At 44.3% G+C, this 143,473-nt stretch overlaps 1 protein-coding gene across 4 annotated transcripts; it reads left to right on the top strand.

Moving 5' to 3' along the window:
* The first annotated feature begins 66,079 nt into the window (after positions 1–66,079).
* On the top strand, positions 66,080–141,670 carry CTDSPL (CTD small phosphatase like). Of its 4 annotated transcripts, XM_066201603.1 has the most exons (9): positions 66,080–66,594; positions 112,063–112,217; positions 118,707–118,739; positions 122,301–122,354; positions 125,499–125,600; positions 130,540–130,596; positions 137,648–137,740; positions 139,366–139,551; positions 141,432–141,670. In XM_066201603.1, the coding sequence occupies exons 1-9, from the start codon at positions 66,519–66,521 to the stop codon at positions 141,555–141,557; spliced, it is 882 nt and encodes a 293-aa protein (XP_066057700.1). In that variant the 5' UTR covers positions 66,080–66,518; the 3' UTR covers positions 141,558–141,670. The 4 variants fall into 4 exon arrangements, with proteins under 4 accessions (XP_066057700.1, XP_066057707.1, XP_066057712.1 ...); XM_066201610.1 differs by lacking the exon at positions 118,707–118,739; XM_066201615.1 differs by lacking the exon at positions 122,301–122,354 and having other exon boundaries at positions 66,081–66,594.
* The last annotated feature ends 1,803 nt before the right edge of the window (positions 141,671–143,473 follow it).

Below are 143,473 nucleotides of genomic sequence, written 5' to 3'. Positions count from 1 at the left end.
CTCCGAAACAGTATAAATAATAAATGCAAACAGCAGCAATTTCTCAGTGCTGTGGGGTTTGGCTGGATCGGTATTGATCCCTCTTTACAACTACATATTGTCACAGACAAAAAAATAAAACATTCCTTACTCACTGAGTGGTTAATTACTGCCTGAAATAAATCAATATTAACTGGCCAAGAAATTATAACCCACTAGGTGGGTTTAAAGTGAATCAGTTGATGTGATTTTTTTCAGGAATTATCTTTGGGGGGGGGGATTATTTACATTTCTAGGTGCGAGGAATTTGGGTCAAAGAATCCTGTGGTACTGATAACAGGCACTTCGTTAACTAATTAAGCTGATAAAGCAGCTCAGTGACTGGTATAGTTCACTGAAAGTTCAGATTTAAGCTGACCAGAAATGCAATTCTCAGAAAAATTTGAAGAGAACCAATCAATTAATAAGGAGAAAAACTTGCTGAAGAAAGCACTTCTTTTAGTTGGGAACTAAGGGAGTACTTTTGACTTTGAAAGATTTGAAACACTTGTAAAAGGTAGAATTAGCAAACACTAAAACCAAGGAAGTAATTGTAAGTGAAATTTTTTTTTTCTTGATTTTATAATCCTGACAGGCAAACATCAGATTTTATTGAACATAATTCCTACAGACTCTTAAAAAAAAATTGTTATTTTAGAAAATTCAACAAAAGCTGACGCAAATCTGCATGGCATTTCTGGATATGAAATGATGAATTTCCTTCTTTTTTTTTTCCCTAATAAAAGGTTTGTTAAAAAAAACTGGCACTGCAGTTTAGAAGTGCTTGAATAAGAGGGAGCAGAACCTTGTGTTCCTTTCCTCCTGAAGTGTCCCTGTGCTTTGTGCTGAGGTTATTATTAGGACATTGCTGTCCTACAGGAAAAATCCCAAACTGAGCTCCGGGCCTCACCGAGTGCCTTTGCAAAAGGAAGACTTCCTTCAAAGCCCTTCGGAAGGGGGGATTGAAAACCTCAGAGAAGGGATGGAATTGAGGGGGAGGAGAGGACAGAACCCATCCTGTGGCAGATCCACGTGCTCCTGACACAGGCAGGATGCTCCTTCCTTAACTTCAGGTACCCTCAAGCTGCCCTGTGCCTCACATCCATCGGCCCCAGACTCACTTTATGATTAATGAAGGAAAACAGACGCTTCTAGGATGAGTTTTTTTCTGCCCTAAATTATGTGATAGATTTAGGAGAAGAAACCCAGGCTGGGCTTGTTGACTGTGGAGACAACCCAGAGTGGTCTGCTCTTGTCCATGTTTGGGAGCAGGAGCAGCAGATGGAGCTGCTCTTTGCATCCCCTCACCTCTCCCTGCTCAGGGCCTTTTATCTGGGAATGCTTCAAAAGGCTCATCACCTCTGGCTGAGTTACAGCCCATCAGCCAGAAAAACATCCAGACGTGATTTAAGGGCTTTGTGTGCAGTTGTAAGGAAGCACTTTCACTGGTTAATCACTCATGCTGTTAAAAATTTTATTTCATTCCTGCTTTTTTCTGGCTCTGCCTCTCACCCTCTGGTCACTGCCCAGCAAGGGTTACCTGTCCTCCAAAATCTGTTCCTTGCACAGATACTGTCAGATACATCAATATTAAGATATTCAATGCCTTGTAATTGTCTGTTGGATAAGCCAAGTGGACCAAACCACTTAATTCTTTACTCCTACTATGGAGCAAATGGCTGCTCCTAAAAAGCCTCAGAGGCCTGGGTTTGGTCTTTTTCCAGGGGCTAGAGGCACTTTTACCATTCTGCCAAATGTCTGGAGCCCTTGGGTTTTCTATGTCCAGGATAATCTTGAACCTCGAGTGAGGTGAAGGACATAACCCTTTTTCACAGCCAAGCTGAAAATTCAGGTTTTCATTTATAAGATCAGCAAAAGCAGCAGGAGATCCCAGCTCAGGAGCCATTTCCCAGCTTGTCCATTTTAACTGGCAGATGCCAATCACAGAAACCTCTGAGACCTGCTGTGAATTCTGTTCTTCAGGTTTCCCCATGCAGCCTCAGGTCCAGCCCACCCAGAAACAACTTCTGAGGCACCAAGACCATGTGGTGATCCAGCACTGCCTTGGTGGTGTGTCCCAGGAAGCCCCAAAACGTGATCCAGCCCTTTCCATGGGAGTCTGGGGGGGAAATGCAGGGTGGGTGATTTGCCAGCATGGACAACGCTCAGGATGTGATGTGAAAGCAAAAACTGACTTGTGAAAGCCAGCATGGAGCAAAACAGGCTGGAAATCCCGGTTTATCCCAACCCTCCACAGGGGCAGCTGCAGTTCAGTGCTGCACCACACTCAGTTCCACAGCAGATGGTGGGGAAGGCTCTGTCTCCCTGCCCTGGCTTTGAGCAGCCTCCCAGAGTGCTTCCCTCTGTCATTCCCTGAGCGGCTGCAGAATCAGCACTGCCCTGGCAGGTGGTGGGCTGGTAAACAGAGCACTTGGACATTGCCTAGTGATGTCCTGGCACATGCTCCAGAGACCTGCCTTTTGGACAAATACCTTGTTTTTCTCAGGTTTCTAAAGAGTAAAGAAATAGTTTCGCTTCTGTTTAGTGGCAGTGGCCAAAGGGGCACTCAGACACTTTGGTCCGTTGTTGCTCCTCTGGGTTTTGAGCCCCTGCACAGTCACTGGAGGTGTCTAGGCAAGAAACTGCAGTGCTCTGGTAAAATAATTCTTGGAGCATGGGAGATAACAAGAGTCTTTGTGAACACGAATCCCAGACGTTCCTTAAGCATTTGTTCTCAGACACGAAGGTCAGTGTGGAGTCCAGGTGGGAGGGAATCTCCCCTCTGCACCAGAGAAGGGAAACCAAGGGCCAGGGAGAGAAATGGCAGCAAAGCAGGGGTGAGGGTGCACCTGAACATCCCCTCCTGCAGAGCCTGGTGGCACTGGAGGAGCTGCGTCTCTGACCTGGGCAAAAGAGAGCAAATGGATGAGTAAGAGACTTGCCCAATCTGCCCAGTCCTGGGACAGGCTCACATCCAAGCTCATCCCTCCCCAGACTGGGGTGCAGGCTGAGGTGCAGGGTTCTGGTTTGAGCTGCTCTCGAGCAAAGACGTCAGGCACGCTGGCTCAAGGCTTCCATTCTTTACTGCAATGCCGCCGCCTGCCAAATCAGCTGAGCTGGGAAAACAATCTCTAATTGACTACAGAGGCATGAGGTTATAATGATTTACTCCTTTTCTGAAGCATGCACATAACCTCTGCCAATTAGCCGAAAGTTAGAAAGATTTTTAATGACAAAACATCCAGAGGAGGAGGCACTTGGGTGGGGTGGGGGGAATTGTGACTGTGAATTACCAGAGTCTGAGCTGCAAGTCGTGGGAGCAGGAGGTCTAATGATCAAAGAAGAGAAGGTACAGAGAAGAGATTTTCCAGTTGGAAATGGGAGGCAGCCTTGAGCTGGTTAGAGGGTTTTCCTTGCTGGGTTGGAGGCTTGGTGCTGTGCCCTTCTTTCCTCACCATCACCCAGCACCTACACGTGACACTGTGGTTCAAGGCAGGCAGAAGCAGAGTTAGAAATGGACATCTGTCCTCTCCCATGGGAAATGTGATGGCTGGGACCTGGGGCAACGCCAGGGCCAGTGCTGTGTTGGGACAAGACCAGCTGGGCCCAAGGAGAAGTGCCAGCATGGCAGCAGCCAAATGGAGATTTTTATTAATAGGGCAAGAGAGTAACTCCTCTCCACACAACCTGAAGAGATAAAGTAGCTTGGAGTGAGTAATCCATGCTGAACACAGATAGAAATCACTTGCAAGTGCCATTACCTGGGACCCAGGGAGACAAAGGTCCTGTTTCCCCTCCCATCCCTCCCTCTCTCCTCTCCTTCACTCCCAGCTCTGCTGTCCTCCCTCTTCCCTTGAGGCTGCTGGACTCCACTGTGAGTGGCTTCAGGGAGAAAACTAACTTTGCCAGGAAAAAAGACAAGAATAGGTTTTTTTCCAGTGTCATGAGTTGAACTGGCTGAGCCAAACCTTGAAGGAAAGATCTGGGCTGGGCTGCCTGGGGTGAGCAGTGGAAGAGGATGAGGTGCCCACAAAACCTCATGGAGATTTGCTGCTGTCATCGTTGCAGGGCAGGCAGGGAAGGAGCTGGGTGAAGGCCAGAGAGCCTGTGGGTTCATCTTATTGGAGTCTGGCTTATATTTCTTCACAGAATCAAAGAATGGTTTGGGTTGGAAGGGACCTTAAAAATCACCTATTCCACCCCTCTGCCATGGGCAGGGACACTGTGCTTCCTGGGATGCAATTCCTAAAGAATTGAAGGAAAGCAGCTTTGCCATAAGGATTCAGATCCCTGAGTCACTTGGTGCAGTGAGTGCAGGAGAGAACCTGCCCACTCCAACGCCTCTGAGATCCCACTCTGCTGAACAGCCACGAAATCGATGGTCTTAGCTGGCTATTGATTGGACCCAGTGGGTGTAAATCTGACCTTGACCCTCTTTAATCTTGATGGATTGGCCACAACTTCATCAGCACAGATCTCCGAGGTTGGAGTTTGCGAGCCTGGGTTTGACAGCATGTGCTGTACTCTCTGTTTTTTGGATCCAGCTGTGCTGGAAACATAAATCACAGCTTTGCACTTCAGATGTTCACATCTCTATATATGTAATAACTAAAATATATCACAATTATTGCCATATACTCAGACCAGGGTACATAAAAAAAGGAGTGATTCCAGCTTCTGGCCCTTCCACATCAAAAAAGCTGCAGAATTAGGATTGATTGGATACAGGTGCAGGATCCTGGCAGCGTGCAGAGCGGTGAGAGGAGTTTTGTGTGTTTGCTGCAAGCACCACACTCCTCCCTTGGCCATGGCAGCCACTGCTGCCTCTGGCAGAGCCCACGGAGACTTAAAGATCTGACGCACTGAGACAAGGAAAGGGAAGTATCTGATGCCTTGCTCTCCTCATGAAATCAGCCCAAGCTTAAAAGAAGGGAAACCAAGCCAGCTACTCTGCTCAAGATAGGGAGCCCCTTCCTTCAGCTCTCCTGGCTCTGCATGCTTTTCACTCCACCTCTCGTGTTTACTATCACATTGGGCACAAACATATTTGTTGCTAGGAGGAGTCCTGGGCAAGATTAGCTATCTCAAGAGCCAGAGCGCAGCAGGCTCCACGCAGAGATTGCTTCAACTGGAAATTTAGGGCTGATGGGAGTGAGGGCTCAGCACCAGATCCATGTGGAGGAGTCAGGCTCTGACCAGCGACACCAGAGGAGCAGTGTCAGTGAAGCCTGCTGGACAGAAATTCCCTTGGCAGTAGGTTCAGGGAGAAAACACATGGAAGGGAAAGTAGGCAGCGTGTTGCCTCTGTATTATCTTGTGAAAGGAAATTTACATGGTACCCCAGAGGGGCCTAAAGCCCTGTGGAACACATTTGCACAAGTTTTCATGGGCTTCTGGCTACGTCCAGACCAGTCTGGGCTCATGGGGCGAGTAACTGTGCCCTGGCACAGCACCTTGGCCTTGGCTTTCCCAGGTGCCTGGCCCAATGATGTGAGATGGTCCTCGCCTGGTGTTGTGTTCCCCAGCTGCAAAAACTCCCCTGAATTTCAAAGGCTGCAGAAATTCCAGCCTCTGTTCCAAGCGTGTTTGTTTTCTTTGGGTCCCTCTCCCTAACTAATTTGCTGTTGTGTTTATTGGAAATAGGAGACACATTCTTGACGAAGTGGGAAGCGCTGTGTTTAATGGAGCCCTCCGAGAAGGTTAGAACAGGAGCATTTCTTGAACAAACAAGCCTCACACTGCACCATAATCTTCAGGCTGAAATGAATCACGGGCTCCAGATAGCGGTGGGGACTGTGACACGTGCAATTTGCATCAGACCTTCACTAAACAATCGTTGGAGGGCCGATGAATATAAAGGAGGCTTGGCTCTTATCAGCTCTGATCGCAGAAGCGCTCACAGGAAAAAAATTATTAAGCATCTACATGAGCAAAACTCTTTGTCTTCTTCAGCTGAATTGCTACTTTCATTTGTCTTTAATAACATGGTATTTGCTCACTCTCAGACAGCCGTTCGCAAGGTTGTTCAGATCCAAGGCTAATTTGCTCAGGCGCTTGGCTCTCCCAGAGTGATCACTGAAACTCCTGGTACACACAGTACTTTTCTTGAATGTTAAAGCATTTAAAGCTTTTTTTTTATTATTATTATTTTTTTCCCTTGTCCGTGCCTTGAGTAAGTATTTACACCTAGTCAGAGACAGCATATAAACAAGTTAATGTTTCGACTGGGGAATGTTTTACACCTTGTTACACAGGTGGAAATGGGGCCTGCTCAGAGCAGGGCCAGGCTGTTTCCAGTAGGTCATTTTCTTGTCCTGGTCAGCCCTTATTTTAGGCCAGCCCTGCCCCACAGAGGTATGTGCAACCACGCCACTGGGTCCTGCCTATTTCTGGGGGCTGCTGCTGAGTTTGCATCACACAAAGCCTGGAGTTATTTTCAACCCAGCTTTGGCCACAGAGCAAAAGCAAATGGTTCTCCATGCACGGCCTCTTGTGGGGGCACCACCTTGGAAGTCCCACCAGAGAAAGTTGTCACTGGTGGGTCAATGACCTGTCTGACCTCTCTTGCCCACTGTAGGACCAAGACTCATCTGATTTTCACAACGTCTCATTGCACAAAGGAGAAAAACACCTGATGTCACACCCCACCACATTTGGGCACCAGCCCTTTGAACATCAGGGTCTGCAGCTGGTGATCAGGCTTTGGGCTGGTATTTTGGTCAGAGGATACGAGCCTGCTTTGAGTGGTAAATCTGTGGTGTGGGTTGTGGCCACTGAACAGCTGGTCTCTTTCTTCCTGCCTTGCTGGGAGTGATGAGAAAGCCTTGAGCCAGGAGGGATCATTGTATTCCCTCCTCCAAGCTCCAGGATCCAGCAGACCCCATCTGTCGGAGGTCCAGCACCCAGGAACTGGTGGCATGATGAGAAAATGCTCTGCCTGGATCCCAGGAGATGGAGCATGGTCCCCCTCCTCAGAGTGGTTTTAACCTTCACACTTAGGGAAATACACAAATCCTTTTCCCCAGCTGGTGCTTGTGCACTCCGACACCACTTCTTGCTATGGCTTCTCTGACAGATTAAAGACATACTTAATACTTGGTTTTGTTTAGGTTTTGTTCAAGAGAAGGTAATTATGAGCTACAATGTCCTCTCCATCTTCCTCTTGATATGCTAAACAGCACGAGCTGTGCGAGTCTCGCATAAGCCATTCCTTTCAGCTCGTGTATCATTTTTTGTGGCTGTTTTTGGCACCTTCCTCAATTTTTCAACTTCCTCCTGAAAACGTGGGCATCAGAACAGTACTCCATGTTCCAGCTTGGGGCCCGGCAGCTCTGACACCGTCTAATCAGCAGGACCATTTCCAGTGTCAGAGCCTCAGAGGAGGGAGAGGGGGAGGGAGGAGGAATCCTTGGCAGCGAGCTGCGCTTCACCAAGGGCCCTCTGCTTTGGGATTCACACTCTTTTCCCAGCTACAGAAACCAGCCTCTGCCAGAGCAGATCTGTTTCCACAAGCTGTCTCCTCCAAGTGCAAGAAGGCCTTGTCTTGTACCCTCCAGGACTCCTGATTGGACTGCCCTGGACTTCAGCTGGTTTGGTGTTTGCCTCTGCATCGTGCAAATATGTACATGGAAGGCCTGACAGCCACCTTTCACAAGCCTTAAAAATCAACATTCTGGCCTCATCCTGCTCTCCTCTGCCTCCTGGCTCTCTAACAGGTAAGCCTGAACAACCCTGACTCTCAGGATGCCGGCCTGAGGCGAATTTCTGCCCATCTGCGTGGAGGCTGCAGGGCTCACAGGCGAGCACCAGGTTATTTATAGCAGTTCCCATGTCCTCAGCAGCTCTCTCTTTCGAGGATGGTGTCACCGTTGCTTTGCTGCCCCTGTCACCACGCCAGGGCCCAGCTCTCACACCAGTTTCAAGCCACCCTGGCAGCAAAGGAGCAGATGACTGTGTGGTTGTTGGCATCCCCGTGCCCACCAGGGAGGCAGGGAGTGCAAAGGTGCCTGTGCAAGCCATCTGCAGCGACAGCCTCTCCATTCCTCGCTGCTCAAGCAGGGTTTCTCATCGCAGATGGACATAATCCCAAGGTCCTGTGCTTTGCTTTTGGCCCTGCTGCACTTCTGCAGCTTCTCCCGAGCTCTCAGGATCACACTCAGGAGCTGATCCCTCCACCGAGACTCAGGGTAAAAGAGGTGTCATTGATAAATGATCTCTTTATTCCCTGGGCCTAAGACTTCCAGGCTGCCATGCGGAAAATCAGGCTTTCCACAGTGCTACATATTTAATCAGTGCATGAAAAGGCAACTCATCCAGAAGGACAAGCAGAGAAGTTCCTCCCAACTCTGTCCTTGTGGCTGCATCCACAGGCAAGGCTGTACGTCTCTGCAAAGCAATAGATCACCCCAGCAAAGCAAGTGAAGTAATGTCTTATTGCAAGAGCCAGGCTTTTCCAGTGCTTTCCTAGAATGGAAAACACTTTCAAATTTCGTTTCCTGAACACCACCCTATTCATTAGTAAAGTCATGGATCACCTTCTACTGCCCACCAACAGGCAGCCACTTTTCCGTGAAAGCTTTTTCTTTTTTCACAGTGGTCTTATTCTTTGAGTGCGGAACTAAGGCCTAAAATAGCATGTTTTGGAATAAACTCCCTTCCCAGCTACGTGAATGGGAAGTTCAGGTTTCTCTCCCTCGACACCTTTGCTGTTCAGCTCGTGTTTCCAACGGAGCAACTGCACCAAGCAGGGACTCTCAGCCCCACGCCTGCATGGAATGAGAGCTGTGGCTGAGGCATGTCAGGAGAGCTACAACACTTCAGAGATCGCTCTTCACGGAACAAGTGAGGGAAAACATCAGAGCCAGCCAACTGCCAGCATGGCCACCAAAGGAAACATTGAAGAAATAGACCAAACATGGAAAAAATCTTTGGGAGTTAATCCAGATTTTAGTGCATATTTGATATATGTAGTTGTGAGTGAAGGCTTTACCCACTGGAGCAATGTGAGATTTTCCTTTTGCCTCCCATTTTCCCCATCTTCATGCAGCTGAGGAATGTGTTCCTCATGCTTGGTACCCACAGGTGCTCTGGGAACAATAGCAGCCTGGGCTGGATTCAAGATATGCCCAGAAAAATCATCACTCATCACTGCTAGGCATTTTTATGGAGCTCCTCAACTTATCCCTCGAGTGTCTTACAAATATTAACATACAAATCCTCACACTTCCTTCCTCTAAGAGGCTGATACTGCCTAGACTTTAAAAGTAAGGAAGCTAAGGCCGAGAGGTGAATAGACTGGCCGAGATCGCAGAGGAAATGTGTGATCTCTGTGGTCTGGACACTCCTGACCAAAAAATCCTTAACCTGGCTGCTTGCCCATGGCGGATAACAAAGGGTAAAGGTTTGAGTCATTTTAAGGGGGTGATTCCACCAGCTTTACTGTCCCCTGCACAGACCAGCACAGGGCTGGTGTGTCACCATCCCTGTAGGGGTTGGTGGGACAAGGACCTCACAGATGCCTGGCAGGATTAGAGCTCTCCCCCTGCAGGCACCCCAGAGTTTTCTTAGGAACCCAGTAGAGAATTCTGCACTTTTATTTTTATTAGGACCATTACAAAGGCAGGTGACTGTGGCCTGCCCTGTCCAGCTGGATAAAATTCAAGGGCAACCCAATAAACCTCTCTGCACCCTCTGCAATGGCTTTGCTTTGTTTAAAGCTGGCACCGATTGAAAGTTCAATATTTCAGGCTCTGCTCCTGCAGCTTCCCTGAGATGACAGTGAAGATGGCAGCACTTAGAGGAATTCCTGGCTGGAGCACAGCATGGGCTGTATGATTTTCATTAGCACTAACAAGCATTAAGCAGCTGATGTCCTGCTCAGGAAAATGACTGTATCTCCAAGTATTCATCCCAAATCGATGTGCTAGGGGAACAACGGGCTCTGCAGCCTTGGATTTCTCAGCTCTGCAAAGGCATTTAACTTTCCCCGGGTTTTCCTTCTCTTGGTCTGTTTTAGGGGTGGTGACATTTGGTAACAAGCCTGTGTACGATTTGGAGTCTGCTTTTCCAACGTCCCCAGTCATGTTTCCCAGCTCCCCCAATATGTTTGTTTTTTTTTTAATTTAAATGAGCCCGTGGGTCCTGAAGCTGAAAATTGTGTGTGACACATCATTTTGGTTTTTAAGATGATTTTATGAGTCTCTCATCCCTGCAAGGAACGCTGAAGAAGCGAAAAGCACCACTGCACCACACAGCCCAGCCCTGCATAGTGCAGCCAGCCAGGCAAAGTACCCCATGTATCTAGTCTTTTAGAAATAAAATTTGATGGAGATATTGTTTCCTCAGTTAATCTCAAGATGCTGTAAAGTCTGAGTTACAATTTTGGGGTGCTTCAAGGCTTCTGGCAGTAGCAAGGCATCAAGAGGCCTGTGAATTGACTTCTGGTGAGGTTGGGGATGTGACAGGATGCTTAAATTGGACAGGGGTTGTTGCTCTGCCTGCCCCTGCAATGAAAGGTCCCTGCCCCAAGGAGCAGAGTCCTTGGGAAGTCACAGCCTGCAGCTTGGCTGATATTTCCCCAGCTGTAGGTGGAAATACCAAGAAGACAACTGGACCAAGTGGGAGACAAAGGGAGGTGGGTTCATCTTCTGATCATGATGCTTGGTCCACATGTCTTGCACACTCTGTTGTGTGCATTCAGGGGTCCCAGAAATGTATTAATTGAGCTGGATAGAGTGAATTTATTGCTGACATCAGTGAAATTCAAAGCACTGCTGAACAGGAGTGAGCGCCCACCCTCTTTGTGGTCAGCAGCCGTGGCAGAAATTCCCTCTGGTGCTGCTGCCCATCCCATCACCACCAGCAACCCTTGCCTCGCCCTCGGGGTGAGAGGTGATTCATGGTCTCCTGGTGAGTCTAGGAAAGCCTGGTGAGTTTGGGAAAAGCTGATGAGTCCGGGAGAAGCAGGTGAGTGTGGCATGGTTTGTGCTCACAGCTCATCTCTGCCATCGTTGTTCGCCGGCAGGCGCAGCTCACGCCGGAGTACAGAGGAACGAGGCCACTGCACCTCTCAGAGCAGCCTGGGAACTGCTGGGATGGTTTTATCATCACTGTAGCCAGGCAAGAGGCAATAAATAACACCTCCACCCAGGGAAAAAGGCAAGCGTTATGTGTAACAGGGGAATCCAGCCACGCTGGTGAGTGGGACTGGCTTCTGGGGAGAGATGAATAACAACACATAGATCTCAGCTAAATGGCAGCCCTGAGAGGCAGCACTTGAATCTATATGCTTTTCAAGAGCATACCCTAAGATGAAGAATATTTAGTGGCAGGCCAAGGGGACAGCAGTCAAGAAACTGAAGTTTTTTCAATCTGTCTTAGTGTGAAGAATAAAGTCTGTGTGGATACCCTGGGAGTGATGAACACCGTGTGAGGAGATGCCTGGAGAGTCTGAGCACAGGCAAAGCAGCCAGGATGGAAACAGCAAGGTTGCCTCTGTGGTGAGCAGCAGGGAAGAGCTTTTCAAGGGCTTTAATCAGCCATAGTAAAGCAATCTCAAAGAAACGGTCAGAGTACCAGGCTCTCCACATCCTACAAGGCCTTCCCTGCAAGAAAAATCAGTAGTTTAAGGTGCTGAATGAAGGGGAGGGATGGAGACAGGAAGACACCAGAGTCTTATGAGGGAGGAGCAAGCAGTGGGCTTTGCTGTCAAAGCATGCCAATTTCCAGCTGTGCTGCAAACTTTTACATGCCCTTGGACTATTCTCCACCCCATTTTGCATGTGTATAGTGAGGGTGAGGACACCACCTCCCTAAAACTCTGCAGAAACAGGATCTGTGCTGCGTAGAACACAGATTGTGGGGCAGAGCAAGCAGAAACGCTGCTCCGTCCTCCATACACACTGAAGGTTTACTTGGATAAGGTGAAATCGTGAAGCAGCAAGCACGGAAGAAAGAGAAATCTAATGTAACACATTTTTAAGACAGATATATGAGTTCTAGAAGCCATCAGAGGATGTTTAATGACAGACTGAACATCTCCTCTGTCCCATGCTGATCAAAAGACCTGAAAAAGCTCTAATCAACTGCTTGTGAGCACTTTTTTTCCTACTGTAAAAATGGAATTTAATTAAAAATGGAGAGACAGAGTCTCAGCTGACTCAGTGGGACTTTGGCCCCTGCCTCGCAGAGCACTTGAGGACATGTTTTAAGTCCCAGCTGATGGCTCTGGAGAATCAGTTACTGGCTGGTTCCAGGATGGATTCCCCACTATGTTTGAGGATTGTGCTCTTGGGGGATGGATTTAAGCACATGCTTCATCTTAAGCATGTGCCAAGCACGCTGTTAATTGAGGGTTTTTCTGAGAAGGTCCTGGTGTTATTGTTTCTCCTTGGAGCCTGTCCCTGTACACATGTGAGCAGGCACATCTCAACAGCCTGGAAAAGCTAAGCATTTTGAAATGCTTTTCCAGACAGCAAGCTCAGGACAAATTTAGTTGGTTTGAACATTTTGGCACTGGAGAATGTAAACCTCTCCTGGTTTTTATTTTCCTCATCTTTCCACTTCGAGCAGTATCAATGTCAAGCTGCTCACGGACTGAGCTCTCCAGTCCTTGGGCAAAGGAAGGCTGTATATGGCTAAAGATGTTTGCAACAGCTCAGGGGAGAGCACATCCTCACACACCTGCACTTCTTCTGGAGCCAGGACAGGTCCAAATTGTTCTCAAGTATCCCAAAGCAGCAGCCCTGGGATAGCAGTGACTGATGGTAGAGGGTCCTGTGCTCATTTTGCTGCTGGAATACCCCTTCACAGACCTTTAGCGATTCCTGCCTGTCAGAGAGGATATAAATGGAGTTAATAACTTGGACTCAACCTCGTGAGTAAAGGACCAGCTGCATGGTTGGATCACTGGAGCCCTACAGCAGGACAGACAACCTGAGGGAGAGGTGGCAAAGGCTGCAAACAGCCTGCAGGAATTTCTCCCCTGGGTGGTGGAACTGATGCCCTAAAGGATGCTTTAGTCCACTCTCTTGTCCTGGGATGACTTCTGTGTGCCAAAGATATGTTTAAATCCCACTTATCCTGCAGGTAGCCAGTGGCTCTAGGACCCAGGGTGGAATACTCTATTTATGGGGTCTGACTGGCAAATCAGACCACCCCTCCCATGCTTTCCGCCTGCCCAGCTTGGCATTGCTCCCCTCCTGACCTGTGCTGCTGCCGAGCCCAGCACTCAGACCCAAACCCATCACCACTGCCTGTTCAATGAAGGACACTGAAACGCCCTGCTTGATGGGGAATGTTATAATTAACGTTGTCTGTGCATGGCTGAAACGTTAACGCTTCTATTAGCACACTTTTTGACTTGCTTTTAACACCACAGGTGGCTTTTCAAGAGTTCAGGCTTGATTTAAATCATATCCACTGCTTATTGCTTTAATTATGGAAATGGACAGAGCAATGGAGCACATTTCTGGGTATGGACTCCAACGAAAAGCAAAGTGGCATGGTTTTAATTTCTGAGTGGATGTATGGAGATCAGGGAGAGGACTGGGCAGGGATGACTCTCCACAGCCTGGCCTCGACCTTCCTCAAGGATTTGCCACGGGCATAAAGAGAATCTACCACTGAGTGTTTTCCAGTGGTGTGAAATTCTGTCTGTGGTGGAGCTGGTGGGAGAAATACCGAAAAAAACCTTATCCTTCAGCTCAGAGCAGAGAGCTGGGACTAAGATCTGACCCCAGCATTGCTGACAAACCTGGATCCCAGCAGGCTGGAAAGCTGAGGAGGTGCAGGACCTCAGCTCCAGGAGCCAGAGCCTCCTCTGGGTCTGTCTGCAGGGAGATAACCAGGCCCAAGGCTTTGCTGCTCTGCTCCTGACTGGAAATCCCAGGAGGAAACAAGTCCCCTGTCATGTCAACAATCCCTCATGTTACCTCTCATCTAAATATGGGAATTGCTGGAATTGCAGGGGAGGAAGTTCAGCAGGGAGGAGCAGAGCAGGGAAGGCAGAGTTCCCCCACCAAAGGACGAGGGAAAGGGGCTCATCTTCACTCTGACCCTCCAAACTGCTGCCTTGAAGGATAGCTTAGGGATGCCTCCTTACCTTCCCCTGCTCAGGATTCAGCTTTCCTGCAGGGTCTCTTCACTTTGCAGGGGCTGAGGCTGGAGCAGGTGAGGCCAGAGCAAACCCAGAACAAAGCCCTGTGGCTGCACAGAGAGGCTGGAAAATGGCAAACCCCTGTGTGGCCACCACTGCCTCTGCCCCCACCATCCCAGTGCCAAAGTGATTTTCCTGCCCCTCTGTGTCCGTGGGGCTGCACCCAGCCCTTGGTTTCCATCACCAGCTCTGCATATCTCCCACTGCCTGCTCCAGAGGCATCTCACAGCTTCTCCAGAGCCTCCCCCAGCACATTCCCCTCGGTGCCCCCCTCCCTTTCACTCTTCCAGCGGCGCTGGACTTTGAGGGAAAGCCTTTCCCCCCTGCTTTTATCTGCATACCATTCATGGCACTCAGCCCTTGTGCTGTCATGCAAAACTGTGAGGAATGAACCGGGTGATAAAGCAGAGGGAGCCAAAGCATGAAGGCCGTGAACCCCCCGGTTATATTTCGGAGCCATAAATTACACCCTTCAGCCACGGGTTAAGCAGGTCATTAAAAAGGAAAAAAAAAAAAAAAAAAAACCAAAAAAAAACCAACCAAAAACACTGGGAAAACGTTCAAAAAGCAGCACCCCTTCAGCTCTCCCCTCCCTGACTGCAAGGGAGGTAAATCACAGCCCCCTTACCTGTGCTCTGGGATGCAGCCTGCTATGCCAGGTATTTTTGGCATTGCCTCAGCCGTGGCTGTAAATCTTTATTGCTCCGGCTGAGCTGACACACTGCCAGAAAAGTTTGTTATGGGATAAACTGAGTGACCCCGGGGTGGGAATGTGGAGGGGGGGATGGCAGGGGCTGCGTGTGGCACATTGGCTGGAGCTGGAAAATATCTCTGCAGTGCCAGGTCCATTCCCACTGTTGTTTCCAAGGTAAGGAGCTGCCAGACTCAGGGGAGCACCGTCTCCTGAGCAGGGATGTGGGAGGAAGAGGTGCTGAGCAGAGTTAACACAGGTAAGGACCAGAAAAGGCCGGTCCACGGGTACAGCCTGGTACTTTCCAGTGAGTTAGAGCTTATAAATCATTTTGACAAAATAATTAAAGCATGTATATGCTGTGATTTATAACACTGCCTCTCGCTGTAATACCCTAGACCGGAGTGACGCTGGGTATGGGGATGTATCAAACCAAGGGAAAATCTGTCAGAGTACAACTCAAAAGCTGCTTTTGAGTACAACGTGAAGCTCCAAATCCAGAGTGACTCCAAATCAAAGAGACTGCCCAGAATCAATGTGACTGTGGGTTGGGTGACTCCACTTCAGCTGAGACCTGCTGAGATCAATCTCCATCACAAGTGAAAAAGTGGGGCTTAGGCTGTCTGGCTGCACTCTCGGTGCTGCTTGAGTGGGAATAATGAGGAAGACAGAGTGAAAACTGAAGGCACAAACAGCCACCTTCTTAAACCCGTGTGGTATTAAAGCAGAGAGAAAGCCTTTTGCAGAGGCAATTACACAAATGCACGTCTGGGTTGAGAGCTGAGCCTGACCTACAGCTCTCAGGGATGGGCAGACATTGTTATTAAAGCTCATCAGGACAGACCCCGTGCTGTGGAGGCCAGCTGAAAACATCAGAAAGATATTTACTATTTGACTTTGCTCCATATGTCATGAAAAGGAGAAATAAAATAACTCAGCATCAGGACAGTCCTTTGGGTGGAAGTAGAGCATTGGCACTGGGGGTTTAATAGAGAGGTGACCCAGAAGGGAATGTCTCCTCCTTCACATGCAGTGATGAACCACATCATGAGGTTTTATTTTTATTGTGGCTAGCTCAAAAATTAATAATCTAAAATTATTGTGGGAGTTTATTTTACCAGGGAAGAAAGAGGTATGTGGGATTTAGACAAACTGTCAGATCTTCTCTAAGAGAAAAAATGTAATTTCTCAGCAGCTTGGTCTAGGCCACCCTTTGAGGATCTTGCTTTTCAAAGTTTCCCTTTTTTTTTTTTTTTGTCTAGACTTGATCACTTCTGTAACACACACATTCATTTCCCTCTCCCCGTCCAAATCATCTGCTAGTGACTGACATTTCAGTGGAGTGCCATCGTACTGGCATAATAAATGAAAATTGTCAGCATTCATAGAAGGGGTGGTTGTCTTCTGAGATTCTTGGAATTCAAGTTGAAGATGAAAAAAAAAAATTTTTTTTTAAACCTGCAGAACTTAGGGGTTTTTTTCCCTAGCAGATGCTCTATGCAAATGTTGAAATAAGTGTATTAATATCAAGCTCAGCCATCTGCCTAAATAATTTCTCAGGGAAAAAAAAAATTGCAGCATAAGAAACATGAAAAATTAAAGCTGGGCAGCAGATTTAAACAGGGTATGTCCTGTCAGGCTGCATGGAATAATGGATGAGGCAGTCAGGGCACAGAGCAGCCCCAAATCCAGCGGAACTGGTGGTTTTCCAGCACACGCTGCACCTTGCAAGATCTATCCTCTATCCCAGTAGTTTCAATTCCTGCAAGGCCAGGGTGCTGCTCAGTTTTCCAGAGTATGAAGGGCCTGATCCAGCACCCAAAGATGGTCAGGTCAGCTTCCATCCCAGGCTCACGTTGGAGCTGATGAGGAGATACAGGTGCTGGGAGGATGTGAATCATCTCCCCTGCTTTGGGATGGGCTGAATCATATCCTGGGCCTTGGGAAGGAGTGGGGGGAAGGAGCCTTCCAAATATCCCAGCCTCGCTGCTCAGTGGGGGGAAGGAGGTCAGAGCCCAGTGGGTGCCATGCAGTGCCCTGGAGGATGTGGAGGACAAACTTTCTCCAGGAGTGAGGCTGGAGGCTGTGCTGCCTTTTCCTGTGCCTTCCTGTCGGGATCTTCCCTCCTCAAGTGGGGCATGGCAGTGATCCATCCACAATCTCCATATTTTATCCCCAAACCTGTTGCTGCTGAGGGAGCTGGGGAGCACAGGGCAGGCAGCCCTGCCTGCGGGGAGGATGTAGGGCTCTGCTCACACCAGGCAAACCTCCAGCAAGGCAGAGTCTCCTTAAAAACAATCCCCTGCCCTTTCCAGCTCTGGGAAGAGGAGCTGCTGATGGAGCCCCTTGGAATGAGCCCAGGTGAGGGGATCAGAGCCTGGCAGTCTGTGAGCACCCTGGGGCAACAGATCCCCACAACTGGTGCCTGCACTTCCTAGGGCACCTGATTCCCATCCCTGCCTCTGGTGCTGGTGTCTCCCAGTGGGAAGAGCTGGAGGAGTGGCAGTGCACCCTCCCAGCACCACTTTCCTACTCCTAGTGCCTCCCTCCACATCTCAGGGTTTAGCATCAGGCACTTGTCTGAACTCCTCCTCAAAGTGAGGATGGGGAGAAATGTGTCAGGCAAGGCAATAAGGGAGTTGGACCGACTTCCAAAAATCCTCTCTCTCTCCAGAGACGGGAGGAACAAACAAACAAACAAACAAACAAACAAGAGGACTTTTCCCCAAATCCTCTTCAAAAATTCACCCTTACAGAAGATTTAGGGGATGAGCAGTGACCATAAGCAGCTTGTGAGCTGCAGGGTCTCATCCAGCCTCACACCAGCCATGGTGAGGCCTTGGGAAGGCTGACCTGAAAAAGAGACTGGACAGAGCTAGAGAATAAAGTAGGGATTTATCGAAAAGCCTTTAGGGTACACCTTGGGCAGGACAAGAGCTTGACCAGGGCTATAGCCAAGGTGGACTTAGAATGGTCACAAAATGGCTGACTGGTCACGAGATCTTACATTTTTATAAGTTTTGGTCCATTTGCATATTGGGGTTTAATTGTCCAATTCCAGCTTCAGGTTGTGAGGTCCCGTCCCTCCTGTTCCTCTCTTCAGCCACCGTTGTTTGTGGTTTTGGGCCTGAAAATTTGTACCAGTTGTCCTTGGTGTGCAGCAGGAAAAGGATTTGTTTTGTGTCCCTGCTCTGAGAAGAGATGTGAGTGACACTGAATGTGAGCTCAGAACTGCACCCCTGGGCAGCACAGAACCTGAAATACATAAAAGCTAAAACTTAAGGCATCAATGGAAGGGGATGGTGGGATGAATCCCTTGCCCACAGTGCTCCAGCAGGGATGCCTATGCTCTGCCCATCCCATTGCAACAACCCAACCTGGACCTAAATCTGTTTATTCCACCTCTTGTTAGGGTTTTTAAAGTAAAGAATAAAGCTGATTCAAGGGGTGTGAGATGGAGCTCAGCACCAGTGATTTAAGACATGGGTGGTGGAGACAAAGCCAGCCTTGGTGGCCAGGTCCCTGCCAGGAGTTGGTGCTTAATCCAGAGGAGAAATTTTCTGTTTATTTCTGGGCAGATTGGACACAGCATTCAGGAGGTTAATGAGGCACTAAGGAACTGCACTGGGCTTGGCTCCCAGGTTGTTTTTTCCAGCTTATTTTCACTTTGGATCATAGTTCCCAAAACATCTATCTACTCTCAAAGCCCAGGCAATTCTGCAGAGGGATGATGTCCTTGGCTCACTTTGGGGATGATGCTGTTTCCCCATGTAGAGGTGAGTCTGTACCCAACATTTTTACCTGACTGACTTTCCTGCTGTCCCAAACAGGGCTGCAGTGTCCTGCCTGCACGTTGGGAGTGACAGTGGGCACCTCCTGTGGGGGGAATTAACTGTTCTGGGACAGCACACATGCTGTGGATCAGGCTGTGGATGATCACAAGCTCCAGCCCTGGTCATGGTTAGGTGACACAGACACAGCAGATGTGTTTTTAAGAGAGAGACAAAAGCCCTTAAAAGCCAAGATTAAAAGGCTCTTCCAGGACTCTCCAACACAGTGAGCTACAGCATCATCCTCAGCAGAATGAAGCTGTAACTGTTGACCATTCCCTGCTCCTCAATTCCCAGTGCCAAGGGCAGAGCAGAGACCCACAGATTTTTTTGAGGTGAGAACTGACTGGATTTGCAATCACTCAGTCCATTAATTACCAAAATACCAAGGCACAGTCCTGCCCACATCTGGGTGACCCAGGTGAGATGTCACCCTCCAGAGGCAGGTGAAATCTCCTCTCTCCCAACAGAGAAGAAGCAAAGAGGGTTTGAGAGATGAGAGCCCTCACAGGGGCCCCAGTGCTGTGCCTCCAGCTGGAAAGCGAGTCCCACCCCAGCCACATGTGCTGTCTTCCCCTGTGGCATCTGTCCTGCAGAAAGCCCCGTCCCACCTTCTTTGCTTTCAGCTGCAGAACTCTGGGGTGAGGCCAGGGCTGAGCAACACCAGAGGTCAGGGAGGAGAGAGGAGCAGCAGGGACCAGCTTTTATTTACTGCAAGCACAGGGAATGGGGAAAAAATTAAGCTTTCCTGCCCAAGGAAATTTTTTTTATTAATTTTTGGGGGATGTGAGGTGGATGATTAAAGAATCTCCCACCCTGTGTGCAAAGGAGATGAGCACTTGCGTCTCACCCTCTGGGCAAATCTCAATGCAGGCAATCAGTTGTCATTCAAAACCATCCCTGGGGTTTCCCTTGCACCTGGAGCCCCTTCCCTCATCCCAAACTTTTTCTCATTTACCCCAGCATGGACAAGAGTGATTGCTCATGAGATAACAGCATGGCCCAGGAGACTCAGCCTCTGTCTGCAAAGTCATGTAAAAAATCTCCTCTGCGCACTGTGGTTAAACCAAATCACCCTGGGCTCAGACAGAACTGGATTTTATCAAATATTAAGCAAGTGAATGTCATTTTTTCCCCTCATTTGGGGCTTTCTTGATTTCTGGCCATACAGATCTGTTTCTCTTCCATTAGGGTAGGGAAGAAGATGCCTAAAGTCAATGCAAAAAGCCCTGGGAAGGAGAATTGCTTCAGTGCCAAAGCTGTCACAGGGTTTGTCCCACTCACCCCAGATCCTTGCCATGAAGTCCCTGGTGTTGCTCAATGGGTCAGCATTACTCCTATGAGTCATTTTGAATCTTTTTTCCTGGAGGACCGGCAAGGGCTGCCAGGCTGGAAGCAGGAGAGCACACACAGAGCAGCAACAGGACCGAACATCTCCTCTAACATCAGCAGCAGGTGACAGATTTTTGGTTGTTCCTTGTTTTCTCTCTCCCCATCACCCCTTTTCCAGCATGACTCCAGTCCTTTTGCTCTGTGTTTCATTTCAGGCAGGGTTTCATTTAAAGCAAAATAAAAAAGCACATTTTACACCACTCCACACATGTAAAAATAGAAAAGGGAGCCTTGAACAGAAGCTGCATTATGTTTGGAGCAGGTTCCTCCTGCCAGGCGTGACGTGATGCTCCTTTCCAAGCCTTGGCATGTTTCAGGAAGGGTTCATCCTTCCTGCAGGCACTCAGGGTAGCTGGGGCCAGAAAGCCGACAGCTCCACTCACAAATTCCTGTGCAAACCTCGTGGGCAGCCAGCCAGGGCATGAATCACAACCCAGGTTCAGGCTTCCGGTGGGATTGAGGCTATTTTTGTCCCCTTTTGGCTAATCCAAAAGAGGAGGTGTCCTACTGCCTCTGGTTTAGCCTCTTGAGGATAGATCCCTTTGTCTGTGGCTTCCAAAGCCTTTAGAGATTCGAATGGGTGGGTTTATTATCCCAGCAAAGGATAGATTCAATGTTTAAATCCAGTCCATCACAAGGTGACCATGAAGACCAGAAGCAGCATAAAATATTTTTTACCTTGGGCTCACAGTCCCAAAAGTCCCCAAGTCCTGAGGGGCATGACAACCTGTCTGGGTCTGCTTGTGGACACCTGTGGGTGCCACTGGGTGCTCAGTGGGCAAGGTCAGGGGCTTCTGGAGGTGTGATTCACCTGGCATCTTTTGGACACCCTCTTCTTGGCGTTCATGAGATCTCCATGGCTGGAAAAGGGAGTTGGGATGATGAAATCAGGGCATCCCTCCCCTGTGCCTGGGAGAAGCAGATGGAGGTGACAAGGAGACACCCTAAAACCAGCTGGTTGCTCCCATTCCCCCGACTGACCCAGTGACAGCACCTGTGCAGAGCCCAGTGCAAAGGAGAAAAGGAGGGAAAGGAAACACAGGCAGCAAAACACCTCAGCAGAGCTCTGGACTTTTGAGCATACGAATGCTCAAAAGCGTGTTCGGGTATTCCCGAGCACTTGGGTGTATAAATATTAAATAAGCTGCGGAGAGAAGGAGAGAAATGTCTGTGCTGTTGGCAACCTGGGGTGGGGAGCAGGGGCTTGGCCATTCCACACATCCCAACACAGCCTTGGACCAGGCACAGAAGGACCCAGGGCAGCTCTGAGCCACCCTCGGGGGGCTCTGCTGTCATACGGCAGCTCCTTGACAGAAGCTGGCCCTGAGCTTCCCTGCTTGTTGTCCGGGCTGCTGAGACACTTAGCAAATCCCACGTAGCTAATTACACTCTGGTTCGATGCCTCATAGCCTCTGGTTCTGTTTCTTATGTTAATTAGCAGTACCCAGCAGGGAGAGCACGTCCCCACCACATCTTGCTTCCCCCTGGCCGCGAGTGAGGGGGGAGGAAGGCTGCCTGTGGGAGCTCGGCTCCACGTCCCTCAAAAATGAGAGGGTGGGACACGCTCCACCACACAGCCAGCCCTGCTGCAGACGTTCTCTTGTGGCACCAGGGGCAACTGGTAGAAAATGTCCCTTGTCAGGAACCTTGCACCCAGCAGGAAAACTCATGGGAAGGAGTATGGTGTGGGCAGCTGGCAGAAGGGGGAACAGCCATCCCTTCTCCTTCGGCCAAGATTTCTGGCCTGGTTCCCTATGGCATTACACGTGGCAGTGTTTCCTGTGGGCTGAGTGCCTCACAGCAGCTTTAGGGACCTGTCTGTGCATTAATTTAGTCCAGACCGAACCCCTCCTGGCCCTGTGGGGGCCAGCTCGGCTGGCAGCATTTGAAGCCCCTTGACAGCCCACGAAATCTAAGCAGCGCTTCTGCAGGCACAGGTGGGGGACAAGCAGCCACTGAGTTTGCTGCGAAACCATTAGCCATTGGGAGGAGGAGATTGGAGGCAGACAATCTCCAGCTGGCACGATCCCAGCTGTGCCTTGGCACAGAGCACAGAGCCGGTGGCATGGGGAGGGCTTGCACACAACTGCAGCCGTGGAACAGAGGTGCCTGAAGGCCAGGTAGGATGAGGAGCCAGCAGAGCAAGAGCGGGTTTCAGCCGCTGCAAGCTCACCTGCAGAGATATCTCCTGCGTGGTCAGGAGGAGTTGGATGCACCTCATAGGACACCTGCAGCCAGCACTGCTCTTCTTTGGGCCAGGAGGTGGTCAGGAGCCAGGGCTCAGACCCCTGCCTCACCTCAGGCTGTGCCCTTATTTCCAGAGGAGAGGATGTGAGGGAAGTGTGTGACAATGGTGCCTGACCCCAGAAAGGCCTGGGGAGGCAGAGGGGACCTGCAGAATGCCGGACTGTGGAGCAGTGTTGCAATGAAAGCTGGAGAGCAGCAGAGCAGGGAGCACTGGCCTGGACCCTCCTCTCCTCACCAACAGAAGAGCATCCCCAGGGTGTGACCAGAAACCTGTGTGTGTCCCCTCGGCCGGCAAGGGCAAGGCAGGCTCCTTCCCTCCAGACCGCTCCTCCCTCCCATGGGGGTCTGCGGTGACCTGACTGTTTTATACCTGCTAAAACCCAGCCAGACAGCTCTTGGGGTCCTGCATGGTGAAAAATCCCCAAACTGCAGCTGGCTGAGACCCACGGACACCCCCAGGCACCCGGAACACGGGGAGCTGCTGGGACATCCCCTCTCTGGCAGAGGTGCCAGCTCCTGCCCCGGCTCCCTCTCTGTCTGGCTCAGAAAGCTGCCGTTGTTGCCTCTGTTCACCCCACCCCACCAATTCCTTTTCTTTTCTCCTTGGATTAAACAAACCCCGCGGTGTTTCCAGCATGACTAATTCCATAATGACAGCAATATCCCCTGCCTCCCGTGCAGCCCAGGAAGGTGCCAAGCACCATTAACGTGCTGGTACACATTGCTATTGCACAATCAGCTGGATCTTCCTGGGGGAAAACGAGCTGAATTAGATGCTCTCCTTTGCTGGAATAGCAGGGACCGATGGGGATTTCCACGGGAGAGATGGTTATAAAAGGAAAATCCATATGATGCTGCCTTGAAAAACTGCTGTTGTCTGACAAATGCCAAAAAGGAGCCTGTATCTCTCTCTGACACACATTCCGTGTGTGAAAGTGAAGGGGCTCTTTTCTTCAGTCCTCCCATGCTCCATGTGCTGCTGCTCTCACCCTCTGTGCGGTTCTGTTCATTTCTTCACTCGGGGGCTGAACCTACGGCAAAGGCTGCAGCAGGGTTTCCTCAGCTCTGCTTGGGCTGGGCTGAGCTGAGCTGACTTGTGCCCCGTGGATGTGTTCCTCAGCCTGGCGTGCCAAAGGAAAGCCTGGGACCACACCTGGAGAGGCTGAGCACAAGCCACAGGCTCCTGGTGAGGTCTCAGCACGGTGCCCTGCCCCTCAGACACCCCAGCTCTGCGAGGAGGGGTGGGGATGTGATCTGGTGTGTGGCATTTGGCTGTCACGTACCAGAGGAAAGGACTGGCATAGCCTCTGTCTCATTATCCCGGAGTGATTTTGGACAAGCAACCAGGTAAAGAACTGGATTCATTACTCTGCTTTGGCAAGGAAGACGCTGCCCATGAAGTCTCATTGCTGATGCATTGCCTCGGAAATGTGTGGCAGGAGGGAGGAAATCTCACCCGCAGTACTTCCAATGTGATTCCCTCCTTTGTGCCCGAAATTAAAAGCCAATGACTGGAAATGCAGCCGAGAAAGGCTTTAACTTGCAGCCGTTAAGTGTTGAAAACTGACACACCTGATGATGGATAGTGAAACATCTCTTTAATTTCATTGCTCTTGCCAGCAATAACAGCCTTTGTTGGCTGTGATCTCTGGGCTGGCTCTCCTGAATCGGGGGCAGGCAATTCCCCATCCCCTCCTCCAGAGATTCAAGCCTCTGGGTACAGCCCTATGCCAATAATTCCCGTTTATCCTCGCAGTCCCTCTTTCCTCATCTGCTAGATTTCCCTGACTTGAAAGCAGTAACCCCTACCCGGCATGCAGGAATGTTCCAGATGACTCTGTTTATTATTAATAAGTTTCTATACGTGTGTGAAAGTCCCTGCAGCTCCCTGCAAAGTGAACCTCCAGAGGCAGATTTTGTACTGCTTCCCTTGGCTGCCTTTCCCCCCCTCTCTGCAGAGCACAACACCAACGGGCTTCCAGCAGCACGTAGGGGTTGAGGAGCAGAGAAGAATCGAATCAGCTTTTGGGAGCTTTGTTTGGTTGTGACCAAAGGTGTTTTTTAAGTGATGGCTGAGCTGTGAATTGGAAGTGTTACCTGCATTGCTTCCTGCCCACCACAGCTATTGTTTATAGCCTGAAGAATAGTTGGCTCACCTCAGCTTTGTTTGGGAGATGAATGCTGGTTAGGACATCATCCAAGTCAAGCCAACACTCACATTTAATAAGATCATTCTGTGGTTGTCAAATGCTTCTTAAAGAACCCCACAATGTTTTGTAAGTATGATTCACAGAATCGTAGAATCATGGAAAGGTTTGGGTTGGAAAGAACCTCAAAGATCATCCAGTTCCAACCCCCTGCCACGGGCAGGGACACCTTCCACTAGACCATGTTGTTCCAAGCCCCATCCAGCCTGGACATTTCCACGGATGGGGCTTCGACAACATCCCTCAGCAATGTGTTCCTCACCACCCTCACAGGGAAGAATTTCTTTCTCACATCCAATTTAAATCTACCCCCTTTCAGCATAAAGCCATTAATGAATCTCCCCATCTTACAAAGAGGAGACAGTGAAAGGCAGAACAAGTGGCCCAACCTCAGAGCTGGGATGAGAGCTGCAATCGCAGCACGGTGCCTTTTCTGGTGATTCGTGTCAAAAACAGGGGGGGGGCAAAAAGGTTTCCAGCAAAATCTTTTGTTTTCCTGGGGAAACAGCAGCCTTCCCAGGTTATCGTCAAGGCTTTTATTTTTTGTTACTCTTCACCTCAGCCAGGCTGGGTCAATTGTCCTCCAGTGTAAGCACCAGTGGTGCCCGTGCTGCTGTGCTGTCGGGCAGCTCTGATCTACAGCACAGAAGGAACCAAGTGAAGAGCTCTTGGTTTCCTCTGCCATAAACAGGTTTTCCCCAGGTTTTGGCTCACACACATCCAGAGGGCCACCACTGTGTTGTCCTGATGTTCACTTCCACAGCTCCTGAGCTGGACTTGTGTTGTGGATGTAAAATCCCAGCTGGGTTTGGAAAGGCACGTTTACACCCTTACCTGTTGAAGGAGGGGATGGTTAACAGGATGGCTGCCTGGACAGTGTCAGGTGGTTCTCACACAGGCAAACCCCTTCCCCCTCACAAATGGCCCATCACAGGAAATTGGATTGACCTCCACTTTATTTATCGTCACCATCTCTTGCTCTGCTTTGTCAGAGACTGATGACTGCTCCCAGTGTTTGCCATCCACCCAGACCTCAAGGAATACTATAAGGCTCTTTGGAGAGATGCAATCACAGAGCTGTGGGCAGTTGGCCAGATTAATTCCTGATTACAGCGTAGAATATATGGCCAGTGATTTCTCAAATCCCACAATCAGCTGGTTTAGGCAGCCATAAAATATAATACTGCTCATATAATGACAAAAATCCATCTACAACACCAGGAGGATTTAGTTCCTTCTCCTAGGGTTGGCTCTCCATTCCTCTGACCTTCTTCACACTCCTTTGGGTTGAAATCCCCCTCCTTCTACCCAGGGGACCCACATGCAGCATTCTAGATGAAAACTTCCAAGCTCCCCATAAACATGATGGAAACCCTCTCCTGATTTTGAAAGCCAGGGTAGATCCGTAGTTTTCTGGCACATTTTTCCGCCACCTCTTGCTGACTTTGTCACACTTTGTGGGCTTGCTTAGATGAGTAATTAATTGGTCGAGGCAGGATTGCCTGGGAAAAGTCAAGTGAGAAATGCCTTTCATAGAACATCAAGCTGGATTCAGTATTCAAAATCACAGGAAAAGTGCTGTCACAGGACGTATTTGCACGGTAAGCCAAAGGAAAAAAAAAAAGTGATGAAGATGAACACTGAAGTGAACTGGTTTGTATTGGCCAGATCTGGTGGAGGGAGACCCTCGCCAGGACCTAAAATATCACTGCTATGGCCACTTCTGCAACCTGCTCTGTGCTGTTGGACTCCTCAAAGTCCTGAAGGAGTTAAAGTCCTGAAATCTCCCTTGGTGACCTGTCCTAGGGACTGCCCGTGGCCGGTAGACCTGTTCCCGAAGGATTACACCCTGTATCTACCCCGACCCAGCAGCCCCCCTGTGTAGGAGCTGTTATTGCTCTGACCAGCCCATGGCTCTCTCACAGGAGGTCTCCCCCAAACCGTGGCCACTGGAAGCCCCTCTTAGCCTGCTGGCACTGCTCCATGTCCCCACTGCAGCCGTGGTGGCACCCTGCCCACTCACAGGCATCGTGCCCACGTCCCCAGCCCCTGCTGCCAGCCTGCTCACCAGGGCAGGGGGCCCTTTGTGGCCCCTCCAGCGAGTTTGTATTCCATGCCAGTGGCAAGAGAGGCTTTCTGAGGCCTCTCCTTCCCTCTCTGCCCCTCTCTCAGCATGCAGGATGCTCACACAAAGGAGGAAGCATATGTGTGGTTTGGATGAAGCAGCTTTTGGACTCCTCCATCGCCCGACACCTTTCCCACCTCTCCTATCCTTTCATTCCTGTGTGTGGTGGAGGAGCAAAACCTCTCTGCAAGCCTGGCTTATTTTTAGAAGGCTGCACAGCCAGAGACACCCTTTCACTAGCCAAAGTAAGAGGACACCAAATGGTCCTGACCTTTCTCTCCAAGGCCCCATGTCGGGCCCATGCACTGAGCAGAGTCAGGGTGGAAGCAGGGAAGGAAGGAATTTGTGTGTGTTTGCTTGGCCGGCTGCCCTCGCCTGGGGCTTGAGTTTATATAAAGATGATGAGGACACTGCACAGGGATGAAGGTTTGCTGGCCATCACAGGGTTCGGAAGCTCCACTGACAAGGTCATGGGCTTGAAAACGCCTTCAAAAACCTCCCCAGCAGATCACTTGGAAATGCTTCTCCTCTTCTCTCCCAGGTGCCAACCTGAACATGCACAGGGACTCTACCTAGAGCCTGTGATTTTTTTTTCCCTGTGTTCTTATGACAACCCAGTGCTGCGGCAGGAGCTTGATGCAGTTCCTCATGCATCTGAGCCACTATCTGGAAAACAAAAAATAGCAAAATAGCAAAATAGCAAGGGGTTGATCCCTGCTTGCAGATGGGAGTCCTGAGAGGCAGAGAAAAGGAGTCCCAGATTTGCTCTGCCTTGTGTAGACCCTAAGATGTCTTTCCCTTTATTTAAATCCAGTCTCATCAGGCTTGGTGCTGTGACCATTTCCCTGAGGAGCCTGTTCAGTGCCCCACCACCCTCTGGGGGAAGAATCTTTTCCTAATATCCAACCTAATGCTCACTCCATCCAGCTCCAGCCATTCCCTCAGATCCTGTCACTGGTCAGAGAAGAGATCAGTGCCTGCCCCTCCTCTTCTCCTCATGAGGAAGCTGCAGACTGTGATGAGGTCAGATCTGGTCTCTGCTTTTGCAATGGATTTTGGAAATACACCACCTGCCATGCTCTGTCCCTTGGACTCACAGCTGTGAGTGGCACTCTTTCAGTTAAAATGATGCTTCCTGCACACGGAGCAGGGTCTTGCAGAGCTCACTGCTATACAAACATCAAAAAAAAAAAAAACCAAAAAAAAAAACCTCTGCCTCCAACAAACTTGCAAGATGACTTTAAGACAGGCGTGAGCACACAAGTGCAGATGAGCAGGGTAACGAGATGCCTGCTGTGCCTTTTTCCTTGGCTTTGTAACCTCTTCACCCATCCAAGCCCAGCAGGGAACACACAGACCACGGGCACAGCAAAGGGCTCAGACGTGTTCTGCAGTTTGGATAATTGATAAAAACAGCCCTCTCTCAGCCCCAGCCCTGGCTCGGATGTGACAGCCACACCAAGGAGGCCTTTAACGTGCCTGGAGCTGCTGCAGACAATGGGGAGGCCAGATTCCCGGGAGGGCAGCAGGAGAAGAGGAGGAGTTGCTGCTTCATGACCCATCAGCTCCCCAGAGCATAAGGACGCCTTTGTTTGCTTCTCCTTCAGCCTCCTGTTACCCAGAGCGGGAGAGGCAGGAGACGGCAGAAACCTGGGATTTTCAAACATTTTCTGACTCAGATGCAGTGGGAGAGGGGGAGGAAAGCGTTCCCACACCCAGCCAGGCTGAAACAAACAGGCAGAGCCTGGCTTGGCCCAGAGCAGACACCTCGCCTGAAAAACACCAGTGCCTGTGCAAACCCTAAGGGTTTTGGGGGTCTGCTTGATCATCTCTCCCAAAATCCATCAAAATCCTTGCCTGGGGGCAGCATCACCCACAGCCTCGTGTTAGTGGGGTGTCATGATGGGGGCTGGAAGTTTTTCTCCTGGCAGCCAGGGATGTGTAAAATGCTTGGCTTCCACTTGCCAGGGTGTCTCCTCATTGTGCTGTTCCTTCCCCAGATGGAAAAGTTTTCCAGCCCCAGGATCTGCTCTGAGAGAGAGACTCCCCAGTAGGTTTACTCAGAGGCTTGTCAACTTGGGGATATTTCCCCCCCTGCCAAATTAGTTCAGAGAAGTTTTAAATTACAGCATCTGCCCCTCCCTCCTTTTCCTCCTGTGTAAATGTTGTATGGGACTGGAATTACCTGAAGGCTGGGTTTCCATCCAAACGTTGGGAGGAAGAAGGTTGTAATGCCATTCATTATCTCCAATTGATTTTATTTATCAGGTGTAAGGGAGCAACTGGAAGCCAAACAGACATGTGGGTAAATATGTTCAAAGGGGCTGCTATCATTTAATGGGTGAAATGATAAAGAGCTTTAGCATGAGGTGAAGCTGGCACAGAACTCCAGGACTCTTTTCCCAGGTCAGGAGGAAAAAGCTGAGGACAACTGCACTGACTTTGGCTCAACCTAGTCAAATATTGCAACGATTGTTTTTAACTTGCAGTCAGCTTGAAGGCAGCAAAAGCAGCTCCAAACCTGAAGGAAAGGATCACATGCCTGAAATCCTGCCTGATTTTTTCCCAACTATATCATCTAGTCTAATAAAAGACAATAACTCCTCCTCCCAACCTTGCCTTGCTCAGAGCCTGAAAACACCAGAGCTCCAACAATTCTACTGTAACAAAGGGAATGAGTCATTCATCAAAGCATGCGTTTGGAGAAAAAAAAAAATCTGCAAATTCATTTATTCTGGTATTTAGCTTAAAAGATTTGGTTTACCTGTAGAAAATAATATTTAGAAATAATTAAAAATCAACAAGCCCCCCAAAGCCTAATCAATGGCTCCTGAAATTCAAAGTCTGGGTGCAAATGGCTAAAAGGTATTTTTGGGCACGAATAACGTAATTTTTCAGGCATAAGCAGAATAGTGGGAACAAAGGACTTGCTGAAGGATTGCAGCTAGAGCAAGATCTGGGGAAATCATTTCAACAGACAGATGGATGGAAGGACACCCAAATGTCAGGAAATGGCACCCAAAACCTGACAATATCCAGATTTCCTGAGCCCACTGGGCAATGAGGAAGCTGCTGCCGATTCATAGTACACATAGGGACTGTCTGCATACAAAGAAAGGAATCCACGTGGCTTTGAGACATTTTCTGGAGTGACAGAGATGTGGTGACCACAAGGTGCGCACATTGTCACCTGCAGAGTTTTAACAACACTCCAAAACCCCTTTTAAAAATGGCCTCTAGTCTGCCAGGCGAGCAGAATCTCTGGCTTCAAAGACATTTCCCTGGATCTTCATAAGGCTTTTTTTTTTTTTTCTTTTTTCTTTTTTTTAAAGTGGGATCTGTGCTGGTTTGTACCTCTAAGCACTGGGAGGTGCTGCCAGGGCCAGCAGAGCCTGGAGTTGCAGCAGAGCAGAACATCCCTCCTCCAAGCTGAGGCTGCTGCTGTCTGAACAAGGTGTCTTTGCCCCAGCACCTGAAGAATAGTGGGGTTTTGGTAGCTTCAGTGAATCTTAACTGCACCCATCCAAAAGTAGTGACCTCAGCCCTGCCAGCCATAAAACACTGCTCACTGCTTGGGCTTAATGGTGTGTGGCCTGCCAAGGAATCTTTTTTCTCTCCCTTTCAGAGACAATCTGTGGGAATTTATTGGCTTTTTAAAGCTGTCTGATCTTTCACTGAAGGAAACTAATGGAATATCAATGACACCAGGTATTTGTCACAAGTATCATTTATGGAGGAAATATGGGCCTGGCTCAGAAGGGCTCTCCTGCACATGGTTAACCAATTCCACACACAGGAATGCAGCAGCTGGGATCAAACCCAGGCTTCTCTGTGGCTGCAGGCTTATCAGCCACTACCAAACACAGAAAAGCAAATTAGCATTCCTAATTCAGTTGACTAATTCAATTTAAAACCCCGGAGAGGACAAGGCAGCTTGAATTTTCATGGGAGCTTTAATTTAGGACGACACCTTTGCAGCTGGAAGGATGAGCCTTTGGTTAATTTTAAGCACCTTTTTCAAAATAACAGGTAAAAAAATACTCTTAAAAAACATTCCTTTTCCTATTTTTTTATTGGCATCTCCATTTTTTTTTGGCTCTGACTTTTCACTGAGCTATACCCTATTTGAGGAAAGGTCTGCTCTTTTTCCATCTCTTTTTCTGACAGGTTAAGAGTTACCTATAAGAAAATGATGCCTCAGAAGTGTTGTGACAGATGTGAGGCTTCAGTTTTTAACAGATAAAAAGAGCTTTATACAAAGGCTGCATCCTTATGGGGGTCATCTAACCCTGTGGAGGATCGAGCCTCCCGTGCTGAGGTTTCACCCCACAGAGCAGCATCAGAGCCATGATCAGGCCCCCAAAACTGAGGTTTGCAAACATCCCACGCCTAAACTCTCGTTTTTGGGACACAAATCTCCTTTCAGGCTTTCTCACCAGCCTTAAATCCAGCTTGGGATCTCAGGAGCCTGCTAAGGACTGCTAAGGTGGTGAGTCTTTTTCTGCAGCATGGTGGGAAAACTGCTCTTCAAATATGAAATGTGCCAGAAAGGAACAAGCAACATGGCTCATTCCTCAAAATTTTTTCGGAACGGGGTTTGAATAACAGAGGGGATGGTGGCAAAGGGCGGGGGGGGAAAGGCCACTTTTGTGCTCAAAGACTGGAGAAATGTTTAAGTACCCGAAGCTTCGTGCTAAATTAGTGCAAAACATGGTGATTTGCTGCCGGGTTTGAATTTTAGCTACTGCAAACCTCTCTCAGGGAAGAAGTGAAAGGGAAAGCGCAGGTCCCGGGTCTGAGAACAATGAATAAATTAAGCCCGGGATCCTTTAACCCCAGGAGTGTGTCAGGAGAAGCCTCCGCAGGACGGCGGAGGGAATTTCCCGCAGAGCTTTGACAGTGCAATTAGCAGCGGGCTTGATCCGGCAGGGAATGAGAGCAGGGGCGAGCGTAGCCGGGGGGATTGATTGTCTGCCCATGTGCCGCCGAGCTGCAGAGGCTTCTGCTGCCTATATTCCCTTAGACCTGGCTTAAACCATGGTGCTCTGTCCCGCAAATCCAACCCCTGGGCTCTCATCCCTCCAGCATCCCGCAAGGAATTTGCTCTTGCCTTGCTCTGTGAGCTCCCGGGGCTTGTCCGCCTTCAGGGGAAACGGGTCAGGGATGGCTCAACACCTGCCAGCCCTTTAGTGCCTCTGTTCCATCAAAGCTTCTCAGAAATGAGCCGGAAATTAGGGTGAAAAGAGGGTTCAAAATGCAATTTTTTTAAAAATGCTGTGAGCACGTTGCGTGGGTTTCGTGGAGTGATCCCTAAATCCGAGGCCAGCAGGACTGCAGGTTCGCATCTGAGCTCTCTGGATCTGTCTGCAGAACGTGCTGGCAGCTCCTGGAACACAGAGCAAGGGAGAGGGAGGAAGAGAAGAGAGCAAGAGGGAGACGTGCTGCAGATACTTGTACACCAGAACATCACATGAACATGTTTAGTATTTTTCCAGGGGAAAATATCATCCAAGAGACATAATTATATCTTAGGTTCCTTTTTTTTTTTTTTTTTTTTTTTTTTTTTTTTTTTTTTTTTTGTACAGGGCTTTTTAAGCAGTTGTTTTGTTTCATTCTTCTCCTTTTTCTATTTTCGAATTACAGTGTTTGCAGAAACAGGAGGAGGATGACAGTTAACACAGGAGAGAAGCCATGGGTGCCTGAGAGGGAGAGAGATGCTGCTGCTCCTTGCTGTCCCTGGAAATGTCCAAGGCCAGGCTGGATGGGGCTCTGAGCAACCTGGTCTGCTGGAAGGTGTCCCTGCCCATGGCAGGGGGTTGGAATGACATGATCTTTAGGGCTCCTTCAAACCTAAATTGCTCTAGGATTCTGTGACTCAAAAGCAGCTAAATTTAGGCCTTGCTCTGTAAGCTGACTCCCCCATGGTAACTCACAAAGGGATTCTTGCTTGATGATCTCTCAAAGGACAAGACCTTGGGAAGAAAGAACCTCTTTGAGTTCCCACCATCCCAACATGTCCAGAGCTCCAGTTTCCCTGGGAACATCCTGAAGAAGGTGATGGAAGCATCTCTGACACGCTGCATATTTTGTACACCTCTATCCTGTGAGGTGAGACGCTCACCCACAGTCACCATTGGTGATGCTCACCCTCTTCCCAGTCATCACTTGGAATCATTTTGTGCTGCTCCTCTGGCTCAGGACCACAGCTGGATGCCAGGGGAGCTGGGAACACAGCACGTTTTCACACACAGAAGTGCCCAAAGGCATTTAAGATAGCAAACTCACTCCTTCTAGGCTGTCACCACAGTAACAGGGGGCTTCCCAAAAATAATCAACAATACGATTCTGAGCCACCCACTTATCATCTTGGAATTAGCAGCTACTCAACATTTTGGCTGAGAAATGAAATACCAGGCAGGAATTGGTAGTGCGTGTTTCAGAGGGGCGTTTTACATGAGGCACCTTGTCCTTGGTCACCTGTGGGGGACCTGTGGCACTGGAGGAGAGATCCCTTCCTGACACCAGGATTCTTTCTGTCCTAAGGCATGAGAACTGACAACAGCAGAGCACCATGAAAGCTCTTATGGGTCCTTAAGTCATTGAGGTATAAAAACCTCTATTTACTGTCTGAGATCCCAGCTCTAGCTATTGCGTCCTGTGGCACAGACACCATCCAAGGAGGAATTTCTCACTCTTTACTCTCTATGCATGGAGGGGGTGAGGTTTCCAGTGACGCTTTTATTGCTCAGCTAACAGTGTTAACCTCTTCAGTGAGGATGTGCACCCATCTAGCAATTGTCATTTACTGAAATTAGCTTTGCACTTCGGGATTTGTCAAGTTGCAATTGGACTAAATGCTTTACTGGCTGCAAAGTGACAGTCCTGACAAAGCTAATGCCATGACTCTTTGGCCTCAAAGCAGTGTGAGCAGACCCCTTGGTCCCTTTCCTCTCTTCAGGATTTGCATCTCCCGAGATGTATGTCACTGCCATTTTTTATTTTTTGTTTTAGCAGGATGCTTCTTTTTCACATGTTCTGAGAATTTCAAGCTGTGCATGGATCATGTTTTCAAAATCTCTTCCATATTTACAAGGCTTAAACCCCTTTTTTATGTCTGCACTTACTTGCTTCACCAAGCATCAGAGTTGGGAGTGGGGAACACAGGACCAGGTATTTCAGGTCTCACAATAAAATCAGGTGAAACAGGGTGCAGGATGGACAAGGGACAAAGGTTTTTCACTCTGTTCTGTAGAGGAGAAAGAGCCCAGTGAGGGCAGGGGTTTGGGGCCAGTCCTAGCTGGACTGAGGGCTGAAAGAGCAAGATGCCAGCTGGTCCAGAAAATATTTAATAGAATCAGATCTCCTGGTCCTGCCTGTACAGGCACCTTGTGCTGTCACACAGGATCATTTTTAGTGTTTGGAGAAGCCACCAGAAAAAAAAAATCCCATTGATCTTAGCTCAGAAGGTGTTTAGTCCTATCCCTACATCCACGGCACTGTAAATTGCTGGAAGATCCCAGCCCAGATTCCCAGCAGAGATTCTGTTTCCTTGGGCGACGGCAGCTGCTCTCTAGGTGTCACCTCTGGGATGTGACACTGCTGAAGCTCACCTGGCTGATGAGCATTTGTGATTAATTAAACCCCCACTGCCCTCCTGTTTTCCCCACAGATGTCCCATTAGGATCCAAGCAACAGCCACAGTCAAGAACGCAAAGGCAATTATGCCCTGGAATTTAAACAAACCATTAATTACCATGATGCTCTGGCAGATGATGGCTCCAACAATGCTTATTACAAGAACCTTCATCAAGTTATCTGCTCTTTCATGTGAGCAGAGGTAACGATCTCCACTGAGATGGGAAAAATAATTAAAAACCATACAACAAGATGTTTTATTAATGACACGCACATCTCCATTGCTCTAAGAAAATTGGGCAATCTGTTCCTACACCACAGCTCTCCATCAAGGGTTTGTATTTACCATCACTTTAATAGTGGCTTGCTAAAGTGCTATCTAGTTCCCTTGGGTTGGCTTAAAGGAGGAGAGGACAAAGGGAGGATGTATTTATGGGTGGCACCCATTGAAGAGCAGATCTACAGCACAGAGTGGAAAAGAAAAAAAGCCTTGCAAAGAGGATCCCTCCTTAATTTGTTGGTTTTTAAAAAGAGGTTCAACGATGCAATAACAAAATGCAAAGTGATTGAAAAAACTATCATTAGGACAAATACTTCCTCAAACAAAAAAACCCACCGTGGTTTCTCTCTACAGATCTAGATCTGAACTCAGCTGATCTGGTGTCGAATGTTTCCAGTGGGAGCAGGAGCAGATCCATCAGGGGATTGGCAAGGTTTGGTGACCCTGAGTTCCGTGATGGGCCAGCAGAGCACAGCCCTAGGACACGAAACCCTTTTCATTGCCCTTCATGGAACACACGAGGTTGACGTGCCTGAAAAATTGAAGGCCTCTCTCAATGTCTGACGAAACCCCCAACAGGACAAGCTTTTCCAGCCTGCTCTGTCAGCTCAGCCCGGTGCTGCCTGAGGACTGTGGGCAGGACAGGAGCATCCGCTGCTCCTCCCGCCCTGGGGCTGGCACCAACGGCGGGGCCACCAAGGACATGACTCACCACGGTGCCGAGCACCTTCCCTCTTCCCACTGAGCTCTCATTTACTTAATCGCCCCAGATTAAAGCGTGTCTAATTAAGGACAGGCGTTAGATCTGATGAGGACCGGGCTCTTTCCCTGTTCACACACCATGGGGCTGGGCAAGCCCAGTGTCCCTCACCCGGTTCCAGGCTTTCAAACGGACATGTTTTGTTCCTTCCCAATGGAAGTTCAAAGTGTACGTTTCACCTTAAAGAAGAGGGTGTAGAAGAACCTATAAAAATACTTTAGATCCTGAAAATATTTTAGAGGAAACTTTCCTCTCTGTCACAGGTATTTACATGCATGGGTTGGGTTCCAGCACGGATGCAGAAGCTTAGACTGGGTTGAAAAAAAAAAAATGTTATGAGGGCTACAGAAGGAAGCTCACTGGGCACAGGCTCACTGCCCAGCATGACCACAGGTCTGCATGGAGACAAGACAGGACCAGGACCTTCTCTGTAAGGGTTGCTTTGCTCTGCTAACCTGATCATCAGTGCAGGCACAGCCTCAAGGGCTGTAGCACTGAAATCAGTCCTGTCTCATCCACGTATTGCTGGGTAGCCTTGAGTGAGTCACTCAGCCTCACTCAGATGCACACTGCACAGCTAGGGAGGCATGGATACTCCTCTTTACTCCATGGACACTCCATCATTCAGCTGATGGAATTGTCGGGGCTCTGTGGTGGCATCCATTGGCTATGAGGTGTGGACACATTTCTGACATTGGAATAAATAATAATAGCAGTATTTGGCTTTTCTAAGATACTTAGCACAAGCAGATCTTGAAGTGCCTTCTAAAAGCTGTACAATTTCATTATTCTTGGTTGGTAAATGGGGACTTAGCCCAGGCAGAAGTTCCTAGAGACTGCCACAGAGCCTTTCATTCATGTTGTCTTTGAAATCCAGACAGCAACTGAGTTGCCTCACAGGATCACCCACCAGTGGCTCCTGACTCTCATTCATCAGGGCACACTCACAGATGTCTCCCTGACCTCCAGCAGAACCATGTGCCTGCTTCGGTTACAAACAGGCTTCCGAAGGCATCTGCTGGGCTGGTTCACTGCAGAAGCTCAAGTTTCACTTCCCAAAATGATGAAACACTTGTTTAACACCCTTTTAGTTGGATGGAGCCATGGAGTTATTCAACTCTGCCGAGGTTTCACCATGACAAAAGACCAAACAGTTGAGGACTGGGGCTTTTCTTTGACATTTAAATAATTCCAACAGAAGAAGCACTTGCCTAATGCTAAGGTGAACCAGGGCATGCCCAGGAGTGTGCAGCACAGTGAGCACCACAGCTGCCCACCCAAACATTGTCAGAGTCACACTGAAGACCTACAAAGGGTCTCCCGTTGTAATAGGCCACAACATGAGGTGCCAAAGGCTTCCCGCGGGTCTCACAGCTCCCTCCCAGCACAGGTGGGGTTTGTAGGAGGCAGAACAACCAGCAGTGTCATCTTCCTAGTTAGAGAAGGGATGGCTGCAAGGCCAGGCTGGGAAAGAGGGTGCTGTGAGCACCGTCTGTACTGCCAATGCCGAGGGAGGGAGGAACAGTCTGTCAGCCAGGGAGAACAAGAGCCCCAGGACAAAGGAAGGGGTGTCTGCCCAAGAAAAGCAGGAATTCTCCCCCACCAGACCCTGCAGGCTCACAGCCCCCAACAGCCAGTGACGTGGACGATGCAGACACCTGGTGCCAGCAGTGCCCTGAGCCGTGCGTGCACAGAGGTCACCATAGGTGCAGTGGGGACATTTGGGCTCACCACAGGTACATTGTGGACATTCAGGCTCATCACAGGTGCAGTGGGGACATTCAGACCTCCCCAAAGCCCATAATCCCACCCTTGCCATGGAGAGGCCTGGATCTGTGGGTGCCTCACTGGAATGCTGCCAAACCCACATCCTGCCAGCGTAGAGAAGGGAACAGCAGGGAGTACACGTCTGCATGTGACCCGAGTGACACGAGGCTGCAGGCACAAATTACACACTTTACAAGTGACATTTGCTGTCACGGGGGGAGGTTAGAATGAGGCTGCTTAAAATTCAACTAAACTCTGCCCAGAAACAGGACAGTATGTGGTCTTCTTTTCTTTCCCACCCTCCAGGGTAATGCTGTGATGTTTCCAGCAAGGAAGTCCCTCTCCTGCTCACAGATTTGGCAGTGGGTTTTGCCCCAGGGGTGGGATTCACATTGCATGGGAATGTCTGGCTGCTTTGCAAGCTGCAGGCCAGAATCCCAATCAGTAGGTACCACAGGAACTGATTTACACCATCAGAGGTCTGAGTTAGACCAGGTAGACCCCCCACAGCTGAAGAGATGCTCAGTAGCATCCTACAGCCCCACTGTGCAGATGGAGAAACTGAGGCACAGCAACTCCATGTTCCACCAGGAGAACTTGCAGTAGGATCAAGACCTCTGCAGAGCAATCCTGTCCTTTTTCTTCCTCTAGAAATGATGAAAAAGAACTGAAGGTTGTTTCTGAATTCACGGCTCCAATCCGTTTTCCAGATAACTCAAGATGGGAAAGCAAAATGAATTATTCCGCCCCTTCTCTCCATGTTCTCAGCAAATCCTACCACCATTCCTGTGACCACATCCATTGGATATTCTAACCCCATTTTTCTGGTCATTCTGACTGTCTTTGGGCACACACACTTCCATATACTGTTAAACCCTCCCATCCATGAGTTGCTTGCACGTAGCTTTGCTCTGTCATAGATGGTTGTATCATGATCATGCTATTAAGGCAGTTATCTCATAACATGGAATTACTTAATAATTTGCTCCATTTGTCCTCATTGATGGAAACAATGTGCTCAACCGTATCTTATCTCAGTTCTCAAGGATTTTAAGCAATCTGTCAAAGCCTTGAACAGCTCCAGCTCTTCATTTCATCAATGGGAAGATCAGAATATGTGACTCATTGCAGTGCTGAAGGATCCTTCAATCTGCAGAAGAGAAGCAGGACATAAACTGAGCCAGGCAAATTCAGATGAGACAATTGCCAGTCACAGAGAATATCTATCAAAGGAATTGGTGGACTGTCTATGTCCTGAAGATGCAATTCTTCTGATTAATGCCTGTATCCACAGGGAAAGCCAACACTAACTGTCTTGATGTGGACATTTAGACCCTGGAGAGTTCTAGTCAATGCGCTCAGGAGAACCAAGGGGTTATTCTTATCTCTTTAGAGGACACATCTAAACGTGGGCAAATGAACCGTGCCCTTGGAGTGCACATTTCCTACCACCTGTGGTAAAAGGAGCTGGGAAAGGCCACGTGAGATATAACTATATTATAAATGTGTAGTTGGGAGAGATGAACTCCAATTTTGATGCTCAGCTCTGTTTCCAAACTGAGTGCTCAGTGCTCTTTGGATGTATTGGGTATGTGCACACATATCTGCCAGCTGCCATGATAAAGCACCCATGGAGACCTTCATCTCTCTGGAATTTAATGTCATCCAGACTTGGGCCTCTTTTGAGTTCATTGTCAAGTCTGCCACTGCAGATGCCAGAGGAATCCGTGGCATGTGCTGGCTGGGACAGGCTGGAGCATATCACAAATTAAAAGATGCCAGTGCTCAGAAACCTGAGTCCCTCCTAATGCAGCCAACAGCGCTGCTCTTCTGGCCAAAGGAATCTCTCCCTGAGGTCCATGGACAGGATGGACAGGCACCCACTGCTCACTGGACACCATCCCGCAGACACTGTAATTCAGCTGTGTCTCCATCTCCGAACTCTCCCCTTCATACCAGGCAGAGAGCTCAGCTCTGCTGACAACACACCACTGTCTCACACCTCTGGAGAGTCTTGGGGCTATCTTGCCCAGCTTTCAGCAGCTTCTCCAAGAGTGAGGGAACCTGTACACATTTCCTGCCAGATTTGTGTGGATTCACCTCAGATTCTCAGAGCATCCCAAAAAAAACCCCATACACCGCCATTTAGACAAGTGAACAGTGCCCTGCATGTTTTCCAGAACACACGCATTACTCAAGAATGCATTGCTGGATACATTGCATAAATACAGGTGTGAGTCTTTGTAGTGTGTGCACACAAATACTCAGACTCAAAGACTTTGTTTCTGGCCATAAAATCTCCAAATGATCCTTACCTATTGTCCAGGATGTTTGCTTTGCTCAGTTCATTAGTGCAGGCAAGACACTTTTCCTGTGCTTTATCACAGGATCTCAAAGGGTAAATGATTTATATGAATACCAATGTTTATTCTATCAAGGGGAACACTCAGTGAAGTTAAAATACAGTCAAACAAGATACACTAGCACAGAAAACCACAAGCTGCGTTTCATGCATGGCCATAAACAAGCTCAGCTTATCAGAAAAACAGGTCCAAATGTGTCAGGAGCCAGAGAAAGCTCTTGATTACACAGCGTCAAGCCCGTGGCCAATGTGGCTGTTGGCCTCTTTTCAGAGGAGCAAGTTATAATCCATGTTGGCATGTGTGAAATAAGGAATTGGCGGCACTCATTAAGAAAGAAAAGAAACGGAAAACCGTGAAAAGGAAAGTAGCTTTACCAGTATTTCCAGTGGTGAATCATTGGCATTCAGGGCTGTGGCCTGGTTAGGGCAAGAAGGCTTCTAATTTGGGTGCCCAACACTGACAAATCCTGCTAGGGAAAAATGCTAACCCTCTTCCCCCAAAAGCAGAGAGGGAGGAGGGTTAGAACTGCTGTTGCTGCAAGGGATTCTTTTTCTCCACTCCTCTCAGGAAAGCCATCCCCCTTTCGAGCCCCTCATTCCACCCTGGCCAGATCCTGGCTGTCTTCAGCCCTGTCCACAAAGGCTGCTCTAAAGATGTTCAACGCCTCCTTTCCCAACAGAGAGAGAAAATCCTGGTTCCTTGAAAACCAATGTCAATATTCTCAGAGACTGCTGGGAAAAATCAAGAGGGCTTTAATGTTTTCCCCATCTTCCTGAGTCTGAGCTCTTACTGGTGCAGACTGGGAGCAAACTCTGGTCCCTCTCACCAACACTGCTTTCCCTATAAAAATAGGAGTTTCCAACAGAACAAGTTTTCCCTAATTGCTCCTGGCAGGCGTTTCACCGTCAGCCTCTCCGTGGGCAAGCCTGCTACTGGTCCCTCCACTAAAACCACAGCAAATGAGGTCTGGAGAACAAAACTTGAGATGACAGAGAGATCCTTAAATAAAAAGGAAGGAAGAACAAAACCTACAGCAGGCTTCACACAATCAAGTGAACCAAAGGGCTTGTCCAAGCTACCAACAGCTGGGTGACAAATCTGCCTGTCTGGGATGTAAGAGCAGAGAAAGTGGCTCAGCAAACCATGCAAGGGCTGAAAGTCAGTACTCTACGATGAGTCACTGGGGCCAGGACTTGAATTTTGGGTGTCTGGGAGTGAAGAGGACAACCCAGTGCTGCCTGGAGCACTGAGCTCTCCTGGGAGATGCCTGTCTCCCAGCTGGTCCAGCACTAGAGGGTAACAGTGAGTCAGGCTGCTGGGCCAGCTGTTGGGATAGGTTTTGGTGACGGTGATGGAGGGGTTGGAGGTGGTGATTCCAGGGAGGTCAGAGAAGGCAAGAGCAAATGAAGGGGCTCGTTGCTCCCCTCATTATCCTGTGGGGCTGGGCTGCCCTTAGGGCAGAGCCGTGGGGGTGCTGGGAGGGATCTCTGTGCACTGGTGGGAGAAGGAATGAGGTGACGTCAGAAGTGGGTCGCTGAGCATTGAGGGAACACAGGGCCATGGGGTGGAAGCCCAGGGAAGGGGATGAGGAGCCTGGTGGCAGGTGCTTTCTGCCCTCACAGGATGATTTTAAGCCAGGAGACAACTCACCTCTCTGCTTCTGCACTCAGAGCAGGAGATGCACCCACTGAACTCCATGTTTTACTCTCAAAGCTCTGGTTGCTCATCTTTAGCAGCTAAATCGCTTTTGAACACAATAAAACAACCAAAGCCCAGCGTGAGATGTAGACCCACAGCTTGCTGCTGCTTCAGTTCAAGACCTCATTTTCTGGATGTGGACAAGCAAAGCCCTGGCAGCCACCTGAGCTGCCTGTGGTGGCAGGAGCCAGACCTGTGCCTGTGTCTGTTGGCATCGAGCCTGGGACCTCATGTGTATGCAGAGCATCGAGCTGAGCAGCTCTTCTTAAACAGTGTTGTGTTCCCAGAGGGGCTGTGCCCAGTCACACATCACTTGGTAAAGTTGCAGTGAATTATTTTTCCTTTAAAACTTCAATATTTTTTGAATCTTTAATCAAAATTGTCAAGCCTAAGAGCAGGTTCTCTAGCAATTGAAGTTAGGTATCTAGTGGTTAGAAAAGATCAGCAGTCAGGACTCCTGGGTCCCATTTTCAAATCTCCCACTGATTCTTTGAGTGACCTTGAAGAAGTCAATTAATTTCTGTGTCATTTTCCAGACAGGTAAAAATGAGGAAATAATTCTTCCCTAGTTCACTGGGGGATTTTGAGTGTCAATTGTTTGCAGGGCGCTTTTCTCTCCCCAGATGAGAAGTGAAGTAAGGGCTGCAGGAAGGCTGAAGGTTGGCATGGCAGGCCATGGGCACTTCAGGACCACAGTGCAGTGCTCAGAGGGCACATCTGTCTTTGCTGCAAGGAGGGGCAATCACTTGCCCCTACATCCCATTCCCTGTGGATATGGACAGAAACCTTGCAGCACTGCACCTGGGGTCCAGCTCTCCCCACCAGCTTCCCCACAGCTGCCCTACCCCAGCCTCTCAGCAGCTCTGGAGGATGGTATCTCCTTGCAGTCGTGTTATGGAGGCAGAGGCAATGAGAAGGAAGCAGCTGTCTCCATCCAGAGCCTCTCACACATGTCCATCTCTCATTCCCCCTGGGCTCCCAGCCTTGGCATGTTTGCTGATCCTCACCAATAACATGCTGATACCTCACCAACGGGGATGCATCACCAGCTGGCAGGCTCTCAGCAACCAACCACAGCTATGAATTCCCATCTGGGCTATCAGCTGCTTTGTAGAGCCTACCAAAAAAAAAAAAATCCTTTGAGGACTTGGCTGTGTTCTAAAATGGAATATTTTCACATGTAGAATGAGGCGATCCTTTATCTGGCGTGCTCTGTTGAGGCCAGCAGAGCTGTGTCAGGCAACACCAGCCTGCCCTGGGGTGTGAATGACTCCTGTAGGGAAGGATCTCTGAGTTTATAAATGTGGAAGTTTATTTTTGCCTTGAAGGGAGGCTTGTCACTGCCCGGTCTGCAGAGCTGATCACTGCACAGGTTTCCCCGGGCAGGAGAGAGGACGAGGAGCTGCCGCCCGGGAACCCCAACCAAATTAACCTACTTACCAGGCTGCTCTGCTGGCTGCTCCAGGAGAGGGCTGTTTGTTTGCTTTAGGCCATTTCTGTGCAAGCAGTAACCAGAGATGAGCAAAATTCGGAAAATTTCTGCTCCCATGGGAAATTTCAGCCTTTCAGAGGTGGTTTGCATCCCAAATCAGGCCAGTTCAGCAAAATGAAATTCTGGTTCAACTCACATGGAGTAGTCAGATTCTCCCTAGTGAAAAATCTGGAGAAAGAAGGGAGGGGAGAAATGGGGGAGATTTTCTTTTACTTACAGGAAGCTTCCCTTTATGAAAAATTGTATTTTTTCACTTGTTCCAGTCCCAAACTGCTCCAGAACTAATGCCAGGAATTCCCTCATCTGTTTATACTGTTTTGCTGTCTGGGTCTTATTGTACCTGGCATTTGCTGTGACATATGACTGTGTTGCAAATAATACCAGGAACATTTACCTTGTGGAAGTCTCATGGAGGGAAGGCATCCAAGGGCCCTCTGTCAGCCTGCTGTCAAAAACCTGCAGGGATCACCCAAGTGTCCCCAGCCCTGCCAGCAAGGGTCCAAAGCCCTGTGAATTTTAGAGCACTGCAGCTGCAACAGTGTGGGTGTGTTTTGGGTGGGATAAATGCTTTTTCTGGTGAAAGAAAGCAGCAACACTGTGAATTTCTGTCAATTTTGCCAAGTGAATTCATTTAGAGTTAAAAAACATAAGTTGCTTGAGATGGATTTCACTATGAAATGTGTCTTTGTTCAGAGATTTCCTTTCGCTCTGTTTTTCTTCTTAACGTGAAAAATCCTTAAAGAGTAAGCCGAAATGTTTTCTCTGGGATGAGGTGAAACTTTTTTATTAGATCAGGAACAATACAGACGTGTGCAATTATCTTTCAGCATCGCTAGCAAACCAAAACATCTCTTACTCACCTCGTTGTAATTGAAAGCATCGTGGGACACCCTGTTAAAACTGAAGCCGCTCGCAATTGGCTTGAATCCAAACAAATAACTCTTAACTGAAACTCTTGTTTTTACAAAAGGAGCTATGAAAACATTACCATAATGAAGAACTGTCAGAGCTTACTTTGGGGGACAACTGCCAAGTGGCGGTTCTGTATCTAATCTCATCAACACTGCTGTAATTACAAGCAAAATCAGGTCCGTGGATTGCTGTTTTCTTGGTATTAAGTTAATGTCAGCGTGAGACAGACCAGATCTGGGATGGAGTTTGGCTGATTGCATGTAAATGTCTAAATTTGAGTTCCCTTTCACAGTCACAGGAGCTTAGTTATGACAGTCCGTGGTGTTTAGGGAGCAACTCACTAAACTAGGGGTCTAAAACAGTTTGGCTAAACCCCACCTTGAAAGAACTTCTGTCACTGCTGCAAAAACAGCCCAGCTCTGGTAGAGACAGAGAGTGTAGATGTGCAGGAAGGAAAACAGCTGCCTAAAGACAGGCATTTCAAGCCCTTTGGGATGTCCTGATGTATCTCACCTGGGTTCTGGTTGCTTCTAGAAGGACACAGGTGTCACACAGGTCCCATCTCGAACCTGCCAGCCTCGTGTCCCTGCTAACATGAGGCATCCAAACCAGAACCTGTTCACTGATTTGCTCCCCTGAAGTTGGATGAGGTGAAAAATCATTCCCAAAGTCTCCAGATCAGCAGGACCTGGAAATACACCATTTGGAAGTGCTCCTGATGGGCCTCTATTTCCAAAGATGGATCAGGTAGCAGCAGCCTGCAGCGTGACAGCCCTGCCCAGAATTTCGGGAGGTTGCCCAGCTGAGCAAGTCAACCTCTTGTTACCTTACATAAGACACACAGTGAGAGGAGGAATTGCTGTGGAGACTGCACGGGGCTTTCCTGGAAAGTCCTGCATTAACTTCCAACCTTTTGTCACCTCCCGCAGAATCGCTTCCATGATTTTCCTGCTGACAAGTCACACCTCTTGCTTTGTGGGGGGCAGGGCCATGCCAAGCTGCCCTCAGTCTTTGCAGAGGCAGAGCTTGCTTGCATCATGCTAGGAAGCAAGAGATTTACACCAGTGGAATTGCACAATCACCCCAGATAAGGGGAATGCAGCATGTCAGCAGTGTCCATGTCTTTATCTCTGTAGGAAAGACATACAGGAACACTCAGATCTCTGTGGCATTGATAGAAAGAATATCCCTCCCCTGCATTTCATCTGAACATGAGCAGAGAAGAGTGAGCAGCACTGTTTGACCAACAGCCCCAGCGCTGCTTATCTGCTGCAAAACCAGAGCTGGCACTGCTTTAAATCACTCATTTCCCTTTCCTTGTCATTTATAATCAATGGAGATAGTTTATGTTTATGCAGCTTCTTTCATTCCCAAGGATCCCACAGTGTGTTATGAGGCATGATCCAGACGCTGCCCTCCTGTTCTGAAAGTGCATTCATTCATGAGGACATCACAGAAATATGAAATGGTTTGGGTTAGAGGGGACCTTAAAGATGATCTCATTCCAATCCCCTGCCATGGGCAGGGCCACCTTCCACTATCCCAGATTGCTCCAAGCCCTGACCAGCCTGACCTTGGACACTTTCAGTGATCCAGGGGCACCCACAGCTTCTCTGGGCAACCTGTGCCAGGGCCTCCCCACCCTCACAGAGAAGAATTTCTTCCTAATATCTCATCTAAATTTGACCTCTGCCCATTTAGGCTTATTCCCTCTTGTCCTAACACTACATGCCCTGGTCAAAAGTCCCTCTTACAGGGTACTTTTAGGGACTGTGGAAGTCCATCTGGGCTTTTTGCCCTGGTGGCTTCTTTCTTCATGGATGTACCGGTCAGTTGTGGTGCCCCAAGAAATGATGGAAAGAAGAACAACCATCCCATTTATATTCCTCTGTTAAAAATACATCCTAGAGGATGGTTAGAAAGACAGGTATGCCCCAAGGCAGGAAACCTGTGAAAGCAAGACTTCTGCAAAGGGCCAAATTTGCAGACTTTTAGGGACTGAGTTCACATCATATCTTCAAAAGATGGCAAATCCATCTCCAAAGGTGACTTACTGAAGGGAAAATAGACTTAACAGAGGTTTGTTTTAAAATCTGAGATCCAGTAAAAACTACACTCTGAACCTGAGGCTCTCTGACCAAATATGAATATCTCAGCTGTAGATGTCTGACTCTGAACTTATTTGATAGACCTCACCGGAGTCCAGAAAGACAACCAGGGGTTTTTAGGGCATAACCCAATAGGGCAAGAGTTGCAAATGTCTACTTCAGGATGAAGTACATTGCTGGACTGTAAAGGGAGTATTCCAGGATGACTATTCAAAAGTAAATGTCCACGTTGCAGATGTCTGAAGTCAGGAGAGATGAATCTTACCATGTAGCAGCACCTGTGAGCCCAAAACTAAACAAGGGATCTAACCAGACAACAGGAGTCCTTCTTTCATCTTGGCCAACACCTTTGTGTTCTCTGTCCTACACCTTTCTGAGAAATGGAGAAGAGGTGGCAAACAGCACTGGGCTCTTTGTTGCTTTGGATCCAGGTGAAAAGGCAGTGAAACAGGCCTTGCCAGAAAATCCTCTAAAAGTAGCCAAAAGCTTGCTTAGTTTAATTACCAAGGCCAGAAGGGGGTATAGAAATCAGCAAGGGCAGAACCAGGGATTCACACCCAGAAATAACAACCTTGATATTTAGTCCACTGAAATAAACAGAGTGAGCTGGAGATGGGATGAGAAACAATAACCTTTGAAACGCAACCCATTTTAATGTTTCCTTGGAGATCATAATGAGAACCGTGGAATTACAGGATGAGATGAAAGTTTCCTATTTAACAAATTAAAGAGAGGTTTTGAGGCTTTCCAAGAGCTTCTTCCAGCTTCAAAACAGAGTGGACCAAAACTAAGCATCACCCAGACTAACCACAGGTCTGGTCAGAAGAACAGACCCAAGAATATTCTCTCTGAGCACCTGAGTCACAGTTGATGGGAGTATTTCCACTGACTTCCCTGGGTTTTGGACACGTGTGGAGCTTTTCTCCCTGAGACAGACGATCTTAGACCCCTGCCTAAAGCCGCTAATAGAGGCAGTGTTTGCCTGTCTGCATTCCAGAGCTAATGCACATTCCAGCCCGAGGAGGACTTTGCCTCACCTCTGATGCACAAGGTCACCTCACCTTTGATCCTCCGCGCTGGTGTCAGGCTATCCGAGGAGGGCTGGGGAGTGACTCAGCAGCTCGCCGCCCGCTCTGCTTCTCCCTTTAACCGGATTTTTTGCTCCAGTGGAGCTGTTCCCAGCCTGGCTGAAGCTCACATGCCCGATCTTGAAGCGAGCGAGAGCGCAATTATCCAGCAGGTGTAAAGCCGGCGAACGCCAGCACAGCACGGCTCGGGCGTGCGTCAGGCACGGTGAGGTGGCAAATCGTCCCCGGCGTTGCCACGGGGATAACAACACGGGAGAAGAGCATCAGGTAACAACAAACTGTCACATGTCACCTTCACCTGCTCCACCTCAGCAGGAGGAAGAGACAGTGAGCTGGGAACACTGGGGATCTTTGGGACAGGTTTGATGAGTCCTGTTTGTGCTGTGAAACCCCTGCAGTGACTGGTTCTCCTGAGCTCACGAGACGTGTAGCAGGAACTTAAGATGGTCAAAAGCCACAAGATAAGTGGCCAGTGGAATGACAGATTGAGGGTAGGGCTTGAGAAGTAGCACAGAGACCAGGTTTGTCAACTGCTTGTGCTCCTTGTGGAAAGGGGTTTGGCCATTTGTTTTAGGATCACAGGACTGTTTGGGCTAGAAGGGACCTTAAAGACCATCTAATTCCAATATCCCTGCCATGGGCAGGGACAACTTCCATTAGGCCAGATTGCTCAAAGTCCTTTCCAACCTGGCCTAAAACACTTCATGGGATGGGGGAATTCACAAATTCTCTGTGCCAGTACCTCACCATCCTCACCGTGAAGAATTTCTTCCTATTATCTTACTTAAATCTCTCCCGTTCTAATTTAAAACAGGGTCAACACACAACGTGACAGCCCTAGGTGGTCCATGATAGTGACTTTAGTAGGAATCTTGCCAGGAGTCCTACCTAGTTTTGCTTCATTCCATATCACTGGCCTTCCACAATCACGACTCATAAAGTCCCACTGATCACTGCCCCACATCCCAGCACATCACACGACTCAATTCAAAACCATTTAGGACCTGGCTCTGAAGACACCACAAGTACCCCCAACACACCTGCTGCTGAAATTCTCCCTGAATTTCAACCATCATTTATGTACACTAATTAGTAGTGTTTGGAACCCTTGAGAAAAGCATGGATCAACTCTAAGAAACTACTTAATGCCCCAAAGCCTAAAACATCTTGGCTTTAGCTGGTTTATGCTGTATCATAGTATCCAACTTGCAGCACAGGGCACAAAAATAGCTTCCAATGATATTATCACTTTGTTCTAATGGGCTAAATTCAGCCCTGAGGGGCTGTAGAAATTAACGGGGTTTGGCCCAACATGTAGTTAATGAGGATGGTCTATTTCAAACCCATAAGGTACCACATTCTGCCACTACAGATTGGCTGGGAATAACTCACCTCTTCAGAGACACTGCATTCACTTGCAGCCCTGGCTATGTTTGCTCTAAATAGAGGCAGCAAAAATAGACATCAAAAACAAAAACATTTCTTTCAGACTCCAAATGCCTCTGGCTCTGATTTTGATCTTGCATGCAGTAGAAGCTCAAGTGAGTGGAGAGGTTTATTTCTCATTTGTGTCAGTAAAAATGAAATGGGCCCACTATGTTTAGCACTGCTTTAGGATGCAGAACATCTAAGACAGTATCTAACAATATAGAAATCGTTAATCTTGGTTGAAGGCTAACCTGTACTTCTTCCAATCTCTTCCGATGGATAATCTCTTTGCATCTTTTGATTTCTGTACCCACTTAGTTTCTAACTTTCCCTGCCCATACAGCCAGATTCACCTTGGCAGAGGTCCCTTCTCAGGAACTTCAGAATCAAACTCATCTAGCATCAGATTTCTAGTTCTGCACAACCCTGTCCTCATCTCTACAGAGTTTGTTCCTCTAGCCAGACCAATATGTGTTTACCTGTTAGAAGAAGTGCATGTTTTCTTGGAGTCTGCACTGCTGCTCCCTCCTTTTGCATCTCAGTCTTTTCTTGGAAGCATGTTTTCTTGGAGTCTGCACTGCTGCTCCCTCCTTTTGCATCTCAGTCTTAGCCCCCAGCTTGAACTTGACCTTTAAGCCTTTGCTGCTGTTTGTTTTGAAACAGGGCACAACCACAGAGCCTCAAAATACACCCTCAATTCCTGTATCCCAACTCTCCATCACGCTTTGTATTTTTCACAAACACTCTAAAAAAAGCAGAATGCTCCAGAAAGTACTAAACTTCAACTCAAGTTGTGTCAGGTCTTCCAAACAATCTTGTAATTTTTAACATGGATGATTTGCGTGAGAAATCTCCCACCTTCCCTCTCCCTCTCACATCTTGTCCCAGCTGTTTTCAGCTGAAGAGGAAACAGAGGATCTCCCCTGAATGTCTGTTTTGGCTTCTCTAGGAGTGGACTGAATTCGACCAGGGGACATTTTATGGTCCAGAAGCCAACTGCCACAGTCCAGCTGTGTCAGAATCCTCCAGCCTGCAGAAAAGGGTGACTCCATCCAGACTGCCTGTGGAGAAAGATCGCTCAGCCATGTGAACTTCCAAACACCAGCTGGAGACTGCTCGGGACAGGTCTAGGTGGCCAGGGCCAAAAGTTATGCCAGGGATAATTCTAACAGTAGAAAGCAAATTCTAAGGGCTCAAAACTATTTCACTGTTGTAGATGTATACTTTAAAACCTTCCCATCAGTATGTAATGGAAAACCCTACCGGATCTGTTTTTTTCCTGGATTACTTACTTTTATCTTATGAAATGTTCTCCTTTCCCCAGAAAAAAAGGGAAGTGTTTACTGCTGATGAAGGCTGTGCTGTAGAGGAGCACATCCACCTCTTTCCTTTGGGATAAGCTTCTTATTTAATTCTTACAGCTCATCAACTTCACTTCCCAAACCTGCTGACTTTCAGCAAGACATACAAGGGTGGGACTTAGGACTGTGAGTATGGGCTCACATAGACCACAGCTTTGGAGATGAGGACTTTCCAAGCAGGAGAAAGAACTCAGTGCCTCCCTTCCAACCCAAACGCTCTGCCTGGTTCTTCCCTGATACAGACAGCACCTCCCAACACCACTCCACGTTCCAGCAAAGATGAATGGGGTGATAACCAATTTATTGTGTTTGGTCTTTTACCACATCCAAACACAGTCCATTAACTACTTGGATCATGGAAAATAAAGAGCTGATTTGAGATTCTCGTCTACTTAGTAATTTGTTAACTTGTGATAAAACTGAGCTTTGTCTTCTTATCTCTCTTTGCCAAACAAAAAGGCCAAGGCCAGCAAGTGAACCTCATCTTTCACACTACCCTTTTGATTCAATCAGTCACATATTGCAGTTGATCATTAAATTTTGTAGATAACTACTTGCCCTCTATTCTAGGATGTAAAAAATGTTTGGCACACTAACCAGCTAATGGGAAGGAGGAGGAAATGCAAAGCTCCACTGATATCACATCTTTGTTATCAATTTATTTGGTGTAAAACTGGCAGTAATTTCACAATTTATTTGGTCCCTAACCAGGTGGAGTAGCTGGTCTCTCTGGAATGAAAAAAAATCTTTGTCCTCAATATACATCCATTGTACCTCATTCCCCAGAGACCATTCTAATACAAAAGTTTCTCAACAAACAAATGTCACCGTCTTATCTTTTATCATTATGATTTCTGAATCTTCAAAGCTAATCTTTCTTCAGGGAGTGGTGACACCACTTACTACATCTCACAACTCAGGTTTAGGGCCTAGCCCTTACTCATAGATGCTCTGTGTTTTTTGGGAACATTCTCTCAAATACAAACACCATCAGGTCCATTTTTCTGGCTAATGCATCTGCTCATATTTGTCAGGCCTCTCACTTGGAGGATATTGCAACTTTCTTGGGAACAAGAGGACATCTCTAGCCTACACTCTTTGAAGTCTCAATTCCTAATTTGTCACCACATCTAAGGGAAAATGGAAATCATGAAAATTTTGAAAATCAACTTTAGAAACTTCACCATCAGTTCTGAAAATCTCAGCTTTAGGCCGATGCCCTAATGGTGGAAAGACTTGACTTCATTCGGTGGCAGTTGATAAAATTTTGCTCTCAATTTGAACAGCATAATTTTGCAGCAGATTTAATTATTCCCTGCAAACATTTCCTTTGGCTAAGGGTAGATTTACACATGTGTAACAGATCACGACCTTTCTCCCACCTACCCAAAATCTTTGGCACCACGTGTGTTTGTGGCATTGTGCACACAGCAAGAAATCACCCTGCAAGACAGGAAGGCAACGCCACAGAGCGAGTCATTGCCAACAGCAAAGGACTGGTTGGTTAAAAGTGTGGTTAATATTCTGACTTACTCAGTGGTTAACAACACATCAAGTGGCTGTTGAGAAAATGCTCGTATTTACTCAGAGGTCAATTATTCACTCATAAATTTATTGGTTTAATTTCCTTGTAGTCTATTTCCTCTATTACATATTCATAATCATCTTCTCATAAGTTCTCCTCCTACAGCTACTAATTATTCTCTATGTTTGCCACACACCCATTTGTGCCATATAGATGGGGAATATTAATTTCCGTAGAGCAGAGATTTTTTTTAATTAAAGCAACGTTCTTTAGAAATAAATGCAACAACCATCAATTAAACTCAACAAATAAGGAAAAGTCATTACACAAAAATGCCAATCAAAATGCTGAGCTGAAATTCAAATTATATCAATCACACTTCTCTCGTTCCAAAACTCTGATTTAATCAATGCAAAGTCCACAGGGCTTCAGTAAGGGAACCATTCTCACACATTACTTTATATTTCTCTGGAAGACACAGTTACCAGCTCTGTACCTGGAACAATCAAACATCATCTCAGTTACTCTGGGAAAAGGTGTGCAAAAGGTCTGCTCCATGCCCTGGGTGTCTGAGAAATCAACACAGGACTCTGTCGCTCTGATTCTTTAGCCTTCTGATGACTGTTTACATATTTCTAGTGGAGTCTCTCATGAATGTAACATAAATAAGTAGATTGTTTTCATTCCAGTCTCTGATGGACTGGTGAACTGACCACTAGGGTCAGAAAGGTGTTCTTCTTATCTACCAGTCCTTGACCAAACTCCAAATCCTATTTAAATCACAAATGATAATAAACTTCCTCTCTCTCTGCTCACCTCTGAACCTGAATGAGTGTGGTTCTTTCGTGTCCCTAACGGCGACAGGACTCTGCATGGTATCTTCACTCCTCCATGTGAACAAGAGCAGGTACAAATAACTGAAGTATTTGAAATATTTCACTGAAAATAAGGGCTCACATTCTCTGGGGACTCAGAACTATTTACTTCTATGGGAGACAATCAGGTGTCCCTCCTTTTTCAATGAGGATCTTCCAAGATGCTCAAGCCTTTTAAGGTCTGCAAGGGAGTGTTTCTGCATCAACACTTCTCTGTTGTGTTTAACCAAAGCAGTAAAGAGAGAACAACATGGTCACCAGGAAACTAGAACTAGATTAAGAAAAGTAGTCCGGTGGGTCTTAAAAAATTTAAGGGAACAGGGTAAGGAACTTACAACTCAGTAACTGGTTATCATCAAGTATTTATTTAATATGGCTACATGTTACATAGGTCTGAGCAGTTACACACTTTCATACTGTAGTTACACAGGACAACAAAAAAAACCACCATAACATGCATCTTGCCAATTGTGTTTGGCCCCGAGCTAGAAAAACTTCTGCAGTAGAGGAGCCTCTTGGTCCAGAGGCTGGATTGTGTCCTGGAGCTATCTCATAGATCTGTTTTCCAGAATCGCGGCCAGACGCACACAACTCCCATTAAAGTAATTGATTGCTCTGTGAGCTTAATACTTCAATATCCCAGGATCTATAGATTACAGCACAATGCGCTGCCTCGTAATATATGGCAAATTGCACTGAAGTCTGTTGGCACTGGCTAAGTAAAGACCAAAGAGAAGATGGATATCAGAGTCCAGGAAGAGGCACGAGGGATATTTAGAAGCCAGTAGCCAGCTGTGCAGAGTTTAACCTGTCTACAATATTTCTGTGAGGGCTGCAAGCAGAAAATCCCATCCCATTATCTCCAGAGAGGAAAGAGGGATCATGAAGAGAGAAGGGTAAATTATTAAAGGATAGGCCAAGTATGACTGAGAGCTTATTAAAAAGGGAGGAGGATGGGTAAGCAGAGAAACAGCTTGCTAGGCTGGTTCTATTAAAATCTAAGGCCAGATCCTCTGTGTAAATTAGCATAGCTCCATTGACTCGGGTCGACCGGTTGACTTCTCTGGCTTTATGGCAGTTTACCAGCTGACATTTTAGCCCATTAACTTGAAGCATTGCATGTTTTCCTGGGAGCTTGGTCTTTGTTCTGTCCCCCACTCTTTTTTTTTTTTTTTCCTGCCTGAACTGACAAAATTCTTCAGCTGAAACATCTGAGGAATGACATCTCATCAAAGATGGACGTTTCCATGGAAATATCTGTTTCGGATGAAATTTTTTGAATCTTTCACAGATAAAATATAAATAACTGGTTGGACAAGTTTTCAATAAATCAAAATAGAAACTTTGCCGGAGAAACTGAAATGTTGTTTGGGTTGCATTTTTCCTCTGTTTTCTCAAATAAAGAACATACAATGCCTGAAGAAAAGAAATGGCCAAAATGAAAATTCACTGAAAAACTTCCAATAGAAGACGAAGCCCTGTATTGGGTTATTCCCCCACAGATGCCAACATTTATACCCCTGAGGGAAGAAAGAGATGATGAAGAGCTGACGCCAGTGAATGCAAGGCAGAGGAGGGAGAGATAAGCACTCCTGGTTTTTCTCTGGATGAGAGCCTTTTCTTTTTTCTCTCTCTTTTGCCTGCTCCTTCCCTTCCCACTCCTTGCAGCTAGTGCATCAAAATGTAATCTGGTGGAAAAAAAACCCAGAGCAAGCCCTGCCTCCCCTGCACCAGACGTTGCTGACGGAGAGATCCTCTGACATGGATCCAGAGGGTATTTTCTTCCTCATTTTGAATCCTGATTCACCCACACAAAGGGACCAACATTTAATCACATGGGGAGATACATTCCAGGGGTGAAACTGCTAGGGCTGCATCCCAAAATATGATCCTAAGGAAGAAAAACTGGTTATGGAAGATTATGCCCTGAAAACCATTTTAAAAATGAATATGTAAAATGTGAAGAGCTCTGTTCAAACACATAGAGGAGTCTGACCACAATGGAAGTTGGTAACTACATCCCTGAGAGTCTCATGAGGAGTTTCATCCCAAGAATATTAGAGGAGTAGGAACGCATTGAGGATCCTGAACATACCATTACACCTCCACATCTGCTGGTAGTCCCATACCCCAAAACAGCACTGAAGAACCACTCCTGGGGGTCTCAGCTTGATACGTGCAGTGACAGTCAAAGCTGTGATTTACAGTGCCAAGAGTTTATCAAAGACACAAGACTCAGTTGAATATTTCCATGGCTTTACCTTACTTGAACTGCCCAGAAAGCTCTCCATTAATGAAATCATAGAGTTATAGAATCAGAGAATGGTTTGGGTGAGAAAGGATCGTAAAGACTATCTCATTCCAACCCCCTGCCATGGGTAGGGACACCTTACACGAGACCAGTCCAACCTGGCCTCAAATACTTCCTGTGATGGGGAATCCACAACTTCTCTGGGCAACCTGTGCCAGGGCCTCACCATCCTCACAGGAAAGAATTTCTTCCTAATACTTAATCTAAATGTGTTCTCTTCGAGTTTAAAACCACTTCTCCTTGGCCCATCACTATCTGCCCATGTAAAAAGTGTTCCAACTTAATCAATCCCTGGTTCTGGAAATGAAGTACCAGCTTCCTCGGCACAGCTCAGAATACCAAAAAAATTAAGATGCCTCCTACGACTGGGGAAGAGAGTTTGAGCTGCCAGCTGCTTTGAACATTTGTAGAAGAATACTTGGGGACTGGGTTGCAAACACAGTGCTATATTCCACTTTCCAGCAGCCTGAAGTGTGTTTGGCAATATACAACTGGGAACTGCTGTTGGTGTGAAAGACCAACCAGAACAGGGCCTAATCCTACACATGGATGAATATGGCCATGCCATTTTACTGCTGTGCATGAGGTCCCATAAGGAATATGTCACTCGACTTACTTTCCCCACACAAAGAATAAAAGAAATGTTTAGGTCAGTGCTTAGCTTTAGGCGGCGCTTAGCTGCTGACCAGCATGGAAATCCCATCTGGAAAAGACATGCAGATTTGTCATCACTGCCAAAGTGGTTTTCTACAGCAAGTGCTAAGGCAAAATGAGACAAGAACTACTTCTTTTGGTGCAGGAAAACTTCAGCTTTTTCCATGAGCCTGTTGGGTGAGGTCAGCAAGATTAAAAAAAAAAAAACAAAAACAAAAACAAAAACAAAACAAAAAAACCCCCACACAAACAAACAAACAAAAAAACCAACTTGCTAAACTATAAATACAATTAAAACCAAAGAGGGTGCACTGGGGGTAGGTGTTATTCTGTGTGTTTGAGGGGGTGCCAGAATCTGGCTCTGAATAGTTTTGATTAACAAACCTGGATCTGAATTGCTGGAGAACTGTTCATTTCTTTAAGCCATTATTCATGGCCTGTGACTGGTCATAAGTAATGTTCTGCATCCTGATGAGAGGATTGAAGCTTACACTGGCATGATGAATGCCTGACAGCAGATAATGAATAGTGTACTTCCCTCACAATTCACAAGTGCTCCGGGGTTTCTGAATTGTAAACTACCAGGCCAACTCACTGAACAAGTACATTGAAATAACATTCCCAAAAGCAGCAGGATTTCAGCTCTTTCTCTGTGGGGTAGAGTTTAATTTCCTTAAATCAAAGCAGTACAGGTCAAGCAGGTGTCCTAAGAGCTAGTTGTTGGTTTTGTCTTAGGCTCAGGCAAATACAGCCCCAACCCCTGAACCATAAATCCCTCCTCAGGGAGAGAGCTTGGGGTTCCCCACCAGGCTAAAACCCAACTCTCCCAAAAAGTACCATCCCTCCATGACTCCACCAGTCCCACTTGTAGCTGGAGCTGTTTAAATACTTGCAAACAACAACACACATGGTCACATAAATAGCAGCCAATGGAAGTCCAAGTAATTCATTTATCAGTATATTGGCCAGTGGACTGTCTTAATTATTTAACTATTCTGGTAAAAGCTAATGCATAAAGAACCTAGACAGCGTGTGGATCTTGCACAGGGCCTTCAGCCAAGGGGAAAATTCAGGCTGTTCAAAGCCTCCCCTGCATACAAATGGGATGGAGAATGTTCCTGCTGCGTGGAGCTGCAGGAGGACTGGCCAGGGGCAAAACATTGCAAGGGATGCTTGGACCAACACACTGCCATACTGCTTTCCAGCTTTATCACAGTCTCTAAATACCAGTTTGACTTGTACCCAGTCATAAATATATCCCCAACTAAACATAGCACAAGTATGCAAGGAAAATATTTCGTTTACTGACCCAAGGGGAAGTGAAATCTAGGATAGATGTCCTGTGAAGCCTGGAGAAAATCACCTGGGAACATCAAAATGCAGGTGCTGCAGCTGAACACTTGACAGACAGCCATGTGTAGAACACTTTACCCATAGCAAACAAGGAAAAAATTGTTTGGCTTGAGATATTTGTATTTCACAGGCTGATCTCTCAACCAAGCTGAAGAAGCAATTAATTGAATTAACAGGGCATATCAGTCTCTGGAGCACTCAACACTCTGTTGCTGTGACAGGCCTGCTGCCCACACATCTTCATCTGAGAGCACTGAACCTCTTAGCTTCCACTTGAGCCATGTCTTTGCTGTGCATGACAGCCCTGGCGCTCATTAAGTTGGTGGCTTGGGACAGGCTTTAGGTTGGGAATGGCTTCTGTGAGAATCTCAGTTCAGCGGGATCCTGCTGATCCTGCTGGGATGGCGAATCCAAAAATAAACAAGCGGAGGCTTCCCACTGACCCAGTGACCCGGCATCAGTTACGTTTTCACACTTGGCACCTTCCTAACAAACAATTGCTCAGTGGATGCATGAGGCGATCGTGCACGCTCCCTGAGCCCTTTGTGTCTGCTCACAGTGCCAAGCTCCCACATCCCTCTGATCCACACCGGGCTTCCCTTCCTGATGGCAGGGGGATAGGACCAGGAATCATGGACATTGCCTGTCTTCCAGGAGGCCTACACGATTTATCACACCACAGCCCTTCCTGTCCCTTTACCAGGTTGGTTTTCAAGCTCTTAAAGGGTAGCTTCAGCCTCAGACAGGAGAAGGAGCAGACTGGGTAGTCCCAACCCTGCCAGAAATTGCCTTTGTAATTGCAGTTGAATTACTCTTTCTATGCTTCAGTTTTCCACAGGAAATTATATTTCCTTTGACACTTAAAACTGTAGATCTTTACGCTGTGGGTCACTTCCTACTACTTTTTGTACAGAACACAGCACAATGAGACTAGTTTTGATAGGATTACTGAATTATCTTGATCTCACAATCAAATATTTTTATTAAGCTCAATTTCATCCTGGTTGTCCTACATAAGTGCTTCTTCCTGATGCTTAGGCACTTCTGTTATTTATAGATATTTATCAGGGAACAATTTTCATGGCCTTTTTACTGGAATACAAATTCTACAGTGAAAAGTGGAGGATATTGCTCCAAACTATTGGTGGGTGGCCAGTGCCTCTGGCTTTGGGAATCACCAGAAACCAGTCAAGCCGCAGTGCCTCTGTTGCTTTACATATTCAGGAAAGCAAAGTTATGTGGAGACCCTGGTGCATTCAGAACTGGATTCCTTTTTATTACACAGGCAGCAAAAAAGACAATTGGAGAAGACAAAAATACTATTTCCAAGGACAGCCACAGAATTCATTTATATCATCTCTGCTTTTCCAATATCTAAAGCTCCTTTTCCCAGCCAAGGTCACCAGGTTTCTTTGCAGCTCTCCAGCAACCAGGTGCTGAAGACTACCCTACATTTGAAATTCTGAGGGGAAAGACACTAGGACTGAAATGTCAAGAGTTGTTACAAGTTTTTCTTCAAGGATTTCCTATTTCCTCCTCTTTCTGTAGTTCATTTTCCTTTTCTCTGCCTTACCACTTCTTCCATCTACACTTTCCCCTCATAGCTTGTGTACAGAATTCACAGATGCCTTTCATAAATCTGTCCTCGTTCCTTCACTCAAACCTCCCCGTTTTGACTCTGATTTCTCCACTTCCAGCCACACAGACCACACCACAGCATGAAAAATGCTCTTTCACATTCTTGACACTCTCAGGTTGCACTAGCAGCCACGTGAATGAAATTTCAATTAGACAAATGGTGCGAGTGGAAGCGTCATAGCTCCAAAGGCTTCAAAGAGTGACTGTGGTTTTCTTGCTAGCATTTTTTGTGGTAATCACCCACTGCTGGTAGGGTCTAGTATCAGCCTTAACCAACCAAGCCACTTCACTTTCCACAGCCAGCCCATAATTAAAAAAGGCCAGTAGACTCTCAATGATGATGCAATGATGTATTCTCAGGTGCTTCTCTAGGCACGAGGCCAAAAGCTAAGTTACCATTTATGCAGTTTGAAACGAAAGGCACAGAATTAGGTAGCGACTAGAATTTCTCATCACAATTCTTAATAGTTTTGACTTTATTTTTCCAACAGTCAGCAGGTTTTCCCTGTGAAGAGTCCTTTAAAAAATAAATTAGATGGCTACTTACCATGACTATCAGTTGACTCAGATGACAGGACATTGCACTTACAAGACCTTTTGTGTTTCTCACTCCTCCTTTTCTGTTTCTCAATTAGGCCAGATTCTACTGCCTTTATTCATACTATTGCTTTATTTCCATAGCTCACACTAATGATTTCAGCAGTGACTCCTGGAATAAATTACTGCTCCCTTGTGCCAGGATGACCTGAAGACCTTGCCGAGGGCTGTTTCAGGCCTTTGTCATGACTTTCTTATCCTGCTTCATCCTCCACAAAGCCAGAACTTTCTCACAGCTCATCAGCTGGTTCCCTCAGAATCAGTAGACAAATATCTTCCCATGTTTGCTGTGCCTCATGGGAAACCACAACTGTGTCACTAATGTGGCATGTATCGACCATTGCTCTTATTAACTCAGCAACCCCATCATGGACCTATCAGTAAGAAGGTGTTTGTTGTCCTGTTTCATATGTGACAATGGTCAATGCATCACTGAATCAGGTACTACATGAACATTTCCCACATTGGGGGGATAAAACACAGACTTTTAAAAATGATTACCAGCAGTTGGAATGAGAATGCTGAACATTCAGAAGCATTTAAAAATATGCTAAGACTTATCAAAGCATCACGGGTCCATCCTATTCCCCTCCAGGGAAAGTCCAGCCAATCCCTTTTAAGTGCTGTGGAATCCACACTGGAGCTGGTGCACAGGGTAGAGTTTAATTATGGAGCCTCTTGCAAATCAGTTGGAATCTTTGTAAGCATAAATCATAGAGCAAAATCAATTGCTTCCGAATCATGTCTCAGAAAGAATTATCAGGAGCATGCACGGAGTCAAATCCCCAAAAGATAGGCAATGCCAGAGTTAAGATGATCATGACCTAGTCTGGAAAGGACAAGCTGCTACACTTGATGCTATGTAGCCTCAGGGGAATGTACAGTAACTGGTTACCCCAGTGCTCTATAAAATCTACTCTCAGGCTTTCCATGGTTGCTATTAATAGGAGTTACAAACAGCCACAGAACCATAACACGAGATTAGCTGTTGTTATATCTATTTCACAGATAAACTCTCTGACAACCAGTGAAACTGAAATGGAAACCAAGCCTCTACGGCCGTCTTGGCAGAAATGCTGCAGCAGGATACTGGAGAACAGAGTGCTCACAGTGGGTAACCAGATAAGGGCAAAGCCACCTTTTATCCTGTTCCGCTCTTGTGCTCAAGTGAAACAGCAGAACAATCAAAAGTGAAGCCTTGCTACTGTTGACATGTCCCACCTCTCATCGCTCAACAACATCAAAAGGTTGTAGAATCATGGAATGGTTCAGGCTGGAAGAGACCTTTAAAAGTCACCTAGGCCAACCTCCCAGCCATGGGCAGGAGCATCTTCAACCAGATCAGGTTTCTCAGAGCCCCATCCAACCTGACCTTGAATGTTTCCCGGGATGGGGCATCCACCACATCGCTGTAGCATGAATATGGTCTAAGGCTGCAGATAAACAAGTAGTTGCACTGCTTGAAGCTGCTGTTGCCTCCTAAATGGTTGGGGTTTTGGCTCTGTGCTACTGCTTTGAGTAGCAAAAATGAGGTTGAAAAGATTCAGAGTAAGCCCTGATCTGGTCTAGGACAAATTATTTGGGCTAAAGAACTTAACCTGTTGCCTTCAGTCACCTGGGTTTGACTGAGAGAGAACTTTACAAATGTCTGCAGCAGCTGATTCCCTGCAGCAGCTCCCCTCCAGCTCTAAGAGGCTGAAGAGCAGTTAGGGCAGCAGGAAACTGGTTAAGATTAACCAGATGAAGGAGAAGATGCAATGAGCACATGAATGGGATACTTCACCAGCCTTTGATAAGACTGGATGGAACCCAATTTGGTTGCTTGCCGAAAAAAAAAAAAAAAAAAAGCAGGCTGCCTTGCAAAGGTGTAGGGTTTGCAGTTAGGTAGAACTGGATAGAACTGGATATGTCACTTGTAGGTCACTGGTGATGAGCCTTCAGAGCCTTCCAGCCGTGGGTCACCAGCTGAATTCAACCCAGAACTGAAATTACAGCCAGGCATTTTAATCATATGTTTGCTTCCCTCCGGGTCAAACGCTTTTCAGGCATCGTTTCTCCTGGGGGTGTCTGACAGCTGGTACAACCAGGATTCATCTTAGTTGGGTTCCTTAATCAAAGCTTCTGGATTAGGAGTCTACAGAATTTTGGGATTAAACAAAAATTGTTAATGTTAGTAAAAAGACCCATTCACCTTGTCTTCAGCACTAATTTAGCCCTAGGTAAAGAACAACATTTTCTATCATGAGCACAGTAAAAATCCCAGGAGAATAAAAAAAATCACAAGAACTCATAATTTCCAATGTTACTTTTTTCCCTAAAAACCTTTATAAGGGAGAAAGAAGAGAGACAATTTCTGTTACAGTACTTGAAAGCCAGTTTCATGACTTTCCTAGATTGACAGTAATACTGATTCCACCCAAACAACTCAGCCTGAAACAGACAACTCATAATGTTAAAGTTCAGGATAGTTACAGTTGACTGAAAAAGGGACTCAGAATGGAAATTGCTGTACAACTGCTACGTTATGACTTGCTGCCAGATCTGGAGATAAAACTAAAAGCAGCCATTTCTTTTGATTTATTTGGTTCTCTCTTACCCTTCTGTGGAATGACAATAGTAACATCTAAATGATAGCACTGCTTGGAATTTTCTCCTTTTTTTCCCCCAGAATAAATACATTTCATTCAAAGGAATGAAATCCTCGGAATTCACAGCACTCAGTGAAACCAAAAGTGATCAAACAAGCACTAGTTTAATAAATTCTGATATGCAGATATATTCCAATAGGGAATATGCTGTGTTTTACTTGGGTAAAAGCAGTGTCCCAGCACACTTAATGCTCAACTGTTTTCTCATCAGAATCCCTTCTGTCATAGCAAATAGGTCACTGTGTGGAAATCACAGCCACTCTTTGAGTAGATTGAGTTAACTTTATGAATGCATCATAAAATGGGAACTTCATAACTTCCTATTGACACTGTTTTACTGTTGCAATTTACCATTCTAATGGCACTATTTAGGAAACAATGACTGAGCTGCAATGAGATAATTAAGGAATAATGTCCATTACTTCAAAGTATACAAAGCGGTAAACAGCTGCCAAAAGTGATTAATAGCCGAGGTGAAGTTAAGACATTTAATCAATCTAATAAACCATTTATTGCAAGAATATAGCCGCTTACACTAAGTATGAGACATTTATCTTATTGATACAAACTGCAGTATTTTCTTTTCTTTAGGATGTAGTATCACGAGACCTTGATTGTTCTCCCATTAAAGTCAAGGATAAAACTCCCATTGTGGGCCCAGGGTCAAGACTTCACAGAGCTGATACCAATGAAAATAAATGCTTCCTTTTAATGTAGAACAGTAAAAACATCTCCCCTCCCCCCCCCCCCCCCCCCCATTATAAAACATCCTGTGGCATTGAGAGAGGGACACATTTTAGTAGCAAGGACAAATGTCAGAAGTCATGATGAAAACCTGGATCTCCTATTAGCTGGTGCTGCAATTCCCTGCTAAGTATTGTTTTGTCTGAACCTCCACCTCTGATCTGTGACAGGGAGATGAAACCATTCCCTTGTTCCATGGGATTATTTAGGATTTGGCTCATGTAGCACACAAAGAAACATAGATGGAAGATATTGTGCACACTTCAGAGTGTTCCTAAAGTAAAAACAGAAAGGACACGACATGGATTGCTCTTGATTCTGTAACATCTCATAACTGGCACAGGACTGGGAGTGGTGGGGGTGGGGGAGGCTGATCCCATGCCCAGGGGAAGGGACCTGTTTCCGAGGTTACAGCAGTGCTGCCAGGACAAGAACAGCTGCACTTCCTCAGCTTCTACTCTGCTTCCCGCTGACCTGCAAGAGTACGGGCTTTCTACTGCTCCTCGTGTGCTGTCAATATCTTGCTTTTTTGCTCTCTGCCTTAGGCTAGAGGGGTGAGAGAGCTGCATGGCAGCAGCAAAGGGACAAGCACGAGGAGAGACAGCCCCTCCTGGCACGTCTTTGCACCCTACTTCCCCCTTATATATCACCACATACAGCAGTTCCCCCCGTAAACTGACGCAAATACCAAATTCCTGAAGAAGATGAACACACAGTGAGCTGTCGGACTGGAGTTGTACGACATGAGTTGCAGAAACAATCTCACCAGCATTAAAATCACACAGACCACATTGGCTCCAGGTGAACATTGTATTTGTCAAGCCTTGCAAAACGTGCTTTTCATCAGACAAGATGTTTCTGTCTCCTCATCCCTGCATAGGAAAGAGGCATTGGAACGCATGTTCTCCCAACACACATTACAATTTCCCTTTCCCAGCGGAGAAGTGGAAGGTGTTCTTAGTGCTGGCTGACTCCTGAACTTGCTCTGAAGCAATTCTTTTGTCTTAATGGTAGCAGGAAGCTTCTTTGGTTTTACCCAAATATAAATATTGATACAGAAACTCATACCAGATAATGACAGAGGTATGAATTTATTGTTTCAGCAAAAGCTCCTATGCAAATGAACCCTCAGATAATTAAAAATGCCTGCAGTGCCTGGGCGGGTAAAAGATCAAGCACTTGCAGGGTTACAACATAACCAGCGCTGTGATAAAGCTGCATAATAGCTCAGGAACAGCAGCTCCCAGCCTTGACAGGCAGCAGGGCCAATTCCACCAGCCAACATGTACCAACTCCTGCTCCTCTGTGCCCGATCCAGCCTGCGAGGGACTGTTTGTAACTGCAAGACTCCTGTCTGGAGAAGCCAAAGCCAAGGAGCAGGTTGAAACTTGCACAGTTGGATGCAACGCAAGCAGTGGCATCGCACTCACTCCCCGTGCGAGCGTTTGTCATAAAGAGTAGGACAGGAAAACCTAAAATACGAGTCCCAGAAACCTGCAATACAGGTATCTCTGCCTGCACTGCTCTGTAGGGAGTGTTAGTTTGGGAGACAGAAAGCACAGGTAGATTTGGAATGACTTTTTCTACATTGAAAAGAATGCCACGATTTGAAGGCTCACAGCAAAATGTTTAAATCTGTTGACTGCAGGAATGAAACAAGGCCCCCGAGCTGTTAAGTCATTTTCTCCAGAAACTGGATGTGGCACTGTTGCAGAGCAGAAATTCCTCGAGGCTGGGCCCATTGCTTTCTTTCACAGTGAGGAAGAGCTGTAACAAAAACAGCTGCTTCAATTGCTGGAATTAAACACAATGGTCATTTCTGCAACCCAGCTTGGCAGATGAAAGGAATCCCAGAATGGCTGAGACTGGAAGGGACCTTAAACATCATCCGGTTCCAAGCCCCTGCCACAGGCAGGGACACCTTCCACTAGCCCAGGTTGCTCCAAGCCCTGTCCAACCTGGCCCAGGATACTTCCGGGAATGAAGAGTCAATTCCATGGTTTTGCTACTGTTAGGTAAAACTCTTCATAGATAAATTTATAAATATTTTTAATGCAAATGGTCAGTGGTTTCCTCTTCTAGTGCAAGAAGAAGATCGTTGTAACAAGTCTTACTAATTCATGTTGCCTGGGTCTTTGCTAGCTTCAGAAGGATTTTTCCCATTTGTTTAATTAATTATAAAAATATATCTATCTTTAATGTAGCAAGGTTACAATACAGGCTTGAATGTACAATAGATTTTTTTTCCAGGAGGCGAAGGAGGTTACAATTCCTTATTTATGTTAAATACACCACCATGCCTTTTTAAAGGTTCTCCCCTGGGTTTACACTCTGGCAGCCCCACAAAAGAGACATTATTTGGGGTGGGTTTCCCCATGTACTTTCCCCACCATTGGGCCCAAGGCCCTGGGTAATGCCAGGTACCGAGGAGGGTGGGAGCAGGACAGGTACACCACAGTTTATATCTTCATGCACCAGCAAGCAGCAGTGCTGGGAATTCCTGGAGAGCCAGACATGACTTTTAGGAAAAATACAGAGGGTATTTGCTCTGACAGAAGCAGCCAAGCCTGCCATCGGTACCTTCCCAGTACAAGAGGGACATGGAGCTCCTGGGGTGGGTCCAGCAGAGGCTACAAGGAAGGTTAACAGACTGGGAAATCACTCTTATGAGGAAAAGCTGGGGGAGCTGGGGCTGTTCAGCCTTGAGAAGAGACACTGAGAGGGGATCTCATCCCTGTGTGTCCCTGTCTGCAGGGGCGGGGGGACCAGGCCCTGCTCTGTGGGGTCCAGAAATGGCACCAGAGGAACAGGCAGGAACTGATGGCCAGGAAGTTCCCCCTGGACATGAGGAAGAACTTCTTGTGCAGTGGCCAAGCACTGAGCAGATTGCCCAGAGAGGGTGTGGAGTCTCCTCCCTGGGGATATTCCAGAGCCCTCTGGACACAATCCTGTGCCACGTGCTTTGGATGGTCCTGCTGAGATCACCCCTGCTGGAGGATAGACCTGGGACCAGATGACCCACTGTGGTCACTTCCAAATGGAGTCATTCTGTGATTTGAGCTGCACACTTGCTTCTGAAAAAGACATCTTACAGTCACCTGTAGTGCTATTTGACTGCACATATGTTCTAATCAGATGGTTTATACCTGTTCATGAACCCATCAACATTCAGGTCCAGAGAAGGGAACAGAGCTGAGGAAGCCTCTGGAGCACCAGGAGAGGCTGAGGAAGCTGGGAAAGGGGCTCAGCCTGGAAAAAAGGAGGCTCAGGGGGGAACCTCGTGGCTCTGCACAACTCCCTGACAGGGGGGGACAGCCAGGGAGGTCGGGCTCTGCTTCCAAGGGAACAAGGGACAGGATGAGGGGGAACGGCCTCGCATCGTGCCAGGGGAGGCTTAGGATGGATATTAGGAAGAATTCCTCCACAGAAAAGTTGATTAGAGATTACAAAATAGGACGCCCCAGTGAGGTGGTGGAAACACCGTCCCTGGAGGAGTTTAAAGAAAGCCCGCACGTGGCACTCAGTGGCTGACACAGAGGCGCCCGCCCACAAGCCCAACCGGCTAATCTCACCACTCTTCTCCCACCCAAACAATCCCGACTCCGTGATTTATTTTTTCCCGCGCAGCCCCGGGCGGGAAATGGCGGCCGGCCCCGCCCCGCGCCCTCACGGCTCCCCGGCCCCGCCCTCCGCCGTGAGCCCCGCCCCTGCCCCGCCCCTGCCCCACCCCCGCTGTGCCGCGCTCGCTGCCCGCCCCGCCCCGCCCCGCCCCGTTGTTTACCGCGCACCGCCGGGCGCTGCCGCTCCCGCCCCTCGCTCCGGACCCGGCGCGGGGCGGGCCGGGCGCGCTCACGGGCTCGGGGCGCGGCGGCGGCAGCGGCGGCGGCGGCGGCGGCGGGCGGGTTGTGGCGCAGCGCGGGGAGCGGCTTGGCCCCTTTCCCCTCCCTTCCTCCCCTCGCGCCGCGCTTCCCTCCTCGCCCGCGACCCGGGAACGGGGGGAGGAGGAGGAGGAGGAGGAGGTGGAGGTGGAGGGGGCGGCCCGGCGTCGCTCCGCCGAGCGCTGCCCGCGGGAGGAAGGGGGGCGCGGGGATGAGATAAGCGCGGGGGCGGGCGGCGGGGGGGGGTATGTAGGGGCGGCTCAGGTGGATGCGGGGGGCGGCGTGAGGCCGCGGGGGGAGGCGCGGAGCGGAGGGACGGGGGCTCTTCCCCCGCCTCGGGAGGCGGCGGCGGGGGCTCGGGGGGAAGCGCTCGGCGGGCTTCCCGGAAGGGTGAATTGGATTAATTCTCTTTTTTTTAAGGGGGGGGGTTTGCGCTCCTTCCCCCCCCTTCGCCGTGCAGAATTGGCGCCGGCAGGAGGCCGCGGTGGCATCGCGTTTGGCGTCCTTCCCACCCCCTTCCCCTCGGTTTCGCTCCTGGAGGTGTTGCTTGTTGAGGTTTTGGTTGTTTGGGGGTTTTTTTCGATAGTTTTTATTTTTTTTTTCGAACACAAGCCTCAGTCTTGATTTTTTTTTAAAAACAAACAAACCCGCTCCCCCCCCACCACCCCCACCCCCCCTCCCCGCACACAAGCCTGCCTCTGAGAGGGAAATAGCCAGGTGGAATCTCACTCTGTTTCCATGGACAACCCGTCCATTATCACCCAGGTGACTAACCCCAAAGAGGAGGAGATCCTGTCCTGCACTCAGGATAAAGGTGAGCTGCTTCTTATCTTTCTCTATGTGGTTTTGGTTTTTTGGGGTTTTTTTTTTTGCCCCCTCTGTTTAAAAATGCACGTATTAGCAACTCGCATTCTTCAGTGACCGTATAATCCTCTCTCGGCTGCTGGGAATAGAGGACAGCTTGTTGGGTTTGGGCTGGTTTTTTGGTTTTTTGTTTTTTTTTTTTTTGAGGGATGAAGGTGTTTGCGTGAAGGATCTCTGAAACTGCTTGCTGGATACAGCTGAGAACTTGTTAAAAGTGTTTAAATACCGAATTTCATCAGTCATTTAAAAAAAAAATTACTCTTGTTCCCCGAGGTTTGGGGAGGTAACTTTATAAGGTGGTCACTGTGCAGTTAGTGTCCTGCTCCAGGGAAGGGATACCTGTGCTGGGTGTGTTTGAAATATCCGCTGTAAAGATTTAAAATTCTTTTCCCCTCTCTTTTTTTTTTTTTTTTTTTCTCCCAGATTTCTTTCCTTTCTTATTCCTCCCTCCCTCCCATTTCAGAATCTGTGCAGCTTTCAGGTTTGTTGGAGGTTACTTGTGCTTCTCAGAAAGAGACACAGGCTACTTGTAAAAGCAGGCTCTATTTACTCCTCAGATAAATAGTTGTTGCTTGCGTAAGGCATCACACTTGGATTGGGTTTTACTCCCAGATGAGATGAATCCAGCGTGGCCAAAAGAGCTGCTTCCCTCAAAAGTCTGGATGTTGACGAGTGCCCTTAACCTTGTTTGCTTTCGGAAGCTTCGAGCAGTCTTGGGGCTGTAAGTGCTTGTATCCTTGTGTCTGGTGGGGGTGAGCAGGAGGGTTCAGGTTCTGGGGGCTTGTTCACGGCTTTGGGAAGTTGTTTGAGTGTCACTTTAATGCTTTGTTACAGGCAGTGCTGGTAAATAGGGTAGAAAGGGCAGAAATTAGAAATTTAAAGAGTTATGCCCGTGTTCCTTGGTAGGTATGATCACATCTCTGAGCAGTCTGAAATGGTAGATTGTTAGATCTCCCCCTGAAATGGATGGATTTAGTCCCCCAAAAGCTCGTGTGGCTCATCTTGGAAATAGTGAGGGCTCCTATATTGTTGGAGAAGTTGCTCCCAGTTACTTTTGACTGTAAGGCCATATGTGAAATCTGTCTTCTTGCTTCACAGGTGCTGACTGCAGAGGTATGGAGGTAGATAAAAAAAAAAAAGCCAGCAGGTTTGGCGGGTGTTTGAACAAAAAAATGCTTATTTTCAGCATAGGAGTGTTTATGTAACTCTTTAATTCCTTTTGCTTGTGAGATGGTACTTCCACCACGAGGCCTGGTTTGGCTCAAGAGATTTCTGATGCTTTCCTCAGTTTTGGCAATGTGCAGCGTGGGGTATCTACAGTAAATAAGGTGCTGTGCTCTGCCTACCATGTCTCCTAAGAGAGTAGGAGAGTGGTTTGGCGTAGACATATGAGATACTGTGCTCAGATGTTGTGGTTTTAATGGCCTATGTTTTTGTATGTAGTGGAAGGGCTTCATTAATACCTGTAGCAGCTGCTTGAAATTTTAGTGTAAAAAAGCCAGTTGAGACAAGCAGAGGAAGATTTGACAGCTCGGAATAAGAGTAGGCATCCGCATCAAACAAGTGGCTTCGGAGTCCTCGGCAGAGCAAGTGAAAATATGCATCTAACTTGCATAACTCTGCAGTAACTTGCATAATGTGCATTGTGTTCTTGCTATTGGTTTGTCTTTGGCAGAAAATCACGATGGTCTTCCTTGCAGAGAAGGAGCTTTTCAGGCTTCGTGTTAGCTGGGCTGGGGGAGAGGGGAAGGAGGGGAGCTGGAGTTGAAGATGAGGAAACTCCAGCGTCACCTTCGAGCAGGAGGTGATTTATCTTTTTTTTTTTTTTTTCCGGCTTTTCGGGTGTGTTTTTTTTTTTTTTTAATGTGGTTCCAGTGCGTGCGTTGGTTTGACGATGAGCTCTGTGGTAAGACTTTCAAATCACTCCAGAGCAACTTTTGCGGCAGGAGAGCCGCGGGTCTGTCCGTCCTGGGCTCTGGAAGGAGAGCGCTGCCTGCTCCAAACTCTTCCACCGCCGGTTTTCCCGGTGCTCGAGGTACGGAGCTTGTGGGAACCCGTGTCTCTGTCTACCTGCCTCCCTGGCGTGGCTGCACATCGCGTCACCCAATTTTCTGTCAGATTTGCGAGCGGTTTTAGCAGAGCCTTTGGGTCCGGTGAGCTGCGAGAGAGAAAGAGCCCGGAGCGGAGATAGGGAATCCAGATAAGGCTCCTAGCAGGAGGCTGCTGCTGAGTGAGTCTTTGCTGCTAGTTCAGGTTGAGCTCAGTGCATCGGTACAAAATGGCTCGCAAATGTGTCAAGGCGTAATGAATTAACTCTCTGTTTCGTGAAATCCGGAATCAGCTCAGCCTGAATTCTGGAATTTGGTGATAGGGTGAAATACAGCAGCGCTGTGCTGTGTGAGCCAAGGCTGCCCACTTTAATGAAAAGCTGGGTTTTTTTTCCTCTGAGTTTAGCATTTGGCTGCGCAAGTAAATTCCAGGGTACTAAGTGGCATGTGGTGGCTTTGGGAATCAGGGTTTTCTTAGGGTTGTTGAGACCTTGTGTTGGTGTCTCTTGTGGAAAAAAAATATAATGTATTTTCTTGTTGTTAAGCTGGAGAGAGGCAGTTCCAGAGTAACTGAGCAGCTGCTAAATAATGCATGTTTATACCTTCAAAGTTTTGATTTTATCCCAAGATGTTTTTTAGGCTTTTAATCAGATGTGAGACCAGTGTTTAGCTTGATTTATTATTTCTTTAATGTATTTATGTTTTAAAAGGAATTCGATGTGCAGTATAGGCTTTTGCCAGAATTCTCCTATGCAAGGGAGCGAGGCTGATAAGAAAAAGAGCTGCTTCTCTGGTCCTGGAGCAGTTACGTTTTTAGGTGAATTCTGTGTTTCACAAATACAAAATGCTCAAGCATTTTCTTGCTAGTCCAGGTGTATTAAAAAATAGCTTTTGAGATGGGTGAAGCTGTGGCAACTTGTTAAGTGGGATCTTACAAACACTAAGAGGGATTTGTTAATGTATGTTTTTTAAGAAATAGCGAAAAATTTTGAAGGTGGAAAAAATCAGGTCTTGGTATGTGAGCCATTCCCTAATATGTTGCCACATGGTGGTGCCCTGGATTTAGTTGTCTGTCAAAATGAAAGCTGAGCATGGAAGGTTTGCTCCAACCATATTTTATGATTATTGTTATTATTATTATTGTCATGTTCTCAAATGCCTGTGGTGTCAGTGCTGCTGGAGGATTTTGGTCCCTATCTGTGTTGTTTAATTAGTTCTGGGAAATAGGAGCTTAGGTTCTCCCAACTGGAAGTGATACGTAGGTGCCTGGAAATACTTTGAACGCTAAATTCATGGAGAATTCAATTCGCTGTTAGTTTTCTAAGTAAGAAATAGTAGTTCTTTGCTGAAATATTTTATGTTGTGGTCGTCTGGCACGTCTGGAAACTGGGGACATTAACAAACTTGAAGCTAAAATGGAGACCTAAGTATGTGGAAGATGTTTTTTTTTATCAAGGGTAAATGTGAGCAACTAAGAAAATATAAATTAAAAAGTAGGAAGAAAAACTGAAAATCTGGATCTCTGTAAATCAGTACAGATAAAATCAACTGTATATTTTATTTTTTTATTAATTCCTGGTACTCATAGACCTCCAATATAAAATCTGTGTGGTTAAATGTGCAGAAAACTGAGCAGTGCTGACAGAGCTGCTCTGAGTGTCATGTTGAGAGTGGTCGTGGCAGCAGGCATTCAGTCCAAAGAAGTGAATTTCCCTTTTTTGCCTACCTGCATTAATTTGATCCTCATAAATGATGCAAATTCTTGGTTGTCTCCAAGTGCCAAGTTAAATAGCAGAGAAAAGTAGTCCAGTCCTTTAGGTACCTCCTTCAGGCTGTGGTATTTTGTTTTCTGTCTTCAGGTACATCTTTCTTGATTTCTGTAAAATTTGCCTGTCAGCTGAGTGTCTATTTTCAGTTATTCAGAGTAACAGAATGTTTTGATGTCCCTACAGATGGGAATTGTCTTCTGCTATAAATTATTTGAAAAAGGTTCACAGTGGAACCTGAACCATTAGAGGGTTGTTTTGGTTTTTTTTAAATCACACTGTGAGTGAGTGAGTCCCTGAGGATGTTTTCACAAACTTTTTTTCTTTCAAATATAGTTGGAAAAAACCAGCAATGAGAGCAGTACTCATTATAATTTTAAACGAGGAGTTCTAAAGATCTCAAGTTAAAAGCCAAAATAAGTCTTCAATTGTGTCTTCAATAAAAAAAATGTTTTGAATATAGCTGAAAATACTTTGAATGTACTTTTTTGCCATTACATCACCAGCATTCAGAGTACTCAAACACTTGAACATATGTTAATGATCCTGAGACATTGTCTCAACAGATTTTTATAATATTGACTTCAGAATTTTAACGCTAAAGTAGCGTTTTAAGGGGAGAAAAAAAGGATGTGGAAACCACTCCAGCAGTCCACTGGAATGTGAATTGCTCACAGAGGGTAAAAATTTAAATCATTAACTAATGACATAGTTGTTATTTGAAACCAGAGTAGCCATACAGTAGGTTTTATGTTCCAGGGAGACTGTAGTAACCTGTAGTAACCCAAGATTTGATTTAGGGTCGCAGTTAACAGGTAGAAGTGCACTGGCAGATGGGAATGATAATTTGCCTGAATATCAAATATTCAGTCAGTCTGTAACCTGCGGTGTGATCATCGCTTCACGGTGCTTGTTGTCACCTCAAATTCCTACAGGTCTCAATGCGGTGATTTAACTGAAGTGTTCAGAAGTTTAACATGCCTTAAAAAAAAAAAAAAAAAAAGAAACCCAACAAGGTTGACCTACATTTTGTTAATTCAGTATTCAGAAATGCAAATAGCATTTTCTGACATAATCAGTAAAACGCGGCGTGATCGATGCCACGCTTCGGCTTTCAGAGTTTAAGCTGAACATTCCAAATAAGCCTCTGGATAACGGGTCCATTTTTGTTTCTTTAAAGGGATAAAAGCTGAAATGCTGAGAAGGCAAAAGGCCAAGAGAAACAAAACTCCCTGACTTGGTCATTGTTGTGAAGGACGTTCCTGTTGCCCTCATGGATAGGTTTGACTGTGGGCAGCTTGTTTTCCCATCATGGAACACTTAATTTATGAGTTTGTCTGTCATGTAAAAGTTACTATTCCAATGTGAAAATGGTTGCAAATTAGATCTATCCCACAATTTTTATATTTATGTCAAATCTTAGCTATTCCCTCTGTAAGCAAGTGCACTTTTATCTGCTGAATTTTGAGTTTTTGGCAATGACCACCATAGTGGGGACTCAGTACTCCATTTTCAATTAAAACTCCAGTTTCAGGCAATCCTGGATATGGAAATGATAACCTAGGGGTTGAATTTGTCCATTACTCATGCCCAGCCAACAGAGAATTAGCCAATTGTTTTTGAAGTTTTTCTGTCCACAAGAGCTAACATTTTCTTTAAGGAAAAAAAAAAAAAAGAATAGGGAAAGCAAAGACAGGTCTAATTATCTACATTCTTCCTTAAGTTTTGCTTACTATGTGAATCAGTAAGGGAAAATGTGGCTCATCCCTCCTTCTCCTCCCTGCCTGGGGGATATGTCTTGCTGGGAGAGGAGTGAGGAATGTGGATGTCTGTAGGACCAGGAAGGAGCAGAGAGCTGCCGGAGTGCTCCAGCCTGTTTTGGGGGCAGAGCAGAGAGTGAGATCCTGCCTTTTGAGGCTGTAGAGCCCAGGCAGAGGCTGGCAGTGGGACAATGAATAGTTCTGGTGTTTGAGGTGGGTTCCCAACTTGCCCTGACCACCCCTGGGCAGTGGGTGCTCCCCTGATGAAGTCTGAGGGTCTCTACCCACCCGTCATCTGTCCCCTTCTCCCAGCTGAGAATTATTTCCAGGAAGGGATGGAGTCTTCCAAGCTGGAACAAGAGAAGGGCTGATAAAACTACAACGGGCCAAGCCTGTTGAGATGTTTATAAAGATCACATCTGGATTGCTGGTGAGGGTTTTAAACCATCCCATGCTTCTCAGCAGGGGAAACCTGGCTGGAAAAACCTCCCAGAAACATTCAGCAGCATCTCCCAAATGTCCATGAGTTGGTTCTAGTGGATGTTCCTGATCTAAGCTGTATTTCCAGTGCTCAGCTCAAACAGGGTGACATCTCGCTGGATTTAAATTGTTTGCTGAGCTCCCGGGGCTGTAGGCAGGCACAGAGGAAAGAAGCCTTTTGTGCTTTAAGGTCATCACAGACACTTTCCAGAGTTTCACGTTGGAAATGTTAATCTCCTATAAATTCTGCTTTTGCCGGAGTTTGAGGGGAGCTTGCTTTATTTTTACTTGGAGAGGCTGAGGCGTAAAACGGACATGGATGGGATGAATATGGAAAGCATAAGTAGCATCTAAATAGATCTGAGTGAAAATATGTTGCATGTGATCTCTGTGGTGTAATTTTGGCCTTTTTTTTTTCTTTTTTTTCTTTTTTTTTTTTTTTTTTTTTTTTTTTTGTATTTCTGGAATGTTTGCTGTAAAACAAGAAAAAAAAAAATCCAAGAGTCTTATACAGTCCGGTCCTTTCAGTGCCAGCTGCTACTGTGTAACACAGACACTGGCAGTAAAAATATCAACTTTAACCAAATGAGCAGAGAAAGTCCTGTTCTAAAGCTTGTAGGCTTTATTCAGCCTGTTATCAAAATGATCACTTGCAGAGTGCCACTTCTTGTTTTCTTTGTACAAGATAATAAAGTATGATTTGTAAAAAGAAGAACCCAATTATTAGAAGTGATTGGCTGCACTAGAAACGAGAATTACATTATCTAGAAAATTTATAGCGAGTTAAAGTTGAATAAATATATGATAAACTTGGATTCTGAGGGTATTGGGGGTTTGAAATGAGATTTTTTTTTTCTTTATTTATTTTTTTCAAGAAACTGTTAGTCTCTTCTGAATGTTTATTAATATATTTAAAGCCTGACAGATGGGAAAATAAGACTCTGCAGGACCTATTTTTTACAGAGCAGCAGCCCCAAATAATGGATGCCTGATGTCAAAATCTACTGTGCGTGTAACTTTAAAAATGTTTCTAAAATATCAGGGCAGGTTTGTAGGAGGCAAATATTTCATGAACCTCAGCCTGGAGTTACAGTTTGCATGTGGATGATACTGTTTGAAGTCAGGTCCTCTCTGCTGAGTAGCTGGCCAGTTGTTTGCTGCCGCTGTTGCAAACCTTATTTTCCTGGTAGCAAGGGAAGTATTGATTTTTATTCCCTGCCACGCTCTCCCCCACCCCCGCAGCTCTCCGCTTCCTGACTTGTCCTCCAGGATTCCCAGCGGAATTGGCAGTAAAACCAATCTTGCTGTTTCCTGGCCTGCTGTAATCAGCAGTAAAATTTGAAACTTTCTTGTTTATTTGATGATTTGCAAAGCTTGGCCGTTCCCTCGGTGTGTGGGACTCCTCCCCTGGCCTGCGGGAGCCAGATGGAGGGATGTGCTTCCAGCGCTTGAGGATGAGCTCCTGCCTTTGGGAATGCTTTGGGGTAAAAAGATTTATCCGTTTCCATCCTGATAATCACCATAAAGGAATTCTGCCAGCAAGGTGCTGTTACAGTGGACAGGTGTAGAAGAATCCAGGTGGTTTTTCTATGAAGCAATGTTAGTGAAGAGGTTTTTTTTTAAAGATCCGAATTTTATACCAAGTCATTCTGAGCGTGCATTTAACAATTGGCAGACAGTGCTGCTTTATTTCTGTCCACAAAAGCTGTCTTGTATTTTCATGCCTGAATATTTACATATTTGCATTCGTTACCCACGAGTGCACGTACATGTGGTTACCAGGGATCTGGTTACAGAGAAGCTTCCACAGGATCATGTAATGCTTTGGGTTGGAAGGAGCCTTGAAGCCCATCCTGTTCCATCCCCTGCCAAGGGCAGGGACACCTTCCACTGTCCCAGGATGCTGCAAACCCTGTCCAACCTGGCCTTGGACACTGCCAGGGATCCAGGAGCAGCCACAGCTTCTCTGGGCTTCCTGTGCCAGGGCCTCCCCACCCTCACAGGGTAGAATTTCTTCCTAATGTCCCATCTAACCCTGCCCTCTGGCAATGTGAAGCCATTCCCTGTGCCCTGTCCCTCCATCCTTTGTCCCAAGTCTCTCTCCAGCTCTCTTGGAGCCCCTTCAGGCACTGATCTTCCAGTGCCTTCTCTTGATCTTCCAAGAGAATCACTGAGGTCTTCCAGAGTCTTCTCCAGGCTTGGCTCTGTCCCCAACCCTTTGTCTCCATGCCAGAGGTTCTCCAACTCTCAGAATGTTTTTTGTGGCCTCCTGGTGTTTCTGCAGCAGGTCCACCTCGGTAAAGCTCGGAGTGGTGGGTGTAGATTTTGAAGTTGGTTTGCAGTGTGAGGTTTGCCACTTTTTCCTAGTGGTAGTCAGATAGAGGCATTCTGCAGAGGAGAGGTCAATAGTGACACATTCCTAGAAAATATTTAATCATTTATATACTCGCTTCAGCCAAGCACAAGGAAAGGTCTAATGTTTACCACCTGGAGAGAAAGGTAGAGTTATAAAGTATCTCATTACACCTTCACAAAACCCTTAACATTTTTTAAAAATGGGCTTACGAGACTTCTTTCAGCTAAACTTGGTTAAAGATACATGTTAATGATTTGATGAATGCAGTGTAAAGTGAAACATTTCAGGGAAAACACTTCAAGTACGTATTTCACAGGGATTTTTGGAATTAATCTTTGACCTTTTGGGGTTTTTAAAAATTCTCTCCCTTGCCTTGTTTTGCTTTCTTGCCTTTTTATCTTCTCATCAGAAGATCTGGAACTGCAACAGCTGCCTCTTTGTGCTCTGTTGCTGTTGGAGCTCGAGGGGCTGGGGTGTTTGGTGGCTGTGTCCAGGGATAATTCTGGTGTGTCAGATGGTTGTACTCTTATCTCAGAGATCTTTCCCAAGCTTTGTGATTCTGTGAGAAGCTGCAGTGGATGTTCGGGGCTGAGGTGGTATGATGGGGAAGAGCCCTGGATGATACTGTAGGGACAGATTGTCTCCTGGGGACTTGGCCAGGGCAGTGCAGGAGCTGTCTTGTAAGGAGACGTGTTCTGTGTGTTGAAATTTAGGAAGATAGAGGTCTTTTATCACCTCCAGTGGATGTTGTGCTGTATTTAAAGGGAGGAGATACAGAATAATAAAGTACTCCAGGGCTCTTCCCAGGGTACAGCGTGGCTTCGGAGTGAAAGGCAGAATGTCCCATTTGGGTAAAAGGAAATGTTTGCTCATGCATCATTCAGGTGACCTGCATAACCCGTGAAGAAATGGTTTCCAAAATTGTTTATCTGGGAGTTCCTAAACAGGATTAACTGGCAACAATTTGCATTTGTTATAACTGATGCAGCCTTATAAAGGTACTGAAAACAGTATTATCAAGGTACTGGTTGTGTTTGAGCCTGTGAATTGTGTGTCATCAGGCACAGAATGGTTTGGATTGTAAGGGACCCTAAAGTTTATCCAGTTCCAACCCCCTGCCATGGGCAGGGGACACATTCCACTATCCCAGGCTGCTCCAAGCCCCATCCAGCCTGGCCTTGAACATTCCCAGGGATGGGGCAGTAGTGGAAGGAAGGGTAAAATTTCATTACACAGTGACCACCTGAACACTTCAAGTGTTTGTGCTTGTATTTTTCCTGAGCTCCCCAACCGTTTTCCAGTGCTGGGTTATGGGTGCTGGAGGATGATTACCTTTGCCCAGTCATTTGTTGGCCAGCTGCCAGTTCTCATTAATTGTTATGATGTGAAGCTGATTTTGTTGAGAATCTGCAAGTTGAAAATGATTCTGAGAGTTTTGGAAGTGGACAAGGGGTGAAGGTTATGTTAGTTGGGGAATTAAGAAAAGAAAAGGAGAATACTGAATGCAATCTGCAGAGCAATTCATTTGCTAATTACACATTGACATAAATTGGAAAGTCCCAGAAGGAGGGGGTTTACAGCATAACTGGAAAACAATTTGCATCTGTGTAGAGGTCTGTGCTTATCCACAAAGGAATGAGATTTTAACTGGATTTGTTTAATCGGGTTTATCATGGGTGCATAGTTGTGGGCTTCCTTTTTCCTCACATTGCAGGATCTGCTGTCTTTCTGGAAGATTCCCTCTTGTGTTGAGATTAAATATGTCAAAGAAGGATGTATGGTGAGGTTTAATGGAGATTGAAAGTGAAACTTAAGAAAAACCAGGAAGTGTCCTTCTGAATTTCAGAGTGGATTGAATACATGAATGTTTCTGGCTCCATATTACCATGATAAAACTGACAGCTTAATGCAAACTCGACCCTGAAATTCAAATGCCTTTTTTTTTTTTCTCCCTGCCCTCTAAGAAATCTGAAACTCCAGCAAATTCTTGACATGCTAACTCTTGTTGCTACAAAGAGCATTCAGTGTTAGTGTTATGATAGTTTGGGGTTTTTTTCCCTATAAATCTTTCATACTTGCTGGTGCCCAACATGTTACCCTACAGTTGCCTCCACTTTCCCTTTGGTAAACATGCCACGATGGGGAAAAGACAAAAATTTGAACAAAACTAGAAATCAAACTTGTCAGTTTTGAAATAGGAATCTGTTTGGGTCTCATGCCTGTATTTGCTTGTGCTGTTGCTGCTGCACATCATAAATTACTTGTTTAGCATCGTTCTGGCAGGCAGGGGAGCTCTGAGAGCAGAATGTTTTTAAAAATGTCACTTGTGGCAGTGATGGATTCTTTCCAGTACCTTTAAATCAGTCAGTTGTTTATCTTAAAGGTAAGAGCTAAATATTGTTACCAGCTCATGATACAAACCTGTAATAATATTAAAAGGAGAAAAATGAGCTTTCAGACCAAACCTACCCCAGATGCAGGAAACAACCTCAGCAGATTCCTAAGGACTGGGTGTCCCTGGATCCCTCAGTCAGGTGCCATTTCCATGGGATGCAGAGTAGCATTTAGTAAACAAATAGAAAAGATCAAGAGGTTTTGCTTTATAATTTTTCAAATTTTCCTTTCAGGAAAAGTCCTAAATAGAATCAAAGTGCCATTTCATTTAGTGTAATATGCTGGATTAAGCCCTGAAGTACAGAACTTTGTTAACCTTGTGCAGTTGGTTCTGTTCATATGCGGTTTCCACAGTGGTGAGTTTCTGATGCCCCAGATGGTTCTGGTTCTTTCCCTTGTCACCCAAAATGATCTGTCTCACCAAACTCTCCTCAAATAACACTTGGAATCTTCTTGAATTGTGTATCTAAAAGTTTCGATTATGGCTTTGCAACGTAAAAAATTAATTACCTGTGCTCATAAATCCGAGAAAACAGAAAACCAGCACAAACCTCACCCAAGAATAAAACCAAGCAACTAAAATAAAGCACAGAAAGAATTCCCAGTAATATTAGCAGGGATATAAACTGTGAATGTGAAACTACGCCTGGAAATGTCGAAGGTCACCTTGTGGTGGTGACCAGGAGGACACAGCAGTACAATTTTTAGCAAGGTGACCTGGCACTGAGCCTGTACAAACCACCCTCCAGCCCCTTGGGAAAGGGGGGTGCTGGTGTACAAAGGTGTGCGTTTGTCTGAGTGATGTTTGTACCAAAACATAAAAGTAACCCTGGTTTTATTTTGGAAATGCCTTCAATGGGCACTAAAAGGCAGATAAGAGTAAAATAAATCTGGGCTGACTCGTTGCAGAATGTGCTGAGATAATCCTGAATTCCTGTTAAGGTTAATATCTGTTTAGTTTAGGCTTTGTTTATCCTTGTGCCGTGGATAGGGGATGTTGGAATTCACTTGAAATAATTTTAGAAATTCATAGGTTTAAGTTCATTATTTTTTTCGGCAAACAATGCACATAGTAATTAACAAAAAAAACCAAGAAACAACAACAAAAACTTTATTTTTTTTCTATTTGTGATGATGAAAGGCTGAAGTAAAATGTTTCCACTGGCTACTTAAAATACCAGGTGGAGTCAGATGGGAAAACAAAACTTTATGGTGCTGTTTTTGAACTGTTTTCCAGTAATTGTCAGCCCAATACATGCTGCTCTTTAAAAAAAAATACTCTGCAATTTTTGTTACGAAGATTATTTCTTAAGTCCCACTGTAGGTGGTCTTTGTGTGAAAGCCTTCAAGTAACAAATGGCTTTATCTTCTCTTCTGCTAATAAGGTCAGTAAAGGTTTCTCTTCTGGGTAATAATAACAGGAGTTTCAAAGGCATAAGAATCCTGAGTGGAAAACACGTTCAGAGTTATGAAGTGATTGTCAGCTGCTGCTGTTGCTGCTAGGAAGTGTTTTACAGGAATAAACTGGTTTTCTTGCTTTAATTAGGACCATATGTGTACAGCAACTGTGGTTGTCTGGGAAGCTGCATCCTGTATTTTTGAATAGCTGATAAGGTGTTGCAGTTGTGGAGATGACTACCAAGTCCAGTGGGCAGATGTCTGAACACTCTTTTGGTTTTGCTTTCTGTTTATTCATTCAAAGCTATGAAACATTGATTGAGGTTCGATGGTCTTGTGCTGTAACAAAATAAATAACTGAATATTATCCTCAGGTGATAATGTAACTGTTTGGACCCAGTATCCAAAAGCATGTCTAAAAAAACCCACCAAATTTCAAGTTTACTAAGCAACTAAAGCACCTGTGAATTACTGTTTTCTTTGCAAAGTGTTCATGGATTAGCTTTTCTGTAATCAATTGTGTTGCATGGTAAAGAATAGCAAAAAAAATACTGAATAAGAGAAATTAATATGAACACGTTAAACTCTTGTGTTCTAGTGACAGGAACCATCAAGTATTTTCTAGAGAAGTCAGTTTTTTCATTCTTCTAGAAACAATTAAAACCTGTCAGCTGAAACGAGGGCTTGAGTGCTGGACCTAAAGATACTTCTTTAGCAGTGTTTGGGTAGAAGTGACCACTAACGCCCTTCCCTCTGGAAAACATCCCATTTATTTATAGCACTTCCCAGAGGATAAATGCAGCCCTTGGAACAGTCACAGGAAATAATACCAATATGCCTCCAGACCGTGAGCTGCCTTTTGGTCCAAGTGGCCAAAAATGCCACTTTTCTTGATGACTGGGGTGACCACCTGGCAGCATTCCTACCCTTCGTGGTGCCAGGAGATGTTGTAGGGCACTCCCTGCCCATCACTAACTCCCCTCTCCTCTGGCTGAAGTTTTTTTGTTGGTTTGGGGGTTTGTTTTTTTTCCCTGTGTTTATTCACAAGGACCACTGTGTATCCATTTCAGCCTTTTTCAGGAGAAGCTGAGCCAGATGTTCTGTTGTCCCTCAGCTGTGGATGTGTGAGTGAAAGAGGCAGTGTCCTGCTCATCTCTGATCCTCCTAATTTGGCAATAATTGTCTTCCAGACAAGGCTTTCTGCCATCATTGGTATTTTCAGTTCAGTCATTTGGCTTGCTTGGAGGAGTCCTAAATAATGCTTAAAAATCTGGTACACTGGACTTTTTCAGTCAAGTATTCAAACTGTTGCTGGAACCATTTCCATATCTGAAGAAAGGAAATATTGCTGTACCTGTTCCTTGCCAGGTGCTCAGGAACCAGGAGAATTTTCCTTTTTTTGGTTGATAAAGTTTGAGGTGAGGGCACCTTCCAATTTGTTCCATGTGTTTGAATAGCTTTTAGGTTTTGGTGGGGGGTTTTTTGATAAAATAATACTTGGTGATAAAGATTTAAGTGTGGCTTTGTCCTGTGTGCATGTAAATAAAGTGGGTTTTGTCTTAAAAGTTGGTGGAGGAAACACAGATGTGCTGCAGGACGCAGCTGATCCCATTGTTGCAGATGTCTGCTTTAGGATGACATGAATCTTGGGGTCTCCATTAACACTGGAGAAGCCTGTGCAGATTTTCACTGACTTCTGTGCAAAGATAAGTTAAATGGAGTTCAAAATCCTAATTTGACAGCTTTGTCACCAGCTCTGTCACGCTGCGTGTCAGCGCTGGGGTTTGGCTCCACCGCAGTGTAACCAGGGATACGGGCTTGCAGAGTGCCACCATTTAGCTCCTCTTCACAGGAGAAGGAGAAGAAGAGGGGAAAACTTGGCAGAAGAAATTCAGGGGTTGGTGGTGGTGTTCTGGGTTTAGCAGCCTTGGGGGTGGTTGTTAAAAGGAGCTTTCAGATTTTGAAACCCCCGCGTTGGGAGCAGCGTTAGGTAACGTGGTGCTTCAGCGTGCTGGAAGTCCCACCAGTGCTGCCAAACCCCCAACACCTGGGTGAATTTCAGCAGTAATTCAGTAAAAATGGCAGAGATTTAAAAGCTCTCCCCGTTGCAGGCAGGAATTGTGTCGTTGGCTCAAGGATGAGCTGGGGGCAGAGTATTTAAATTGGGGTTTGTGGCAGTTTTCATGTCACACCGAAGTCCCGGCGCTCCACTCCATAGAAGCAAACCTGATCTCAGCATCAGCAGGGGCTCGTTGTTTTGCCACTGTGGAGAAACTTCTTGTGTCTGTTACGCAGCCAGGAGAACAATATAGAGGGTTATGGAAAGGCTGCATTATCCCAGGGGCCTTTTGGATGGCTTGCACGGTTTCTATAGGATGCTAGCAAATAGCCCGTTGCAAAAAGCTGCGAGTGAATTCGGTAAAATATCACCTCTCCTGATTCTTTGTCTGATGGATTTTGTCAGCTGCCTTCCTGAGTGAGTACCACCGACTTTTTTTTTTTTTTATGTTTATCCTTCAGCATCGCCACAAAATCTTGATTGCCTGTTTCTGAATTAAATTGTTTTTGCGAGATCAGGATACTTTGCGTGGTTATTCGGGAAAAGTCTTTGTAAGAAACTTTTCATTTCCTGCTTTCTTGAGGGAAGAGCATTTCCTGCTCTTTTTCCTGTGCATCTGAGGAAAATCAATGCTCAATTCTGAAAAGGGAGGGGGATTCATCGGAGATAATGACTTAACACTGGCAGTAGAGGGAAATGGGATGCTGTTGTGAAGTGAGGGAAGAGATCACATGAACACTGGATTCTGATTGGATTTATTTTCTGTAAATTTTGATAGTCCAGGGAACTGCTAATGAAAAAAAAAAAAAGTCCAAAGCCTCCATCCCACTAGAAGAATTCTATACTGTCCTGTTCTGTGCTATATTTCTCTTCTAATGTGTTCAGGAAGCATAAATTTCCTGCACTTGCAGTAAAATGGAATTTTCGTAGCTGTTCAGAGCTAAGACTTTATATTGTTTTTAGTGAATTGCATTGGACTTGCAGTGATTTTGGCCTTCAAGGTGCTCCTCTCAGTGGAGAGAAAGATGCAGCAATGGGGAAACCTTGGCCGAGCTGTTCCCATGGCTTCTGTCTCCTTCATACCCATCCTTCTCCTCTTGTGAACTTAGAGCTGTGATATTTTGGAATCTTGTCTCATCCCACAGGTATTTGTGCCTTGGCCCTCGTACAGGACTTTGTGTGAGCTCAGCTCTGGTTCGAGGGGAGGCATTAACACAGGTATTTGTGTTTTGGGTTGGGAGGGGGTTGAATTTACAGCCAACTTGAAACTCCTGCCCTGAAATTCTCCCTTAGGACCAGATCAAACCATTCTGCAGACTCAGCTGTGAGCTCAGTGGTGTGATTTTAGTGGGATTGGTCTGTGGCACTAAGGATAAAATCTAGCTTGCTGCTGGAGCTTGGCAGGGTAAGATTCATGTTCAAAGCTTGCAATTTGGGAAATATTTATGGGGCATTTAGCAGTTAGTGCAACTCTAACACTGTTCACCCTTTTTCTATGATCAGTGATTGGCGAGGTGGTATTTTGTTTCCACTGGCAGACTGTGAGATTGCTTGCTCTACCTCTACTGTTAGTGTCCCAGGAAGTAATTTAAGGGAATGAAGATGCCTGAATAGTTAGGATCTAGAAAAAGAAGATAGGCCAGTATTTCTACAGTAAATAGAAAACTGAGAAAAAAAGAGAGCAAGGTGACTAACAGAAAACTGGAGGAAAGCTTTTAAGGAATTCAGTGTGGTGTAAATATCAGTTTAAAAAAAAGAAATCACCTTTCAGGTGTCACACAAGCCCTTTTTGGGTTTTCTTCCTCGGCAGTATAAGTTTTCAAGATAAAAATACAAAGCTTTAATTTTCTGCTGCAAAAAAGAATTTAGAAGGAAATGCTTATTGTTCATACAAGACTGGCAGACTGATGTTAGAGGGATTCTTTTTTTAAGCAGTGGGATTTTTAATCCATTAATGTTATTTCAGCCACTGTAAATACTTGTGTCTAATTCTTTAAGTAGCTGAGGGTTAATTTGTGCTCATGTAATACACATGGAACGACTGTAGGTAAAGAAATACCTGTTGCCTACCTTTGGCTTAGTTACTGTGAGAGGAGGTTCCAGGCTCATGGCACTGTCCAGGAATTCAGGTTGGAAGGGACTTTGTGGAGGTCCTTGTTCAGAGCAAGGCTGAGGATGCTCTGAGCATTCTCCAGTCAAATTTGGAGATTGACAGCCTGTCTGGAACTCTATTTGAGTGTTTGACCACAGTAATTCCTAATATTTAGGAGGAATTTATCCTGCTGCAACTTGGATCTGTTGCCTCTTCTACTGCTCCTGTGTCTGTACCTCCACAAATCTCAGTCCGTGTTCTTTGTAACCTCCTCAGTAGCTGTATCTGCCTGAAATGTTAACCTAGATGTGCAAAGGAGTAATAAAATCCATGTTTGTCCAGCGTTTCCCTCTTGCTCAGGCAGTTCTGTGTTTACTTAACTACAGTTCATCTGCAAAGGTCCTTCTCTTCCACAGTGTTTGTGGCGATTTTCAGTTTAAGGCCAGTGCTTCGTTCTGTCCTCACACTTGCCTTGGCTGTATTTATTTCCTGAAGATACTGGGGCAATAGATTCCCCCTTCAAAAATAATAACAATTTTGTCATGATCTCATCTAAGCCATTTTTTGGTTGAGTATAATCATCTGTTGGGAGTAGCTGCCCTGTTGTGCATGCACAACTTTTAAGTTTTTCTAGAATAAAAAAAAATCCCACTTTCAGCTAAGTCATACTACATGTCAAAACCCCCTCAGAATTGTTAAGTCGCGTCATTTGGAAGGGATGTTCCTTTTTTCCAGCACTGTTTTGATAAAGATTTAACATGTTGATTCTACCCAAGTTACTGAGCGTTTCAGGAAAATACAAACTGTTCAACTATCAACTTCTTTTATTTGCCCAATGACGTATCCGGAAAAGTGATTTGAGGATGAATAGTGTATATTCATCCTCAGTCTTGAATTCAGCTGAAGTTTGGATTCAGAATTTAGATGACATTCTATGCCTCTGAAATTCTACTTTCTCTGCTTTAAAATTCATCAGTTCTTAATATCCTGCAGCAATTTTTGCGTGGCACTTGTGATATATTTTCTGTAAAACACACAGAATCTGAGTCTTTATAATTTCCGTAAGTATGAGAATGAGAATTTTACCGAGTAGAGTGAGTGTGAGGAAGCTTTGGGCAAAAGTGTTCCTGCTCTACGGAAAATGAGAGTGAGGACTTGAATGGCACAAGGTGATTATGGCCTCCTCCAGAAATGAGGACATGATCCATAAACAGCTCAGTGCTCCTGAACAAGAAGCTTAAATGATGGGTTACTTCTAAATAAATTTACATCTGACAATGTTTTCCATTTTGTTAATGGTGTTGTTTTGGGGTTTTTTGATTTTTTTTTTTGTTTTGGTTTTTTTTGTTTGTTTATTTTGTTTTGTTTTTTGCTAAATGTATAACAGTTTAACATAGAATTTGAGGTTATGCAGTAAAGTGGCGTCTGTGGGGGCTTCATGTAGAGAAGGTTGGGTTTTGAGGGAATGGCAGCATAGAAAACCTTGGTGCTTTGGGTTTGGGGGAGACATTTTCAACCCTTCTTCCCTTCTGTCCTTATTGCTGAAGCTGCCAGTCACATCTTCCTTCTGAGGTTACAAAAAATAACTGTTGAGACTTGGTGGGGAATTTTTTTTGTGGCATTAGTTCTGGGGGCTTTTTTGTATGTTATTTATTTCTTTATTTAATTTTTAAAAAGCTTTTGTGGGTAGGATAATTTTCCTGCTGCTTGACTTTCCAAGGACATGTAGGACAACAATATTTTAGGTACTACTTTTCACCTATAAGACCCTGTGGTCTTATTTTATCACAGGACCTGTAGAGTCCTAAAATAACTTAATGCTTCATACAGCCTGCTGGTCTCACAGCCTCAAGAAGAATTTTAATAATAATAATTATTGCTTTAGCATTTAGTCAGAATACCATGAATGTTATTTTTCAATGCAAAAGATTCAGAAAAATTAGAGGCTAGATATCCCTGTAGAAAATCTGTGCCTCATTTTACATATCCCTGTGAATCCCATCTTCAAAGAAAAATAAAAAAAATTCCCTTTGTATCTCCCAATAAAATTCTGACATCTCCTTTTTTTTTAGCTTCAGCTTTACATTTTGCAGTGCCCTTCGTTTTATTGCTGTAACACCAGCTAGTCCATAAGAGAAGCCAAGTGCAAACTGCATCATGATGGCAGGTTGCTTACATTCTGTTAATTCTCTCAAACAATTTGTGTTAATTACTGCTTGGGTTTCTCACATTATTCGGGCAAACAGCTCTGTTACACTCAATAGCACATTTTCTGATTGTTTGTTTGTTTGGGGAGAGTATTAGTGTTTCCCTTCAGTGTTTTGCTTTAAGATTAACATATCATTAAGCTGCATAATAAGACACAGGCTTTATTCTGGTGCAGTGAAATGGCAGGGGAAGGCAGGGCATAGTATTGCAGTTTAGTCAAGAGAAATAAAAAACAAAAAACAAACAAAAAAAAACTAACTAAAAAAATCTCGAAGTGGATTAGTCAGTGACTTTGGGGCTCTCTGTTACGGGATAGCAAGGCCCAAAATGAAGCATCTACAGTAAAGCTCATGTTTGTGGAGGTGGATTATTTGTCCATTTTTGCCACATGTTTGAAAACATGGACTTTTGGCGCCAAATTAATCCATGCAGCCAGATTTTGCATAATTTGGGGAAAAGTATTCTCTGATTTATCAGCACTATATGGTACATTTTATAATAGATTGTGGTCCCTGTCTCTGGTATGGATTAATTGAGGTCTCTTGAATAACTGCAGTTTGAGAGATTACCAGTTAAAAGAGTCTTTGCTCTTGGAGGCAAGAAGTTAATCTTTGACAGTGTATTTTTTGACATGTTACTGGAAATCATTCTGTGCACTCGCTCTGCTGCTTTTTCCAGCATTTTTTTGTGGGGTTCATTTCAGCAAAACTGCTGTCAGTGGGAGCCTCAGGAAGCAAAAAAACCCCAAAAAACCCCCAGCAGGTAATCCACATGTGTTGTATCCATGGAGTTAAGCACTTCACTTGAATGGAACAGAGAATTTCATGTACAAACCTCCCTCTTTTTTAGTGGGATGCTGCACCTCAAATCCTGTGTTCAGTTTTGGGTCCCTTGATACGAGGAAGACTTTGAGGGGCTGGAGTGTGTCCAGAAAAGGGAATGGAGCTGGGAATGGGTCTGGAGCAGCTGAAGGGGCTCAGCCTGGAGGAAAGGAGCCTCAGGGGGGACCTTCTTCTCCTCTATGACTACCTGAAGGGAGGGTGTAGCAACATGGGGGTCAACCTGTTCTCCCAGGGGTCAAGTGACAGGACCAAAAGAAATGACCTCAAGTTGTACCAGGGAAGGTTTAAATTGGATATTAGGAAAAAATCCTTCACCAAAATGGTTATCAGGAGTTGGAACAGGCTGCCCAGGGCGGTGGTGGAGTCACCACCCCTGGAGGGATTTAAAAGACGTGCAGATGTGGCCCTTGGGGACAGGGTTTAGTGGTGGGTTTGCAGTGCTGGGTTAATGGTTGGGCTCGATCTTGAAGGTCTTTTCCAGCCTAAATGATTCAGTGTTTCAGTGGTGTGACAACCTGCTGCAGCCTCATCTGTCCCTTCATGAGTTTGACTCCCTTTATAACCAAAGTTTCAGTAGGAGTTAGGCAGAAGAAAGGCAAACCACACAACCTTTGTTTTTTCCTTTATGCTTCGTAGGACTTGGCCTTTAAAAGGTGTTTTCCACGTGGAACAGATGGTGGTTGTTCCTCTTCTGGCTTTTCATGAGTGGTACATTCTCTTCAGCTCCTGTATTGACTAGTACCAGAAGATGTAGGACACTGGGCTGTCTACTAGCAGTGCTCCACTTAAAGTTCATTGAGTAAAAGCATTTGGAAATCCTGTGAAGTGTTTCAGAAAAGCTGCTTCAGAAGTTCTTGAAACACGTGGGGTTCTTCTCTCATTGTGGAGCCTTGTGGTGCAGTCCTGGTGGTTGTCCATCCTTGTCTGCCACTGATAGTTGGTGGCTTCTCATTTCCTAAAACAAATGGTGTGTTTAGAGTGTGATTAATGTTTATCTTTACACCTCTGTCCGCAAAAAAAATGGGTTCTTAATGTGCATTTATGTCTCCCATAAAAGGGGTTGCAGCCCCATTGCTTAAAAAAGGGATCATGAGTCTGGAAGTTTCTCAAGTCTGACCTCCTACCATCACCTTCACAAGTGCTGCTGGTTTTCCTTAGGATTCATCCTTCACTCTCTTTTTGGCTTCATGACCCACCTGTGGAGACAGATGTGCCCAGCAGGCTGTTAATTGTTTGGTTGCTTTAGCTGGGGCCTGTAATAAGACATCTCATGATGGAAAGGTGGTAGCTTATGTTGAAAACCTGATAGATGAACACGTCACCAGCGACACAGAGCACGACAAATGTGCTTCCAGTCATTTCATTCATCACTGCAAATGTGATTCTCTTCATCTGCTTGGCATGAATGTTTATGCAGAACAGATTTGAGCATCCCTGTGTCAAGTGATAGTGTAGATTGAGTGTGGTGGTAGGAACATTTGTTGTTACAAGAGCCTCTTCTAAGTTTGGGGACCTCCTCTGTCAGCTCTGCTGTGTGGTGACAGAGGTTATTGCTTGAGACGTGATGGGAACCCATTGGTGTCCTGACTTGACATCATTGGCCTGGAACATTCTGTTTCTTCTTCTTTTTTTTTTTTTAGCACTCCTTGAACTCTTGAGGTCTTATTTTTTTTAATGTTATAAACAGTTGAACATACAAAGTAACGTTCAGAAATAGTGTGTTTTAAAAAAAATCAGCCTGGAACAACCATGAAATAATTTCTATTTTTTCTTCTAAGGGTGTTTAATACTGATTAAAGTGTTGTTGGCCAGTTTGTATCCTACCTATAAGGAGAACTGTAAGGAAGTGCATAGGTGTTGTACAGACCTGTGTATTTTAGCAGTGCACCACACTGCCCTCAAAAGTTAATTTAAAAGCACTACAAAATTGCACAAAGGTTGGTTGGTTGTTGTTTTTGATCCTCTCTCACAGGCATTTAAGTTAAGAATTAATTTAAAAAATGCTTAAACAAGCAAAAAAAAAAAAAAGACTTTAAAAAAACACCCACCAAACAAAAACAGTTGATTCCAGAAGGGGAACCTTGGTCCCAGTGACAGCTTTCCTAAAAGCAACTGAGCAGATCTGGCCCATCTTGGATCAGAGGAGAAATGTACTCTGACAAGAGGTGCTTTTGTGGGGACCTGAACTGAATTCCAGATCACTTTTGTGTGCTCCTCTGCCTCTCTGGCAATTCTTAAACTCTGAAAAATGCAACCTTAAATTGTCTTGGTAGGAAAGTAAGATTCATCCTCTAAGGATTAATATGCCCCCTCTCAAAATGACTTTCATATTTCATCTGGACATGAAGATTTGTTGCAGCACTTTGTTTCTTAAATATTTGAGTTGTGCATTGGTGAGGAAGGATCAGTTTGAGCCACGTGCTGTGCCAGGTGTGGTTGGTAAAAGCTGTGGTTGTGAAAGGAGGGATCTGCCATGGGCAGGAAAATGCAGGGTCTGTACAGGAGGGGATTTCAGGATGGACAGTCCTTCACCTGTGACAGGTGACCCCTCATATTCACAGACTCAGAATGCTTTGGGTTGGAAAGGACCTTGAAGCCTATCCAGGTCCACCCCCTGCCATGGCAGGGACACCTTCCACTATCCCAGGTTGGTCCAAGCCCTGTCCAGCCTGGCCTTGGACACATCCAGGGATCCAGGGGCAGCCACAGCTTCTCTGGGCTTCCTGTGCCAGTGACCACTCTAACATGAAAGAATTTCTTCCCAGTACCCCATCTAACCCTGCCCTCTGGCAGTGTGAGCCCATTCCTCCTTGTCCTGTCTCCCCATCCCTTGTCCCCAGTCCCTCTCCAGCTCTCCCCTTCAGGCCCTGGAAGGGACTCTGAGCTCTCCCAGGAGCCTTCTCCTCGCCAGGTGAGCACTTCCAGCTCTCCCAGCCTGGCTCCATCTTTATGGCCTCCTCTGGTCTCAGTCCAACTGGCCCTTGCCCTTCTTTTGTTGTGGCTGTTAAGCCACATGGGAACTTTGGAGATGCTGGAGGAGTCTGTCCATGGTCTGTGTTCAGACTCATGCGTGTGTTGAAGGATGGACTAAGGTGTGTTTGGCATGGAGAGGAACATGATGAGGATCTCTGTGACATTTGCATTTGCTGTTTGAAGGCTGCTGCCCTGTGCTGTGGGACATTATAACAATGTACCCTAATTCTGTCCTTGCTCACCTTCAGGATCCTGCTCTTGTTGAGTGCTGGGGCACCCAGCAGCCCTCTGAAGGGTCTCTGTGACACAGTAATTTATATTTGAGTTTCTTTTATGGGGGTTACCAAGAAAGGAAGATTGAGATGAAATGTTAGAAATAACAGAACTGACAAATAAATGGTAGAACCAGAGAGCTGCTGCAGTGGACAAGTTTCATTAAAGCTTGGGTGTCCCAGCAGAACAGGCTGGAAAATGAGTACAGCCACATTGCAGTGTTTTCCTTGGGAAACCTTACAAACCCTCACTGGGCTACTCAAGTACCTGCCCTTGGCATGTGCCCTGTGTTGGGTGAGTGCTGCAGAGATTCCAACCACAAATGGTGCTGGTGAAGTGTTTATTGGGGTTTTTTTGCAATAGACTCTTGGGGAAAGAGTACAGTAGGGCATGGTGTCCAGCACATCCTTCTCATATTCCAGCAGGCTTTGATGCAGGAAGGGCAGCAGAGAGAGATCCTAAAGGCATCACAGGTGAGGAGGCACTACAGGACAAAAGTGAGAAGTGGCTGAAATGGTGACATTTATCGGAGGTTCAGAGAGAGAAAGAGCAAAAGCATCAAAATCAGCAAGCTGCAGGGTGGAAAACTTCAGTGAGCTCTGAGGAGCTGGAGACATGACTCAGTTCCTTCAGCTGCAAACCTGAAAGAAAAATAGGATTTAAGATGATGTAGCAGTTTAACAGAGTTTTCTATCGTGGAGACGGGCACAGGCTGTGCCAGTTCAAATGAAGCACAGAAAATATAGTAGTTCACTAAGTTGATAAGTTTTTCCAGCACAGGAGGAAGGAAGGAAGGAAGCCTGCAAAAAGTCTGCCCCAGTTTCCAGTAGGATGGTTTGAGCAAGAATATTTTTGCTTCTGATATTTTTGGATCTTGTTTTTAATTTTTTCTTAATTAACTTTAAATGTTCTCTGTCTTGTGCTTGCCAGAACATGCACCTGGCAGTGGCTTTGGAGAAGGCAAAGTATTGTAGTAATGAAAGGAAGACAAAGGATTTGGTTTGGTGCTCAGCAGGAAAGGGAAGTCACCGACTTCTGACACTAAAATATTGTATTAAATTAGGGGGAGGGCAGCTTATATCACTCCTTGGCTAAGACTTTAATTGGGAGCAGATGGTAAATTAAATCACTGGATGCCTAGTGGCTGGTGTGAAACTGTACAACTTCAGAACTGTGAGCTGTTACCTTTGACACCTTGGGAAGAGTAAATAAGCTTCTAAAAAAACCCCATAAGAGCTAAAATAGTGCTTAGGCTGCCTTATTCATAATTTCCAATTTCAGTTTTGAGAAAGGAACACAGAAACTTGAGAAATATTGCAAGAAACCAAGGAAGCCAATAATATCCAGCAGATTTTTCTTTTCAAAAATAAACCATGCCACAGAGACCGAACTTAATTCTGTAACGTGATAACATGGGGAGGGAAAATGAGTAGATTGCCACAAGCTGAAAAGAAACTTTCTAAGAATAAAGTAGAAAAATGTTGGTCTGCATATAAACTGCTATAAAATGAGTGCAGAAACTTTTGCTGATGTATCATTTGGCCCTTTGAAGGATGTGGCAGGTGGGAGTGTCCAGGTCTGGTCAGTCACTGATGACCTGGGTGATGCAGTGGAGCAGACTCTGAATCTGCAGGTACTGAAATAGAAACCATACTGGGAGTTTCCACTAAAAATAGAAAGGGGCTGGATGAGCAAAACATCAATAGTGTGTTTTTCATATTACTCTAATCTGATTATTTCAAGTTTTTGTGGAATAAATCACTGTAAAAACTGACTACAACAAGACCATTGGTAGCGTTGCTAGACCTTAGAAAATTCTGAGGTTTTTGTTGTAGTCAGATCTGACACGTAGCAATAAGAAAAAAAAAAAGAGATAAATGTCTGTTTACATATTCCTCTGTGGCAGCTGATTTGTAGGAATGGTGAAGTCGTCCTGCTGTACCCTGTTTTGGAAAGACTTCATCTCTGAGCTGCTGTGTAAAGCTTTGTCCTCTGGATTTGGAGTTGAGAGCTTTCCAAGGAACTGGGAGAAAGCAGAGTAGAAAATCTGACCTGCAATAAGAGGCTGAACAAATTGAGAATTTCTTCTTTTTTTGTCCTGGGAAGGACTATCCTGATTTATTTATTTATTTACACATCTGCCCCTGGTTTCTGTGACTGGTGTGACCACAGCATTTCACCAGTGAGTTTGCAAGTAGAAATCACAGTAGTGCTGATACTGGCATACAGGTTTTCATATAGAGAAGGTGTGTTGGTGTGGTTAACTCTGCATGTAGTTAATCCAGATACAGTCACTTCTTTTCCTTTCTTCCCACCTCTTGTTACTTTTCCATTATTTACTGTTGTATCTGTAGCTGGACACAAAGAGTGAAGGTTTAAAAGCATCGGGTTCATTCTTACCATGGGAAGCACCTTGAATCAGCAGTTCAGACAACCTGAAATAAATCACTTCAGCTGGTGCTTTAAGCAGCGCCCATTCTCCCCTCCCTTTCCAGAAAGCAGCTTTTCTTAGTCATATTAAATGCCTTTTCCAGAATACCTCGATTTTAAGGAGGGTGCTTTGAGGCACCCTTGATTTGTACATCCCCTGGTATTTCCATGAGTAGCTGCTGTTCCTCAGTCAGCCACAGGCATTAAAGAGGCATCAGCGCCTTTGGATGAGGCTCTTGGTACAGCAAACAGCAATTTGCTGCTGTACACCTTAAATGTTGTAAAACTATTTCGTGTAAACCCTCTAAAAGTTGTGGTGGAGTTGTGCTGATCCCCGTTGGAGGAACAACGAGTCTGGGATCCAGGCAATCCTGCCCTTCAAAACTGCCATGGATGCATTTAAGCAAATTGCAGATGTCTTGATGTGTGGTGTAGGAGTTTTACCCACAGTCGGTAATTGAGGAAGCGCCAGAATAATTGGAAACGATGACAGGAAGGCTTTTTTACTCTATTTTAGGCTATGAGGTTCAGGAAGAAGGAATTGAGGAAGCTGCTGGGAGGGGACACACACACACACAAATAACATTACAAAACACTGTGTTTCAATATATGATGCTTGGTTAGTTGGGTTTTTCCCCCTAGAACATGCTGGGGGTGAACCTGGCAATATTGTAATGGCCAAGAGGCAGGAGAAGAAGGTTCACCCTTTTAGGTTGAGAAGGAAACTGTTCTGAGGATGGAAGGGGCTGATGGTGCTGAGTCCAGAGGCTGGCATGGGGGTGAGCAGGTGGAGAAACTCAACAGCTTTCAGAGAAAAAGGAGATGAATTAGAGTTGTAGATGACTCCTTCCTCATTTTTCTTCCTTGATCTGATGCTCTGGGTTCCCAGGCTGCTGTGGCCAAGCTCAGTCTTCTTTCAACCACATCTCCTCCATCTTCCTCCCCATCTTCCACAAGTGCTGTTGCTGCTGCTTCCCCAACCCCACAGGAGTGAAAATGTCCCACGAGTAACACTGAAACCTGTGAATAAAGATCTTGGGACATTCCAGATTTTCTGGCCGTGGTGGTGTTGCAAAGTTTGTTTGTACCTTTTAGGTTTGGATTATCTGCTCTCTGTCTTGGTGAATAACATTCAGTGTGTTTGTTCAGCTGCAGGAATTTGCTAATCTTTCCTTCAGTTTTCTCCCAGAAGAAAATAAAAAAAAAAAAAAAAGAGAAATAATCTCACCGTGGAGAAGCTGAGCAAAGATTGGATTGCGAGAGCTTTCCGTGCCTTTCTTTTTTTTTTTTTTTCCTTTCTGGGAGAGTACATTTGTAGTGGTAGCTGGAAGAGCAGAGAACTGAATGTGCAGGATTAAGTTTGAGGCCCCAGCTTCCTGTATAAGGGGAGAGGAGCTCACGAAGCCGAGGCAGCAGCCAAAAGGAAAAGGGTAATGGACAAACATAGGCTGTGTGGATCAGGGTGCTGCTTGCCAACTGCTCCTGGGGGGGACTTCCTGCTCTGGGACATGAGGGACCTTGGGGACAGTCACTGTCAGAGCAAAGCTGAGCACAGGAGCTGGCTGAGGGAGCTCCTCGTGGGTTTAACAGCTCAGAAGGTAATAGGAGTTTGTTTCTGAGAGGGTTTAGGTGCAAGAGCTCCTTATGGGTTTTGCGTTTGAGATAACGTCGGGGAAGGAGGAAAACAAGTTTGTGGGGAAAAAGGTAACACGAATTCACAGGTCTTTAGTGGAAGAGACGCAGGTTTGTAGGAGCTTTTTCGTGGACGCTGCAAAACCAAGCAACTTCGTGGTGCCAATTCCAAACCTTGCTTGGAATTTACTTCCCTTTGAAAGCTGGGTTAGAAATGTGTTCGTGACAGCTCGTTTCCACAGTCTGTGATCTGGGAACAGACCAGCAAACTGTGTTTGTAGATAATTCTCTGCAGAAGAGATGTGAGAGAGTCTCTGATTCCCACGTCTTGCACCTTAAATCTGCTTTTCTCTGGGGAATGGGAAGAGCCTCCTAGAAGTCCAACCCAGAGTGAAATCTTTGAATGCCCATAACTTAACGATAATTTAAAAATTCTAATGAATTAAGTGAAGAAGAAAACTTTGTTTCCTACTGTTTTGCTTTTGTAATGAGCAGAGTACCCCAACTCATGTGGAACACAATGCCTCAAAGAGAAATTAGAAGTTATTTTGAAAGGATATTGAGGGGGTGATGGTTGGCTGAAATCTGTAGCTGTAGCCCTACAGCCAAGTTCGTAGCATCTCTTCCAGGTCTTTATTATTTTAATAAAAATTAAAAAACTCTTTTGGCCATTTCTTCTCTCCCATTTGGCTCATCCTTCCACCAGGCAATGCATGGGAATCCTACAATCATTTAGGCTGGAAAAAAAACCTTTAAGACCATGGAATCCAGCCATCGGTCGCGCTCTGTGCGGAGGCTGCACTGGCGGCCCAGCCCTAAACGGTGCAAGCAAAGTTTGTGCTGGTTCTGTTTGTCCTTTGCGCTGCAGACTGTAGTGTGTGTGCGCTCCTTTCTCAGAGGACACCTTGTCCAGTTCCTCAGAGTGTCATGAACTTGCTGCTGGCTTCCTGGAGAAGATGCTTGAAGCCTCCAGGGAGCTGAGCCCCGGCGGTGCCGCCTCCCAACGCGCCAGACGCGAACGCTTAAAAATACTTCTGGTAGCTGCACGATTGGGCTCTTGCTTTTTCTGATGCCAGAAACATCTGGGTTCGTGCTCTGCAGTTTGTTTATTTTTGTACTGAGAAGGGCTCGGGAGCCTGAGGCTGTGGCAGAGCCCTCGGCCTGCAGAGTCAGGGCTTGGACGAGTGGCACGGGATCGATGTGGCTGCTGTTCTTAGAAGGACTCTCCTCTTCCTAGAAGTTTGCATCCTTTCACCAGGCACTTGTTTTCCTCCCTCTCCTCCCTTACATCATTTTTGCAGCTGTTTTTCTCGTGGGTTTGGGTTTTGTTTACATCTGCTGTTAGTAACGTGGACTGTAGATGCCTCCTTGAAATCAGGATTCTCCTCCGTGCAAAAAAAAAAAAAAAAGGTTTTGTGAATGGCTGAAAAAAAAAAAATCTGTTCCACTTCAGATTGTAACACTGAGTTATGGAACAAAATGTCTTACACTCCTTATTGTGGATACGGTAAGGGATTCTCTTTTTTAATGACAGTTACAAAGCTTTACAGAATTGTTTCAGAATTGGGCTGATAAATGGTGAAATATTTTGTTGCAGCTTAATTATGGAGAACAGGAGCTTATGGTTTACTCTTCTTTAAATATGTACATGAATCTTTTCAAAGTAATAGGGCAAATGTAGCACTGTTTCTGGAGGCTTAAAAAGAAGATTTGTGCTCTAATATTAAATTTTTAATGTATTATTCATGAGGAAAGCCAAGCTGAAAGCTTTTTTCCTTCCCCTCGGTGGAAATGAGCTTGAAGAATACATTATCTGTATAGAAAAAAGAAAAAATGTAAAGGATTCTAGCTCTTGCTAATATTGGTGTGGTGCATGCAAGTGCTGCTGGAATCTCCTCAGGGAAAAGAAAACAGAATTTGGTTGAAAATAAGCTGATACAATCATTGAATAATTTGTGCAACATTACCGGAATTCAATTCCTAAAATAAGTCAGGGTGATTCCAGTTAGAATGTGCTTTTTAGAATGATGGAGTGATTGTTTATTGAAGTTGCCTTAAGCTCCATGTGTAAGAATTATTGCCTTTGGTTTGGATGCAGGGCTGGGCTGCATATTTTTGTTACTTGTGCCCCTTTTAAGCTGGCTTTTGCAGATATGTGTGTATGTGCACACCATGTATTCCTGCAGAGCTGTGTGTACTTTTGGGTTGTTAAGGCAAGAAAAATGTGTGTGAGCTTTGGAATTTGGAGAAACTATATAGTATTATGTAATACATTGCGTCTTTTCAGTATGGAATATTTTATACCCAGTGCAAACTGGTGTTTGTAATTATATTTCCTGCTGTGGTATAACTATAAACAAGAAGTATAAGCCAAGTGACATAATTTTTGGTGTTCTTTTTCCCTTTGTACTTTCTCATTCCTAGATCCTCCTTGGTTTAGTTGCCTTAGATGACTCCAGAAAAAAAAAAAAAAAAACCAAAAAGCAAGTTGCGTGTTTAAGCAGCTCTAGAGATAAATTTTTTCCGTTGCCTTGCTTAATCTTACACAACAATTAGTTCATGAATAAGAAAAATATCAGTAATTAGTAATACCCAAGCACCACAATTATATCTTATGGAAAGCATAACTTAAATTGTTACTTAAATGCTAAGACCTCATGTAGCAGGATTTCCTAGATATGGATAATGTCATTTCTAGACACTGGATAAAGCAGGAATATCCCTGTGTGATAAGGGAATAAAGTTAGGATGTAGCGAGCTAAATGCTCCTCTAGAACCTACTATTAAATTATATGAGCACCTCTCAGTTTTTAATACATGTTCAGCCTCAAGGTCCTACTAAAAGGTTGTGTGTGTGCCTTCCCTAAGAATAAAACTGAAGCAGAAAATGTTCTGCAGTTGGTTTTTAAACTGGGTTTAAAAAATTATGGGCAAGGAACCGTTGCACAAAAACTTGGAAGCTGCTTGTCCAAAAGGTGGAAATTTGGAGTGGAGCAGAAGAGTGGATCAGGTTCTCTTTAGACTTGAACTGGTTTTCATGGGTGGGGCTGACTTTATTCCCTGTGCTTTGCAGGACATACATCCTATTAAGAAGTACAGTGCAGTGTTGTCTTCTTGCCACTTGATCCAGAGTTTAGTAAGCCTCAGTTCCATGTCCCCAGCTGCCATTTGGAACGGTTAATACCTTCTGTCATTACCTGGAACTTTTGAATTGTCTTTTTTTTTTTTTTTTTTTGATGGAAGTCTCCAAAACTTGGGGTTGCAAGAGAAAATACCAATTTGATAAATACTTGGAGCCACATTCTGTAATATTTGTTGTGAAACTTCCAGTTACGTAAATTACAAACTGGTGCAGGAGTACCATAAGCAAAAGAACAGGAGGAATGTCTCAGATTTACAGAAATTTCCATTTCTTAATGTTAACCCTGAATACAATAATCTTTGGGATTGAGGAGAAGATGGAGGGTAGTGGTGGGAAACTTAAAAGCTGTGGCCAGAGAGCAGGTACAAACGTCCCAGGAGTGTTGTAATCACCTTGTGGTGTTATCAGGTGGTGCTGGAAGCATGTTTTGACTTGTGGCTTGTCACAGGTGTTTGGAAATTGTGCTCATCCTTCATTAGAGGCTGGGCTGAAACAGCCTCCTCAGTGCTTGGGCTCAGCTGTAAGTGTACACCAGCTGATTAAATAAGGCGCTTGAACAATTGAATTTCCTAAAATGAGAGAGGAAAAAACCCTAAGTTTTGTGGATAATGTGTTTGCTTAAGTGTTTAGTGGCCAAGGCATCCTCTGCCTGAAAAAACTTTCCACTTTCACCTCTGGGCGACAGGAGGAAGGAAGAGTGTTAAAAAAAAAAAAAACAACTGCTGTGAAAGCCCATCCAGCAGCTTTGCCCTGTTTGTGTAAGCTCTTTCCCTTGGGAAATTGTATTGTGGTCTTTCAGCTGGTACACAAAATACTTGGAGCGAACACTCTTCCATTAAATTTTCTGCCATCAGAATTTTCAGTGTGGCGGCATTTTTCTCGCAGCACTCCGTGGAGAATTCACAGGATTCCTCAGGAATCCTGGAAGAAGCACCTGAGAGGTGCAGAGAGCTCTGCTGTGTGTCCAGAGTTCCCACTTCAGCCTTGCTGAGAAACCTCATGTTAAGCCCTAGTTCTCTGTTTTGTTTTGCTTACGAACAAGGTTTTCCATTTGTGTTTTGGATGTGCAGATCGGTAGCGTGGAGCGCTCAGGACGTAGTAACAGTGGGCACAGAAGCAGAAGGAGTAAATGGAGGGGTTATTTTGCTGCACTTTTAGGATAAGCAAGTTTTGCTGGACTGTTCCTGGTCTTGACCAACTCCAGTGACTTACAGGAAGGACCGAAGCAGCGGTGTGGGGGATGGTGATATTTCCCTTAACTGTAAATGTTTGCAATATAAACAGCTGAGCTGTTCATCAGGGCTTCCCAGGGGAGAGAAGAAAAACAGTATTGGCGTTTTTAGGGTGGGTTCTGGTGTAGACAAATCAGATGCATTGTGCCCTACAAGTGCTTATCGGCTTGGCTTTGTGAGCTCTGCTGTGGTCAGCTGGGCTGGCGGCCGAGCAGCCTGGAGGGTGAGGAGAATATTCGCAGAAACTACTTGGGAGCTATAATGATGTAGTTAAAACAAGAAAATAAACCAGTGTTTTTCAAGTGTTGAGACCCATTACTACCCAGAGACTTCCCCCCACCAGCTGGCTGGGTCTTGGCAGGAGATTTTTGGCAGTGAGTGTCTCAAACACGCTGGACCTTACTTTGTTTGTTTTGTAGGGCTGGGATTCCTTGCCTGTATGGGGACCCGTGGGAGGGGACTCGGGCCTTGATTTCTGCTCACGTGTCACTGGAGTACAGTTCTTGAGCAGCAAGGAGAATGTCCCTGCAGCACTGCAGGAGTTACATCCAGATTTGTACTCTTGATATTTGTTAGATTTTGGTCTGGGAAAATCCTGTTGCGTCGTGGATTTCACAGATTCCCAGAGTGGTTTGAGTTGGAAGGGACCTTAAAGATCATCCAGTTCCATCTCCCATGCCATGCAGGGACGTCTTCTACTACACCAGGTTGCTCCAGGCTCCATCCAGGACTTCCAGGGCCTTGGGCACTTCCAGGGGATGGGGCATTCACTGCTTCCTTGGGCAACCTTTTCCAGTCTCTCCCTTGTCATGTTTTTCTGTGTCACCAGGAGAAATAAGATCTAAGACAGGCCCTAATGAAGCCAATAATGCAGCTATTTGTCCTCATTTTGGTTATGTAGGAGCGGGAGAGGTGCCAGATATTTATCTTGCTTTGCAGCAGGCATGCCAGTGCATACACAGCTTTCCTGCCGCAGCTCTGTAGAGCTTTGGGAGAGCAATTCAAATGCAGAGTCTGTTTAGATTTGAGTAATTCGCTGAATGTGCTGGGGCTGGGCAGAAGGAGCCAAGTGGGCTCTGCCCAAACTGATAGCGCTCAGCCAGTAGCCGGGAAAAAAAAGCCTTTCAGATTGCTTGTGCCGTGGTATGGTACAGAACATAATACCATTTGTGCCAAAAGGGATTTTTAAAGCTATCAGGATAAACAACACACCCAGCTGTGCAGGTGTGACTGGCTCAGGCGCTGCTTTTCTCAGTGCAGCTTTGCTGCACACAGCTGGGGGGGCTGTTCCTGGAGGCACCCGGAGCTTTTCAGTTAGAAATTGTTGGGTTTGTGCCCCTCTTTGCCTCAGCCTGGGTTACAGCCCACGTGGCAGGGGGTTTGCTGTGTGAACAGCTGTGTGTGGGGTCAGTGCAGACACCTGAACTGCTCAGGGGGTGACAGCAGCACGAGGAGAGTGAAGTGGCTGAAGAGGAGCGATGCCGGGGCTCCCTCAGCTTGGAGCTTGTTACCTGCTGGGGGAGGAGCAGGAGCAAGAACTCAGGATGGCTCTCTAAGTGCTTGGGTATATCTGTAAATACGGGCTTCATGTGATCGAGCATTTATGTGTCCTCATTCCTGGGGTTCCCCATCTGAGCTAAGTGCAGGAAAATGTGCTGCATCCATCATCTGCTCGGGGCTCCTGCCTGAGCTCGTCGGCTGCTTCTCTGCCCTGAGCCCAGGCGGGATCTCTGCTATTGGAAGTGCTGGTGGTAGGGCAAGGCTCCTGCCTCCCTTGTGCTCTGCAAGACCTGGATTCCTTTACCTCTGAGAGCAACAGGGCTGTAAGATCTCTCACCCCATCCCTGGAAGTGTCCAAGGCCAGGCTGGATGGGGCTTGGAGCAGCCTGGGAGAGTGGAAGGTGTCCCTGCCCGTGGCAGGGGGTGGAATCAGCTGATCTTTAAGGCCCCTTCCAACCCAAGCCATTTTAGGCTTCTGTGATCTGTTTAATGTAAATGGTGAAAATCTGGCTCTTTCATGCCAAGAAAGCAAAGGATGCAAAGCAGTGGGGATAGTATTGCATCATTATGTACTAAATACACAGCTCACCCTTGCCTCTGCATCAGTGCTGGAGGAAAACTGCAAGGGATTCTTTCCAGGTTGGGCAGAGACCAGCTGATCTGAAGTGTTCTGCATAAACAGCTTGGGCAGGAATGTAGGCTAAGAGAGGCTGGGGCTTGGGCAAGATGCAGAATTAGAATAATTTCTCTTGCCTCATGCCTGGATTCTCTCTTAAAATTAGCACAAAGGCACATGCTGAAGAAGTAAGCTAGGGGAGAGTTTCAGCCTTGTTAATGGGGTCAGGTGCAATTTTTTTTACCTCCATGTAGTCTGCCTTTGATAAGGTCAGTGTGTGGCCTTTGTTTAGGGATAACAGGAGTGGGGTTTGCAGGATGAGTTCACATAGTTACAATCATCATCATTTTCGCTCCAGTAAGTAGCAAAAAATTACTGTACTGGTTTTGCTGGGTTTTTTTTTTCCTCTAATATAATTAAGGAAACAGTTTATTTTTAATGTTTCTAAACTTGCAGTTCTGAAGACACTGGTTATTTAATATCCTCAGTTACACAGCACTCAGTTATTCATGCTTTCTCATGCCTCCTCTGTGAAATAGCAAGTGGGCTGCTCTCAGTGCTGCAGGATTGTCAGGAGTTGAAGCATGGGCTTTAAATCTTGTGCATTCCTTTAGTACAAAGTTTAGGATATTTCAAATAGGTCAGAAGTACTTGACGTCGTGGGTATTTGGAGAGGCAATTAAACATGTCTGCAGCTGTTCCAACCTGCAGCTGAATTGTCAGCGTGGTGGAGGCATCTGAGTGCTTATTCAAGACACCAAAATGCTTTTTAAAAAAATCCCCTCCTCTTAAAATTTAAAAAAAAAAAAATCTTATTAGCTGAATTTCTCAACAGGCTGTAAACTGTGGCTTTGTTCTAGAAAGGAATTGTTGGAAGTTCATCAAGTTTCACTGCTTTTATTTTTTGTCAAAACTGTAGTCACTTTATCATACAAAACTTGCAGTTTCCTGTGTCTTTTGTTTCATTCTTAATCTTGTTTTAGCTTTCTAAATATCAGATTTCCAGGTGGGAATGTGCTGCTTTTAATGGTGTGGGAATGCTGAATGGATAAAATACTCATGACTCCAAAGTACAAGGTCAGAAGAGCTAGGATTGAATATTTTTCAACTTATTTCTCAGGATCAGTTGAAAACAGAGTTAATATTAAAAAAATAAAAAGAGTTCGAGAAGTGAAGGAGAGATGCAGGACCTGGGCAATGTGAGATATCTTAGCAAATTATTAATGAGACTTTGCAATGTGCTTCTTCGGAGGTTTTTTTCCTTATTTCTTTACTTAGTGTGTAACAATAGATGCTCTGTTACAGCTTCAATTTTTTGTCAGAGATACCTGGCAGAGCTGCTGTTCTGCAGGTGACACTTCAATTGAACTGAAAACCCGCAGTGGTTGATATTGTAATTACTTTAGATCTAAAATAGTTACAGAAGATGTGTAGGTTTTACTGAAAACGTAAATTGATCAGAATCCTTTCCAGCTTAACTGGTGAGGGTGGATTCAACAGCTTGAAGAAGAAGGCAGCAAATAAAATTACTTTTTTTTCTCTCTGTAATAGGCATTTGTATTACATGTCTATAAATATTGTAATTATCTTTCAAAAAGAATTTATGAAGAGTAATTCAATATAGGGTAAAATCTGCTTCATGAAAGCTGAAGCTGGAGAAGAAATTACCTTGGCAACAACTTCTCCAGCTGAGATTCCATCCCAGCAGATACACTCCAGTATAACCCAGACCTCTTCTTGAGAAATCCCTGCAACAAATAAGTTTATAATCAAAATCTGATGTTTCTATTTTGCTTCCAGAAGAGCTGGATTCGAGTAACCTGCTAAGTGATACTTGTTGTATGATGCCTGTAAATTGATTTTAAGAGCATTTCTAGTTGTTAGAAACAGCTGTTACGTTTAGATTCTCTGAATGACTGAAGCACAGATAATAAAGTGATTCAGAGAAAGTTTCCTCTTCCAAATGAGTGGGATTCCTCTTTCTTCCTTTGTATCTGGGTTTCATAATATAGAGAAATTTGAGGAGGGGCATGGAGGAATGGGGAAAAGGAGTAATCACACCAAATAAATTTACATCTCTGTTTAAGTCAGCGTCTTTTTGAGGCTAAGCCACCTCTATTTTTCTCGCAAAGAAACACTGTAAATATTTCATACATGGTCACACATTGTTCCCTGCTCCATTAAGAATCTTTTCCAGAACTTACATGATGTAAATGGCTTTGGTTCTGTAGAACATGACACCAGAAGCAGCATCATTTTAGATGTGTATTTTCTCACAGGGTGAATATTTTATGAGACCTGCACTCAATATCTACACAACACCAGTGGGTTGGGAGAAATAAATGGGGTTTAGAAGGAGAAATCCAAGGAACTGCAGAAAAGATGTCGCAGTTTGATTTTTTTGCTATTGGGGATGTATCTTTTGGGGGGCAAACTTCGGATGAGTGAATTTGCCTGGCAGGAATTAGACTTGTAGCCTGGCCCAAAAATATCCCCAGGGACGGAATGAAAAATTCATGAGGCGAAATGGAGAAACAAAACTTTTCTTTGCAGAGAGGAGCACCCTTTAACATATTTCTGCAAGATGAATTTGTTAGAGAAGAGCTGTTCCTAGGAAGGAGAGGAGAAAGCTTGCAAAAATAGACTAATGCTTTGGATTTGATGTCTTGCTGAAGTATTTGCTGCAAAAAGTACCATAGAGAATGTTGCTGTCTCTATGGGAACATCTTTGGGCTATATTTAGGAAAATTACATTAAGCTTATTCTCTTCAGATGAGCAGGGTTTTGATAAGGCTTTGGTTGGAGGTGTAGTGGTATTTTTGGGGGGAAGAAGCAGAGGAATTTCTTCTACCTTTGTGTTTGGTGAACCACTTGTCTTACACTTCTCAAGTCAAAAAAAAAAAAAAAAAAGAACTAAAACTGTCACTTAAATTTGAGTCAACCTGTGCATGGCAGGAGGCAGGAAGAAGCTCGGCCTTATTTCACAACCCCAGGCTCTGAATTTGGTCACTGGGGGAAAGAAAACCCTATTAAAGCCCTTATAAGGATCAGTTTATTAAACTGAACAGATTTGATAAGGAAACGAGCTGATTATAGGTACCATGTCCAGCAATATTTTTTAGATTTGATCTCTCTTTGTCTTGAAAAATCAACAATTGGGTAAAAACTGTGTGTACGTCACTTGGTGTTTTACACACTGTGTGGTGCTTGTGGAGCACAGGAAAAGAGGTTTTTACAGCTCTTCAGTAACTTCATACTAATTTCACGGCATAAATTCTCCAGGAAAATGTGCCCTGGGGCTGCAGAGGCGGTGTGTGTGTCCATGCCACGTGTGAGTGTCCGTCCTTCTGTCTGTTCATACCCTGCGCTATAAGAAAACACTCTCCCAAAAGGGCTTTTCTTTAGCTTGTTTATCCCTCTTTCTTTACAAAGTTAAAAATTATTATTATTATTTTTCTGGCTGTGAGTTGAATGAATGTGTGGGGGCAGCAGTTACTGCCAGGGTTGTGTGACAGCTCCAGGTGCCGCCCGTTGCTCTCCCGTTCCTGCTTTTTCCCTCAGTTGGAGCTGCTGGGGATGGAGCAAGTTGTTCTCTCATGCCTTTCCCACCACGTCCCACGTCAGCAGAAGCTGGAGCAGAGCGGGTGCTGGACATATTTCTGCTCTATAAACACGTGCTTGTTTACATTCGCTTCCCTGCCGTTCCCGCTCGGATCCTGTGCCCATGCCAGAGGGGCTCAGCCCTGACTGACAAACGCCGAGATCCAGCCATGTTGACCCCGTGTGCTGCCCCCCTTCCCATTTGTTTGTTTCTCCTTTGTCTTCCTTCCCAAGTGTTTAGCAAATCGTTATTCAGTATTTGCCAGATTTTTATTTTTTTTTTTTCAAAGAGGCCGACCTTGGAGCCATTCAAAATTGAGACACGGCAAACGCCTGATCTGGTTGCTGCGTGTTACTGATGGTGGGAAACAAGCGCTGAGTAAAATGGAAATAAAACAGTCCTTTTTATTGTAAGCTGCTAGTAATATCCGGCAAACTGTCCTCAAGAGAAACCCTCCTGCCGTGGGTGCAGCAGCTCACAGAACCTCAGCACTGGCAGATTATTTTGCAGCTTTAAAACTGCCAGGTCTTTGCTGATCCAGCTTCACCAAACCGTGACGTTACACCAACACTGCAAATACATCGAATTCTTTTTATCAGCAGAAAAGGCTGGGTTGGATTCACAGGCCACATCTGCTGGTGAACTTTGTGCAGTGTGGTTGTTTTTTTTTTCTCTCTCTCTTTTACTAGAAGAAAGGTTTGTTTGTTGGCGGCTGCTCGGGGCGGGACAGGAATGTAATGCATGCACAGACTGCGCAGTATTTCCTGTTCAACTGCCCCTCCAAACTTCGGCGCTGGGAAAACATCCAGATCCAGCAGCTCCTGCCTCGCTCAAACTGCGAAGAAACAGAGTCTGAAATGCTTTGTTTTTCGCAAAAAATTGCCATTTTTAAAGTGGGCCGTCGTGGTGTGCCAGTGCTGTAAATGTATCAGTCTGTGGCTGTTGCTCTGTAATATTTATAGGTTATTGGGCTAAAGACAAAACGCTTGAAGCACTACAGGGACAGGGAGATGGCTCCATAATGCCACAGCAGAAAGTTCTGTTTATTTTGTATCATAATACGTCTCCATAGCATTGCTTGCATACTTCAGTTAGCTTGGTTTACCACCCAGTTACAAACCATGGCAATCCTGCGGCACTGAAGCTCCTTTCTCATCATTTGCTGTTATTTTACTTTGCCCTTAAACTGGTTCGAAGCGTCGCTTTTGCACTGCATGAATTTCACTGCAGGAGTGAAAGATTTCAAGGCAAAAAGCTTGGAATTGAATCACTTTTGCCAGCTAGCACTGAATTCCAGTGCTGCAAACCTGGTCTTGAGTGTAGTGTGAAATGAGTGTAGGGTAGTGTCAGAGGAGTGTGTTACTTCTTTTTTCCTTTTTCTTTTTTTTTTTTTTTAAATGGTTCTGGTCCTTTTTACATGTTTCAACCTATCAGCTGATGGGTGACTGTGGGGCATGGCTACTTACTTATTTACTTATTTAATAATTTACTTACTTTTTAAACCAGATGTATATTTTGAGCAAGCTGCTCTGGAACCTGTGAAATGCTATTACTCTTCTCAAAAAAACCCAAATACTAGGAAAAGATTTTACTGTGAACTGTGTATGAGTGCATTAAAAAATGTTTTATATCCTTGTAGCACCTTTTTTTGTTTGCTCAGTAGCTTTTCAGCCCTGTGTGAAAAGCAAGTGTGCGCAGGTAATCCTTGGAGACTGGGGCACATCCATGCTGGTTGCTCCAAGGCTGGATGGGCACATTCAGCTCCTCTTTAAGAATTGTCCAGGTATTTATGCCAAAGGCAAAGGTACGGCAGCTCCCTGGCACCTCTTGCTGGGGGGATTTACTGGAGGTGAGCATCTCCTGACTTTTCCCTTTGTGTTCTCATCCATCTTCTGTCCCAGTGGCTGTTTCAGTGGCAAGCAATGCAGGCACAAGAATGAAAGTGCTGCTTGTTAATTAGTTCCTTCCTGGATTACAGGAGCCCTACTTTTCAGTCCTTTGGAGATACGGATCTACACGTGCTGCTTCTTGAAATTGGAAGTGGTCTCAGTGTAGCCCTGTCAGCTTGTCAGGCACTGGAGCAGAGGAGGAGGCAGCCAAATTCAGTGCTGCTTAATTTGAGCTTGAAGGTATTTCACTCAGAACACGGTTCAGCAGGTTAATTGGGTTCTTAAAGCAGTATTTAACTTCTCAGCTTCGCTCTGAAATGTGGATGCCCCTGAAGCCGTGGATCTGCCTTCAGTCTTAGGGCTGAATAAATGCCACAGTTGGGCTCTGACAGATGAATTTTATTTTTACATGATCTTGCCTAGTAGCAGCTCTCCTCTCCTGTGGAATACTGCAAAAGATGTTTAAATCATGGCTTGTGTGAGAAGCTGACACGTATATGAGGGTTATACCATCATATATATGTGTCCAGCCAAACCACAGTGTGAAGGCTGAAATGCAGCAGCAGCTTTAAGGTTTTGGAATTTGCCTTGAGATCCATCAGGTTCTTGTGCTGTTTTGAGCCTTTTCATGGTTTCTTATCTCTCCTTGTCATTTAAGAGGCTTCTGTGTGCAGTTGGTGTTTTTAACATTTACTGGCCACGTTTCATGAAGCATCACAGCCCTTAGAGAGACAGCAGTGCTGAGTTCTCAGTCATGTCTTTTAAAAGTGACTTTAGAATTTCACTACCTTTGATCCTTAAAATATGAGCATCCAATAACCAACAGCAGATATTTCATCTACCCAGATTTGAGGACTGTGATAAATAATTGATGTAGGGTGAAATAAGGGGGGGGGGGGTAGCTTTAAGCTGCTGCAACAGAAACATTTCCAATGCTTTGTTTGGTTAGGTAGAATTCTTTTTTCTTCATACAGCTTTACCTGAATTGATGGATGAATTACCATCCATCCTGATGATTTTTTGTCCTAGGTAGTAGGTGAAATTGTATTTTTAGAGGACTTTGGGAGGTATTTAAGTGAAATTGTAAGTGTTCTGATATCTACTGGATATCAGTTTCTGTTAGAATAAGTAGAGAGAAGGATAAGTTGGAGAAAAAGCAGTTCTTGTGTAGCTGTTTCATCCTAGCAAGCAGATGCAACATATAAGCTTGTTTTCCAAAGCATCATGGAATCATTTACTATGAGTAATGTTAAGGGTTTTTTTCCTGAAATTCCCTAAAGCCTCCTAAATCATGTTGGCATTTTTTTTTCAGATCCAAGTGCACTGACCTAAAGGAATTATCTCAAAAGTAAAAATAAGTTACTTGGTTATTTTTCCCTCATGTCCCCACCTGCCTTATGTATATTCAAGCTTTTTTCCTTGCCCATAACTATTTAAGCAACTCCATCCAGAGCAAACTACTAATGGAATGCCTGGGAAACAGGTTGGTGGAGAGGGAGAGTCAAATGTTTTGGAAAGATTTTTATTTCACTAAACTGGTCTGGGGATCCCTCCCTTTAAAGGAATAATTTCAGTGGAAAACCCAAAACCTTACTTTTACTTAGTTGTGCTGCAGGGGGTAGAAAGATTGCCAGTTTCAGTTGAAATTAAGATAATTCTGGGGTATAACATGCTGAATTTAAGCAGAGCAATTAGCTTGGGCTATACATGCTTGAAGGTTAAACCAGTTGTGGGTGGTTGTTTCAGGTATGTGACAGTGCTTTTATTGCTGTATTTGCTGCAAAGTTTACTTGGGAGATGAAACCTTTCAATGATAAATTCCAGAGAGCATTTTAAAACCAAAGTTAACGAGAGCATCACATGCAGGTTTGGCACCAACTGTTGTAAAACAATTTCTGTCCTGGTCACATCACGAAAAGAAGAGCTGTGTCAGCAAGTTGATGATTTTCTACTTAACTGTTTCTGTCTCGAGGCGCATGGGATGTAAAATCTCATTTTTCTGGGAAGATCAGATACAGCCTTTTAAGAAGTTGGAGAAATCAGGCATTTCTAATCATGTCTAGCTTTTAAAACTGCTTCCTTTGAAGAAAGGCTTTCTTTAATATCACTTAATTCTGACTTGCCTCTTCCCATTCTGTGTTATAAACAAACTGAGGGTGAGAGCTCAGCATACCCAGATGTTCATTTTAATGCATTTAGAGAGTTCATCTGTAAGCTGGGAAGTCTCCTCATTACCCCAGTTTATGTTATTTGGGAGAGCTGGATATTGCAGTCATTTAATTAGGAAAAATTCAGCGGTAATTAGCTGACTCCTGGCTGCAGAGGGGTGGGCTTGGAGCCTTCCAGTCATCCTGAGGTGGCTTCCTGCAGCAGCGAGGGGTTTGTGGTGCTGTGGCTGCACAAGAATCTGCTTTTGTAATTTCACACCACTGCAGCAGAATCTGATGGGGGAAGCCCTCAACTAAACTTTTTTTGGAGTACAGTGCACGAGAGGAAAATCTTTTTCTTGGCTGTGTAACTTGTGCTGCTGCTGCTGGAAATGTCCTGGTGGGAGAGCAGCACAACCCTTCTGCCTCCAGAGGATGCTTTGTGTGAAAGGAGCTTGAAGAAGGTGCTGTAGATAATTTTTATTAGCACCTCTTGTATTAATTTCTTTTAGGACATTTGAGTTATTACACCTGAGTGTGTTAATACTTGGGGTTTTTTACGGCCTTTTTCTCCCTGTTCTCTTGTAAACCACCCAGTGTGGCTCCATACCTCCCATTTAAGCTGATGTAATTACAGTAATTTATTTTAAAACCTGCCTTTATCTTTCCTTGAGCCCCTCCTCAGCCTTAGCAGTGCTGTGAGTTTGTTAAGACCTGCCAGAAGATTTCCATAAGCACAGTTCTGGGGCTGTCTTGGGATGCCAGGCAATTCAGGGATTAACATACCCTCAAACAGTGAGTGGCACAGGGGTCCTGGGCAGTGGGGCTTGTCCTTAGAAATGACATCTGGAAATTACAGGTGAGACCCTAAATTGGGGGCAGTCTGCACCAGAGTTACTTCCTTTCTAGACAGGAAGAGCTGTGATCCAGTTTCTGACCCTGGCTGCAAAGAATGTGTTACAAATTCAGGTAGTTTGACCAAATGCTTCACTGAAGACTCTTGCAGACCTCCAGGAGATCCCTGGCAAAGCAGTGTGGCACTTCGCTCTTCAGTGTGGCCTTAAACCATATGGAAAAGGAAATAAAGTGATCAAAATTACTGAGGGAAAAAGTTATGTATTTGTTGGTGCATGTAAATAGATGTGTGTGTTTATATGTGCGTCTGTATATAGATTTAAAACTTAACTGTGAAAAGTTGTAGGAAGGCAGCGTGGTTTTGAATGACTGGCCTTGAAAATAGCAGATGGAATTAAATGTGGATACATGTGACATTTTCTGCATGGGAAGATACAAGAATTCTTGATTTATATTTGCAGTGGTGCCTTAAATCCCTATTAATGAAGAGATCTTGGTGTTACAGTCAGATCTGAAAAATCACAATAGCCCAATGCTCACTTGTTGTCAACCTCAAGTAAGATACTAGGAATTATTAGAAAAGCAAGAAAACAAAGCATTGTGTGGGTGTATAAATTCATGGTGGAATTTCTTCCTTTCATCCTGGATATTGTGTGTGCTTCCAGTCCCTCTCTTCCTGTTTCAAAAATACAGAGTAGGGACTGCAGAAAGGTAAGAAACAAGGATGCTTGGAGTTCTGAAGCAGCTGAGCTGTGGACCTTCCTGCCATATGATACTTTGGCCTCTAAAAGTTGGTGTAGGGTCAAAAAGTGATGGGGCAAAGCCATGGAAGAGGAATTTTTTGAGGATTATTACCCACACACATTTGGTGTGTTCAGGTGAGGAGGTCCTTAAACTGCACTTGGAGTGAACCTGAGGGTGGTGGGAGGGGAAAGCATCCCTCCAGCCTCACCCTGATCCTTTCTTCAACCCTCCTGCAGACACCTGCTGCTCTCAGGCTTCTCCGCTTTCACACATAACACATTTTCGTGTTGTGGGGTTGTTCTGCTTGGGTTTTTTTTGGGACACAGCGTTGACGTGTTCCATGTGCAGGGTTTGAGATGTAAAACGTCACTCAAGTGTCCTCTGCCTTCAGTGTGACGGGGTAATGATGGTTCAGTGTGTCTGGGGAAGGTGTGGGAAATCAGCTCCAGAAATTGAGGTTGTAACTTCCAACAGATGGAGGGGAGAGAAAAGAAAATCTTAAGATTTTTTTTTTTTTGGATGCTGCTCAAACTTGCAGTTTGGATAACCCCATTTACTTTTCCATTATTGTCAGTACCTGGTCTCACCTCTGAACTTTTAAGGAACGCCAGGTTTTGTCCTCAGCAGTTTTTTCCTCTTTAAAATTTGCTGCCATCCAGAATGTCTGAATTTGTGTTGGTAATTCAACATCAGTGCTTCTTTGCACCTTTATTGTTGTTGTATTTGTGCTGTCAGTGCTTCAAGGAAAGCAAATCCAGCAGACAGCACGTGGATTGCAGGTGGCTCAGGATAACTAAGGAAGGAGAAACTATTTTCCATGATGCACAACACTGTCAGAGTTGCTAATTTTGAGATATGGGTGCAAACATTTTCTCTGTGTGTAGTACTTGCATTTTAACGTAGCCCAGCACATAAAGCCACCTGAAAACTTCTGTTCCTTACCGATAATCAAAAATTGTCATTTATTAAGTCACTGTAAAGCCTCTATAATAACTTATTAAAGAAAACCCCTTTAAAATAATGTCTAAATTAGTGGAAAGACCTGTTTGAAACAGCACTGTGTTATGAATGGCAGCATTGTCAAGACGAAAAACCAATATGAAGGATTATTTTTCCTGGTAAAGTGTTTCAGTAAGTGAAAGGGAGTGGCCAAATTTCAAATGTATTATTGGATCCAAGTATTCTTAGAAGGTTTGGACCAATCAGTATTTTTTGTCTAGAGGTTTTTGAATGATGATTTAGACAATTTACCGTCTCTTTCTATAGTAAGTAGAGACAATACAAGTATTAATTCTGGAGTGGTTTTGGTGCTCCCATTGATCTGCTATGCAGCTGGGGCTGTGAGTTAGGAATTTAAGCACCCTGCTGTAATTGATACCTGCATTCAAATGAGATAATTTGCCCTCATATTTTTAAGTTGAGGCTGAAATACAAACCAGAAATTATTAACAAGGTTTCTGTGGCAGTAGCTGTAGGCAGCAGGACACGCAGCATTGTTCCTCCCGTTCTAATTTCAGCATATTTCAATTTTTAATGTCGGAAAGGAGTCCTCCTTGCCAGGATTATATTGCAGCTAACTTGCTTGTGCTTGCAATACCGTTTGTTTCTGAGCGCTTTGAAAATGTCCTTCCCAACTGCCCAGGTGTCCTTTGGGGATTTCTAAAGCTGTGTTGTTGCAAACAGAATTTGACATTTTGAGAATTAGTCTTTTACTGTAACTTGTAGCACTGGTGGCCAGAGTTCTTCATGTGTTTTCTGTTTAACTGGAGTATTGATAAGTGGCGCTGGATTGGTTTCAGTTTACAGATGCCTTTTAAAGTAATGAAACACTTCTTGAGCACACAAATCTCTGCACAGTTTTGACTTTATCCTCTTATCAGAGCACTTTTTGAATTGGTGAAAGTCTGTAAAACCCATTTAATTTTTGGTATTTGCACTTAAGAGCAATTAATAACTGAACCTGGGCAGGGCTCAGTGCCTAAAAGTGGCGAAGTGCTTTGGCAAATATGGAAATGATGGGACTTACCAAGAGTTTCACTTACCCTCTAACTTTGGCATGGGGGAGGGTTTGATTTCCTACCCAAAGTAGGAAAGAAATACTAATAAATAAATATTATCTACAAGTATGGTAATAGAAAATTAAAATATTTGGTGAACAAATCAAGTATTACTTAAAACATTCTAAAACTTCTCTCCAGCTCTTTTATTTTATTTTGTTTTTCATTTTAATGTGTGTTCAGGAGGTTTTTTCCTTTGGGGAATCCTTAGCTGTCTTACGTGCATTTCTCTTCTCTAAACTATTGCTTTTACCTACATTCCTTAAAAGTGCTACACTTGCTTTCATTCGGCTCTATGTAATTTTTTTACCACTCAAGGGTTATTTTTATCCTGGTAGACCAATAAGCAAGTTGAAAGTCAAGGCCAGAGCTCTTGTTTCTTTAGTACCACCCTTGTTCCTGCAGCCTCTGTGTTGTGTTTTCTGTCCTCCAGCAATGCTGTCAAACAGTAACAGTGGAAACTCAGCAACCTCTCAGAGCTTTTCCTGACCCTTGCAGGGCTTCTGAATGTTCCACATGTGATGTTTGTAGTTGTGTAGAAAGCCTACAGCAGACATTGAGTGCATCTCTGGTTTTTAGATCCCTTCCCTTCCTCAGTCCAGAGACAAATTTCAGCAGCGAGTTATTTTGTGTAATTACAGTATCCACCTTGGATGTTACTGGAAAAACTCCCTGTGTTGGCTCAGTGTGATCATGCAGAGTTCCAGGACGTCACTGTACGAGTCTGGCAAAGGAAAAAAAATGTGTTAAAAAAGAAGAAAAGGGATCTCAGTATACGGGAGAAATCTCAGTAATCTTAAGACTTGATAAAGATTTCTGGGTATAAAAACCTACAGCTTCAATTCAGTTGCTGTAATCTGGAAAACCAGGTCTGTACCACATGAATTTATTTTTCTGCTGTATGTTTTTTTTTTGTTTTCCCAGTGTCCCAATGTAATATCAGCTTGAAGAAGCAGAGGAGTCGAAGTATCTTTAGCACCTTATTCTGCTGCTTTCGTGACTACAATGTCGAGCCACCATCTACCAACAGCACCAGTGCTCTGCCTCCTTTGGTGGAGGAGAATGGAGGACTTCAGAAGGTCAGGATTTTTGTCTTGCTTTGCTGTCATGTGGGTGTTTTGTAAGCAAGGCTTAATTCTGCTTCCAAAGGTTTGTCCTGACAAATTTCCCTCGTGGGGAACAGCTGTGAGTTACAGGAAAACAGTGACTGGTTTGATGGTGGGTTGCTAATACTGTCTATTCATCTGTAATATAAAACTTAATATTTCTGTTATGGGTGTTGGCACTCTACATTTTATAAGCAACCAACATTTAAAACCTGACTAAGACACTAAAAATACTGAAGACTTCTCATAAAATTTCAGCTGCTGAGTTGTCCCCAGCTTTGGTTCCCTTTCCTGATTACAGGATGGTTAAAACGTGTCCCACTGGAGAATAGTGGAACCTTCTGAACATCACTTTTAAAACAAATCAAAAGAACCATTATTATTTAGACCTTTTTTATTCTGAGCAGTCCACTTATATTCAATACACGCTGAGTCCAGGGATAGCAGCTTTGGGACATTTTTCCAGGTTATTAAGTTTTGTTTAATGAGTCAAATGAATGGAGATTTTGGTTGCAAATACAGATAGAATACAAACAGTGCAACACTAATATGTATGTTCTTTATAAATCTGATAACACTGAGAGCATCTGTGTTATGAACTGAAGAATTTCAGTTCAAAATGGCAAACACAGGAATGCCAAGTTTCCCATACAGTTTCCAGGACTCTGAGATTGCAAATACAGGAGAATAATGGCAGAAATGGAGATGTCTCAACGGGTTTTTTAGCTTTCTGCTTTCCACTCAGTTTTTCATGTCTGATGCAGCTGATTCCTTACTTCCCTTGCCCAGTCCATTTTATCCTGGTTTGAATTTTTCTGGTTGTGTTTGAATTCTGAAAAGCTCAGGAGACAGAGCAAGGAACTGTTTGGTGGGGGAGAGGGAAGGAGAGCAGATGAAAGTGATGGAGATGTCGAGTACGTGTGGAGGTAAAGTCTGAACTGTAACAGTTCCTGCTGAAACTGCTCTCACAGAGGTAAAATGTACTGAAAATCCTGCCAGGAGGAGGGATTGTACAGGTATTTTTAGACTTCTTCTGCCAGCCAAGGTACATTTTGAGTGAAAGGAGGGAAATCTAGCCTGGATGTGCTGAAGGGAAAGCTGAGGAGTGTGTGGCATGTATGCACACATTCATCTGAAGAAAAAAAGGGGAAACTACTAAAATTTCCTTTCCACTATGCTGGGAAATGGAAAGGAGGCAGAAGTGAGGCTATTGGCAAAACTACAGCTGAAAGAAAATGGGACTTCAGTAGAAACTAAAGCATAAAACCAAATTTGTTTTTTCTGTAGAAGAACGTGAGTTAAAATGGTCAGGAGTCAGTAGAGTCCAGATTGCATTTTGCGAAACAATTATTTTCTAAATATATCTTACGCCTTGAGAGATTGCAGGTGTGTCCACACAAGTTCTCATCCTCACTCTGTGCTGCCTCAGTGAGCAGTTCTGGAGTTGTGCTATACTTGTACATGAGACCAGGACACAAATCACAGCATTCCTAAAATTACCAGATCAAAACTTAGAAGATGAAAAAAAAAATCCAAGGCTATATTGAAGAGAATTTAATTAAGAGTGTTTTTTTTCAGCTGAATGAAAGGCACTCAGATATTCATATCTTTTTGGAAGAAATCAATATAGCTAAACATTTAGGTGGTTCTTGAGGTCAAATAAAGTCTGTGACATTGCTATTTTAAATGCAGTGTTAAAGATTAAAAAGTTCTGTATGTGTTTATACTGTTTTTATTTGAGTGCTAACGCAGTGTAAGTAGGAAAAACTTCTAAGGAAATAAAGAAGAGCATTGAAGACTTGAATATGTTTGAATATTGTTGCACTGTCAGACTGGTGATTTTTACCAGGAGAGCTGTTTCAGTGCTGTGCAGGCTGCTTGAATTTGGTGGAGTTACACTGAGCATCGTGTCCAGATTCAGAAATAAGTAAGGTGGGGGAAGCAACAGTGGGCCTTGGATTCTAAATTGGTGAAATGAAATGTCCAATGAATGACAAAATTGCCTCTCAGGAAAGAAAATGAAACCTGACAACCCACTCCTTAAATTCCTCTGCCGTTTCATTCAAGCTCTTTTTTTCATTACTTTTACTGCCAGGTAGGAATTGTTTAAATTCTGTTAAGCTGCTGCTCAGATGGTCACTTAGTTAAATCTGCTCTCTCTTTTGTGTTTTATTAATTATTTATCACATCACGGTTCACTTCTGACCAGGCCCAGTCAGTACATATGTTGTGACCCTTTCCTTAAAAACTGGACAAGGAAAATTGCACAATAATATCAAGCAGTTACCACTAGAAATGAGTGTAAAATGGCTTGGATGTGCTTCCCTTATGTCTTTGCTGTTCAGTGGAGTTGGTACATGAAAACTGATGATACAGACTTCAGAGGAAGGAAAGGAATGGGGAAAGCTTTTCTGGTTTCACTGGAATTCAGTGTTCTGTGTTGCTTCTGGCACATTCTGAAGCTGATGTGATAAGCCAACTTCCTTCTAATTAGGAATCTTGATTTTTGTAAATGTTGACCTATTCAAAAGGAGGGAAGGCAGGGGAGGGTGTTCTGTGAAGTAGTTAAAAACACAGCACTGAAATTTCAGAGTAATTGTGATGTGTGAGACAGTTCTTATTGTTTTTATTTGGCTCTAATAGAAAAAAAGTGAAATCGGTGCTTCAGATTAATCAGTGCTTCATCATGGGACTTGATGGTGCTTGACACATCAAGTGTTCTGTCACTTCTTCATGGGATTGGAAGAAACACCAAACTGAGTGTGGTTTTGATTAAACAGTTACTTTCAGTGCTGAATTCTATTGTGGAGGGAGGGAGGGGAAAAGCCCAAAAACTTCTTTAAAGTATTGAGTTCACTTTTAAACCTTCTACTCACAGAGCAGCTGCTTGTCCAAGTGTGACTCTAATACTGGTAATCAATGGTCCATTCTGTCTCTGAAGTTTCAGTACAACATTTTTTTCGATAATAACTTGTATTTACTGAAACTGTGGCATATTTGTTTCCCTTCAAATGCAGCAGCTATTCAGCACAGCAGAAGATGCATTGTAAGATGTGATACCTGTGACAATGGGTATATCAGCCTGCCTGCAGCTCGGTGCTGAGCCAGATCTGTCACTGGGAGCACAAAATATTCAGCCTCATGAACTCCTTTGTAATTTTTTCCTGCCTCCTCAGCAGCAGGCAGCTCCCCAGCACCTTCCAGCCACTTTTTTTTTGTTCTTTAGAGTGCTGGGAGAGAGAATTGTAGTTTGTATTCTTCAGGGTAAATTCAAATCTCAATTTCTGTTTTTCAGTTAGCAACCTAACTCAATTTTTGTATTTTCTGGACGTAAGTTTTTTCTTCTGGGTAAGTTTTTTAGGTGACTTTTAACAAGTTTGTGGATACAGATTTCATTCATTCAGGCTTGAAGGGGGAGTCCAGATAGAGAAAGGTGAGAAAAGCAAGATACAAACACTTTTTTCCCTTTGCTTTCAGTCGTGGTGGGTGAGGGAGCCCTGACAAGTCTGTGGGCACTCTGCCATTTCACTCCCAACCCACTTCCACTGGAGTCATCCTTGCTTTTGTTTCACAGCAAGATCCAGATCAGGCAGATGGCTCTAGTTAATGAGATGAAGCATGAATGAGGGAAAGGGATTTTTATACTTGCTGGGTTAAAGGAGAAGCTCTTCATCCACACTCAACAGGGAAGACGACAGAAATAGGAGGAGGATTTTTCTGGGGGCAGCAGCTGCTCCCTTTGCTTTTCCTGACACTGAATTTCCACCTCCCTCCAAAAGCTGGGGTTCCTTCTCCCCACTGCATGATGCCATCATCTCCCAGGTGATGCTGGAAAGCTGTGTAGATGCCCTGTGGTCATGTCTCCAACCCTCTTCTCTGCTTCAGGGGTCTCTATTTATAACACAGTAGAGAGAAAAGGTTCTTCTCTCTGTCCCACGTGAAAATGGCCCAGCAAAATGAGGAAAACAGCTTGTGGGGAGCACGTTCCTGAGGTCAGAGCAGCATCTGAGTCACGCTGGGGACCTCGAGGAGCAGCAGGAGTGTGGGCTCTGTGATGAGAACATCATTAGTGACAGGCTGTCTGAGAAGACATGAAAATCATCTCCAGTGTGGAGGAAAATAGTTGAGATTGGTGTAAAACCGTTGTACATTGTTTTCGTGCTTAATCTTTGCTGATCAGAGCAAGAAAATTCCATATGTTTGGTTCTGCTGGTCACCATCAAGATGTGGCATGGAAGGTGTGTTTAAAAAACAAGATCTCCTCTCCATACCTGTGTCTGGTTCCTCTCTTTGCCCACTCCTGACCTCCTTTGCCTCCCAAAAAGTCTTCTTTATTAAGAGACAGCTTGAGAGTTTGTCGGATCACTCAAAGTGTCAAATAACTTGTCATGGTCTAGAGCAAGCTTTGTGCTAAAGAAACTAATAGGATAAATCTGTTATTTTGGTCAGCTTCTCTGAAGTGAAATAGCTCCTAATCTTTGAATACAGACTGTTCTGAAAAAAAGCAAAATAGTGTGGCCTGTCACTTGGTGCTCATTGAGGCCACACATGACCATAGACAGTGCCAGTGAGGAACACAGTGCTGGAAATCGTTGTTCCAAACTAAAAATCATGCCGCTAAAGGAAAAGATAGGATTTATCGTTCCATCTGTATATAGCGTGGAAAAAATAAAACCATGAATTAAAAAAAAACCTGATTTCAATAGCTGGGGACAAATCAGTTCCTGGGTTGTCTTAGGGATACAATAGGGAAATTTTGGCATTCGAGGAACAGCTTTGTTCTGTTACCAACATCAGGAGCTAGTGGAAAGCCTTCAACAAATGCAGTCATCCGTCACCTCTTTCAAACGATGCTGTTATGACCCATTTCCCTTCCTGTTCCAAGGCAGTAGGAAATGAGGCAGGACACTTGGAAGAAGTTTCCCAGAGCAGGCTTGTTTTTAAGGCCCATTTGCCTGTTCATGAGCACTTTTGCTTTCCCAGCAGATTCTAGCACTTCTTTCTGCTTGTTTTTCCTGTTCTCGTCACTCTTACTACTGTTTTGATTTTTTGCATAGATATTTCCAGGGTTCCTCTTAAGAAATTTGTTTGTTTCCCCTTTTTTTTTTTTAATTTAATTTAAGAAATTCTGTGAGAAGAATTAGGTGAACAGCTATGCATGTCTTTTAGGAACTTTGGTTTTGGGTTGCCATGAAGTCAGTTCCAGTAACAGGACCTTAACGTACTGAATTATATTTTTTTCAATTCTTATTGCTATTACGCTGAGGTAAACTTGGATTCTTCCCAACTTCCGTGTGTGTGTTTTTCTTGCAGTCAGGTACTTTTTACTTGTGCCAAGTTTTTGATAGTTCATGGTAGTTGCTGCTCTCCAGTTGCTCCTTCAGCTTCTCAGGATTTTGGGCTATCTTCAGTAAAAATTTCTGCTGAGCAGCACTAAAAAAGAGCACATTAAAAATAATACGGAATTATTTCTGTTTGTCAGTTATGTGTCAACACTGGTAGACTTGAAAACAAATAAGCAGGAGGCATCTTCAGCTGGAAGAGGCTGTTCTAATGTTGAAAACAGCCCTTTCAACAGTTCCTCTGCTGGAGATCAGAGCCCGTGTTGTCCAGATATTAAAGAATAAAATCATCTACCCAAGCATCATCGATGCTAGAAGGATCAACTTCCTTTTTTTTTTTTTTAATGTGCTGTTCCCATCAGAAAACAAAGTTGGTTTTGAAGGATTAGAGAAGATGAGAAAATAGAGTTCCAGCTTCAAAAATCTTACACATTTGAGGGAGAGTTTGAGTGAGAGTTAAACATTTGAGCCAGGCTTTGTTCATTTTGGAGCTGTCCTTGTTTCTGGATGTCCAGGGATGAGGAGGAAAGATCAGGTTGGCCAAGAATTTCCTGCCTTCTCCCAAGTGTAGTGCAAAAGTGAGACCTTGGGAGCAGCACTGGTACTGCTGGATGAAGAAAGTTGGATTCCTTGAGTTAGTTTAACATCATCACGTCCTTGTCAGACATTTTGCTGTTGCCTAAGTGAAGATGCTGTTTTTTTTCAAGTCAGTTGACTCAAATGAAGTTGAGTTCAAGGAATGGGGTTCTGCCCTGCTGTCGGGCTCTGGCTCAGCCTCTTGCTGCTGCAGTGAAAATTGACAAATATACCCATTAGTAGATCTTAAAGCTGAAAAAGTTCCAGTAAATACAGGTACTTTCTTATTGCCATCTCTTATTAATCATAGCATGGGTTTTATCAGTCCAGTCTCCTAAAAATCATAAATGCCAGTATACTAACAGATCATTTCAGCAACTAAAATGCAAAATCCTGTTTTTATTTTTTTTTTTTACCCTGGTTTCTTGAATACTTTGAACTTTTGGTTTAAAATGTTTGAGTGCTACATTTACTGCTCCAGACCTTTGTTCTACCCTTTAAAAGCCATTACCCTTACAGTGATTTTTTTTTTCTTTTTCCCCAGGGTGACCAGATGCAGGTCATGCCTATACCAAGTGTATGTATTTTTATCCCTTTTTCTTTTAATAATTTTCATGACTTTTGCTTTGATTCATTTTATGTTGCAGTCTAACAGGTCTGTTTTGTGTTGCATGTTAACAAAAGGATTTTATGTTCTGTCTGTAATGTTGTATCCCCAGAGGTGGATTGAACTGCATGTCTTCTACAGGGACTGAAAGAAGAGTTTGGGTTTTATCTGGGTTTCAGCTGAATTTTTAGCATTTTGAAAACACACGAAGTAGTCTGAAAGTTATTTATTTTAATAGAGGCAAAAGGTGACTCATCATCACTATGTGAGACACAATTACCAAAACCTTTTCCTCTCATTTTCCCCTACATTCCAGCTGAAAAGAAGAGTTGGAAACTGCGTAATTCATTTGAAATAAGTCACGTTATGAAAACAGAGCACACTGACTGTTGCTCATTACTGCACTTGTTTGAGATGATGCTCTTGGTATCAGCTGCTGCTTTATGGGCCTTAATATTTCTGTTTATCTTCCCTGGATTAAACTTGGAATGCTGTTTGGCATCTGAATTATTTTTCAAAGCTAAATAAAAGGAATTAAAAAACCCCAAGTCCTTCAAACTGAAGCTTTTAATTTAATTAGTTTTAACCTTTTTTGGTCAAAAAGCTGCTCTTTTTTTTACAAGGATGAAGTCTTAGGCTTTGTAAAGCTGAAAATACTTTTTTTTTTGTTGAGCTCCTTTGCTGTTTACAGTACTTCACCATTGCAGAGTTTCCCAGAAAATAGCAGTGCTGATGTGTGGAGATAATGACCCAGCCCTCTTGTTCGAGATATTTGGTAGCCTTTAAAGACCTGGATATTCCCCAAGATGCCATTCTTTTTCTTCTTTGCCTTCTTTCTCACGTAGCCCAGCATTCCAAAGCCTCCTGTAAGAAGCCCCCTGTCTGTTCTGCAGTGCAACAGTGCCAGGAGATCCCTGTGACTGTGCACATCTTCCCTCTCCCAACAGCTTCTCTCGGATTTGAGAGCTGTTGGAAATTCCTCTTTATTCCTTACCTGTTATTTCTGATGTGGCTCATGCATGGTGTGTATGCAGACAGGCATGGACATGCATGTGGTCTGTATTCCTGCAAGTCTAGGAATAGAGAACCTCAAATGTAAATCAGAAAATACTGATTTCCAAACTACTTTTCTTTTTTACATACCTGCCAAATTCTGTTAGGTGACTGTAGTTGCTCCACTAGGAATAATTTGAACATGAAACGTGTTCTGGCTGTGCTCTGACCTGGAATAAAAACCTTTCCCAAGAGTGACTGTAGGTACTAACTGAATAAGAATTCAAACAGAACAAAATTTTGGAAGGATAAATGAGTAGAGCCTCGGCAGGTACAGAAATTAAATCGGGTGCTTTGTTAGAACACTGTCTTTGCAGTGTTAAAGCAGTGCTCTATTAGATTTGGGCAATGGTAAGAAAAGGAATAATTCAAGAGGGATATCTTTTTTTTTTCCTTTTTTTTTTTTTTTAAGCTCAGCTGTAGTTTTACAGACACACATTCCCAGCACTAACAAGGCAGTAAAATTAACTTACCCCTGCAGTCATGACATAGAGCTCTGAGGGAGCAGGTGACTTTAAACACTCCTTCCCCTTCTCCAGTGCCATCTGATGCTTCTTCTTGCAGCAGGACACGGGAGTGTTGTCAGGCAGCCCTTGGGCTCTGGTGTGACATTTACCCCTCAGTATCAAAGTGCTGCTGGCTCTCAGGAACCAGCCAGCAGCACTGTGTCACCATCTAAATAAAGGCACAAGGGGAGCTGCACATGGAGGAAGTGCTAGGAAGGAAAATGCAGGGTAATGTTAAGAAAAACACCTCAAATTAAAGTGGTGCTCTGCCAGTCATAGGAGGGGTGTTGATCCTGAGCGCTGGAGCCCAAAGGTTTGCTCCAAGAAGAACGCTAATTTTGTGTTTCAGATCCATTAAGGCAGAAATTCTGGATTCTCTGCTACTTAGGGATGAGAACTGGGCTGTGTGAACTCCAATGTCTTGTACAAACTAGGAGAAAAACCTAAACAGACACAGAGCTTGGGGACAATTAAGTGGACATTGACTTTTTACAGGACTCCTTGCAAATGTCATCAGTTCAGGTGTTTAGAGATTTCCTGAATGACTCTGAAAACAGCTCTGCCCACTCCACACTTTTAAATTGAAGCCTCCAGTCAAAATATGAGGATTTCTGGAGCTTTATTGTGCTTTTTATCATGTATTGAACCTGGCAGTCTGCTGAGGTCACCTGTTTGAAAGCTTCCATTGCTTTATGTGCGTTTTGCATTGCTTTTATTTGCATTTATGTGTGCAGTTCAGTGAAGTGGATCTGCTCAATCAGATTTGTCCTGTTTTGATTGCACTGAATTTAAAAGCTTGACTTAATATGAATTTTTGCTTGATTATTGATAAAGATGACTGCTAAACAAGAAATATTCCAGCTTCAAGTTAGGTTCTTCAGAAAATAGAAACAGCATTAATTTGGGTTTTTGTTAAATATGAACTTTACTGTGTTTGCAGCTCATACTTTGAAGCTGTTTCCAGCTAAGGCATAGGTTAAACAGCAGCATAATTGATTATTTTCCTAATACTGCAAAATTAATTCTTTTTAGGGCTGAAATAAACACAAAATTTTTAAAAAGGGAAACCCGAAACATTCCCAGCTGACACATTTTGATAGACCTGATTAAAAATCTGTTAAATGTAGCTCAGGATGACTGTGTTTTCATGGATTTCACTCAGCTTTGTTTGGAAAGGAGTATGGTGGAGAAATCATAAAATCATACAGTGGTTTGGGTTGGAAGGAACTTTAAAAGATTCTTGTTCCAACCCCCAAATCAAAGTAGACTCAGATCAGCTTCACTGTTTTATATTCTTTTGAATGAAGAGGTAAATGGAAATAAAAAGCCATGCTCATGCAACATCTTAAATGAGATGTTGTCAAACTTCTCTTAAACAACTCTTAAATGAGTTGGAGTGTCCACTTCTTTTGTTCAGCTTAAAATTCCACTGTTAACGAGTGGTATCAAAATTATCCTCAGAATCCCTGCAGAAGTTAAATCTTAGCACAGGGATATTGGGGTTTTTTTCTACTGGTCCTCACCTACATTAGATGAATCCTTATTATAAGTTTTTCTAGAAGAAATTTTGGGAACTGCCTGTTCCACAAGAGGAGCTGGCATCTTCAGGCAGCTGTGCTTTAAGTAGGAATAATTTATCTTCTGTAAGAGTATTTCTGCACATAACTGCTGGGAGAAGCTGTTAGCCCTGCAGAGTGCAGCCCAAAGTGTGAGCTGAGGAGGACACAAACAGTAAATTAATGTGCTGCACTCAGGCTTTAATACGCTGCCAGTACAGAGAGAGAGAAAAAAAAGGGATTATTAATTCTGATACCTGGCTCTGTGGGAAATACAGGCCTACAGGGAGGAAAGCCGATGATTGTTCTGTACAGTGAATTTCTGCGAGATTTGTGTTGACCAGCTGTTTATGCTTCAACCAAAAGTCCTGTTCTCTTGCCGCCACCATCCCCTTTTTTTTTGTTTTTTTCCTTAGGGAATTTACTATTTCCACGGGACTGAAGCAGTGCAGCAGTCGTTTCACTACAAGGTCTGTTGAGCTGATCAGCCACGAGACCTGGCTGGAGTGCATAAATCCCAAACAGTGACTAGTTTAACTTGTGTACAGTTTGTGTCTTGTTGGAATTGAAGTGCAAACCAGTGAGATAACCAACCACCTGTAATTTTTTTTCTGCTGAGTTTTGTGGAAGCCTGCAGCCTTTCGGGGAGTGTTGCGTAGTAAATATGAGTTGCTGTTAGCCACAATTAAATATTCTTAATCATCTCAGATGTCTTTAAACTGATGCGGGTAAAAAAAAAAAAAGATGTTATCAAACTTCCATAACTATTCACTGTGCTGGAAATCTGGTGTTTAGAACTCTTCTTGGGTTTGTCTCCATTAGTGAGAAAATTAAAACACAATGTTGAATGAACAACGCTTGTTTCTGCCTTAAAAGCTTTGCTACCCTTGACAGGTGGAAATTGCTTTAGATCAGGAAGCTTGAACAGCAAAACAAATGGGCTGATAACTTTGCATACAAATCCTTTCAACTTCCTAAAAGCCTCAAAAATGCCTGCCTTGCTCCCAAGTCCTACAGCAGCTATTTAGCAGCCTCACAACTTGTAGTGACTTCAGCTTCAGAATAATTTCCTTGTCCCTGTTATCAGAATGTTTTCACAGCTGAGGGCAACAGAATTGCGATTTGTGAAATGGAAAATTTATTTCTTCTGATCTTCAAACCTGTGAACTTAAGGAAACCAAGATCAGGTTGAACTCAAGATGCCAAAGCTTGTGGGAGAGTTGGTTGTGCCGTTGTTAGATCGAGTTAGGTCAGTGATTGCACATGATCTCCTAAAGCAATGCTGAAAAGGGAGAGGAGCTCCAGCAGTAACCAGAATCTCTGTGTAGGTACCACAGGTAAATTGTGCCTCTCCCAGCCACTGCTTTTGAGAAAACAGAGGTGCACTGGGTGAAAAAAAAAAACAACACAGCTCACCTCGCTGTGCATTCAGGGAATTTGAGCTCTCAGAGATGAAAGTTCTTGCATTTTGTAGTCCTTGGTGTGTGCCCATCCTATTCTTGATGACAAATGCAACAGTTTCCAGCTAAAAAAATAAAGATACCTGTGGGAAGACAGTGCTAGTATTTTTCATATGTGCATTTTCATATGGAAGAATATATATTTCAGTATGTTTTCCATAGATACAGATATTTTCAGTTTGATAAGGAATTCACATAGAAGGAATTTCTGGCTTTGAACTGCTTGTGCAGATTAATGTAGTCAAAAATTCAAAGGAGATAAGAGTTTTGAGTACAATAATAAACTGAACTATTATTTTTAAAAAAAAATGTTTAAGGTTTCCTGGGATGTTCCTACTTTTTTTTCATCTTCAAAGACAAGAAGTATTGGAACATGGGTTCTGAAGATAATTGTTTTTAAATGGGTTGGACTTTTCTTTCAGTAAGCTTTTAGTTTATTTAGGTTGCAAGTTTGGATCCTTTTTAACATGAAAAAACTGAGGTGGGATGCTAAATACCTTTTAGGCTTTGAATAGGAGGGAGAAACCAAAACTCTGTAGGTCTGGTCCTAGCTGCCAGCAGGCAGAGGTGGAAGTGAAGCAGCTGTGGGACTGTCCATAACCTAGCCAGGGTGTTGGATAAATTTCAGCCTGGTTGGGTGGCTGTGATTCGTGGAGCCTTTGCAGGCATTAGGCAGAAGCTAATGCCTAAAATCTGGTTTTAATCTGAAGGTGGCTGTCAGATGTGTGCTGAGAGGAAATGCACTGAGACAAGTGGTTTGTAGGCCGGGCAGCTTCCAGTTGGGTGGCTCAGGGATCTGTTGTCAATGTTAATTGCGAGGAACTAAATCAATTTCAGTGAAGACTCCTAAAAATCCCCCAAGAACTCCTGCTTTACCTAGAAACGCTTAATGTAAGTCCAGAACCTGATTTGTTAGGTGCTTCATTTAAAGAGTTCATTAGGCATCATTGGGCAGTATCTATCAAGGTGACACTTGAATTGAGACAGTGGTTAATAATCTGTCCTGGCTCTGGAGGGTGTCCAGAGGTTCCTGCCTCACCTTTGTCACCCCTGCCTGCACAGGGGTGGCCTCAGATCTCTGCCAGCCCCTCTGCAAAGGGCCACAGAAAAGAACAAACCCACGAGAAATGATGAATCCTCACCAGAGCGACAGTGAACAGATAAAAAGATAAGAAAAGAATGGAGTTATAGTTGTGTATCCAAGTCTAAATTAATTTAATTTCCTCTCAGTCTTAAGCTTCTCCCTACTGATGCTTTTCCATCAAGCTAATCCTTTTCCTTCATTAAAAAAAAAAAAACCTCGAGTGGCAGCAGTGTTTCAGCTCCAGTTGGAAGCGTTCTCTCCCATTTCTGTGATTTCAGAAAGTATCCAGTACCAAAGTCTAAAGCAACGTATTTTTTATTGCAAACTGGGGTGTTGAAGTGGGAAATGATCCAAATAATATGAGATTGTCTGCATTGCTTTCAGAACAATTGTCATTTCATGGGATTGGTGCCATTTTTATTTAGAGCAGTGTGCTGTAGAAGAGCCCCAGTTTAGATTCTTCACTGCAGTTTTAATACCTTGACTGGGAGCATAGTTCACATGGAAGTTGATCACCACCCTACTAAGTGGTAAAAACAAGAGCTGAAGACATGTCCTGGAAGATAAAATTAGTAATGCTATCTTGCATCAGGATGGATTCCTCAATTTCAGCATTTTCCATGGCAGACAGAAATAATGATTTGTGTAAATGTCCATCAGCCTGATATGGCTGCAAGTGACATTGACTGGAAATAGGATAACAACAGCAACCAAAACCAGGCATTGGGAAAAGAGCCACTGGAAAAACATGTTGTACCAAATATCCTGGTTTTATGATGGGTTTTTTTAGATAATGGTGGTGTTTTACCATTTTAATTTCCAGTGCTTTGGAGGTCATTCTAAACAAGTCTTGAATTTAAAAAAGAAAAGTCTGTATGGATATTGCAATTGCATGTGCCATTAATATCCATACATGAACTTGGGATGAGCCCAGAAAAGCATTTGATCTCAAATCATGTATTCCAGCTCCCAGTAATTACTAGAATAGTAATGTTGACAGAAGGATCCCCCTTCCATAGAGGTTTTACTTTTTTTTTTTTGTTGTCTTCCTCTTTTCTTTTTATTTATAGCCACCAGCTAAATACCTCCTGCCAGAACTGACAGCATCAGACTATGGGAAGAAGTGTGTGGTCATTGATTTAGATGAAACTTTAGTGCACAGTTCATTTAAGGTAAGTAAATTCAAAAGGGATGTCTTGCAGCTTGAATCTGTCAGTGAATGCTGCAGGAACTGTTAAGCCTTGTAACACTTGAACTCCTCTTATATCCTCTGCCTGGGAGTCCTCACTGCCTCTCCTGTGATTATTCATCCTAATTTAGCTCTCAGGGGAGTAACAACAGAGATTGCTTTTTTAATTATTGTATTTTCTTTTTTTTTTTTTTTTTTTTTTTTTTTTTTTTTTTTTTTTTTTTGAGAAAACTACACTGACTGCAACAAGGCCTGGAGCAGGTATTGACTTCATGGCTTTAAGTATTCCACCAAAGACCTGTGTTTTGGACAGGTCCAAAATCTGTTGCTTTGAAAATAGGGTTTTGCTTTTGCGGTTGAAATGATGCCATAGTTAGTGTGGGGGAGTGGAGAACCAGCACAGCATTATGCTGGGTTAGATGCACCTTAAACCAGGAGATTTTGGGCACCAGTGGAGGCTCTTCTGTCTTGCTGGAGGAGGATGTTGTTCTCCAGGACAGGCTTCTGTCCTGATCACAATAATTGTTTGTAGGTATTTAGTTTTCAGAGCAGGAAAGCAAATACCATTTAGGTGTTGCTGGTGAGTCAGTCATCTTCAAGAAGCAACTTCTGTAACCCTTCAGAGTTCAGCGAGTGGTGACAGTACTGGTGTTTTTTCTGCTCTTTAAGTAGGGCTGAAATTAGGAGACTTCAGAAATACAAAGAGTCTAAATTGGCTTAGGCTGCTGATAGCATTTCTGATTGGTAATCTAATACTGATAAAGCATCTGCTGGTTTTATACATTGATTGGAGAATTTTTAAGAGTTTATTATGTTACCTTACTCCTGCCAAACCAGATTAACCACCCTTAAAGTCTTCGAGGTGCTTGCACTCTATTTTTCACTGCAAGTATCAACTCCACTTTTTTAGTCCTTCACTTGTTAGTTGCCAATATTTAAAATGCAAACTAGTAATTCATGTTGTGGTTAGAATTTGGCAGCAACCTCTTTTATTGACTTCAAGAAAACCTTATATGGAAATATTAGAACAAATATTCCTGTGCCTCAAACTGAAATGAAGGGGGTTTTTTTTGTTTGGTTTTTTTTTTTTTCTGTCTTTATTGTGCCTGATGATATAAAACAATTTATGGTGATGTACAGGAACCTCCCAGCCTCAGTGCCATATTTGTCTTCTGTACCCAGGCTGAGCTTGTACTGGAGAACTTTTTAGGGAAGTAAAAACCACTGGATTGGGAAGGGAGGAGCCTTGCCCATCTATTTAAACAAGAGTCAAAAATAAGAAGAGAAAGCTGAATTTGAAAGTCTAATTTTGTGTAATAAAAATGGAGCATTAGGCTTATTGTTGTAAAAATACAGGTTTGCTTTCTGAGTGCTGTGGGTAATTTTTACTCTGATTTTTTTTTCTGGTTTTGAAACAAAATGAGATTCGGTTTAGGTGGTTATTAATTTCTTTTTTTTTAACCATTGTAAAGAAATGCATATTTAATGGTTGACACAGTTGCCAATCTCACTTGTAGGACTGAGGTTTGCAGAGTGTTTCTTAGCTGGCTCCTTTTAATCCTCCCATTCATTCAAATGCTATTTAATGGGTATTTAAATGACATTGAGTAGGTATTTCAGAAAAACCAAAATATTTTTCTGCTTGATGATGAGCGCTGAATGATGTTCTGTGTGAGGGAAAGAGAACTGGTCCGTTTTTTGTGTGAGGTCAGTAGAGCTGGGCAGATGTTGGATTTTGTGCAATATTTGAGTCTTAGGGTTACAGTGGTGTTATTTCAGTAGGAAACCCTGTGATTGGGGGTGTGTAAGAGAAAACCAAGTGCTGGAGGAAATGAATGTGGTTGTTTAGTGACTAGCACTGTCAGGTGGTGCTGTTTGGGTTTTGTGAGGGGAAATTCTTCAGCTGAATTAAGACCACTAATTGTCATCAAAAATAATGATCCATTCCAGCAGAGCAGGGGTTTGAACACCTGTGTGCACCCTGCTCTGCTTGGATAGTCAAGTTACTTCTGTAGTTTGTATGGGTTTGGGGGTATTTGGGAGGTTTTCTTCCATTAAAACATGTCGGCTCTAACCAGTTAGGTCCCCACTTAAAAGCTGGAAAAGCATACATAAATTTGAGAGTTTTAGTACAAAAGGCTTTACTTAAAACACCTGATACTTTAGAATTTGTAATTCTGTTATGAAATAGGCTTCATATTTCAAATGCAGATTACATGGTTTTTTTGACACAACCAGAGAGGCAGAGTATTTAAAGTGCTCTTTATGAAAGCAGCAACATCTGAGGGAGGGTAATTCTCATCTTTCTATGCCCCTGCATATTTGTGAAGCTTTAAGGAGGTACTAGTCTTTCATGTTAGGTGCATATTAAAGGAATAAAGTTTGGGGTTCTTTGGCAAGAGTAGAAAAGGAATAGATAGACAGGATAGTTATCATTCCCATCATAAAACAATAATAGAAGCAAAAAAAAATTAAATCAAGGAGATGTAAACATGGTTTTGTATAAAATGTATTAAACCACATGCAAGCCTGGAATGTAGCCCTATTCAAAACTGGTAGTGAAAAAACTTCAGAACATTTAAAATGCTGAAAGTTTGGGGTTGTTGTTTTTTTTTTTTAAATAGAAATGGTTCTAGCTGTGCTGAAGATTTTCAGTGGAAATGCATTCCTTCCTTCCAGGCTCTGTTTCTGTGGTTCCCACTGGAGGCACGGACGTGCCACAAACCTTTACCCAGCAAATTGCTGCAGACTTTTCTCCTCTTTTCCCTCCCTGAGGAGCACAGAACTCCAGTTCCATGCTCCTTTCCTTACCACCACCAAAAAAACCCGAACGTAATACCCGAAGTATAAGTGGGGGAAGCAAATATGTAGTTGGGAGTAGTTTGGTTACAAAGTGTGAGGGCGAGTTGTATTTGCTAGAAAAAACCGAAGTTGCTCACACCGAATCTGGTTTTCTCTGGCATCTGGCTGATGTTGCTCCTGTTAGGATTAAATTCTGTAAAAGCTGTAGTTTTATCAGTGGGTTTCAAAACCTCAGCAGCGTGCAGTGACCTATTCTGCTGCTGCTGCAGAGTATTTCTCTTGCTGAAGGAGGTCGTGCATGTATAAATCCTTCAAGTGTGTGCAAGCCTCTTCAAAGTCTGCAGGGAGCTGGCACCCACTGGAAAACTGGTGGCTGAGGCTTCTTTACAGTTCAGTTGTGTTTCTTTGTAAAGTGAAGCATCAGGACTTCTGTGTAGCTGTTCTGTGGTTGTTGGAGCTGCAGAGGATCTTCCCTGTCTGGGAGCCTCCCCTCTGTCTTTTCCCAGAGCAGAAAGGGGAAATTGCTCAGTGTCAGATAAGAAAAATCTAGATTGTTCTGTGTGTATTCGAGGAATTCTTCAGATCACACCAGCACAGGGGTCGGCAGGAGGATGGAATTCACCACCAGCAGCTGCTCTGGAGGTCTGGTTGCCAATCCTGGCTGGTCAGGATGAGAGGATTCCATGTAGCCTCTCCTGTGCCCTCAGACCCAGCACTTGCAGGTGTCAGATCATACCATCTCCTTCATTTCTTTGCTCCTGAGAAAGGGTGTTTCCCTCCACATAAATTCTTGTGGTCATTTTGCTCTCCTGGCAGGAAGGTTGTTTGACAGTGGAATTAGAATCTGGTTTATCCAGGGAGTGGGATCAAAGTGCTGCTGGCAGGTTAATACTGCAGGATCCTCTTTTCCCACCATTTTTTCAGAGAGCACCTGTTCAGACTCCCCAGGTTGTGATCTGCTTCTTAAGTCACTTCACCTCAGCTGCTTCCCTGCTTTCCTGGCACACCTTTGCCCCCCTGAATGGGTTTAAAGTCTGTTTCCAGGCCCACAGATACTTCAGGGGCATCTTCTTGGTGGTTCCTGAGATCAGCCTGTTGCACAGACACTCCCACCTGGAGCAGTCAAATCTCACAGAGCTGAGAGATGTTTTCCAGCCTTGGCTTGGTGATACCAGTTACAGACTGGGCAGTATCCATGAAGGATACTGGCTGTTAATCAGTCATGTTACAGCTGTATTTGGCAGCTCTGTCTCAGCCATTTCCAGGCTGCAGGTGATGGAATGAGCTCCAGGCTTCAGCCAGCCATGTTTTCATGGCTGTTTTTCTTAGAGTGGACATGGTGCATGAGCTGTACCTAAGTGTGGTGTCCCCTTGAACCAGTGAACATTGGCAGCAGCCTGTTCCCAGCTACCCCTGCTTTCTAGCCAAGATTAGATTATGTGCTCCTGAGCTGTCTGCAAGGCCCCTTTCCTGCTTTCCAAGGCAATTTTACTGGACCATCAGTTTTTCACAGTAAGTCTTGAGAATTAAGTTGTGCTCGACAGGCTGGAAAAACGGATTCAAGGACTTGGGCAGATTGTGCCTGCTCTTCCCTTTGGAATTAAAATACAATTTTACATGATTAGGTTGATTGGTATTGGCATGTTTAGAATCCTTTAGCTATGCAACTTAAGTCTTGTTGCAGCTGCTGATTCAAATATGACCATTAGGTATTACTTTTACCACTGGCTTTATTTTTAATTTAGTCACCAATTGATGACCTCCAGTAGAATGTGTGCAGTACACAGTTGATTTTCTTGATGGTCATTTATCCACAAAGCCTGTATGGAAGAGTTTATCCAAAGAGATGTTTTCCTGATGAACACACTCAGTGGTAATGGGGGTTTATTCAAGCAGTGAAGCATGCTAGATTTTATGAAGCTTAAAAACAGGAGAATTGGAATTGCAGCTGTGAGTTTCTGGCTTGTGTAAGAGCACACACACAGTGGCTATGTGTGGTCAGTAATGATTATTAACTTGTTCCTCAGAAGCAGGTACCTCCTCCCTTTTATGTCCCTGAAACCTTTTCCCTCTAAAGATCTTATTTTTAATGCTGATTATTTCCTTGTCATTCTTTCCAGCCAATTAGCAATGCTGATTTCATTGTTCCTGTTGAAATTGATGGAACCATACATCAGGTAAGTGCTGTTTTTTTTTCCTTCAGCATTGTGTCCTGAATCTCAGAACGTTCTCTTCCTCCATTTGCTGCTTCATATCCAATAACTTCTCCTTTTGCAAAGCATGGCAGCTGTGTATTCTGGAATGCAGACAGGCATCCCTGTGTGGTCAGGTGGAGTTTCTCTCTCAGGACTTCAATACTTGTCTCTTTGTCAATTTTAAAACATTTTCAAAGAGGAAACGATGTGAGGACGGGGTTTCAAACTTTGCTGGGCCCAGAAAAAGCTGCTTTAACACTGCATTTTTTATTCCCTCCAGCACAAAGAGGACATACAGGTTGGCTTTAATATCTGCTGGTAGCTCTTATGCTAAAGGTTGTTTATATTTTATAAAAGTATAAAGGAAGAATGGACATTTAGTCAGTTTTTGTGACAATCTGTGTTCAATTTCTGTCCCCTTTTATTCCTGTAAGTAATTCAAGTTCCTCTGATGGGAGTTATACACTTCAGCGTAATTGAAAGGTCTGGACAAAATCATGAGGAGACTGATTTCTCTGTCTTATTCTTTAAGAACTTCACTTAAAGCTCTAAAAAATGAGTAAATGCAAAACACCCATAATTTGAAAATCAGTCCCCTCCATGTATCTTGGATTGATGTCTTTAATCAGTAATCATGTCTGAAGGGTTGCATAAAATAAATTACAGTGCTGTTACTTTCCCTCTTCAGGCAGACATTGAAGTTCTTGCTGGAGATGAATTAAACAGGTTAATGTGGAGTTGAGCCTTTCTGATACATGAACTCTGTAAATTGTTTGAAACATCTTCTGTTGGGTGTTGGATGTTACAGTTAATGAGGGGCAAACCTTCCCTAGATGTGATTTCACAGAAATTTTAAGTACTTTAGATTCTGAAATGTTGTTTATGTATTATCTTTATGGAATATTTCTACTTGGACAAAAAGGATTGTATATTTTGATCTTGTACTAATTGGTGGATCAAAAAGTTACTTCACAGTTTTGTCTGATTTCCTGTGATGGTAACTCTCCGTGTATTTGTCACTTTTAAAATGATTACTGAATATCAGTCAGTAGACTGAAACATGCTTTAAAGTAATAGTTGTTTTGGCTGTTTTTGCACTGTGCCTGTTTTATGTAGAAAAAAATCAATATCTAGGGTACTTCCTCCTGTAACATTCACCAGAGCTGATGCTTACAACATTTAAGTGGTGTTTGGGGAAATTTGTCTTTTTCCATCCTGATTTGATGTGGGCTTTAGTTGTGTTTGGTGCTGTAGAACAGACAAAGTCTCTCTCCTTAAACATTGCAGAATGCTTTTGAAAGTGGATTTTTTAATGGCTTAGAGTTGTGATCACTTCTCTTGTCAGGATGACATATTTATTTACATTTTGAAACAAAGCCCAATAAAAGGCTTAGGCTTTACAGTCAAGCATATCAAAAGCCTGTTGCTTTTCCATTTCCTGCTGCAAACTCTCAGATTCTTCACCAAAAATGATGCAATTTGGCACCTGAGATGACTCCATGTGGGGGAAAAGAGAAAACAGCAACAAAAAAAAAAAAAACACCTCTCCAAACAAACAAAAACCCCACAACTGGGTACAAAGGGAGTGGATTTGTGCATCTACTTCTCCTTTGGTCAAGTGAAATTAGTCTCTGTGCTTTGCTGGAAACTCCCTGCAGGATTTTCAAGGAAATTGCTTCACTCTTTGTATTTCAAGTTCTTAACCTGTAAGATAGGTAAATACCTCAGGCACATTTGGATGGTAAAAATTAAGGTAATTGTAAGGAATTTGTGATTCTTGAAGTCAAGGTAATTTGTGGGGCACACGGAACAGGCAAAGCCTGTGTGTGTAATACCTCTTGTACCATTGCTGACATTCAGGAATCTTTTCTGGTTTGTTTTTTTTCTGCCTTTTTTGTGATAAAGGGCAAAAATGGATATTCTGGCTGAGTCTGATGTGCGTTAGCACAGGTTGTAGAGCTCCGACAACCTGTTCCCACTTCAAACCTGTAATTGTGTAGTCACTTAGAACATAAATGAACTGATCTGAGCAATTTCTGTCATTTATCAGGATTTGTCATCTGGATAATGGCGTGTCCATTTTCTTAAGCAGTTTATAAACTCCAAGATGAATCACTGATATTGAGAAACATTTCCACCTGTGCAAAATACAGGATATGGGAAATGTTGTGGAACCACAGTGTCCATAGTGCATATCCCTGTTTTACCAGTGAGCCTGGTATTTTTCAGGCAGGAAGTTGAGAGATTTTTATTGTCCTTGAACTCTGCCTTAGGCAGAACCCCAGTGGAAACAAACAACATTTCAGAGGTGCCCATTCATAGAGAAACTTGAAATTGTATGAGATTGTTCAGATCTCATATACCAAAAAAATACAAGTTGTGGCAAATTGAATTGCTGTACTCCTGAAAGAGTTTTGAGATGGACTTATCTAACAAGTTTTTTCATGGTAAATGCTGGGTAAATGCTGGTTGGGGTTTTTTTTGTTTGTTTGTTTGTTCAGGGGGGTTTTTTGCAGTTCAACAGAGGTCTTAAAGAAAATAATGTCTTTAGTTTGGGGAATTTGTTTTCCCTTATATAATTTATAATCCAAAGGTCAGAAAGACTCTTGGGGTTTTTTTTATAGGGAGGACAATTCATCATCTTAAAGGGTGCTTGGGTAAACGAGCTTCCTTAGATTAAAAACCAGCTTTTCTTGACATCCCTTCTCCCTTTCTCATCTTTCCTTCTCCAGCCTAAATTAACTTATCTTTTGAAAGGATTTGTCATTTTATTTTAAGAGGGAAATAAATCATGTGTGAAGGAACCTCCCTTTCTTTCTGCTGTGGGTCTCTGGATGCCTCTGCAGAGCTGCCCATCCTGGGGCAGCTGGAGTTCCAGGGGAGAACCCCACGCCTTGTGCTGGGAGTGATGGTACAAATGGGTTCTGGTGTGAGCTGACCCTTCTGGGCCACTTCTCTCATTCCCCTCTGGGTAAAAGGAGATCAGAGCTGGTCCTGCTCTCCCAAATTCCAGGTAGGAAATCCAGTGTTGGAGCTGAGAGGAGGCTCATTGACAGTGGAAGTGGTGGCTGGAGGGAGATGTTCACTCTTTGGTACCTTGATTTAACTCTGCAGGAATACATCCTCTCCTTCCCACTGACCAAGAGCAGAGTGACCACAGCCCCCGGACCAGAAACTGCATCAAATACAGCTTTAATCCCCAGTGGGGGAGGGTTTTAGGGAATGCTTGTCCTTCATCTTTCATCCAAATTGAATTCCAATGGCTTTGTGCCTTGCTTTTGGTGTCTCCAAGAATAAAGAGGGCAGCCAGGAAGAGTTTGATTTGGTTGTTGCTTTGTATTTAATTTTTAAACAGAATTTGTTCCTTGAGTAAAACTAATGTTAAAGTGATTGTTTGAGATGAGGGGGGAGTTAATTAATTGCTTGTTTTTAATTGTTGAAAGCTGAAGGAACATTTGGCGTGTATACTTTGACCATCATATGCAAAATTGTTTTTCTTTTTTTAATGATGGAGGGGGAAAGGCTTTTAGAATAACAAATTTCCTTCCTGTAAAGCACAGAATTCATGGATTTTCTTGCAGAAGGCTGTGGCCTGGTTCAAGTAATCCAGGATAGGCTGTATCCTTTCTAACTGGCCTATTCTTGGTTACTTGCACTGGGACATGGCCACAGCTGTGTGACCCAGGACCACGAGGGACACGTGGGATTTTCTGCTCACTGCTCAGAAGAGACGTGAAACAGGAGGTTACAGGAGTTTGGAGTTGTCATGGGCAGATTTTTTGGTCATTACTTGCAGATCTCCTCATTGTAAAGCTGGTTTTGAGAGGCAATTCTATGTGTCCTGTTAAATTGATTGAAAACGAGCTGGGTTTGTCTTTGGGTTTCACAGATACTGAATCTCTGTAGGCTGAGGCTGCTTTGAGGTATAGAAAATTCATGTGGAAGACAATTAAAGATAATTGCTTGTGTTCTGCCATTAGCAGCTGTAAGAATCCTGTGGAAACATGCCTAGTGCCTGATTTGTGCTTTAAATGTTGAGTAGGGTTCATTTTAAATAATAAAAAAAATAGTCTATATTCCTCTAAATTCTTGGTGATAAGGAAAAAATTAGTGAGCATAAGACAAAAAATGGATGGATTTTTTTTTAATGCCTTGAAGACAGTATATAAATCTCAGAAAAATGCCAGGAGCCAGTTAGTCTAGAGATTTCAACTGAAGACATCAGGCAATGGAGGAAAAAGCCAAGCCACAAATAACCATGCAGCATTGACATTCAAGTCCAGCCACTAACAAAGTAAAGGGGAAAAAATCCCAAATGAGAAGGAAGAGGAGAAAAGAGCTGCACTGTCAGCTGAAGAAAGCTTTTTATGTGGAGTAAACCAAAGAGATTTTGTAGCCCAGGATACCAGTACGTTTTGGAGTTGCTTCCAGGCTCTAAGTAGGACTTCTCAGAGAAAACTTCAAGGAGAATAACTATCCAGAGTATTAAGATATGTTGTTCTGCCAAAAAAAAAAAAAAAAAAATTAGTGTTGTTAAAAAAAAAAAAAAAAAGGCAAAGGAATTGGGACTTTTTACAGAGGGAAATAATTAAGAGAAAAAATTGGTGAGACTTTATCTTAAGAGACGACATTTATTATTAATTAGGTATTTAACATGAGAAGCAAATCTGTTGGCCAGATCCCAGTAGGGAAAGATTTAAGGCAAAGCAGCAGGAGAAACTCAAGTAGAGGAGGCTGTGAGTGCTCTGTGGTGGATCAGGAGCCCTAAACTGCAGAAGAGAGACCATCCAACTAAAAATGCTGTGTATTCACAGCTAATCCTGAATTAGGTGCAGAATTAGGAGCCCTAGAAACAGCCAAAAGAGTGTTTATTGCAAAGAGTGGCAAATGCAGCCCAGGCTGTGGCTCAGAGCTCTGGGGTTGATTTACTGTGTGCTCCTGATGGAGGAGGTGGGTTGTGTTGCAAGCAGCAAAGTTCAGATCCTTGGCAGGGAGTTTGTAATTACATTCCAAGTGGAAATACTTCACTGACAGGGGCAGAGATAGGGATGGAGAGCAAAGAGGAGACTTCTGCTGAGGCTGGAAGCACTGGGCTTTAAAAGGGAAATTAGTATTAAATCCCAGCACTTACTCTCTAAGAAGGCTGTTAAGACTCTGGGGTGCCCCTTTTGTGCCCTCAAAAATAAGTGTAGAAATAAAACTTAAGACTAAAGAATTGAGAACTTAATTATTAACTTGGATCCTGCTGTCTTTGCTCTCACATCTGGGAAGTTGGATACTGGATACCCAAATGCAGAGGGACTGCAGCTCTCTTTCTGTCTTCAGAAAAATTCAAAGGTAGAATTTGGAGAGGAAATAATATTCCAGCACAACTTTGTGTAGAAAGAATTAAATGAAAAATTAATTGCATTGTTATAGATGAGGAAATTACTTGGTGTAGGCCTGGTGAAATACAGGAAACATTGCTGTAATTATCTGGAAAGAGAATGGTCTTGAAGTACATCTGTTAACTGTCTTTAATCCATAAAATGTCACAATTATTTGATGGGTTAGGTGCTGCTGTGGTTGTTTAAAAAAAAAAATCTGGGTTATAAATTGTTATCTGTATCAAAGTTTGAATGTAATGCTTATGGGGCCAGAAAGAGTTTAGATAAATTTCATAGAAATAACTTAAAAGAGATAAAGACTTCATGGTATGATCTGTATGCTGCATAAAGGGGAAAATTAACATTTCTGCTTTAGTCATTAAGGTACAGCTCCATCATACGTCTTTTTTAAAAAAAACCTTTGCTTTCAAATTTAGGTTTTCAATTTCAATTACACAGTTTCTTTTTTCCTTCTTTTGCTGAAGGCTTTAATTGTTATTACACTTGAGTTCAAGCTGCTGTTTCCATATTTTCTCCTTCAGGCTTTTTTTTTTTTTTCTGGGTACCTTGATTTTTTTTTTACCTCATACTAATAGGAATCTAGCAAAATACATACAATTAATCTAGTTTTACATATCAAAGAAGGAAATTCCTGAAATAGCATCAGTCTTGCAATTCCTCCTGTATTCAGCTCTATGCCAGACTTCTCTACTTGAAATTTTCAGTATTAGGGATTATTTGCCAAACAAAAGAAGATAAAATGCTGCCAGTGTTTTCTCTCAAACTTTTAATCTAAGTGCAAACAAGACAGATAAATATTTTTCAAGCAGACTCCCCTCTTCAGCTTCCCAGAGTATTGTGAGCTTTTTCCAAGCTTTCTGAGCAGCAGTTTCCTTGTTCTGGTATCTTCTGTGGGCACAAAATCATCTTGTGTGCTCTGAAAGGAGAAGCAGGGAGGTTTTAATATCTGCTAATCATGGTTTTGACAGCAGGCAGCCAAGCCAGTGCTAAAAGGCAGCAGAGCACTGCTGAAGGCAGGATGCTGAAGAGGAGAGAAATCCTGGGAATTTGCCATCTTTTGGCAAGGTCCTCTTTAGGAGATGCTGTAGGCTTTGTCAGCACTTTTAGACATTCTGCATGGTGCTGTGAAGATTTTTGGTGAAAAAAGTTCTCTGTTAGAGCTTGGAGGGCTTGGTGACTCTCCATAGTGAGTTATGGTGCTCAGCACCTGGGATTTCAGAAATGAAAGAATCAGCCACCGAACGAAACCAGGTCCCTGTTGTGCAATTCCTGCCGTCACAGAGGCTTCATCAGATTTATTCCTTCTGTGGAGCTCTTCAGCTTTCCAGCTGAGATCCAAATCCTCCCTTCTTGAGAAGCCCTCCTGTCTCCCTTTGCCTTTAGTGAGGTTTTCCAAGGAACACCACTCCTGATGATGCTCAGTGTTTGCAGTTGCATAATCAGCAGGGGCTTGGCAGCCCGTGCCTGCCAATCTCTCATTATTGGATCTCCACTTTTATCTTGCATGCTTTTCTTTTTCCACAGCATTTCATTTGAACTGCTTCCCTGTTAACTTTTGTTTCAGGTGCTGGGATTGCAGGAGTGGTTTTGGTTTTTTTTTTCCTTTCCTTGAGCACCATCTGACCCAAATGCCGTTCTCATTCCAGGTTTATGTATTGAAACGACCACATGTGGACGAGTTTCTTCAGAGGATGGGAGAGCTCTTTGAATGTGTACTCTTCACAGCCAGTCTAGCCAAGGTTTGTTCCCAGCTCCCTTCATCTCTTTAACCCTTATGGTGCTGGTCAGTGGACTTTTGGTTGGGTTTTCTATGGATAATTATTTCCACAGTTGGTACTATCTTAATTTTTCCCCTTCTTTTCTGCTTCTTTGTCTGACAGTGTGTACTTTGTCTGCTAGTGTGTGGGTAAGTGTTTCCATGGTAACACCATCACATATGGGCTTGTCTCATAATGTAGCCTCCATGCATTGCTCATGATGCCAATATGAAAGGCTCACAAGTTACCATGGTTATAGTGAGAAATTAGAACAAATAGCGTGCGAGCGAAGCAGCACATTAAAGCTGGGCATGAAATAAAACACCGAATTAAACCCTGTCCACACCATCAACCAGTGACTCAGAAACTCACTGCAAATTGGGAACCACGGTTTTTGGTCTTATCAAGGTGCAATTGCAACCTGGAGTTAGAAAATGAGGCCTTTCTGCAAAGCTTGAAACGTTCCCCAGGAATATTTTGTGCCCTCTGGTTCTGCAGTAGCAGTAGTGGCTCGTAGGTAGTTTTTTTTGTGGTAGATGTTACAGTAGTAGACTGATCTGGAATTCTTCCCTTCAGTGTATTGTATTTGTGGTGTCTTGTCTGTAAAATGATATTGGTTATTTCTAAATAGTGCTCTAGCATGGCAAGCTTTTGTTCCAGCCCAGTGTAGAGAAGGTGGAAGGGGACAGGACCCCGACTTTCTATAAAGCCTTTTTCCCTGCATTCTCTTTACCACATATTGTTCAGTCATGTTGAAAAAACCCTAAATACTGCCCCAATTTCATACTGAAACTCTGTGCCTTATTTCATAATCAAAAGATGATTGATTTCAACATAGATTTTTTTTTTTTCTTGGTTTAAAATACAGGGAAATGGTAACTCCTGTTGTGCAGTAATAACTACCATTTTCAAGTATGTGGTTATTCATGTTCGAGTTTATTTGGATACTTATTTTTGGTCAGTTTATATAAATCGTTGAATTCTACATTGTGCCTCACTTAAAGTAACATTTTATGTATAAAATGAGAATTTCCCTGGTATTGTACATGAATATTTGTATTAATAACATCTTTGGCTGATTTTCTGCGGCCTAGTTATGCAGTTTGGTAATCTTAAGAATCTTGCTGACCCAGTTGCTCCAAGGGCATCATTTGGCAGAGCCTCATCAGGCTCAGATTTGTTCACAGCAGTTTATCTTCAGAGGCACATGGAAACAAATCAGCTGGGGAAAAGCTTCATATTGATTTTCTATTAGCATTGGATGGTTTTATGGGAATGGTAGGTGAGATCTCTGGATCCATCAACCTCTAGAAAAATTCTCAGGGTAACTCTAAGTTACCCTGAGAATAAAACCTAATCAATAAATCACAGAAAACATTTAGAGTGCAAGTTAGCCTTCTCTAGGAAGATAATTGTCCTACTTTTGCCTTATCTCTTTATTAATCACTTTAGGTTTGCAGGCGAGTGAGTTAATTAACAAGGAGCAGGGAAGAAAATGGAGAAAAAGGGCATTTTTTCTGAAATTATTTCGTGTCCTTTCTTTGGCTCTGTGGATCAGCCTTATCTGCACGTTGCTGACTTGATGTTTCTGACTTGTATTTTTTAAGTATGCAGACCCAGTAGCTGACTTACTGGATCGCTGGGGTGTGTTCAGGGCAAGGCTCTTTAGAGAATCCTGTGTTTTCCACCGAGGGAATTACGTGAAGGATCTGAGTCGACTGGGCCGTGAGCTGAGTAAAGTTATTATAGTAGATAATTCTCCTGCATCTTACATCTTCCATCCTGAAAATGCAGTAAGTATCCAGAGCACTCGAGCATAACTTCGTCTCCTCTGGCCCTCGTCCAGATTTCCTGATTCAGAAAATAGACTTTTCAGAGCACTGGCTCGTGTCAGAGTCTGTGTTTTCTTAGGCTGCAGGTGGGTTCTGGGGTTCTCTGCCAAATGGTGAAGGACTTGGGCAAAGTGATCCTGACAGCGTGTCACAGCCGTGACTGCTCGTGTGCTCTGAGCTTGGGCTGCTGGCTTGAGGTGCAGCAGTTTTGAGAAATACCAAGTGGTGTGGAACCTTAAAAACCGACCTGGCTCTAAGAAACAAAGCTGCCCTGCAGCGCAGATTTTGTTCTTTGGAGTAGTGATTACAGAAAGAATGGTTTGCTTGAGCTTCTTTAGGTACCCCCATCTTTTTTTCGTTGTGTGAATAATATTTTATTAGGCAAGATAATTAATATTTTACTGGTTGCTGCTGAGATCTGCATTTGTGGGTAAGGGAAAGAAAAAAACACCCACCAAGATCTGTTGTGTTGCTATGCTGCTATCTCAATTATTTTTGTCCTGACTCCATAATTAGAGCTGTTAGTCAACAAGTTCATCAAGGTTTAGGAAGAAGGGTAAAGGGCAGGGAGCAGTTCTGTAGGAGAGAACGGTGAGGAGCAAGCAATGTGCATTTTCACTGTGTGTTTGTACTGCCTCCAGAGCTCTGATGGGGGGCTCTGGGGTGCTCCATCCATGGCTGCAGCCAGTACAGCTGTTCACATCTGCTTTAGCTGCCAGGGGAGAAGCTGGAACTCTTGGATCTGCTGACTTTTAGACAGCCAGGCTGTGCACTGTTTGCTTTGATGTTTTTAGGCTGCCTTCTTTGTGAACTGTTAAAATCAGTGTAGGAAATCTTTTATCAAGAACACTGCTTTGCACAGTCCTGCCTCTCCAGATTAGCTTTTTTTTCCTTCTTGTAACATGAGCTATTTATCTTCCAGCAGTCAGCTTTCAAGTTCAGATCCTAATATTGTGATGCCCTAAGTGATGTGGTGAAAACATTTTTCTGGTTGGTGCCACACATGGTTTAAAGCTGCCATTTATAATAACCAGGACCTGCAGCTCCAATTTATGTTCATGGTTAAAATTAAAAACCTGATCCAAGATCATCATTTGGTATCTCAGAAATCAGTGCCAAGAAAATAATGAGCTGTAGAAATTTGGGAGATGAAATTAAGGGCCTTGTCAGAGTGGTTTAATCATGTATAGAAAAGTGCTGCTGGCTGACTGATACTCGAGTCTCTGCAGAAACCAGAGCTTGTAACAAGATCCAAGATAGTCTTGAAAAGACCTCAGTGTGCTCCCATAGTGAAGATACACAGAACACCTTCCCCAAACCCAGCCTGCATATTTCAGAAGGGTTATTATGTGTGTTGTTTTCTAAACCCACTCACTAGATCTAACATTATAACCTGAACAATGTTCTGCCCTTGCAGTTAAACATTTCCTCCAAACCCCGTGCTGGAAGGGGTTGTTGCTGCCTGCCTGTGCCTGGTGACTCACTCTGATAATTCTTGGAGGGGAAAAAAAAAAAAGATTTGCCTGTAAATAAAGTGTCAGTGCAGCTTCATAGCCTGCGTCTGCCTCCTAGTCTGTTCTGGATACCAGGGAGGCAAAGCAAGGAGAGCTGCCCAGTGTGGGGTCATGTGGGTCACCTGGACATGCAGGTGAAGGTCAGCTGTCCTGGTTGGGCTTGGGGTTGAACCTGCTGCTCCACCTGAATGGTCATGAGTAGCTAATTACCATGATTATTATAGCATGATGATGATGATGATGGTTACAGAACACCCACACAGACAAAACTCACGTGTCTTTGACATCATGAAACCCTCTCAGTGTTTGTTGCTTGGTTTGTTTCAGGTGCCTGTGCAGTCCTGGTTTGATGACATGACAGACACAGAGCTGCTAGATCTTATTCCTTTCTTTGAAGGACTAAGCAAAGAGGAAGAAGTTTACAGTATGCTTCATAAACTCTGCAACAGGTAGCCCTTAACTCTGACTGACTCCTGCTCCTAGATTGCAGTTGCTAGAGGCTGTCTCCATCTCTTTCAGCTCTTTCAAATGTAAGCTTTGGGGAGGTCACCCCTGTCAGAAGTGCTACTCTTGATCTTCCTGTTACATTGGACACGAAGGACAATCATGAGTGATGCTATTAAGCCTTCAGAAGCCTGACTCCTAAGGTCATGTGTTCAGACTACTTTTTTAAAGGAAAAAAAAAAAAGAAGCTATTTTAAATGGGACTCTTTTAATTAATTTCATAAATGGACATCTTTTACTGGATCAGCTTTTCTTAAAACATGCCAAAAAAAAAGAAGCTTGTATTTCAGCAGTTGAATTTCTCTCCCTTTCTTCCCCTCCCACTATGCAGACAATTTTACCCCCCTGCTTAGAGCAGTTGACCTGACTCTGAATTTTTTCTTACAGAATGAAGTGCCTTTTTGAATGTTATTTTAAGATAAAAAAAAATTCATTTTTGTATAAGACGTATTTCCAGACATCTTTTAGTCTTGTATTGTCTAAATGCTTTAAAAGGAAAAAGGAAAAAAAAAAATTTATAGAGCACTGTAATATATAACAAAGGAAAAAAGTTGAAACCAAGATGCTGGGTTCCTGTCTCCACGATGACATTAAGTTGTGTTACACTTTGTCATGCTCAGAAGGTTCAGGCGTTCGTGGGAGGGCTGAATTGGGGTCATTAACGTGGTGGTTTCACTGATGAGGATTTTGGGCACAGTTTTAAAACATATCTGCAGTTGTTTGAGCGTTTAGGGAGCGATGGAGTTGAGGAAATGAGGTGGCTGATAGACCTAAAGCACCTTTAATTCCAGACAGATGAAGTTCTGCTGTCTCTGCTTACGCACAACTGCCATGCCTCTTCTTTTTTTGGAAAACCATTGTCCTGGGAGAACGGCGAGGAGATCTATTTATTAGTTTTAAGATTCTTTTCTCAAAACAACCCATCTGGGTAAGCTGGATCTATATTGAGCTGTTTGGAGTACTTTTTTTCTTTTAATTGCTGCTACTGTATACTCACCAAATGGAGTTGACCATCGGCTGTTATACTGTTTTTGCCACTGTGCCTGTGCTATGAGACATTTTCTGTAAGCTGCAAACTTTGGGCAATAAATAAAATGCAGGCTTCATAACCCACCCCCATGGATTAATCCATTGGTATCTGATGTACCAGAGAACCCAGTAAAAGGTGACCTGTAAAGGATTTTTTTTTTTTTCCAATTAAGATGAAGCCCTCTCCTATCTTTGATACATGAAAATGCAGGAGGTATTTTGCCCACACCTTTGATCTGTAATTCTTTTTTCCCAAGGTGTAAGGTGCAGATTAGGAGCTATATTAAGTCTTGCTGGAAGGGCAGAAGTTACTAGCCTAGACTAAAATTGGTCCTCTGGCTTTGGAGTTGAGTTAGACTCATCTCTGAATCTGAGAGCCTGCTTAACATCTTCTGCAGTGCCATAGGTACCTTTTCAGATGAGTTCTTTTTACACATTTTATGCCTTTGAAGAACAAGGCACACCTTTTTCTTTCCCCCCCTTTCCAGTGTCACCTTTCAGTTATTGTCCACAGCAGAAATCTGCAAACATAAAAAAGTGCAGCTGCGTTTGGCTGTCATCAGAGAAGACTAAATGGACTATTTGGTGCTTCTAATTAGCCTCGTGCTAAATTCTGAATTGTAGACCCCCTTTGCCTTTTCTCTTTTCCTCGAAAAGTCCCAATGACTTGGGAAAGAAAAATTTCTTTGCGATGGACTTGGGGCTTGTGATCCTTGTCTCAAAAAACATTGGTGAAGCAGCTTAACAAATCTGAGAGGGGCAGGCCAGTCTGCACAGGCAGCGAGTGGGTTGTGGTGGGTGCAGTGTCAAGCTGAGCCCCCCCTATTGCAGTGCAG

The sequence above is a fragment of the Chamaea fasciata genome, unplaced genomic scaffold, assembly GCF_029207755.1.
Source record: "Chamaea fasciata isolate MVZ Bird 193981 ecotype frontalis unplaced genomic scaffold, bChaFas1.0.hap1 SCAF_1, whole genome shotgun sequence".
In the NCBI taxonomy this organism is placed as follows: Eukaryota; Metazoa; Chordata; class Aves; order Passeriformes; family Sylviidae; genus Chamaea; species Chamaea fasciata.
Note: the sequence above shows the minus strand (reverse complement) of the source record. Positions and strands in the feature narration are given on the sequence as shown.

Excerpts from the sequence above, each read along its gene's own strand:
- CTDSPL (XM_066201603.1), top strand. The coding sequence starts at position 66,519 with ATGGACAACCCGTCCATTATCACCCAGGTGACTAACCCCAAAGAGGAG. Across the intron at positions 66,595-112,062 it reads GTCCTGCACTCAGGATAAAG|TGTCCCAATGTAATATCAGC; the intron begins GTGAGCTGCTTC and ends TTGTTTTCCCAG. Across the intron at positions 137,741-139,365 it reads TCACAGCCAGTCTAGCCAAG|TATGCAGACCCAGTAGCTGA; the intron begins GTTTGTTCCCAG and ends GTATTTTTTAAG.